This window comes from Hyaena hyaena, unplaced genomic scaffold (assembly GCF_003009895.1).
Source record: "Hyaena hyaena isolate Hyena2069 unplaced genomic scaffold, ASM300989v1 scaffold_245, whole genome shotgun sequence".
Lineage (NCBI taxonomy): Eukaryota > Metazoa > Chordata > Mammalia > Carnivora > Hyaenidae > Hyaena > Hyaena hyaena.
Window position 1 is genome coordinate 1,574,434 of NW_024080878.1, and position 144,179 is coordinate 1,718,612.

General features: G+C 40.9%; 2 protein-coding genes and 1 long non-coding RNA gene across 6 annotated transcripts in view; 2 read left to right on the forward strand and 1 right to left on the reverse strand.

Annotated features, from left to right (window-relative positions):
* The window catches only part of LOC120240019, a 9,177-nt gene extending 4,200 nt beyond the window's left edge, over positions 1–4,977 (forward strand). For all 3 annotated transcript variants that reach the window (XR_005530563.1, XR_005530564.1, XR_005530565.1), the window contains exon 3: positions 4,788–4,977. This is a non-coding gene — a long non-coding RNA (uncharacterized LOC120240019). The remainder of the gene's footprint in view (positions 1–4,787) is intronic.
* Positions 4,978–12,862: 7,885 nt separating this feature from the next.
* Positions 12,863–87,874, forward strand: SWAP70 (switching B cell complex subunit SWAP70). The gene is made up of 12 exons (XM_039244615.1): positions 12,863–13,056; positions 38,029–38,169; positions 52,199–52,372; positions 66,017–66,244; positions 68,628–68,774; positions 70,152–70,260; positions 72,573–72,754; positions 78,521–78,628; positions 80,211–80,377; positions 85,188–85,386; positions 86,340–86,436; positions 86,749–87,874. Exons 1-12 carry the CDS (start codon positions 12,958–12,960, stop codon positions 86,853–86,855), a joined length of 1,758 nt encoding a protein of 585 aa, XP_039100546.1. The 5' UTR covers positions 12,863–12,957; the 3' UTR covers positions 86,856–87,874.
* A 23,202-nt stretch (positions 87,875–111,076) lies between these two features.
* Positions 111,077–144,179, reverse strand: part of SBF2 (SET binding factor 2) — a 521,490-nt gene continuing 488,387 nt past the window's right edge. For both annotated transcript variants that reach the window (XM_039244607.1, XM_039244608.1), the window contains 11 exons: positions 142,237–142,413; positions 140,024–140,125; positions 139,145–139,330; positions 125,487–125,613; positions 122,646–122,773; positions 121,184–121,417; positions 120,016–120,120; positions 117,685–117,878; positions 116,922–117,009; positions 113,848–113,979; positions 111,077–112,841 (listed from right to left, as the gene is read on the reverse strand). In XM_039244607.1, coding sequence (XP_039100538.1) covers positions 112,743–112,841; positions 113,848–113,979; positions 116,922–117,009; positions 117,685–117,878; positions 120,016–120,120; positions 121,184–121,417; positions 122,646–122,773; positions 125,487–125,613; positions 139,145–139,330; positions 140,024–140,125; positions 142,237–142,413 — 1,572 coding nt within the window. In that variant the 3' untranslated portion in view covers positions 111,077–112,742. The remainder of the gene's footprint in view (positions 112,842–113,847; positions 113,980–116,921; positions 117,010–117,684; positions 117,879–120,015; positions 120,121–121,183; positions 121,418–122,645; positions 122,774–125,486; positions 125,614–139,144; positions 139,331–140,023; positions 140,126–142,236; positions 142,414–144,179) is intronic.

Below are 144,179 nucleotides of genomic sequence, written 5' to 3' on the forward strand. Positions count from 1 at the left end.
TCCCTCCCTATCATGGTCCTCTGTTAAGTTTCTCAAGTTCTACATATGAGTGAAAACATATGATATCAGTCTTTCTCCGACCGATTTATTTCACTCAGCATAATACCCTCCAGTTCCATCCATATTGTTGCAAATGAAAGAATTTCATTCTTTCTCATTGCCAAGTAGTATTTCATTGTATATGCAAACCACATCTTTATCCATTCATCAGTTGGTGGACATTTGGGCCCTTTCCATAATTTGGCTATTGTTAAAAGTGCTGCTGTGAACATTGGGGTACATGTGCCCCTATGTATCAGCACTCCTGTAACCTTCGGATAAATTCCTACTAGCACTATTGCTGGGTCACAACTTATATTTATTTGGGGTGACAATAACAGAAAACCCTAATTCAAAGTGGCTTAGATAACAAGGAAATGTATTATCTCACATAACGTGAATCTCTGAGGTGAGGTGGGCTGTGGATGCGGTACAGTGGAGCTCTGGCTCCATTTTGTTGTGACTCTCTTGGGTTTTGCCCTTCTCCATGTATTGGCAGCATCCTCAGCCTTGTCACAATGTGGCTGCTGCAATGACATTATCATATCCAGACATTATCATATGAACATTATCATATCCAGACACAACAATTCAGAGGAGGAAGTGGGATTCTTTTATTTCCTCTTAGGGAGATGTGGGGGGCGGGGGCAAGACTGTGAAAACCTCTCTCAGAAATCCCACGGTGGACTTTACTTACAACTCATTGGTCAGATCATAGGCCACATGCCTATTCCTAGACCAATCACTGGCAAGGAGAATGGGATTGCCAGTTGGGTTTTACTAATTATCCCAGAGTGAATGAGTGTTAGGGAGTCCATCTTCATCGTCACTGCATAAACTTAACTAAATTCCCTTAAACAATTCAAATTACATTTATAAACCCAGTATGATCAATTCTCTGAACATTTCTAACATCCTAACACACCAAAGGGCAGACAGAAACCCAAAAGTCAAATAATCACAAAGGCTAGAACTACATTTAAATTGAATGTGAAAGGGGCACCTGGGTGGCTCAGTCGGTTGGGCGTCCAACTTCAGCTCAGGTAATGATCTCACAGTTCATGGGTTTGGGCCCCGCATCAGGCTCTGTGCTGACAGCTCAGAGCCTGTTTCGGATCCTGTGTCTCCCTCTCTCTCTGCCCCTCTCGTGCTCGTGCTCAGTCTCAAAAATAAATAAATATTAAAAAAAAATTGAATGTGAAAGTATTAAAATCATAGTTTTATTTTTTCATTATCTGTATATTTATAAGTAGTATTTATTTTTATGCTTTTCTAGGGTTACAGTAATTTTACTAGATCCTAAATTAAAATAATACCACTAGATCCCAAATTAAAATAATACCACCTCATACTGGCCAAGGTTATAGGTTATTTTGATAGGTTGGAGTTATTTATAGTTGATTCTTGGCTAGAGCAGGTGGCTAGTGGCACCTTCTAAATCTGAACTGGCAGACATCAGGTTGGTTCCACCTTCATAACAGCTTTATTGAGATAAAATTCATATATCATACAATTCACCATTTAAAGTATACAATTCAATGATTTTCAATATCTTCAGAGTTGTGCCACTATTACTACAATCAATGTTAGAACATTTTCATCACTCCACTAAGAAATCCATTAGCAGCCATTCTCCATATCCCCCTCTTCCAAGCCCTATGCAACCACTAATCAACTTTCTGTCTGTAGGACTTTGCCTATTCTGGACATTCCATACAAATGGAACACTATGTAGAAGCTTGCCTCCTTTAAATCATTAACCTTTGGGGAGCCTGGGTGGCTCAGTCAGTTAAGTGTCTGACTCTTGATTTTGACTCAGGTCATGATCTCACGGTGGTGAGATGGAGCCTAGAGTTGAGCTCCATGCTAAGTGCAAAGCCTGCTTAAGATTCTCTCTCTCTCTTCCCCCCTTCCCTCTGCCCCTCTTCCCCATTCGGTCTCCCTCTCTCACTAAAATAAAATTAAATTAAAAATTAAAAATAAAAACCTTTATTTGTTCTATCAGTGTTACTTGTCATGCCCACATCTTTCATAGGGGATTTCCTGAAATTAAGTATTTTTATTTTTTTTATTTTTATTTTTATTTTTTTCAAATTATGTATTTTTAAAGTTTTATTTAGTATTATATAATTCATTGTATTCCCTTTTGTTATGTATTGATCTAGTTGTTTGGAATAACTGGAAATATAAGTATGTCATATATATTAATCACTTACTCCCTTCCTTTTTCCATGCCTTTCTTCTTGTTATTTATTTATTTATTTATTATTTTTAATGTGTATTTTTGAGACAGAGAGGCAGAGAATGAGTGGAGGAGGACCAGAGGGACAGGGAGGCACAGAATCTGAGGCAGGCTCCAGGCCCTGAGCTGTTAGCACAGAGCCTGACACTGGGCTCAAACTCACAAGCCATGAGATCATGACCAGAGCCAAAGTCAGGGACTTACCCGACTGAGCTACCCAGGCATCCCTCTCCATGCCTTCCTTCTTTTCATTCTTCCACAAATATGTGTTGAACATTTTCTCTGTATCAGATATTGTGCCAGGCACAAGGGATCTAACAATGAGCATGCAGTCCAGGAGGCCCTTCCCTCCTGGACTTCTACTTGGGAGGAGGCCCTGGCCCTTCTGCTGATGACTTGAAGAGCACTATGTTGGTGTTGCTGAGTTACCATTTCAGAACTGTTCAGTGGGACCTCAGAGGGCTTCTTGCTACTTCCTGTATTTCTAATTTTTCTCTATCTCTTCTACCATCTGACCCTTAACATACCATCTTCATGTGAAATTATCATCATTTGTATAAACTTTTCCATACATGCTGGATTATCTTATTACCACAATAACAAATCATAAAATTTGTATCAGTTTCTTTGATATCAAGTTTTACTTGATTGCAATACTAATCTATTCATTTATATATTTTATAAGTAAACGAAAGAGAGAGAGGGAGCACAAATGGGGGAGAGGGACAGAGGGAGAGACAGAGAATCTTAAGCAGGCTCAATGCTTAGCACAGAATCTGATGCAGGGCTTAATCCCACACCCCTAGAATTATGACCTTAACTGAACTCAAAAGTCAGATGCTCAACTGACTGAGCCATCCAGGTGCTCCCCAAAAGGATTAGAATTGAAGAAGAACATAGGTCATTTATAAATAACCAGGGTATAGATAATAACAGTTAACTGGAAAATCTTTCTTACTAAATTTATTCTGGACCAAAAAAAGAATGCAAACAAATTTGTATCAATCAGGAGACTTCTGAATGGTGATTGGTAATTCAAATAAAAATTATAAAGAAGAAGAGGTTATAATTATAGATTTGGTTAGAGGTTAAAAAAGGAAGTATATGGTAAGTTAAGGAAGTATATTTTTATGTTAGAACAAAAGTAATTTCCAGTTGGATAAAAATGGAAAGTGTCACTTTATTTTATTTTATTTTATTTTGTTTTATTTTATTTTATTTTATTTCATTTGATCTTTTAAATGTTTTATTTTTGAGAGAGACACAGAGAGAGAGACAGAGAGAGAGAGTGGGGCAGGGGCAGAGACAGAGGGGGACAGAGTTTCTGAAGCATGCTCTGCACTGACAGCAGAGAGCCCAATGTGTGGCTTGAACTCATAAACCAGGAGATCAGGACCTGAGCCGAAGTCAGATGCTTAACTGACTGAGCCACCCAGGTGCTCCCCAAATGGAAAGTTGTAATACAAACTGGTGGACTTAAAAAGAAAAATCTTTGGGTCTCTTACCTGGAAACAACTCACTACCAAATTGATTTACACACCCAACATCCAGATTTTGGATTCTGTTCTGCTCCTAAGAAGAAACCAAGGCATTTTGAAGCATTACCATTTCCATGTCTTGGAGCAGGGAAAAATCAAGAGGGGCTTGTAACATCCAAGAAAAAGTGCTTCCAAAATTTTTGAAATCATGCTGATTGGGCAATAAAGCCAACATAAGAGGGTTCCCACTGGCCTCGTCATGATTCTTTTGAGCATCAAAAAGAGTAATTACAGTTAATGATACATTTGTAAAAGTCTGTGAGTGAAAGTGAAAAGTTTAAAAGAAATATCTAAATAGTAACTATAATGCAAAAGGATACATATAATAAAATGCATCCAAATTTTTATTAATTTTAAAGTAGATGTTAATATTTTTGGCTGTTTTGGTTCTTCTGTTATGTATATTTTGCATATAAAGTATAAATATGTATTTCTATGTAAAGAGGGAGGAGTGTACGCAGCAGACTGTGAGTAAGCCAAAATTTATGAAAAAAATCAGAGATTGTACTACGAACAGGAAAAAAATGATTAACTTCGTGGTCATAGAATTACCAGGTTAAAAAAAAAAGAGTCTTTGGTTCCCTGGGTGGCTCAGTTGGTTAAGCGTCTGACTCTTGATTTCAGCTAAGGTCATGATCTCATGGTTGTGTGCATGGAGCCTGCGTGGGATTCTTTCTCTCTGCCCCTCCCTCTTTCTCAAAAAAAAAAAAGAAAAGAAAAGAAAAGAAAAGAAAAGAAAAAAGGTGTCTGATAATGTGTTACAAGATAGTGTATTAATCAAATGTCATAGAGAAAGAATGTTGACTGCAACTCAATCCTTTGCTTCCTGGGAGGTAAAACCTTTGGATGACTTTACTAATATTTTCAAAGTTAGATGATGGAGAGATGGGGAAAGATTGGAAATATGGGAAGGAGCAGGAGGGCCTATGGAGTAGTTCTGGAAAGTAACTAAGTGGCACCCTCATAAGGCCCTTTAAGTCACCAGCCAAAGGGACAGAGCTTCTTCCCACCTGTGAATCTATAAGGGGAAAGGCTGCCTGAATGCTCACTGTTGGATTCCTAGTGCCTGGTACCTGATACGGAGGATGCTCAATGCTTATTTGTGGAAGGAAGGAAGAAAGAAGGAAAGGAAAGCAGGCATGGAGGAAGAAAGAAAAGGAGTGAAGAATGGAAGAAAATATGTGATTTGTTTGCTTGTTTTCTTATTGGTTTTTTTTTTTTTTTATTGCTGGTTTTCTCCCTATCTGTATTGAGGTGTAATTGTCAAATAAAAGCTGTATATATTTAAGGTGTATGATTTGATGTTTAGATATACAAATGCATTAAAAAACATTTTCCAGGGGTGCCAAGCTGGCTGAATCAGAAGAACATGCAGCTCTTGATCTTAGGGTCATGGGTTCAAGCCCCACATTGGAGGTAGAGATTACTTAAATAAATAAATAAAAATATGCTTAAAAATAATCGCCACAGTCAAAGCTAATTAACATATACATCATCTCATCTTGCCACGTTTTTTTTCTTTTGGTGCTGAGAAAACTTAAGATCTACTCTTTTATCAAATTTCAAGTGTATAATACAGTATTGAAAACTCTAGTCACATTGCTATATATTTGATCTCCAGAGCTTGTTCATCTTGTAAAACTTTGTACCCCTTGACCAGCATCTCCCTATTTTCCCCTCGCCCTAACCCCTGGTAACTACCACTCTACTCTCTGCTTTAATGAATTTGACCATAGTAGATTCACATATAAGTGAGATCATGCAGTATTTATCTTTCTGTGTCTGGCTTCTTTCACTTCATAAAATATCTTCTGGGTTCACACATATCATCACAAATGTCAAGATTTCCTTCTTTGCAAAGTCTGAATAATCCATTATATATACACATATATATATATCACATTTCCTTTATCCATTCACCTGTCAATGGACTTTTAGGTTGTTTCTGTATCGTGGCTGCTGTCAACAATGCTGTAGTGAACATGGATATGCAGATATCTCTCCCAAGATACTGATTTCATTTTCTTTGGATATATACCAAGAGTGAGATTTCTGGATCATAAGATCACTCTAATTTTAATTTTTTGAAGAAACTCCCAACTGTTTTTCATAATGGCTATATCGGAAGAAAAGATGCTTGATGGCACTCCCAGAGGGAGAAGATGGACGGAGAGAGATATCCTCTTCTCTACTACTCTCTCCATCAGTTTCCTGTGTGGCATCTGAGAGCCTAAGTTGTTCTGTTCTTGCTGAAAGGCCATAAAGGGAGTGAAGAAAGAAGGATATTCAATCTAAAACTGAACCACACCTAGGTCACCAGTGTTTGGCTTGTCTGAGTTCCCAGAATTTCTAGGTATGCATGGCTGTTGTTAAAGGTTTCCAGTAGATTCAAAACATGGATGTTCCTCATTATGAATGGGGCATGAGTAGGAGGGAACCACATGAGTGTCACTAAATTAGGACTTCAGAGGGGCTTCAGAGCTACTTTCAACTCTCTCCTCTGCTTCTCTACCCCAAGCTGAAGTAAATAGCCAGCATGGCCACAGCCAAAGTTTTCTTTATCATTCCCAAGTAGGCTGAAAGTGTACCCATTGGAGATTAATTTACACTTAGAGGTTAACACTCTAGGACTGGCTGAAGGTAAAGAAGAAGTGGTCATTTGAACCCAAATGTGGATTGCTTTCCTACACTCAGAAGAAGAGGAGTTTTGATGGAGAGGGTGGAAGAGAAAGATCAAGAATTAGCTCAAGAATGAGGGGCACAATGAAGGGAGAGTGGAGCTGAGAGAAGTAGTGGAGACTAGGGAGACTTTGGACCTCTCTGGCTGAATTTTTTTAGGCCCTTTCATTGACTCCTCTTGAAACCACTCGTTAAATTTTGGTGTTCCCTGGGCCCTAGATCCTTGTCTCATCTTCTGCTTTTTCTAGCAGTTCTGGTCCACTCATCTAATTGTAGGTCACATCCTGGGCTGGACGTTACTCATAAGTCTTCAAGTCACACTCTTGTCTTTGAGCACTGGAACCATGTACAAATCAAGTACTTCTTCAGGCTCTGCCTCCCATCCTTGGGTTTGGAGGTTTGGTTTGGCTGCTCTCTGATTTCTGCACCACTGCTTTTTACCAAATTCCTCTCCCCTCTGTCTAGTCTTCTTACCAGTAGTGAAATCTAGTAAATTTTACTACTCATTTGGAGGCTCTGCCTGGCTTTTGGATTCAGGGTCACCTAAAAAACCTGTCTCTTGTTTCATCTTTCTGACATCAAAGACCAGGGTGTTTTAGCCTATGATTCTGACACCAGTTCTAATGCATGGGTTTTTTCCCTATACCAAGCAATACTCCAACACCTGCTGATATCAATTCTGACATGATATACCTGGAGGTACCATCAGATGCCACAGGCTAGGGGCTCAGTCTTACACATCAGGTGCCAGTCACCAGTCCAAGCATGGGTTACTATCTGTTCCTGACAGACTAGTTAGAAATCAGAGGTTCATAGATCCCTACTCTTTGGGTCAAATTGATTTGTTAGAGTGGCTCACAGAACTCAGGAAACCAGTTTACCTACTACATTACTAGTATATTACAAAAGATGTTAAAGAATGACAATGAATAGCCAGATGAAGAGATACATATGGTGAGGTCCTGCACACAAAAGCTTCTGTTTCTGTGGAGTTTGGGGCCTGGCACATGGGTGTGTTTGGTTCACCAACCCAGAAGCTCTCCAAGCCTTGTCTTTTTGGGCTGTTATGGAGGTTTCATTACATAGACATGATTGATTATACTTCCAGGCCCTCTGCCCTCCTCAGTCAAAGGAGTGAGACTGAAAGTTCCAAACCTTCTAATAATATGGTTGGCTCCACTGGAAACCAGCTCTCATCCATAGGTGTTTTTCAAAAGTTGTTCATTAATGACAACAAAAGACAATTTAATCACTCTTATCACTTAGGATATTCATGGGTTTTAGGAGTTCTGTGCCAGGGATTGGATGAAGGCCAAATACAGTTGACCTTTAAACAGCACAGGCTTGAACTGCATAAGTCCATAGTAAGTACTTATGATTTTATTAATAACATTTTCTTTTCTCCAGCTTACTTTACTGTAAGAAAACAGTATATAATACATACACAAAATGTAGGTTGACAGTTTACGTTACTGGTAAGACTTCCAGTCAAGAGTAGGCTATCAGCAGTTAAGTTTTGAGGAAGTCAAAAGTTATATGCAGACTTACCGCTGTGAGGTGGTCAGTGCCCCTAATCACTACATTTAAGGGTCAACTGTATATATTTCTTATTGTAAATCAAAACATCATGTAGTCAAAATACCATTATTTTAGAGTTTATTTATTTATTTTGAGAGAGAGAGAGAGAGCATATGTGCAAGAGCAGGGGAGGGGCAGAAAGAGAGAGGGAAAATCCCGTGAGGCTAGATCTCATGAACTGTGAGATCATGACCTAAGCTGAAAGAAATCAAGAGTTGGATGCTTAAGCAACTGAGCCACCCAGGTGCCCCAAGCCAAAATACCATTCTGCATTCCTCATTCTGCCTCATCCCTTCATCTCCTGCATGCTTTTTTTTTGGGGGGGGGGGTTGCTTTCTTACTTCTGCACATTCAGCTACCTCTTTCTAGAATGCCCTTCCTTCTCCTCTACAGCTGTTTGTAAACTTTTACTGATTATCTTACTTTTTTTTATATTTGAAAAAATATTTATTTTGAGAAAGAGAGAACGTGCATGCGTGCATGTGAGCAGGGGAGGGACAGAGAGAGAAGAAGAGAGAGAATCCTACACAGGCTCCACACTGTCAGTGCAGAACCCAGTGTGGGGCTTGATCCCATGAACCATGAGATCATGACCTGAGCTGAAACCAAGAAACAGATACTTAACTGACTGAGCCACCCAGGTGCCCCAACTAATTTTCAAGACTCAGTCTTCACCTTTGAGAAGCCTACCTCATCCCTATCTTCAGTGGGTAATATTGACATTGATTTTCATGCATTCAGTGAATCAGTAGATCTGGCCTTGTTCTCAGTAGGAGATCATTAAATCAGGATATTGCATAGAATACTGGGCTTGGCTTAAACTCCAGCTAAGGTTGTCTGAGAAGGCATTCACAATTAGCCCTGTCACATAGTTATCATTAAAGGGTCAAATTTTGCTGCTTTTGCAACTTGAGCAAACCACCCAACCCTAAAACCTCAGAGGCTTTTGTTCTTCTTGGCATCAGAACTCTATTATTATTCTTTTCCTTCTCGTTCGTCATTATTGTCCCTCCCATTCGGATAGGTTTTAGTGATTATGTGTGCTTTCACAGATAGTATCTTATTCGTTCCTCACAATAACTCACCCCCATGAGGCAAAGAGGGCTGTTGTTTTTCCCAGGTGAGGGGACTGCAATTTCACCTGGCTCTGAGGTTGTGGGGCAGGCCTGACTCCCTGAGGTGCTACTGAAATTCCAGGACTGGTTTATGAAATTTCCCATGGAACTAGAAGCTTCCCTCCATTCCCAGGAAAGCCGTGAGGTAGTGGCAGTAATGAAGACGCTCTCAGCAGCTGAGTGGCCAGAGGCTGGACACCACTCCCACAACTGCAGCTTCAGGCACAGTCGTTCAGCATTTCTGCTTCTTGCTGACAGATTGTGCCACTGATTTAAGGGTATTTCAGACCCCTGGGGAAGATAAGAGCTCTACAGAACTAACTGACAGGCCTGGCGCTCCTGTTTATTTGGCCTCAGATACCAACCTCTCCAATTTCTTCTTACATCTCTTCTCTCACCTTTGTTTTCCACATTTGCTTTCACTTGGGGTTCTTGAATAAACTGTGCTTTGTCTAGGCTGTTAATTGTCTGGAAGTTTCTTCTCTCACTTTTGCCCAGTTAGCTACAACTCACCCTTCAGGATTCAGCCTCATTGTCATTCCTCATTTGCAGCTCTCCCTGTTCCTGACAGAGCAGCATATTCACCTGTGTACACCCTCATATCAACCCATACCTTCCCTTTATAGGACTTAGCAGAAAAACAGAATGGTCTGGAAAGCAGTCCAAGGGAAAGGCATGCTATTTGTTTGTAACACTTAGAAAGCCACGAGTATTAGCCATAACTAAGCTAGTCCTAAATGACAGAACAAAGTCAAAACTATTTGAACAGGTTTCAAATCCTTTTTCTATACCTTTCAAACACTATGGAGCTATGTAGTCTTCCATGAGACCTGTTAGAATCTCCCTTTTCTCATCCATTGTCTTCACACATTAGGGCTGCTTTGTCTTTCTTCTCAATTGCCCCTCCTCCAAAACCCCAAATTTCTGCATTGTGGTCTTTCTAGCTTCCTTTCTTCTTAATTCTCCATGACAAGAAACAACTCAAGAACTAGTCCAGTAAGGTAGGACTCTCCTGGAAGGCAGAGGAGGGGAGGAATGAGTAGGCCAAGCCAGAATATTCTTTGGTGGGCAGGGGAAGGAAACATTATCTCAGGAACATCATGTTTTCACTGTTGTCCAGTTATCTAATGCTACATAACAAACCACTCAAAACTTAGTAGCATGAAACAGCTACCATTTCATTATGCTCATGATTCAGTGGACAGAAGTTTGGGCAGGGTACAGAAGGAATGGTTTTTCTTTGCTTCTCAATGTCTGGGACCTCAGCTGCATTGGCTCAAAAATGGCTTGGGTCATATGTCTCAGGTTTGGGTTCTTTTCCATGTAGTGTCTGTTGGGACTAGAATGTCTAAGATGGCACCTTCATTCATATCTGATGTCTAAGCTGGTATGGTTGAAACAGCTGGGATCTGGCCAGCATTGTTCTCTCTCTTTGTGGCTTTTCCATGTGACCTTAGCTTCTCACAGCGTGGCAGCAAGGTTCCAAGAGGGAGCATTCCAAGAGTAAGAATTCCAAGAAATCCAGGTGAAGGATTGAATCCAGGTTGAAAGGCTTTTTATGACCTAGTTTAGAAGTCCCAGGCTGTTACTTCTGCCACATTCTGTTGGTCAAACAGGCTACTCAGTCCAGCTCATATCTGAGGGGAGAGGAAGTAGATTTGCCTTTTGATATTTAGAGCAGTATGGATCCATAGAGAGGGACAGAGTTAATTGCTACCATCTTGGAGATTATCCATCATAGTCCTCACCTCATTCCAGACACTACAAGTCATGTCCGTTTCACGGAATTGGCTTGAAGTCTAGGATCGCATCAAAGTCAGGTCCAGGTGTATGAGGGTCCTTAATTGGAGCTCCTCTTCATCTGAACAACTATGAATTAAAGAGACAAGTTATGTGTCCCATCCCTGTCACTGAAAAAATGAGATAATGCTTATTTATTTGTTTATTTTTTGAGACAGCGTTTATTATTGTGTAAGCTAAATTTAGGGTTAATTGGTTCCACAGCCAAAATAATTAATACAATCAGTTAGTTTCCAAAGCACAGTTCTTTTCATGACATCTTTCTGCTTTTAAAATTTGTTTGGATTATGAGAATTTGGATTGTGGAAGAAGTGGGAATGTGGAAGTTCAGAATGTCCTAGTCATGTGATATATCAAGAAATAAGCATATTTATTTGGTGCTAACAGATACTGAGAGAACCATCTAGCGGTTAAGCTGAACCCTGAGAATTTGGAGAGTTTATTTTTTTGTCACTACCCAGGGAAAGCTGAGTTGGCATTCAGAAATTAAAGGTTGAATCATGTGTTTTTGCTGACTGACAGGTTTGGATTGAAATCAGGAAAGATAAATGATAGAAATGATACTGGCACAGCAAGAAAAGTCCTGTAAAATGGTGATGAAGTAGGGTAGGGCCTCAGGAGCCTTCACAGTGAGGGACCAGCAGACCCTTTGCTTCTGCTCCTTCCCTTCACCTAAGCGATCCTTTCCTCTGCCCCGCCAAGTTTCCTTTGGTCTCAAGCTCATTGCGCAATTTCTTCCTTCTCTGCTTTTACCAAATCCCTCTTCTTTATATGAACTTTTCCTTTTTTATAAGGTACATACATGGGCATTTAGGAAGATAAAAGAGGAAAACAAAGCCAAATTTGATCTGAGAATGCTCTCCTTTTAAAAACTCTTGGCATTTGTTGTCTTCATATTGTCCAGATTTAGTCTTGGATTGGAGAGACAAGGCACTGTGCCTGGTGACTTAATCAGATTGAAGTCACCCAGCAATCCTTAATATCCTAGGATGTGACCCCTAGAAGAACCCCTCCAGAATATCTGGTGCAAGAGCTCATTTTTATGTGGAGAATTTGAAGCCCACAGAGCTTAGGTGATCATTGTTAACAGCTATTAATTGAACACCTACAAAGAGGAGGATGCTCTTACAGGCTTGGATGTGTCCTTTTAAATGGTCCACTCATTCTGACTAGTAAAATGGGTCGAGTGATTTGCTGGGATTCTCTCATAGCCCATTATGCCAGCACAGAAACACAAGGAACAGCAGAATAACCAGGGCCAAACCCTTTCCACGTTGTAAACTGACTACCAACAGCTGAGGTTTAATAAGAAAAGGTTGTCTACTGCGCAGCTTCTCAACTAACCTTAAACTTCCTATCTGTGACCCCAGAGCCCACTCTATGGTGGCATCAGGAAAGGTTTGAAAAATGAATCTAAAACTTCCTTCAGAAGCCGTTCCCTGCCTCCCCTCCCCCTCCACATCCTCTCTGGCTAGGAACTGAGAGCCCCTGTTGGGGGACTTTTCCGGCTGTTAGTTCTCTTCAGACAGTGGCGCGACCGCGGGACAGGTCCAGGGCTCCCTTTTCCACTGAGCAGCGCGGACTGAAGCGGGGAGTCCGCTCACCCCGATTCTCAAATTTTAACTCGGAAGGCGGCTCTTGTTTAGGGGCACGCGAGCCCCGAAGGTGGCCTGAGGCGGTCTGAGGAACTCGAGAGGCATGCGGCGTAGTGCTCGGCTTCCAGGCCGGCAGAGAAGGCCTGGATGCCCACCCGCAGGCGTGGGAAGCCCAGTCCACCCGGCTGCTCCCACCCTAGTGCGTGCGGTTGCCGGCGAGACCCGAGAGGGCGGGTCCTGCTGAGGGCGGGGCCTTTACGGTCAGGTGACCGCAGGGCGGGCGGCGGCGGAGGCCGCGGTAGTCAAGGGGCGTCAGACTCGACCCAGGGTCGGCGAGGCAGGCTGGCAGTCAGGGTAGACGCGCCGCCGCCATGGGAGGCTTGAAGGACGAGCTGCTCAAGGCCATCTGGCATGCCTTCACCGCATTGGACCTGGACCACAGCGGCAAGGTCTCCAAATCCCAGCTCAAGGTGGGCTCTCCCCGCCCCCCACCCCGCAGCTTCGCCCGGGTCCCCACCCCGCCGGGACCCGGTGCACGCTCCACTGCCCCCGGTGGAAGCCGGTCCCCGTTGGTGGTGAGCGCGAGGAGGGGCGGGCAGGAATGCGGCCGGGCGGCCTGCTCCGGGCAGAGGGGCCAGAGACCGGGATTTGGCGGTTCTGCTTTCCTCGTGCGTTCAGGCCGTGCCCTCGGGCCGGTAGTTAGTCCCCTCCTCGTGAGGGGGGGATAGATGAGGAGGGTGGGCGGGGATGGGGTCTAGGCGAGCTGGGCTCTTGTCGGTGAGGGGAGACCCAGAAAATCCCCGACACGGACAGGGCGGTGGGAAGCTCCCTTAGACTACATACCCAGATTACCGCTGCACTCTGGAAGAGGAAGGGATTTACCCAAGGTCACTGGGCAGAGCCTTCTTTGGAGCGCACGCTCCACACCAGGGCAGCCCTTGAAACGGCCAGCTGCACCCCAGGCAGTCTGGCTGTTCAGAGGAGGGAGAAGTTCCCAGAGCCTGGTCTCCTTTGGGGGCTTTGGTGGGTGGGGACGCCTTCTGACTCATGAGGAGGACCTTCCTGCCTAGGGTCCTCAGGTCAGTCACGTGTGTGTGTGATGTGTCCCGCAGGGACCTTAGTTCCGGGTGAGGAGCACTGATCTTTCTGGCAGGATCTTTATTGTGACTGTCAAAGACCCCATCATTGAGAGTGTAAGGTATAAATAAAGGAATGCTTGTAAATTGAGTAACTCCAAGCAGGGAAAGTGGCACTTAGCCAGGAGAAGTTGGCAGCTTCTTGGAAGTATAAAATATAGAAACAGACAAGAAGAGCCATTCACAGGCATTTTCTAATATCCACATTTTGGATCTGAATGTCTGGTTTTCTTAGCCTCTTCTGGGAATGAATTTCTGAAGATTGGGTTTGTTTATTTTGTGCAGTACTCTTATGAGTAGTGGTTTTTAGGCCAGTAGGGTTTAGCATTTGCTTTCCTTTCCCCATCTTCCTTTTCCTCTCCTTATCATTCATAAAATCATAGTCTGGAAGGGTTCACAGAGATCATTCTCCTAATCTTTATTTTACTTTTAAATTAACAGTAAAGTTGACTTTTTTGTTGTAAGGTTCTGTGAGTTTTAACATATGCATAAATTTCTTTACTACCAAAATCAGTTTTTACATCAGTTCTGTCATCCCTGAAAGCTTCATGCTGCCCCACTAACCCCCAGTTGGGGTCAACCAACAGTCTGGTGTATTCTTAATTGCTGGAGTTTTGTCTTTTCCATAGAGTCATGTAAATGGAGTCATTTAGTATGTAACCTTTTGATACTGCCTTCTTTTACTCAGGGTAATGCCTTAGAGACTTCATCCATGTTATTCTGTGTATTAATAATTCTTTTTTATTAAGTAATCCATTGTATGGTTGTACCCAAGTTAATTCATTCACCCTTGAACATTTGTGTTATTTCTGCTTTTTGGTGATTATGGGTAGAGCTGTGTCTTACTTTTTTTTTTTTTTAAAGTTTATTTGAGGGTGGGGACATGAGCAGGGGAGAGGCAAAGAGAAAGGACGGAGGGAGGGAGAGAAGGAGGTAATCTCAAGCAGGCTCCATGCTGTTAGTGGAGAGCCCAGTGCTGGGCTCAATCCCGCAAGCTGTGAGATCATGACATGAGCCGAAACCAGGAGTCAGAAGCTTGACCTACTGAGCCACCCAGGTGCCCCTACTGTTTTTACTTTTCATTTACCTATGCTCTATATTTAAAGTGGATTTCCTATAGATAGCGTGTAGTTGGGTATTGTTTTTTTTTTAAATCCATGCAAACAATCTGTCTTTTAATTGTTATGGTTAAACCATTTACATTTGATGTGATTATTGATATGGTTAGATTTAGGGGTACTAATTTTATTATTTGGTTCATGTTTTCCATATTTTTGTTCCACTGTTTCTCCTTTATTTTATTTTATTTTATTTTATTTTTTATTATTATTATTTTTTTAAATGTTTTTTTTTATTTATTTCTAGGAGAGAGAGAGAGAGACAGCGTGAGCAGGGGAGGGTCAGAGAGAGAGGGAGTCACAGACTGAAACAGGCTCCAGGCTCTGAGCTGGCAGTCAGCACAGAGCCCGACGCGGGGCTCGAACCCACGAACCGCGAGATCATGACCTAAGCGAAAGTCGGACGCTTAACCGACCAAGCCGCCCAGGCACCCCGTTTCTCCTTTATTTTAGATTGTTTGAACATATTTTAGTATTTCATTTTAATACTGAGTTTTTGACTATTATTTCTGTAGTTTTAAAAATGATTACTCTAGAGATTATAATATATAACTTTGAGTCTACTTAAAATTAATATTTTACAACTTTAAGAGGAATGTGGAAACTATATCACCATTTATGTCCCTTTAACCTTCCTGTTTTATGTTGTGGTTGTCATATTTATTAATTTACAGACATTGAAAATCTTGTCAATGTTAAAAGTTTTTTGCTTTGAACCAAAGTCAGTGCAGAGCCTTACTTGGGGCTTGAATCCATGAACCATGAGATCATGACCTGAGCCAAAACCAAGAGTCTGATGCCATCTAGGCACCCTATTTATTTTTGAGAGATTGAGGGCACATGAGTGTGTGAGCAGAGGAGGGGCAGAGAGAGGGAGACAAGATCCAAAATGAGCTGAGCTGACAGTAGAGAGCTCAGTGTGGGGCTCGAACTCATGAATCATGAGACCATGACCTGAGCTGAAGTCAGATGCTTAACTGACTAAGACACGCAGGTGCCCCTAAAGTTTTATTTATGTAAGTAATCTCTACACCCAGCATGGGGCTTGAACTCATGATCCTGAGACCAAGAGTCACGTGCTCCGCTGACTGAACCATTCAGGTGTCCTCATTTTTCCTCTTTTAATTGATGACAAATGAGATATTTTCTGTTACTTTTGTTGCACTCCATTAAAAAAATGCCCTTATTGTTGCTGATAGAAAAAGAGGATTCTTGACTGAAAGGCTTAGCAAGAAGTGTTAAATCCCAGTACATACCTTTCACCCACAAGATGTTGATACTGCAACTATGCAGTTGTGTTTTGTCTGTCACTTGTCTGCTTAACTGAGAAACTTTGGAATTGATTTAGTTCTGTCCATCTTGCCAGTGTTTCTGGAATGGAAATTATTTTAAAAAATTCTATTTAGGTCTTCCCTTTTTGTTTTGACTTTTAAGTTTGATGTTTACCGATTTATTGGCTAGGAGTAGAGTTTTTGCCTTAATTTATTCATTCATTCATTCATTACAATACATTCATTCCTATAGTAACCTTTGTGTGTTTACTCTGTGTAAGGTACCATGTTAATTTCTAACAAGATTAGAATTTTTAGGCTCTTAAGAGTTAATATCTCCTTGGAGTAAATATCATATAATTAGTTTATTAAATACAGACTAAAAATTATATATCCAAAACAAGTGTTAAAATGTATCAGTTTGTAAAACTGTATGGGCTTTCTAAAATATTTTAGACATTTGTTTTTCCGAATTGCTTTCACAATATTTGACACAGTAAATGGATATTCATTAACTATGTAATAGGCAATTCATGTGTTAGATATTACGCCAAATGCTAAGGATGACAGTAAAGGTGGGGGAAATAAAAGCCAAATAGAAATCTTTGCCTTCAAAGAGTTTAAATTTTTGTAGGTAAATTAAGAAAATCATGAATCAGCAGAGAAGGTTGGTCCTCCCTTTCTCTCTCCCTTTCTTTTCCTTTTATTCCTTTATTGATTATATTACTCAGTTACCTTATCCTTAATGAAAAGTGTGGTTGTAGAGATAAGAAATAAGTATTATTGGATAGAGGATGTTGAGTGGATTAGAAGATAAGTGGCCACGACATTTTAGAGGAAGAGGTGATTACTTCTTACTGGTGGGATTATTTTATGAAAAAAGCTTCTTGAAGTGAACTCTGGAAGACAGGTGGGATGTGATTAGAAATATGGGAGGGAGAGGTAAACTCATTCTATTCATTCATTCATTCAGTGGATATTTTTTTGAGTGCTCTTAGCTCCAAGGCATCCCTGTGAAGTATTGCAGCTGACAGAATTAAACTGGCATTTATGGGGTCTTCTGTACAATTAATTAATCAAAGTTTATTTAGAGAGAGAAAAAGAGAGTGCACATGAGCCCACCCATGAGTGGGGGAGTGTCTGAAAGAGGGGGAGAGAGCCCCAGACAGTCTCTGTGCTGTCTGCACAAAGTCTGATGCTGGGCTGCATCTCGCAATTGTGAAATCATGACCTGAGCCAAAATTGAGTGGGATGCTTAACCGACTTAGCCACCCAGGCACTCCTGTCTAATTTATTTTGATTGCAATGTAGAATATAAGTATGTGTGTGTGTATGTATATAAGAGAGTTATTGCTGGTGATAAAGCTATAGAAATAGATTGCAGTTAATGCATGGAAGACTGAGTACCAGGCTAGTTAGGTAGGTGCCATAGAGCCTCCAAATTTTCTGGGAGGTGATGGGCCATGATCAGCAGTACCCTTTAGGAAGTCACTTACTTGGGCTGTAGCATGTGTACTGGGTTAGAGTGGATTGGGCATACTGGAATTAGGAAACTTGCAGTATCCCAGATGGGAGGTAACGGAGGCTGGAGATTGTGAGGATAGACAAGTGGGGATGGTGAGTGAAGGAATTTGCTGTCTACTTGTCTGGGCTCATGACTGGGTATAAAGAGAAATGAAAAGGACAGAGTCAAAAACGTTTCAGCTGTGAGTAACCAATGGATAGTAGTTTTTAATAGAAACAGGAAAGTTATGAAAAGGAACTGTTTAGAAAAGAAACGAAAGTTAACTTTGTACACGTAGGGTTTTGTTTATTTTGTTTTATTTTTGAGGTCCTTGTTGGAGGTGATGTCCTTGGCAAGGGTGGGGCTGTCTCTACAGGATCTGATAGTTGAGGCTTGGAAAAAGAGGAGTGATTACTTGATGGTCTTGGGCAATGGTTAGAGTAGGTGGTGAAAGGAAGAATCGAAGCCAAAGGACCAGAAATGAGAGCAAGAACCACTTTGGGGCAACACTGGAGCTGACGGAGAAGAGATTTCAAGGAATGAATGGTCTCTTTGAGAGTAGTTGTTATTATTCTATACATGTGTTTTGGAGATTGTAAAGTAATGAAATTGATTCTTCCCTGCCATAGCTTATAACATATTTCTTCTCTAAAGAGAAGTTGTGAAACGTTTGGAGTATTGGCAATCTGTTGGGAATAGATTTATTTTTTACTTTTTTTTTTAAAGAGAGAGGGTGCAAGTGAGTGAGGGCAGAGAGAGAGACAGACAGGGGTCACCTGAAGTGGGGCTAGTGCTCTCTCAATGCAGGGCTTAAGCTTACTTGATGCAGGACTCGAGCTCTCTTGAATCAGGACTGGAACTCATGAACTGTGAACTCATGAACTGTGAACTGAGCTTAACTGACTGAGCCACCCAGGTGCCCTTATTTTTTTTTACTTTTAAGGAGATTACTTTGCAGTACGGTAATCAAAGATAAATGTGTATTTGAGTCACTGCTGTAATTAGTAAATATTTTCATTTAGGATCCCAAATTTACTACAAAAAAGCTTATGTTTTATACTTAATTTTTATAATTAATAGCATATTTCTAACCAAAGCAAAAATTACTACCTCAAGAAATTTTGAAACTTGAAATCCAAAGAATAAATTAACAATATAAGTTATTATTTTGTTGTTGCAAACATAGACTTTCATTACATTTATCAGTAAGATAAAAATATGGAACACAGAATTTGAAAACCATCTGTGACTTGCATAAGCTACTATAGAGGCAAGATGTTGGGATTGTTTAGTCACACTGGTGCTTTGTTGTTAAGACAACTAGGTATAAGGTCAGCATAGGTCAGTATCTTATTGGTTTTCATTGATGTACTCCCCTAACCCCCTGTTCCCTGCACCTTCCAAAAAAAGGGGGACCATCTCTGCCTCACTTTTGTTAACCTTGATTCTTTCTCCCTCTCCTGCATTTCCTGTGCCCTTCTTGGACTTCTTCCTTAGAATCTGTGCACCCTCTGCAGGAGACATTTGTCTCTTCGGCTCCACTTGTGGCCCTTCTGGCTCCCCACCTGAGCTGCAGCTGTACAAGTCTTTACCCCACCGACAGTTGACTTGAGTACCCCTGTAGAATTCATCAGCTATATTAGTTTACTTTGCAATTGGATTGTTAGAAGGCAGCTCATTTTTAAATTGTCCTATTGATTCAGTGTTACTCTATTTTTCAGGCTGGTTACAGAGGGACTTTAAACTGAATTATTATTTTATTTTTTATTTTTTATTTATTTTTAATTTTTAATTTTTATTTTTTATTTTTTTTAATGTTTTTATTTCTAGGAGAGAGAGAGAGACAGCGTGAGCAGGGGAGGGTCAGAGAGAGAGGGAGACACAGAATCTGAAGCAGGCTCCAGGCTCTGAGCTGGCAGTCAGCACAGAGGCCGACGCGGGGCTAGAACCCACAAACTGCGAGATCATGACCTAAGGGAAAGTCGGACGCCTAACCGACTAAGCCACCCAGGCGCCCCTATTTTATTTTTTAAATGTTTGTTTATTTTTGAGAGAGTGAGCAGGGAATAGAGAGAGAGAGAGCAAGGCAGAGAATCCCAAGCAGGCTCCGCACTGTTAGCGCAGAGCTAATGCAGGGCTTGAACTCACGAACAATGAGATCATGACCTGAGCTGAAATCAAGAGCCAGATGCTTAACCCACTGAGCCACCCAGGTGTCCCTGAGTTATTATTATTTATTTTTTTGAAAAAAAAATTTAATGTTTATTTTGAGAGAGGGACAGAGAATGTGAGTGGAGGAGGGACAGGGAAAGAGACACACAGAATCTAAAGCAGTCTCCAGGCTCTGAGCTGTCAGCACAGAGCCCAGTGTGGGGCTTGAACCCACGAGCCCTGAGATCATGACCTGAGCTGAAGTCAGACGCTTAACCTGACTGAGCCACCCAGGCAATCCTGAATGATTATTTTAAATTAAGCTTTTCCTAATTTTGTACTGATCTACTTGTTGACTGCTGAGGTAGATATCAATAGGCTAATGGTGGGGGAAAAATCTTCAGAAACATGTTCTCACTTGCTTTTAAGCTTGTATTTATAAATAGTCTTTCCTTAGAACAAACTATAAGACTGTTTTTGTTTTGAATGCAATTTTAGTATATGCTATAACTGATGTGAGATTAAAAACTTTTGAGAGATTGGGGCGGCTGGGTGGGTCAGTTGAATGTCCAACTCTTGAGTTTGGCTCAGGTCACAATCTCACAGTTCGTGAATTTGAGTCCCACATTGGGCTCTGCACACTGACAGCCTGGGGCCTGCTTGGGATTCTGTCTCCTCCTCTCTTTGCCCCTCCCCCTGCTGGCATGCGTGCGCGCGCTCTCGCTCTCTCTCTCTCCATCAAAATAAATAAAAAATAAACTTAAAAAAAAAAAGAAGAAAACTACTGAGAGATTAATGGAAACTTTCCTTTATGTCTGTAGGCAGGTACTCCTAGGTACATATAGATAGCTAAGTAAATATCATTGAATTGAATGTTACAATATTCTTTCTACCCATTTTTTACCTTGGTTTGGTTTTGGTGTTTCTTTCTTTTTTTTTTTTTTTTAAATATTTTTTATTTATTTCTAGGAGAGAGAGAGAGAGACAGCGTGAGCAGGGGAAGGACAGAGAGAGAGGGAGTCACAGACTGAAACAGGCTCCAGGCTCTGAGCTGGCAGTCAGCACAGAGCCCGACGCGGGGCTCGAACCCACGAACCGCGAGATCATGACCTAAGCGAAAGTCGGACGCTAAACCGACTAAGCCACCCAGGCACCCCTGGTTTTGGTGTTTCTGCCCTTCTGTGTGTGTGTGTGTGTGTGTGTGTGTGTGTGTGTGTGTGTGTGTATTTAAATTTTTACTTTTAATTAATTTATACATTTAATGTGGGGCTTGAACACATGACCCCGAGATCAAGAGTCACATACTCCTCTGACTGAGCCAGCCAGCTGCCCCTGTTATGTATATATTTTTAATGAGGGACATTTGTATGTGGATTCTGTATGCTATTTATATGGCGTCTGAGCAGACATTGTTATGTTTAGGTTCTGATGTAAATTTGCAGAAGTTAATGGAAATAGGTATAGGGCATATTATTTGAGGTAGAGGCAGTAATTATTTTCTTCTCTACTTAGGTTTTAAAATGATCTTTAGATTATTTAGAATTTCAGTGGTCTTGCTGTAAAATAAATCTCCAGTGTTATGTAGACATACATGCACTTCTCACCTGAAATCATAATAGTCCTAGAAGAGAGCCCAGGCAGTTAATTTCTCAGACGTCAGCCATAGCAGCATTTTTTAAGGTATTTCCTAAAGCAAGGGGAACAAAAGCAAAAATAAACAATTGGGACTACATCAAAATAAAAGGTTTCTACATCGTGAAGGAAACAACAAAAATAAAAGGCAGCCTACTAAATGAGAGAAGATACTTGCAAATGGCATATCCGATAAAAGGTTAGTATCCAAAATATATAAAGAACTTACATAGTGCAACACCCAAAACCCCAAATAATTCAACTAAAAAGTGGGCAGAAGACATGATGAACAGACATTTCTCCAAAGAAGGCATCCAGATGGCCAACAGACACATGAAAAGATGCTCAACATCACTCATCATCAGGGAAATGCAAATCAAAACCACAATGAGATATCACCTCACACCTGTCAGAATGGCTCAAATTAAAAACACAAAGGGTGCCTGACTGGCTCAGTCAGTGGAGCATGCACTTCTTGATCTTGGGGTTGTAGATTCAAGCACTAAATTGGGTGTAGAGATTACTTAAAAATAAAATCTTTAAGGGACGCCTGGGTGGCTCAGCCAGCTAAGAGTGTTCAGCTCTTGATTTTGGTTCAGGTCATGATCTCGTGGTTCATGAGTGTGAGTCCTGCACTGGGCTCTGTACTGACAGCTCAGAGCCTGCTTGGGATTCTCTCTCTCTCTCTCTCTCTCTGTCTCTCTCTCTCTGTCTCTCTGTCTCTCTTTCTCTCTCCCTCTCTCCTTCCCCTGTTTGTACTAGTGTGTACTCTCTCTCTTCAAAATAATAAATAAGCTTAAAAAGAAGAAAATCTTTAAAGAAACAAAAAACCCTAAAAGAAACAGCAAGTGTTGGCGACGATGTAGAGAGAAAGGAACCCTCTAGCAGACTGTTGGTGGGAATGCAAACTGGTGCAGCCACTCTTGAAAACGATATGGAAGATTTTTTAAAAAATTAAAAATAGAATTACCATATGATCCAGTAATTCCACAACTGGGTATTTATGAAATATGAAAACACTAATTCAAAATACATAGTCACCCTCTGTTTATTGCAGCAATATTTTATAAGAGCCAAGATGTGAAGGTAACCCAAGTGTCCTTTGATAGATGAATGGATAAAAAAAGATGTGGTGTATATGTATATATACATACACACACACACGCACACACACACACACACACACACACACTAGAATATTAGAAAAAGAGTGAAATCTTGGCATTTGCAACAGCATGGATGGGTCTAGAGGGCATAACGCTAAGTGAAATGTCAGAGAATGACATACCATATGATTTCCTTCATATGTGGAATTTAAGAAACAACAAATGAACAGAGAAAGAAACAAAACACTCTTACATATAGAGAAGAAACTGGTGGTTACCAGAGGAGAGGTGGGTGGAGGGGGTGGGTGAAATAAGTGAGGGGGATTAAGAGTACATGTTGGGGCGCCTGAGTGGCTCCGTCAGTTAAGCGTCCAACTTTGGCTCAGGTAATGATCTCACGGTTCGTGGGTTCAAGCCCTGCATTGGGCTCTGTGCTGACAGCTAGCTCAGAGCCTGGAGGCTGTCTTTGGATTCTGTGTCTCCCTCTCTCTCTGACCCTCCCCTGCTCTCTCTGACTCTGAAATATAAATAAAAAACATAAAAAAAAGTACATGTATTGGGATGAGCACTGAGTAATGTACAGAATTGTGGTATCACTATATTATACACCTGAAACTAATGTAACACTGTATATTAATTTTACTGGGATTAAAAGAACATAAAAAATAAAAAAAACATATAATTCCAAGAAGATAAGATAATGAAGGCTATTATTTAAACACTTGCACATCAAAGAGAAACTTTGGAATAGTTCATATATACACATGGTATACAAATCATAAAGTTCAAAAGGGCATTTACAAAAGTGAAAAGTAAGATTTCTCCTACCCCTGGCCCACATTGTTTTCCTGCCCTGGAGGTAACCATTATTACTAGTTTATTATGTTCCTTCCAGAGATCAAAATGTACCTTAAAATTAATATACTCTTATTGTTATAGTAAGTGTTGTTTTGTTTTTTTTTAATTTTTAATGTTTGTTTAGTTTTTAAGAGACAGAGCATGGGCTGGGGAGGGGCAGAGAGAGAGAGGGAGTCCTAGAATATGAAGCAGGCTCCAGGCTCTGAGCTGTCAGCACAGAGCCCTATGTAGGGCTTGAACTTAGGAACTGCGAGATCCTTAGCTGAAGTTGGATGCTTAACTGACTGAACCACAGGCACCCCAGTGTTGTTCTTTTAAATATAGCAAAGTGTAGTGATATTTTTTGCAACCTTTATTATAACTTTACTTTGCAATTATGGTTGCAGTGTGAATTACATGTCAGTCCTGGAAATGTCTTGAAATACGCGTATTGGCTGTGCACTTTTATCCTGTTTTTAGAAACAGTATTTTGTTTTGTTTTAAATTGTGCCCTTTTGAAGTAAAAGAGGATCTAAGTGGAAAAAAATTTTGGGGAAACAACATGGGTAGTTTGGGGAAAAAAAACCTTTTTTTAATGCTTATTTATATTTGAGAGAGAAAGTGAGAGACTGTGAGTGGGGGACGGGCAGAGAGAGAGGGAGACACAGAATCAGAAACAGGCTGCAGGATTCGAGCTGTCAGCACAGAGCCCAACGCGTGGCTTAACCTCATGAACTGTGAGATCATGACCCGAGCTGAAGTTGGACACTTAACCAACTGAGCCACCCAGGCACCCCAACAATATGGGTAATTTGAGTCTTTGTTTCTCCATGATAGATTTTTCAACTAAATATCTTTTATTTTTAAGTGAGAGTGCAAGGGAGGAGGAGGGCAGAGAGCGAGGAGGACAGAGGATCTAAAGCAGACTCTGCGCTGACAGCGAGCCCGATGCGGGGCTCAAACCCACATGAGCCATGAGATCATGACCTGAGCCAATGTTGGATGCTCAACTGCCTGAGCCACCAGGCATCCCTCAACAAAATCTTTTATTCTTTGCTTTCCAGTTGCTTTACGTATCTTATGAATAATGTATATTCTGTTCCCATGTAGGCATTTAGCCTCAAAAATTTTTAACCTTTCTGGTTACAAAAGTAATTGAGCCTGGCCAATGTGTCAGTTGAAAATACAGTAGTCCCCACTTATCTGCAGTTTCAGATTTTATGGGTTCGGTTACCTGCAGTCATCCGTGATCTGGAAGCAGTATGTGTGTATCAAAACCATATCTATGGTTCAGTATTATCCATGATGTCAACTGGGATCAACTGGGAGTCTTGGAATATTTCTTGTGCATAAATAGGACAACTGTAAAAAGGAAGAAAGTTGTAGTAAAGGACTTTTATTGTTTGAAACACAGTGTAAAAATATGGTTAATTCTTGTGAACTTGGCACGTATAATATTTTCTCCCTAATCTTTAGTGTTATGTTTCTGTTAATCTCTGTGGTAGAAGTTGTTTCTGTGGAAGAATTAAAAATCTGATTACAAAAAATGGGGTTAGGGGTTTGGAATCAGGAGTGAGCCTATAAAAGTCTTTGTAAATATTTTTTATATTTCACTAAAACAAAGCAGTAGACAGCTCTCCAAATTAAGTGCATGTAAGAGACATTTAAAAATCTTAAAATGGTAATAATGGATTCTAGGTTATTTCCTTTCTTCCTTTCTCATTTGCTAATAACTTGGAAATTTTGGGTTTTTTTTTTAAACTAACATGTAAACTTCTGCTTTCCTGAAGGTAATATACAAACCGTGAGGCACCGAGTGTATGTGTATGGCCCTCCATCTTAAGAGCCAGTGTGCATTTTTAATCTTATGACTCAGAGTTCTTAACCTTCTTGATCACCATTTTGTATTTCCTTTGGGGTCTCACTATAATCTTGAGGTACATAGTACCTGGAGCCTAGAGACAGAAGAAGCTTTGGGTGACCTTTTCTCACTTAATCTGTGCCATCACAGAGTAGCTATGTTCTCATTCCCTCCCAACAGGAGGGTTATTATTATATAATCCCCTCAGTGGCTAATTAGCAATTGGAACTTGAGGTCTTCCATCTTGCCTACACAGTCTTTCTTATGTGTGTCCCTGTTCCTTTCCTATAACATAAATCTAAGGTACCCTTTGTTTCAGCTTCCTTTATCTTCCCCAGGGAATCATTTCATAAATCTGTTTTTCTGCTCTGCTTTCTGCTTTATTTCCTTCATCTCACTGTACCTTCAGGTTCCTTTTTTTTTTTTAATTTAAACTGTATGTCTGCTTGAAACTTCAGTTCTCAGAATTAATTGTGGAAAGATATTTAGGAGTCAATCTGCATATAGTTGAATTTTATATATAATGAGATCTTGTGATTAGGGAGACGTTTCTACAATTTTGGAAAAACTAATTTTTTCATCTTAGGATTCTTCTGTGTCTTCTATACCTTTTGATTCTTTAGGAATAGTTAGCTTTGTTTAGTAATCAATAATGTTTGATTTGGATCAGGAGAGTGGTGTATGTGAACATGATGTAGTAGCCAGAAGAAGTGGTACTAGTTAGGATAAAAGTTGTTCTAGTTGTTGAAATGTTGAAGGTATTCTACTTCATTGCATAAGCAGCTCTGGGAGGACGGAACATTATCTGCTTTGCCAGATGGATGTGGGGTTACATTTTAGATATTTTTGTTCTTGGACAGAATAGTTGGTTAACATATATTTGTTGGCTGACTCTGTTAGAACCGGTAGTTTAGAACTGATCCTGTAATGTGGAGAAGTTACTGAAATTTTTGGGTAGATCTGAAAATGGTAGAGTTTTGAGATTATTCTGATGATGTAGGTGTGGTAATTAGAAGTGAGAGGCTAAAGATGGGGAGACCATTTGGGGAGCTTTGGTGAAAGTTGATGAGTAAGTGGATGAGTACCAGACTGGGATGTTGGCAGTAGGAATCAAAACAGATATGCTCCTTACCCTTATGAGCTTTTAGTCTTATGAATGATACAGACCAGCAGACTGGTAATTCAAATATAGTGAGATAAAGTACACATTTCACCTAATCCTTGTGGAATCTATTCATGACATTGACCTATAATCAATTATTTCATTGCTGGTTACAAGATAGTGATTTTTAAGATAATTCTATAATTTATGTCTATTAATTGTCATTCCTACATAAAGACAAGTGTTAAGTTTCCAATTTTGTTTAAGCTTTCACCAAAAAAAAAAAATAATAAAAAATAAAAATGCTGGAAGCATAGAAGAAGGGAATCTACCTAGTCTCTGGTGAGGATTGCAGGAGTTAAGGCCAGAGAATGCTTCTAGAGGAAGAGATATTTGTCACTGACCTTAAGGGATGTGTCAGACTGGTCCATGAGAACATCTGTGATGAAAGATTTGGAAAAGTAATCCCTTGGAAATACAGGAGAAAGTGTCAAGAAAGAGCACTAGTTGGGGAGTCAGGAAACCTGTCTGTGCTCCGATACTTGTGTGGCCATGGGAAGTCACTTCTTGGTGGGTTTGTTTTCTCATTTGTAAAATGTGGAGTACCAGATGAGATCTTTGAAGGTTAGCCTTCTAATTTAACTATGTTAGCTTGATGTGTTTACCACAGTCATATCCTGTTGAGTGTTTGCTTTGCAGCATTTTTTGTTGGGGTCTCAGAGGGGAGAATTAGACCTGCTTCTGGGGGCATAGAGCCCCTGTTTCACCAGCATTACATTCTCTGGTTAGCCTTAAGCCGGTAGAGCACCTAAATGGAGAAAGGAGTTGGCATTGGGGGTGCTGAATTAGATTTAGCAATAGGATAAACTGTAAGTAAAAGAGGTACAAGAAGAGGAGAGTCTATAATTTTGTTGTTCAAGGAATGGTAGTGCCAAAGTCCGAATCAGGGTGGGATACTCCCCTGTTTTGGGGAGAAAGATTATGAATTCTCCTTTGGATTTTTTGGATGTGAGGCAGATGTAGTATTAGTTAGGGGTATAAATCAAAGTTCAGTTGAGAAGGCAAAACCAGAAGGAGATTTGAGAGTTATTAGAATAGAGGTGACTTCGTGTTGTCAGAATAAAAGCACTTTTCAAGAGGGAAGTAAGGAGAAAGAACAACTCAGGAATGAAAATTGAGCTTTGGGAAATGCCTAAATTGGAAGAAGAAGGGGTGAGGGAGGTGATCCCATAAGGGCACCGTTGTAGAGGAAGGAGAAGAACCAAGATAAGTCTGAGAGGAGGGGGATGATCCAGATTGCCAAGTGCCAGAGACTTGGGAGAGTGACTTGTTCAGAAAGTATCTGTCCCATGTTAGGTTCTCCAGGAAGCAGATGCTGAGACAGGGTTGGGAGTGCTAACGGTTTATTGGGGAGAAACACCAATGGGAAAAATGAAAGAGGAAGCAAGAATGGGGAAAGGAACTGTCAAACAGAGATATTGACTTGACAAAACTGGGAGCAAATGATGCCACCATCTTGCTCAGTCTGTTGGCTGAGGGGGACCCTAAAGGTACTAATCGTTGGAGGCTCTCAGCTAATCACAGTCCTTGTAGCTGGGCAGCAGTTCCTTTCTTGAGGGATCTGAGTGGTACATCTCTTTGTCTGCCAGAGAATCCTTTTGAAAAAGCAATTTCATGAGATTGGTAGGGATGGAAGCCATATTATGGAGACCATAAAGAGACAGAATGGTTAGAAGAGAGGGCAGCAAAGTTAAACCTCTGATTTGTGATCTTTGTCATTACCTTGGATGTACATTAAGACTTGAGATTCTCTTTTGGAGAAGAGTGTCGTATATTGAACTCTTGTACTAATTTTTCTCTCTTCTGTTATAGAGTTCTCTCTTACACTTATTAATTCTTATTGAGTCGTTTCCTCAAAAATACTCAAATTTTGAGGAACTGGATTGCTTTACTAGATAGACCTCAGTCAGATGAGTTATGCCTGCTAGTTCTGGTGGTGTTAATAACTAACAGAGGCATCGTTCTTTACTCTAAAAGTGATCTGAATTAGAGATTACAATTAAACAAAAAATCTTTCTGGTGGAATATAGTTGTAGTATAGTGAAATAAATTCAAAGACCCAGATCTAGGTAAAGATGATGGTGGAGGAAACTAAACAAAAACAAAAATAAAAAAAAAAAAAAAAAGAAAATTCTTAAATGGGGCTCATTTAGCAAACATTTGTTGAACAGGTACTCTCTCATCAGGCATTTTATTAGGTTTTGATATTGCATAGTTGGATAAAAGACAGACCTTCCCTTTATGGAACTTACAGAGTGGTAGAACAGAAGACAGACACTTATTGGAGTTAAATCTTTAAAATTTTTTTTCTTCTTCAGTTTATTTATGTTGAGAGAGAGAGCACAAGCAGGGGAGAGGCAGAGAGAGAGAGAGAGAGAGAGAGAAAGAGAGAGAGAGAGAGAATCCCAAGTAGGCTGAGCCCGATGTGGGGCTTGCTTGATTCCATGACTGTGAGATCATAACCTGAGCTGAAATCAAGAGTCAGACGCTTAATTGACTGAGCCACTCAGGTGCCCCATTATAAGTGGTTGTTATTCTTAAAGACATATGTTTATGCTGTAGTCCAGTGGGAGGCTGGAATCTAAGGAAGGTGTCCCAGACTGGGAGACTTTGTTGCCCATTAAATGGCTTCTTCGAGAGGGATAGCAAAGGATAGTTCTTTATGAATGACTGAACTGAGTTAATCAACTCTGTAGTCCTACAATGATCTGTCTCTTCATATTTTGTAATTTTATTAGTATTCTCTAGCTGGAACCCCTAGACATATTTCATTTAAAAATTTTCCATAAAATTTCACTTTTTCTGATTATAAAGATAATACATAGAGTATTCAGGCAACACACTGAAGTATAGAGGCAAAGGTAAAATACCCAAAATTCCATGTCCAAAGGCAGATGCAATTAACTTTTCAGTGAATATCTTTCTAACATCTCTGTCTCCACCCCCCTTTACCTCCCCCTTCCTTGCTTTGTACACATACACACATGCATGCACATACATGCATATACACATACATATACATCCTTTTGTATATATGGGACTATATTTCATATGCTTTTGTAGCCTAGTTTCTTGAACAAGTGTTAGGGTGACCTTTCTTTTCCTCTCTCTCTCTCTCTCTCTCTCTCTCTCTTTCTTTATTAGTTTGAGAGGGAGAGGGAGAGGGAGGAGCACCTAGAGAAGGAGAGAAAATCCCTTGTGCTGTCAGTGTGGATCCTGATGCGGGGCAGGGCTCAATCTCATGAAATGTGGGATTATGACTTGAGCCCAAATCAAGAGTTGGAGACTTAACTGACAGAGCCATCTTGGACACCCCAGGATAATGTTTCTATTATCACCTCACATAGATAGAGACAACCATTCTAATAATGGCTGTGACCTATTTCACTGTTTTGATGCATCATGTTTTATTTAACCACTTTCCTGTTCATAGATATTTGAGATGTTTAGATGCTTTCAGCCAGGGATGCTACTAAACATCCCGCAATGCATAGGACACACCTTCCCCTGCTCCCTGACAAAGAATTATCTGGTCCAAAATGTCAGTTGTGATGCAGAAAACCTTCTCTGTTCCTTCTCCAGTGTTGACTGTGGTATTCCTTACTCCCTTATTTCTGTTTAAATACCAGGTATTGTTGGGGCACCTGGGTGACTCAGTTGGTTTAGCATCTGACTTCGGCTCAGATTATATCTCATGGTTTGTGAGTTCGAGCCTCATATCAGGCTCTGTGCTGACAGCTCGGAGCCTGGAGCCTGCTTCAGATTCTGTGTTTCCCTCTCTCTCTCTCCCCCTCCCCTGCTTGCACTCTGTCTGTCTGCCTGTCTCTCTCTCTGAAAAATAAAACCGTAAATATCAGGTATTGTTCCTCAGGCAACAGGTAATAGCTCTCTTAATTTGCATTGTTTTGATTACCAGTGAGGTTAAGCATCTTTTCCTATATTTATTAGCCGTTAGTTTCTTTTGTGAATTTTCCATACACGTCCAATGTCCATTTTTAATAGGTTTTCATCTTTTACTTAATTTCTTTTTTTTTTTTAATTTTTTTAATGTTTTATTTATTTCTAGGAGAGAGAGAGACAGTGTGAGCAGGGGAGGGTCGGAGAGAGAGGGAGTCACAGACTCTGAAACAGGCTCCAGGCTCTGAGCTGGCAGTCAGCACAGAGCCTGACACAGGGCTCGAACCTACGAACTGCGAGATCATGACCTAAGCAAAAGTCGGACGCTTAACCGACTAAGCCACCCAGGCGCCCCAATCTTTTACTTAATTTCTAAGTAATTTGAATTTTGGAGCTATTATCCTTTTTTGGTTTTTTGTGGTCTCTCTCTTTTTTAATGTTTGTTTATTTTTATTTATTTTGAGAGAGAGAGAAGAGCAGAGGAGGAGCAGAGAAAGACGGAGAAAATCCCAAGCAGGGCAGAGCCCGATAAAGGGCTTGATCTCACGAGCTGTGAGATCATGACCTGAGCTGAAATCAAGAGTTGGCCACTTAACCAACTGAGCTACTCAGGCACCCCTATGGTGTTTCTTTTTAAAGGGAAATTGAAACACTTTTTATGTGGTCAAATTTACTGATACTGTCAGTTTGATTTCTGAAGAGGAATAAGTTAATGAAGTATCTGAAATAACTATTAAAGGTGATTTCATTTAGAATGCAGTCCAGTAGCATTTACCATAGGTAGTTTAGTGGCATATAGTCAATGGACAGCATCACAACAGGTGGTTTTGAGTTAAATATGCTGCCATAATCTGTTCACAAGTGTTATGCTCTTACGAATAGTCTCTGAAGGTTTGGATATAACTATTAGGCAAGGTTGCCTCCCTCACTGAGCTACAGTCAGGTATTTGAGATACTGCTAGCATGTGAAATCATTCATCTAAATGCTGAATAGGAGTTCAGTGGACAGGAGGGCCAGTAAAGGTTTCCTAGAGTTTGTGGAGAATGGCCTAGTAACTAGACAGAAGGGAATGTTCTAGCATGCCATACTATGGGGATAGGCAGATAGATTGGGGTTCTCATCCTTGTTTTGTTACTAATCAGTGTTTGACTTAGGCTAAGCCTCAAGCCTTGGTGTTCTTATCTGTGAAATAAGGAGATAGGAGTAGGATATTTCCTAAGATTGTTGTCATTATTAAAATAATATAGTTTTACTGTTGAAAGAGTATTTTTAGAAAGAATGTGTTCAGTATTTATTGAAATTTATTTCAATTTATTGAAAGCCTTCTGCCTTTTGGATAGCATGTTAGGTGCTGTGGGAATGCAAGGATAGGTAAAGACATGGGCCTTTCTTTCAGAGATTTACCATCTTATGGGAGAGCAAAATCATGTGTGGTAGTGTAAAATAAGAAATACAGAGTGCTTGGGAAATGCAAAGTGAAGAAAGATCATCTTGATTTTGGGTGGTGGAGGCTTCTGAAAAGAATGTTAGGTAGAAATGGAGGTGTAGGGGTGGTTGGAGCAAAGATCTTGAGGGAGTGGGGGTGGTACAGGGTTTGGGTGAAGTACAGTGAGTTAACTTGTTTGGTGGGATTTGTACGGTTGGTACATAGCAGTAGGAAAAAACACTAGAAAGATAGAGAGGGCCTGACTTGTCCAGGGACTTAAATACAGGGCCGAGGTACTTATTTGGGTTTTGCTTCTGTAGGCTTTTGATGAATTTTAGATGAAGGGATAATGTGATAGATGACTTACTTTTAAATTAATTTGATAAAAGTGTCTAGGATGGTGATTACATTTAGGGACTGAGTCAACACTGACTTTGAGATTTCTGAGGCTGAATACAATGAAGATAATTTAAGAGAAAGCAAGCAAGACTTAAACAGTGATAAGCAGGATGAAAGGATATTGTCAGGAAAGGGAAAATGACTCTATGTGGTAAGGGGCAGGACCTCTATTAAGACAATGCTCTTAAGGCAGGGCATAACACCGGTAGGAAGTTGGTCATTCTGGTTCATTGTTAGGAAGAGTTTTCTGGTAATTTGCTATTAGCATGAAATTTTATAAATCAGACAGGAATTTTCATGTTTTAAAAAAAGATTGCTTATTATAAGTTATAATTCTATGATTGTGTTGGTTCAGATAAGCTTGTTGGAATGGAGATCCCCGCCCCCGTTTTCAGTGTTGAAGTTTGCCCATTACGCACATCCTGTAAAGGGAAACTATGTGACTTGTGTATGGTGGGGGGAGCACATTTCAGGGAACCTTTATAATCTCTACATCTTTGGGAGGGAGGAGGGTAAACATTATGCACTCAATGGGTGTTAAAATACTGTTTAGTCGTTAATCATCCTTGATTTCATTTTCATGATAGTTGGAGCCAAGTACTTCAAAAGGGTAAATAGCAAACCACTGAACAGGAACAGACCAACCAACAGGGCTCATGCAGTTAATTAGTCATCTCTTGTCAGCAAAGACTCTGCAGAGGCAGTAGTAGATAGCTGTGAAAGAACTGGCAAGATGGGTTTTTGGCATGGACATGGATCTTTTATTGTAGTGACAATAGTTTATTCTTCAAATCTGGGGAATGAGAGCAAAGTTGCTTAGCAATCATGTGGGCGCTAAAAGAACGGCACTTGGAGGAGCAGGCATTTGAAGTGGGATAAATTCAGCTTTTTTGAGAAACTTGCAAACACTGATTAGAGTGATTCAGGGACAGTCCTTATACAAATCGAGAACTTGCAGCCCTGTTTCCTCCTGATTGCTTTTGTTCTGATCTGCTTTCCAGCTTCCTTATCTGCAGAGGGGGCTAGTCCCTCTTGGAACTGGTTCCCCCAAAGGTGGATGCTAGGAGATGGGGGCTCCCTGAGAGAGAATGGTCTCCGAGTTCTAGTCCTATATTCTTCACCACTGGATTTAACTCTGCTCCACAAAGTAGTGCCAGCCATCTTGTTGGCTCCTGGAGAGCTGTACCAGTCAGTCCATCACTGCACCTTAGCTACAATTGTGTGTACAGCCACACGGTCATAGGGCTCTCTTTTTTTACAGAAAGAGAGGGAAAGTGGCAAGTGAGAAAAGGGCATCAGAGCAGGAGGCTTAGGTTCTAGTCCCAATTTCACTGCACATGTGATTTGGGCACATCTGGTAATTTCTGACTCCTCCTCTTCATCAGTAAAATAGCAATACCTACTTTCTCAAGGGGCGAGACTAAAACCAGCTGACGGATAAGATGAGTCTACTTTAAAGAGCATAATAAACTGTATAAACCTATGGAGTGTTTACTTCTTGTTAGTAATTTATATTCTGGCCTTCAAGATTCTGGTTTCTTTGGGGTGCCCAGGTGTCTCAGTTGGTTAAGTGTCTGACTCATGGTTTCATAGTTCATGAGATTGAGCCCCATGTTGAGCTCTGTGCTGACATTATGGAGCCTGCTTGGAATTCTCTCTCTCCTATCTCTGCCCCTACTTTCTCTCTCTCTCTCAAAATAAATAAATAAGCATTGAAAAAGTTTATTTAAAAAAAAAAAGATTCTGATTTCTTTATATGTTTTATTTTCTGTTTAAAAGAAACTTGAGATACTGTCTAGGCTTTTAAAAAATTGCTGGTAAATTTTTTTTAATTTTAATTTTTTATTTTTAAAAATTTTTTAATGTTTTTATTTCTGAGAGAGAGAGAGAGAGAGGGAGACAGTGTGAGCAGGGGAGGCTCAGAGAAAGAGGGAGGTACAGAATCCTAAGCAGGCTCCAGGCTCTGAGCTAGCCGTCAGCACAGAACCCGACGCTGGGCTCGAACTCATGAACTGTGAGATCATGACCTGAGCCGAAGTCGAACGCTTAACCGACTGAGTCACCCAGGCACCCCTAAAATTTTTTTTTAAAGTTTAAAGATAGCCTATAATTATTTCTCTTTCAGTAACAAAACCTTTTCATTTATCTATTATGTAGTTCGTTATTTTGCTTGAAGACGACTTCCCTATTCTAGGCCATATTAACAGTGAAAAAAGCTGAATTTCTGATAAAATTGTAGTTCTTTTTGCCAAATTCATAAAATGAATTTGGTTGACAGTTAAGGATTAGGCTTAAAAATTCTTTTTGTTAGAAGCAAGTTTAACACCTTATTCTGCAGTGAGGTTACTGAGACTGAGCAAATAAACAGCGAAACATTAAACCATTATAAAACAGCAAGTGGCAAACCACTGAACAGGAACACAGTGCACCAGCAGGCCTGTGCTTAGGTCTCCTCTAGGGGCCTTGTTACTCTTAAGTCCTGTCTCCCTCACAATTGTTTAAATAAAGATAAAGGCTGTTAAGAAAATTGTCATTGAATTCAACTATCCCTTTATTTCATGAAAATGCTGTTTAATTGTCCAAGGCTGAAGTCTAGATATCAAAACTAAATCTTTAGTGGGATCACTGATTTGAACCAAGCCCTTACACCTACAAGGAACATTGTTGACTTTAGAGAACTAAAACCATGATGTTCCTTATTACTAGAGAGTGTTGGACCAGGTATTACAAAACCTGAGATCTAGTCTCAGTTCTGTTAAATACCCTATTTAAAAAAAAAAAACACATTTTATCTCTTTGAGCCAGTACTTACCACCTAGCAGATGAGAAGGATGACAATACGGCGTCCAAAGACCCACCTAGCAGATGAGAAGGATGACAATATGGCATCCAAAGACCCTGTTTAGTTGGAAGATCTGTGAAACTCAAAAGTAGAGCAAAGGAGGTGTGGGAGACATTGGTGTCTTTTTTTTTTTTTTTTGGTCCCCTGAAGAGTTTGCATTAATGATCGACTTTTCTCATGTTATTCCCCTATCTGAAAGCCTTCAAATTGCTCTTTCCTATCCTAAAAGCTCTCTTTGTTTTAAGACCTAGATTACATTTCACATCCTCTGTGAAGTCACTTGAGCACACATTGTTTTTCCTTTCTGAACTCATTTATTGACCTTCTCACTCATCTGTTAATCATGCTACATTGCTGTGGAATTTGTCTTCCTTTTATACCTAATTTCTGGAGAGCAGGTTAATGTAGAAGAAAAAAATATAGACTTCAAAGATAAATAGATTTAGCTGTATGATCTTAGGTCAGCCACTTTTAAAAAATACATGTGTAATTTTTAAGTAGGTAGAACACTTTTGACTAGGTAAAAATTTTTTTCAAACCTAAAAAAAAGAGAGGCACAGTGAAAAGTCTTCTATCCCTGGTCTACTATCAAGCTAGTCTTTCCCCTACTGTTATTAGTTTCTTATATATCCTTTTAGAGTTTATTTTTTCTTTCTTTTACATAAAAGATGGTAAACTATATGTAGTCTTATGTATATTGCTTTTTTCACTAAATGTATTTTGGATACCTTTTCATACTGCACTGGGAGCTTCCTTATTGTTTTATGAACACACCGTAATTTAACCAGTGGTTGAGATTCTTACTTGATTAAAGTTGTATATGATTTGAATGACTTTGACCCTTACCTGAGAAACTTGCTTATTTCTCTAAACTATTTCTATAGTACATTACAGTTTTTAAACACTTTATATGCTTGGAGTACCTGGGTGGCTCAGTCACTTAAGCGTCTGACTTCAGCCCAGGTCATGATCTCACTCTTCGTGGGTTTGAGCCCCCCATCGGCCCAGGTCATGATCTCACTCTTTGTGGGTTTGAGCCCCGCACTGGGCTGTATGCACTTAGGTTATGCCTGGAGCCTGGAGCCTGCTTTGGATTCTGCTTCACCCTGTCTCTCTGTCCCTCCTCCGCTCACACTCTGTCTCTCAAAAATAAAGAAAAAATGTTTTAAAAAATGTATAAATACTCTATATTCTTGAAGTTGATCCTCACAGAACCTCTTTGGGAGTAGATAATTACTCCCTAGGTTTTGCTAGGTAAATAGTGAAAGGAAGTATCTGTTTGGGTCTTTGCTGACTGTAGTGCAAGATTCTTCAGCAAAAGCTCTACCGTGCTCTTTTCATGTGCTCTATTATTGGCAAATAGAGGTTTTGCTTGAGAAACACAGCCTGCTTTGTAGGGGCTGATAAAAGTCTTCATTACTTCATTTATTACCATTTGTGAATTTACTTCCTTTACTTTACTTACTTCCTTAAAACTAGCAGAGCATGTAGAAAAGGATCTCCACATAAATGAAGCTTTGAGAAACAACAAATATAGAGAGAAGATATGCAAATATTCTTTTTATAGGTTAAATATTTTTTATCTTAAAAAATCCTATCTGTAATAGGTGTATGTAGAAAAAAATTACTCTCTTAATGGCATTGAAAATCTTCAAAGAGATGAGTGTGGTTCTTCAAGTGATCAAATGTGTAGAGGTGAGAAAAATACAGAATATTTTAACCTGGGATTTAACCATCTGATAAGAGTCTCTGTTGAAGGAAGTATAGCCTTAGCTATGTATTTTGATCTGTTTAGAATGCACAAATGAAATAGGAGGGATTTAAGTTTTATTTTGAAACTTTTCATTTAATATGAAATGACGTTAGTACTGAGATAGCCCAAACTGCTAATTGAACGACCTGAGTGTTAAAGTATGCACTTAGGGGGGCGCCTGGGTGGCTTAGTCGGTTAAGCGTCCGACTTTCGCTTAGGTCATGATCTCGCGGTTCGTGGGTTCGAGCCCCACGTCGGCCTCTGTGCTGACTGCCAGCTCAGAGCCTGGAGCCTGTTTCGGATTCTGTGTCTCCCTCTCTCTCTGACCCTCCCCTGCTCACGCTGTCCCTCTCTCTCTCTCTCCTAGAAATAAATAAAAAACATTAAAAAAAAAAAAAGTATGCACTTAGGTTATGCCAAGGTCAGTAATGCTTTATATATGGAATGCAAATTTTCTACAAAAGATTTCAACCATTTTGGTGACTTCTGAGATATTTTACAATTGATTTTTCTCCTCTTTCTAAACCAGGCTCTTGATTTCTTTTTTTATATTCATGCTCTGTTATACTTATGGTGAAAACTTAGCTTAGTATCGTAGAATTTTAGAGATATTTGGACACTTAGAGATAGCTGATTAATATTTGGTACATTTGTGTATTAACTTGGCCCTTTGTATTGAACAAGTGAGAACACTGAAGCCCGGAGAAATGTGATTGGCTCATATCGGTCACTTTGTCCAGAACCCTCGGCTGCAACTGCCCAGTACCACGTTCATTCTCTTATGTCTGTGACTGACCCTGCTCTACTTGGGGAGAAGTTTAATTTTGAAAACATCCTCTTGCTCTTAACCCCCTTTTTCTTTCTAATGTGGGTCGATTAATAAAAACTGTAAAGAATATTATAGTCACAGATAAAAATTTTTGTTTTGAGTAGAGTTGATACACAACGTACCTTAGTTTCAGGTATACAAAGTAGCGATTCAAGTTCTCTGTATGTTATGCTATGCTCACCACCAGCGTTGCCACCATCTGTCACCGGTACAGTGCTGTTACAGTCTCATTGCCTGTATTCCCTATGCCATGCCTTTTATTCCTGTGTATAGTCACAGGCCTTGCTTGGAGCTGGCTCATTGGACGTGCTTAAAAGAGACGTGTTTGAAGTGAACCAAAACTGGGGAGGGAATGAGGTAACAACCAAGTGAGGAGCTGGCAGGCAGGCGGCACCCATCCTGTACTTGCTGGCTTGGTCTCCATGTTTCTCTCCCTGTGGTAGGGAGCAGCCAGTTGTGTTCAGTGAAGCTGCCGTGTGCTAGCGGATTCCTTTAAACTACTTTCTTTCCCCCTTAGGTCCTTTCTCATAACCTGTGCACGGTGCTGAAGGTTCCACATGACCCTGTTGCCCTTGAAGAGCACTTCAGGGATGATGATGAGGGGCCAGTCTCCAATCAGGGCTACATGCCGTATTTAAACAAGTTCATTTTGGAAAAGGTATGCTTCATTTTAATGTCTTCCTGCTTATAGCATTGCTTGATTTGCACATTTCAAGTGGGCCCCCAGAGTGCCTTTTTGGTGAATTCACTGAGTAGTTCAGGTGTGAGGTATCATGAGATATATCAGGAAGGAAAGAAAGAATTTGAAACTGACATTGCTTCCGATTTCTTCCTCTTCTCCACTTTTCTAAAACTTGGTTTGATGTTTTCCAACTTGGCTCATTTTTTTTTTTGAAATTAACGCTACCTGTGTTTTCTATTAGTCTGTGTAACTGTCTTCTCTTAGAGTGCTATTAAGTTCTGGTTCCACATGTATTGACAATGATTGTTAAAGCGTGGATATGTTAGGGTAAACTGAATACTAAAGGTGATGTTTATCTTTACTAAATAACTATTATACAGCCAAGTTTCCATAGTAGACTTTTTAGGTTACTACTCAGATGCTTCTTCTGGGGTATATTATGAGTGAAGAGCTACAAAAACCTATTATATGTTTGGAAGCCAAATATAACCTATTGGTATTTGCTGCCATGTTCAGTTTATCCCTTGGTTTGGATAATTAAAAATTGACACAAAAAGGGGTGCCTGGGTGGCTCAGTCTGTTAAATGTAGACTCTTGATATTGACTCAGATCATGATCCCATGGTCATGAGATTGAGACCCGGTTGTGAGATCGAGATCCATGTTGGCCTTGTGCTGGGTGGGCATGGAACTTGCTTAAGATTCTTCCTCTCTCCCTCTCTCTCTGCCCACCCTCTACTCTCAAAAAAGAAAATTTAGGGGCCCTTGGGTGGCTCAGTCGGTCAAGCGTCCGACTTCGGCTCAGGTCATGATCTCACGGTTCGTGGGTTCGAACTCTGCATCGGGCTCTGTGCTGACAGCTCAGAGCCTGGAGCTGCTTCAGATTCTGTGTCTCCCTCTCTCTCTGACCCTTCCCTGTTCATGCTATCTCTCTCTCAGAAATAAACATAAAAAAAAAAAAAGAAAACTAACATAAGGTGTTGAATTTAATGTACTTTTATTTCTTTTTAGAAGAAAAACTCTAAACTGATGGCACCTTCAAGTAATTAAAAAAATAGTGATTAAAAATTATGAAAGGTAGCATATTCTTATGATTACATAGACAATTAATATAAAAATATGTGAAATGAAAATGAATGTCCCTTTATTCTTTTGAAAGTCATTCTCCAGGTGTAACCACTGTTAAATTTCCAGACCCTTTTAAAGGTCATGCAAACACGCTCATACTTAATCCATAGTATTTGTTTTCCATATGGCTAATATCATGCTATACATATAGTTCTTCAAATTACTTAAAAAAATTTTTTTACATTTATTTATTTTTGAGAGACAGAGCATAAGCATAAGTGGCGGAGGGGCAGAGAAAGAGCGAGACACAGAATCTGAAACAGGCTCCAGTCTCCAAGCCATCAGCACAGAGCCCGACGCAGGGCTCGAACTAAAAAACCATGAGATCATGACCTGAGTCGAAGTTGGATGCTTAACCAGTTGAGCTACCCAGGCACCCCTTCAAATTACTTTTTTAATTGAATGGTGTATTAGTATCATCTTTCCATATTGTATATATATATACTTAGTTTAGATATGAAAGTAGTCATATTCACATGAACAGTTGGGAAATTTCTGCTTTTGCCTATTTAAAACATCGAGCATGAAAGTTTTGGAGATATTTTAAAAATGCCTTTTTTTTAAATGTTTATTTTTGAGACAGAGAAAGACAGCATGAGTGGGGGAAGGGCAGAGAGAGGCACACACAGAATATGAAGCAGGCTCCAGGCTCTCAGTCTGTCAGCACAGAGCTTGACATGGGGCTCGAACTCATGAGCTGTGAGATCATGACCTCAAGTTAGATGCTTAACTGAGTGAGCCACCTAGGTGCCCCCAAAAATGCCTTTCAAAAAGTGACAATGATAATATGTTTAAATTAAAAATAAAATATGGTTAGGGGTGCCTGGCTGACTTGGAGGCGTATGTGACTCTTGATCTTGGGATAGAGCCCCTCGTTGGGTGTAGAGATTACTTAAACACCAAACTTAAAAACATTCAAAAACTGTATTTTCCCATCACCTAAATGTCACAACTATTTGCATATTTTTTTTCTATGGCTTCTTTGGATTTTTATTGCTGTATATGTATACATTTTTTATAGTTTAGTGTTTTTTCCTAATAGTAGAGTACAGTAATTAAAATTTATGATAATAAGTTATTAGTTTGGAAATGCTAAAATGTTGGTGAAGATTTTTTTAAAAAATTACATGTGTTTCAGAAATTTATAGTAAAGGTTGTCAAGATTACAGTGTGTTCATTTATGTAGTATTCATTGTGCCTATACCTGTTATTCCATATCAGCCTCACAGTGCAATTTTCTGCTCTTTGTGTGTTTATTTTATGGGTATCTCTGTTATGTTTTTAAAGTATTTCTTCTGCAGAGATGGTAACATTGCTTTGATCATTCCTAATAATCAGGAAAAAAAGAGAAACCACACCATAATGAAATGTAAGATTTAATCAAACTGACAAAAGCTACAAATTATGTGATTCCACTTATATGATGTATCCAAAATAGGCATATGGAGATACAAAGTAGATTAGTGATTGACAGGCTGATGGATGGTGGGAATGGTGAGTAACTACTAATGGGCTTGGGGTTTCTTTTTGGGATGATGAAAATGTTCCAGAATTAGATAGTGATGATTGTAGCAAATTTTTGTGAATATATTAAAAACTACTGAATTGTATACTTTAAAGTATAAATTTTATGGTATGTGAATTCTATCTCAAAAATCTTTTAATCAAATTGTGCAGAAACTGATTTGTGAGGTCTCAAAACTTCATAGTATGATGCTGTATGATTTTTGGGAGCTTTTCCTGGCTGCTGTTCTGTTCATTGATCAGGGAACTCATTTATGTTCTGTAATTGTAAATATTTAGTAAATATTAGTAAATATTTCTTTTTAAAAAATGTTTATTTTTGAGAGAGTACAAGCAGGGGAGGGAGAGAGAAAGGAGGACAGAGGATCAGAAGCAGGCTTTGTGCTGACAGGCTGACAGCAGCAAGCCTGATGTGGGGCTCACGAACTGCAAGATCAAGATCATGAACTGAACTCAAGTTGAAAGCTCAGCCGACTGTGCCACCCAAGTGCCCCAGTAAACATGTCTTAAATTCTGCAAATATTTGATGACCTGCTGTGTGCATGTGTTTAATCTTAAAAATTATGTCTGTTACTAAAATATAGAACAGGGGCTCCTGGGTGGCTCAGTCGGTTGAGTGTCCAACTCTTATTTTTGGCTCAGGTTATGATCCTCACTTGTGCATGCTCACTAAAATAAAAAAAAAAGTAAAAATAGAACATATTTGGACATTCTCAGAAATCTGAAAATTGCCTTTTCAGTGCTAGAATTTGTGTAGGGTGGGCCAGTAGAGAAACATGGTTTCATCGCTTGAAGTGCTCTACTTTATTACTGCATTTTGTTCTCCTTGGTGTAACTTTCTTTAAATATCTTGAATTTTAAGTTTGAAAATGTTTTTTTGTTTCAGTATTTAGATATTTTATTTATTTACTTATTTTTGAGCTAGCAAGAGAGGGAGCGGGAACAAATGGGGAGGGAGCGTGAGAATCCTAATTTTGATCTCAGGACAATGAGATCATGACCTGAGCTAAAATCAAGAGTCAGATGCTTAACCAACAGAACCACGCAGGCACCCATATTTAGGTTTTTAAAGTTTTGTAACTGGGGGAGAAAATATAGCAGTATTTTAAAAGTTTAAAATTAGCCACTAAATTTGGAGAAAAACATTCACAAAATGAGTGAGGATGCGATGAAACAGTAAGTTCTTGTTTATTATTACTTAGCCACCTGGAGTGGAATTTTGCCAGACCTTCAGTCCAAATAAAGCAGCCAGGCTTTCCATGGTGTGGGTTTAAATTGAGCAGATTAGTGCCTTGTTTTGAAACTTTGTTGAAAAGATGCCTATAGTAACTGGAGAATGTTAATATACAACTTAGAGATTGTCATCAGTTATGTAGATAAAATAAAAAGTAATGATTAAACATTTGCACACACACACACACATACCTTTGTGTCATATATATGTGTATGACACACACGTATACTATCTCATTTGATCCTCATGTTAATCCTGCAATGCATAACTAGAATTCTTATTCCCAATTAATTTAGGAGGAAACAGAGCATAAGGCTGCCTAACTAATAAGGGTTAGATAGATTTTTTGGTTTATTTATTTTGAGAGAAAGAGAGTCTTAGAGATAGGGTAGGGGCAGAGAGAAGGAGAGACAGAATCCCAAGCAGGCTCTGCACCATCAGCGCAGAGCCCAGTGGGGGACTCGAACCCATGAACTAACTGTGAGATCATGACCTGAGCCGAAATCAAGAGTCAGATGCTTGACTGACTGAGTCACCCAGGAGCCCCAAGGATTAGATACATTTTAGACCTAAGCATTTGATTTTACTTAACTGAGCCACCCAGGCACCCCAATTTTATTTTGTTTTTTAAGTAATTTCTGCACCCAGCATGGGGCTTGAACTTACAACTCTGAGATCAAGAGTTACGTATTCTACCAACAGAGGCAGCCAGGTGCCCCCTTAAGTTTTATAAGATGATTCTTTTCTTGTGATTAGTATCTGGTGTTCTTTAGTGTTCATTCTTCTCAATTTTCCCCTAGGTTGTTTGAGGTTTTCTGCCTTTGCCTAGGAGAATTATTCTGAGGGGTTGGGACCAAGGGATAAAGTATGTGGAAATTCGCTTTCTAAAAAGTAATTTTTCCATTTGATTTCTGTATCTGCTTCAAAGATAATCATTCCTGTTGTTCTTCACATTGACAGAATTGATTTTCAACTTTCCTGAGACATCAAATGATTAATATACTTATATCAGATATTTTGCCTACCCTAAATGTTACCTTTTTTTTTTTTACTTGTTTGTTAAATTCTTTCTTTAGTAAAGAATGGAATTCAATAAACATCTAGAAAGAATGTTTCTGTGAACTTTCCCCTTCTTTTTTGCAAAGAAACATTATACCTGGATTATCTGACAGTGAATAATTGAAGAAAGCAGTATATTGTTACCTTTTTACTACTGATCCCTAATAGCCTACATCAAAAACTAGTCTGCTTTAGTATATTTATGTGGCAATTGAATTCTTCCCTGAGATTTAATAGCCTGTTAGGCTTTTGGGTCCTAATCATTGTCAATTCTTTTCCCTGATTCCACATGTTAAAGCTTGATCTAGTCTATTATGATTTAAACCAGTAATCTATAGATACCAAGTCCTCATTGGGGAATCTGCTGCTTTTCTAACATAATTCTTTTTTTTTTTTTTTTTTGGCTTTTGGGAAATATACATACATATAAAAGAAAAACAAAAGGTCAATACAATGTCACTTCTCTAGAGGTTAGTAGCCCCTGCATTGGTTTTCTAGGCTGACATATCATATGCTTGCTGTTCATGTCAGTGATAGTTCTTCCATAAAATGAGGTTTCAGTTTTCTGTTACCTGAACGAATACACCTTCAGCAATCAAAATGTCTCCAAATGTGTGCCTACCAACTATCATTTAGTAGGAAGTCATATTGCTCTTAAATACCCAAGACCATGTTTTTGAGCAGTTCTTCTTACTGTCTTTTAGCCATATCATTTCTTCTTTCATTGTTGGTTGAGAGTTATATAATGTTATTGTGGCACAACCAAGTTGGACTCTACATTTTCATCATATTAGTGAAGTTACACATCACTAAAAACTTGTGAGTGAATGAAGAGGTTCAATGATAAAAACTATGGATGACTTCATGCCCTTGAATACTGTGGCCAGCAGTATAAGTCTAAGAGTGATATAGTTTAAAGAAATATTGTTTTTTTAAGATAACCAGTCTTAGTTGAGTATTTGCATGTCATGTAATTTAACTATTTAAAGTGTAAAATTCAGTGCTTCTTGGTATAATCACTTTTTTTGTGCCGTCATCATCACAAGCCAATTTTAGAAATTTTCCCCACCTTCCTTCAAAAAATTGCACCCATTATCACTCACTCCTTTCCCACACTCCTAGGAAACCACTAATCTACTGTCTATGGATTTGCCTATTCTGAACTCCTATGAGGCTGTTAGTGTCTGCCTTCTTTCATTTAACATAACGTCTTCAAAATTTATCTACGTTGTAGTATGTAATGGCACTTCATTCCTTTTGATGGCTGAATATTTCATTATAATTATACTACCCTTTGTTTGCACATTTATCTGGTTATGCACTTTTGTGTTGTATCCACTTTTTGGTTATTGTAAATCTGCTGGGAGTGTTCATGTTCAGGTTTTTGTGTGGATAGACATTTTCAATTTTCTTTAAAATGGTTGAGGATGGTATTTAACCCATATGGATGACTGCCTATGAATGAATTCTTGGGTCATATGGCAACTCTATATTTTATTTTATTTACTTTTTTTAAGTAAGCTCAACGCCCCACGTGGGGCTTAAACTCATAACCCTGAGATCAAGAGTTGCATGCTCCACCAACTGAGCCAGCTAGGCCTTCTGGCAACTCTGTGTTTAACGTTTTGGGGAACTATCAAACTGTTTTCCAAAGCAGACACATATCTTACTTTCCTACCAACAGTGTATGAGGGTTCCAATTTCTTTATATTCTCACAGTGCTGGTTATTTTCTATCAATTTGATTATAGCCGTCCTAGTAAGTATGAAGTATGGTATCTTACTGTGTTTTGATTTGAATCTTCCTGACAATTAATGTGAAATATTTATAATAAAAGTGGCTTCTTTAATTGGAAGTACAGACTATTGTTAGAAATTAAGAAAAAAGAGGAATTTATTAAGAAAATATGTATCACCCATAACCTTACCATCTAAAGGCAGTCACTATTATTTTGATCTGTTTGCTTTGAGTCTATTTTTTTTTTTTAGCTGTGTTTGTCTATATTTTTCAAATTTGGATCATATTGAAAATATAAATATTGCCTTTTCCATGACATTACATTTTTTGAAAACATGAATATAAAGATAAAAATGGTAACATTTATTTAGAGTCTACTGTGTATCAGAAACTCTGCTAAATATTTTAAATAAATGTTCTAATTAATTCTTTATATTAATTCCATGGGTTAAGTACCATCATTAATACCTTTTTAAAGACGAAGAGACTGGGCTTGCTTGTCTAAGGTCATCCAACTACTAAGTGGTATTCAGTGGCTGTATAATCATTTTGAACCATGGGTTTATAACTATTCCCTTTTTGGTGGGCTTATATTTTACTTTTATTTTTTTCCACTCCTATAAATATCAGTGACTATCCTGGGTTAAATCTTTATATGCCTCTGATTCCCTTTTTAGGGTAGATTATTTGTAGTACAATTATTGATTGAAGAGTATGAATGCTTTCTGAGAAAATAAATTCTCCAATCAATTTCTAAAGCATCAAACTGGCCACTTTCCCAGTCTTCTGAGGGCTGACTCTGCCATACGAATTTCAGTCTTGAGCTGGTTTGGATGAGAATTCTAGTTTATAGAACATGTGATTTTAGTTTTGTAACTACTTTTAGTACTTTGAGTCAGAATTGAGGTTTATAAATAGTGTTGCTATCTTGTATGGATTTTAGTGAAAAGAAAATATATGTTGAAAACGAGAACAGCTCTACACATTTCTTTCTAGGATGTTATCTTCCATTTGGACACCTTGAAACCATTGGCAGCCATTGTTAGTTTTCCAGAAGATGTGAGATAATTTATCATGTATGATATAAACTGGGATTTTGGAGCACAGTTTGTAATCTTAGATGGGATGGAGTATGAAATCATAGATTTCTAGACCTTTTGTAGGTAGAACAAACCTTGAGATCCTCTCAATTTATAGACCTATTTTAATTTAGCAAGCGCTCAATATTGAGCCCATACCCTTCAGTGGCTTGCTCTTGTTTCTAGGTGAAGTGCAACATCCTTAATGGCATACAGGGCCATGTTCAGTTTTGTCTCTGCCAACTTCTCTGGCCTCCTTTTCTTCCTCTCCCCTTCTTTTCCCCTTCTCTTCAGTTATGTTGGCCTTCTCTCTTTTCCTCATATTACCAAGGCCCTTCCTGTCACAGAGCCTTCAGACAAGCCTCCTCTGCTGTAAGGCTTCCTCTGCCTGTAACATGCATCTAATTCCTGTTCATCCTTTAGGTCTCAGCTTGATTGTCACTTCTTCAGGGAGGTTTCTTCATGTCGCACCCTGCCCTTCCCAGAACTACTCTGCTGCTCAGTAATGTGTTTTCCCTTTGTAGCATTTACCACATTTTCATCATATAGATGGTTGTTTTATTGCTCTATTGTTTGATACCTGATACCCCTCCTAGAGTATAACTTCTGTGGTGGCAGGGACTGGTTCACCATTGTCCAACTCTGTTGATTGTTGTCATTGTATACAGAAGTTTTTAAGTTTGACGCAGTTGATTGTCTAGTTTTGTTGCCTGTGGCTTTTAATGTCCTATCTAAGAGATCATTGCCCATTCCAATGTCATGAAGCTCTTCCCCTAGGTTTTCTTCTAGTTTTATAGTTTCAGGTTTTACATTTAGATTTTTACTCCCATTTGCATTAATTTTTATATATGGTATAAGATAAGGGCCCATTTTCTTCTGCATATGGATATTCAGTTTTCCTAGCACCATTTGTTGAAGAGACTTTTCTTCATTGTGTAGTCTTGCTATCCTTGTTAAAGATCATTTGACCACATACACGAGGGTTTTATTGGTCTGTATGTCTCTCTTTATGCTAAGTACCATACTATTTTAATTACTATAGCTTTGTAATATGTTTTGAAGTTAGGAAGTATAAAGCCTCCAATTTTTTTCTTCTTAAGATTATTTTGGATCTTCATGGTCCTTTGAGATTCCATATGAATTTTAGGATAATGTTTTCTGTTTTGGAAAAAAAAAAATGCCACAGGGATTTTTGTTGGGGATTGCACTGAATCTGTACATTGCTTTGGGTAGTATGGACATTTTAGCAATATTTAGTCTTCCAGCCCTTCAACACTGGAGGTCTTTCCATTTATTTATATCTTTAATTTTTTTCAGTAACATTCTGTACTGAAATTTCAATGTACAAGTCTTTTGCCTCCTTGGTTAAGTTTATTCCAAAGTATTGTATTCTTTTTGATGCTCTGCTAAATGGGATTTAAAAAAATTTTTTAGATTATTTATTGTTAGTGTATAGAAACATAACTGATTTTTGAGTATCCTGCAACTTTGCAAACTGATTTTTGAGTTTTCTGCAACTTTGCCAAATTTATTTATTAGTTCTAAGAGGTTTTCTCTGTGGAATCTTTAGAGTTTTCTACATAAAAGAAAGAGCATGTTATTGGCAAACAGATACTTTTACTTCTTCTTTTCTAATTTGGATGCTTTATATTTTTTCCTTTTTTGTCTAGTTGCTTTTGCTAGGACTTTCAGTACTTTGTTGATTAGAAGTGGTGACAGTGGGCATCCTTGCCTTGTTCTGATCCTAGAGGAAAAATACAGTTTTTCAGTGTTGAATATGATGTTAGCTGTGGGCTTTACACACATGATCTCATTTTGTATTGTTTTTTTAAAGATGTAAATGCCATCATTTAGTATGCCTTTACCATTGAGCATGATTAAACTAAAGAATAGTGCATACATTTTAGAGAAGCAATAAGCCAAACAGACAACTTATTAAAATTAAGTAATGTACAGTGAACTTGATGAAAAAAAGCCACTAGTTATTTCCTGGGGAAATTTATGGAAAATTTGCTTGGTTTCTAATCCCATTGTAATCTGATTTTTACCCAAACTCCTTGGCTCCCTTGAAGGTAACTAGTAGCCACTAAATTGGAAAACCAGTGGTCTGTTCTTAACTCCTTTATGATCTCTGTAGCATGTGGCACTACTGATCAAACTTTCCTAATTGTTTCCTCACTCAATTTTCATATCTTTGTGGTTCTCTTGCCACTTTGACTGTTCTTTCGGTCATCATAATTCCTTTTCCTCCTCTTGTTTTGTAAATGTCTGTATCTCTTGAGGTTCTGTTTTTTGATCCCATCTCTTTTCTCAATTTATGTTTTTGTCGGTGATCTCATTTGACCATCATGGCTTCAGTCATCATCAGCATGCAGTTGACTCACAAGTCTGTCTCTCCTCTTGAGCTATGGTTCCACTTCTTTGTCTATGGACACCTCCATCCACATGTCTTACCAGGTCTTCAGGTTGAAGATGCTCATAACTGAAAACTTTATCTTTCCTTCCAACTTGCTTTTGTCTCCTTCATCCTCTGTCTGTTCTCCAGACTTGGTTGGTGTGATGTTTCTGGCATACCTTTGCTCATGCTATTTCTTTTTTTTTTTTTTTTTAAATATTTTTATTTATTTCTAGGAGAGAGAGAGAGAGAGAGACAGCGTGAGCAGGGAAGGGTCAGAGAGAGAGGGAGATACAGACTCTGAAATAGGCTCCAGGCTCCGAGCTGGCAGTCAGCACAGAGCCCGACGTGGGGCTCGAACCCACAAACCACGAGATCATGACCTAAGCGAAAGTCGGATGCTTAACCAACTAAGCCACCCAGGCACCCCTGCTCATGCCATTTCTTTTCCTGTCTTTTGTATTACTCTTCCTAGCACTCTTCAATATATACTTCAAGATCTGCTTAAATGCCATCTTTTCTGTAAAGTACTAATCTGGGCAGTAGATGACCTGCTTATTCTCTGCTCTAAAACCCTTCTATTGGGGTTTCTTATAGGCTATTTCTGAAAATTATGAAGCTGTTTGTGATTTGGTCTATGTTTGATTTTCTAGCCATAAATCTAGCCACTCCCCCTCAGGAATCCTATAATTCATTACATGATCCACATAAAACCATTTCTTGTTCCTCAGGCTATATGCTTTTGTGCACATGTCATTTCCCCTTAGTGTTTTTTAGGGGTGCAGGTGGATAGAGTTAATGGTGGTGGCCTGTGAAACTAGTCCTATAGTGATGTCTTACGTTACATAGATGTCTTCCATCTATTGAGTTCTATAAGCAATTTAGCATAGTGGAAAGAGACAGCACTTGAACTTTGATTTAAACCCTAGTTTTGATATTTACCAGCCACATGAACTTGGTATTCAATTTTTCTGAACTTCTGTTTCCTGATATTTATAAGCCATATGAGCTTGATAAAAGTACTCAATATTTCTGAACCTCTATTTCCTGATCTTTAAAATAGGGGCAATAGTTAGCCTTACAAGGCTAATATGAAGTTTAAGTGAGAAACTGCATATAAAATGCCAGGCATGCACTAAGTCCTCATAAATCGGTGTTAAAGAAAAAGGAAAAAAAACCCCAGTAGCAATTACTGCTTTCCTTTCATGGGATCAATTGTGTATGTTGGGGATGTGTGAAATGGTGTCAGACTGCAGACAGACCACAAAGGATATTGTTCTACTCCTGGGGAACTGGTGTGCCAACCACACATTCGAGTCAGGGATCAAGAGAAATTTCTCCATGCTGTCAGCTAGTAACTTCTTCCCTGTGGTACACGTAACACTTTGTTTCTCTCTCTCCAAATAGAAATGCTTTGCATGTATTGTCCTGCCACCCACTGTGCCTTCTTTAGTACATCTTCCTTATTGTCCCAGAGTATGGTTTTTAACATGCAGCTTGTATATGGTGTTCTGTCCACTCTTTCAGTACAGATAAATCCTAACTCCTTAATACAGATTATAAGGCTCTTTATGATCTGGCCTTCACCTGTCGCTCTAGCCACATCTTTTACTATGCCCCATGCAGTGGTCATTTGTCATTTTTTGTCTGCCCAGTATCTGAACCCTTATGTTTAGGAAATTGCACAGTGCCTTGGTGGGGGAAGGATGTCTCACATCTCAGATATTGAAAAGTTCAGATACTCATGAGTGACACAGGATCAAAAAGACTGGGTCAGTGGCCACAGTGATGGCTGCTTGTTACATTGGCAGTGGTGTTTGTACTGTACTCTTCCCATGCATAGTTTCAGCTGCGATTCAGACTGACTGTCCTACGTTGGTAATGGCTTAGTTTTTGAGCCTAGATTTCCCAGCCTTTGTGTTGGATCTTTGAGGCTACCCATTGTTTTTCTGATAAATTCTTTTTCTGTGTAAAGGAACCTAGGGTGTTTTCTGTTATTTGCACTTACCAAAAAGCCTTGACTCATAGCACTCTTTAGCACCAAGTGCTCCATTCACATTAAACTTCTGTCTACAGTACTTCTGAACTGACCATGGTTGTCTCAGCTTCTGGGCTTTCTCACGTTGTTCTGCCTAGAACACTCCTTACCCCATTCTTGAACTGTTTACTTTTTGTATTCCCCCAGTTTTATTGAGAAATAATTGACTTGCATCACAGCATAAGTTTTAAGGCTCACAGGATGGTTTGATTTACATGTATTGTGATATAATTACCATAATAGGTTCAGCTAACATCCATCATTTCATATAGATACAATAAAAAGAAAAGAAAGAAGAAAAAATAAAGAGGAAACATTTTCTTATTATGGTGAGAACTCTTAGGTTGTATTATAATCTTAACTTGTCTGTGTCATACAGCAGTGTTAGCTATAGTCAACATGTTGTATATTACCTCCCTTGTGCTTGTTTATTTTATAACTGGAAGTTTGTATCTTTAGACCACCTTATTCCAATTCCCCCTCTCATCCCACCCTCTGCTTCTGATAACCGCAGGTCAGATCTTTTTTCTATGAGGTTTTTTTTTTTTTCTAGATTCCACATATAAGTGAGATCATACAGTATTTGTCTTTCTCTGTTTGACTTATTTCATTTAGCATAGTACCCTTAAGGTGCATCCATTTTGTTGCAAATTGCAGGATTTCCTCATTTTTATGGCTAAATTAATATTCCATTATACACACACACACACGGCACAACTTCTTTATTCATTCATCTATTGATGGACACTTAGGTTGTTTCCATGTCTTGATTATTGTAAATAATGCTGCTGTGAACATGGGGTTGCAGATATTTATCTGAGTTAGTGTTTTTGTTACCTTTTGGATTATTATTATAATCCCAGAAGTGGAATTGCTGGATCCTATGGCAGTCCTATATATAATTTTTTGAGGATCCTCCACATGGCTTTCCATAGTGACTGTAGACTGACTTTTAATGGTCCTTTGAATTCCACTCTGTTGTTGTGTCACTTTTTCTGAAAATCTTCCCCTGGTTCTAAGATGGGTTAGATCCTCAGTATTCCCACAGAACCCTCTGCTTATTTCTGTCATAGTACTTACCACACTGCATTGTAGTTGTGTCAGCATTCCTTGAAGACATGAACTACTATTAAATATCTTTGCATTGTCTCTGGCAGATCATAATTACTACCTAAATTTTATCTTTTAAACGAGTGAAAAACTATTGAATTACACATGGTGTTATATTAGAATTTGTCTAGTTGCATATCTGTTTTCCCTAATAAACTGAATGTTTGGTTAGCAGAGACCGAGTTCTTTTTCATTTTTATATCCTAAATTTGTAGCATAGTACTTGGCTCATTGTAGATGCTGAGGGAATGTTGAATGTGTGATTGAATGACTGAAGGGCAGGCTGTCTTTTTAGAATTTCAGTTTAAGTTTTCCAAAAGAAAATATCTTCTTTGACTGTGTGGGTAAAATGAAATATCTGCATGTGGCTCAGGGATGGTAGTTTTATTTAGAAGATAATGTGTACATGTGAAAGAATAACTATTCAACAAGCTAGTATTTTATGTGCCAAGTGAGTGATATGAGCAGATAGATGTTGCTTTAGTGTCAGGCTAATTATAATGTTCTTAACTGGGCCTTTGAAAGTGCGGTACACAAACAAATACTTAGAAAATGTCTATTAGTTAATTGGATTATTAGTTAATTGAATTCATTAGAATGGAAGCATGTATCTTTTCTACTTGGCTTATATTCTACCTATTTTGGAATCTTTCCTCCTTCATTGGAAATTTTTCACTGAAATTTTTACTCCTTGTTTTTAAGGTCCAAGACAACTTTGACAAGATTGAGTTCAATAGGATGTGTTGGACCCTCTGTGTCAAAAAAAACCTCACCAAGAACCCCTTGCTTATTACAGAAGAAGATGCATTTAAAGTATGGGTTATTTTCAACTTTTTATCTGAGGACAAGTATCCATTAATTATTGTGCCAGAAGAGGTAAGGTGTGGCTCTGGGAAGTTCTTGCATGGCTATCGTAGCATTTAATAGATCTAGCTTGAAAGTATTGTGTTAATTTGAATTGTGTAGATATAGAGGGAGATCTTGGACTAGTGTTTTTTTGGGTCAGAGACAAAACAGCTTGAATCTAAAAAAGTCCAAAACGTAGTGATTTGGGGTCATGTAATACCCCTCAAGATTTGTAGACAGGGTAGAACTTTTCCTCTCCAAATTGCTATAATTATGGATGAATCCATCCTCATATCCAAAGAGTTTTTTATTCAGTATAAATCACAACATAATTTTTAGTCTGTTTACATTTGGCAAAACCAGTATGGCATTTTAGGAAAGCAGGCAGAATTGTGTGAGTGATGCTATATGGGAAACACATAGGATTCACAATGTTGTTCTCAAAGCTGTTTTTATGTGAGGGCATACTGTCTTTGTTTCAAAGTTCAAGATGGTCACTTCTTATTGTACTTTCCAAAGTAAATGAAAAAAAATATTTGCCTGTTCTATTCTGACTTATTTTCAGGAGTAATAAATAAATAAAGAAGTAGTGTTTCTGTGTGCTGTCTCACTGCCTTAAAAAATTATATATGTGGGGCGCCTGTGTGGCTCAGTTGGTTAAGCGTCCGACTTTGGCTCAGGTCATGATCTCACAGTTCGTGAGTTCGAGTCCCGCATCCGACCCTGTGCTGACAGCTCAGAGCCTAGAGCCTGCTTCAGATTCTGTCAGTCTCTCTCTCAAAAATAAAACAGTAAAAAAATTTTTTAAAAATTATATATGTAACACATGCTTATTATAGTAATAAATATGAAAAGACTAATATGCAGAATTACAATTAGCTATAGATCTCTCCTTAAAAAAAAAATCAACCTGTCATTCCTTAACTTTTGACAAATCTTTTAATCTCTTGTTTTAATTTCCTATCTATAAAATAGGGCTGGGGCACCTGGGTGGCTCGGTCAGTTAAGCGTCTGACTCTTGATTTTGGCTCAGGTCATGATCTCATGAACCCTGCGTGGGGTTCTGCAGTGACAGCACAGATCCTGCTTGGGATTCTTTCCCTCTGTCTCTCTGTCCCTCCCCTGCTCTCTCTACCGCAAAAAAAACCCAAAAAAACTTTAAAAAATAAAATAAAATAAAATAGGGCTAATTAGAGGTTCTGCATTTAAAGGGCTTAGCTCAGTACCTGGCATGTACTATGTATTCAGTAAATGTGTTAACTCTTATGACTACTATTATTACATATTTGCACATAAGTCTGCTTATTTCCTTAGGACAGATTTCCAACAGTGGAATTCTGAGTCCTAAAAAACACACTTTCAATGTATTTGATGAACAGGCAGAATTACCCTTCAGAAAGGTGTACCACTTATACACCTACCAGCAGTGATTGAGGCCTATTACTACCCATCCTGCTAATACAGAATCTCGTCTCTGTAATTTCTTTCTTTCTTTCTTTCTTTCTTTCTTTCTTTCTTTCTTTCTTTCTTTCTTTCTTTCTTTCTTTCTTTCTTTCTTTCTTTCTTTCTTTCTTTCCTTTTTTTTTCTTTTCTTTTCTTTTCTTTTCTTTTCTTTTCTTTTCTTTTCTTTTCTTTTCTTTTTTTAATGTTTTATTTATTTCTAGGAGAGAGAGAGTGAGACAGTGTGAGCAGGGGAGGGTCAGAGAGAGAGGGAGTCACAGACCGAAACAGGCTCCAAGCTCTGAGCTGGCAGTCAGCACAGAGCCTGACGCGGGGCTCGAACCCACGAACCGCGAGATCATGACCTAAGCAAAAGTCGGACGCTTAACCGACTAAGCCACCCAGGCGTCCCTCGTCTCTGTAATTTCTGTGCTTCATATTCATGTTAGGAAAATCTGTTTAAAAGTTCACACTATAATATTTTATTTAAAGCCAACAAATAAGCTGCCAACAATAAGCAAGGCACCAAGAGGAATGCAAGGTGCAAAAGATTACTTCCTGCCTTCAAGGAATTTGCAGTCTGCTCAAGGAAAAAAAATAAGTCAAATGTAATTCAAAGCGAAAGAAACTACCTATTACAAGAGAGATGCAGAGGGCATACAAATAGAGAAAGGAAAGATTTAGTCTAGCTTAGGGGAAGTAAGGGATCAAGGAAAGCTTTTTTTAAGAGGTAACATAATGGTTAAAAGTAGGGCCTTCAACTTTTTCCATAAAGGGCCAGACAATAAATAGTTGAGGCTCCATGGCCCTTTGACCATTCTGTCTCTGTTGCAGCTACTTAAGTCTGCCGTTAAGGCATGAAAACAGCCACAGACAGTATGTTGCTGGACTTCAAATGTTGCTGGACTTTGAAATGTGAATTTTATGTAATGTTCATGGATCGTGAAATATTTTTTCCTCCCAACTATTTAAACATGCAGAAACTGTTCTTGGATCAAGAATGTATACAAACATGCCATGAGCCAGATTTGGTTGCTGGGCTGGAGTTGACTCTTGGACTGTCTTTTGCTGTTCCCTGGTTAAGGGCAGGGGCCCAGAGTCAGATTTCCTGGATTGAATTCTAGCTCTGCCACCGTTCACTAGCTCTATGACTTTGGGCAATATACTTCATTTGTTTTTGCTTCAGTTTCCTTAACTGTAAAATAGGGCTAATGCTAGTATCTACCTCTTAACTCTTCTTGTGAAGATCAAATGAGGAGAATGCCTGGCCCTTGGAAAGTGCTCATTTAGTATTACCTCTTAAGTTTATGGGGAAAGTAGCACTTGTGCTGGGCCTTAAAAGATGGGAAGAATTTCGACTAATGGAGAAGAATTCTGTGGAATGGAATGGAAGAAACAGTGGGCAAGGTTATGAGCAAGGAAAGCAAAGGGGCACTTTTTTTTTTTTTTTTTAATTTTTTAATGTTTATTTTTGAGAGAGAGAGAGAGACAGAGACAGAGTGTGAGAGAGGGAGGGGCAGAGAGAGAGGGAGACACAGAATCCAAAGCAGGCTCCAGGCTCCGAGCTGTCAGCACAGAGCCTGATGTGGGACTTGAATTCATGAACCGTGAGATTATGATCTGAACTGAAGTCGGACATTCAACTGCCTGAGCTACCCAGGTGCCCCCAAAAGGAATTTTTAAAAAGGATATCGGGTAGCTCACAGAATTGTCATGATGGCTGAGACCAGGTTTGAATGCTATCATTCTGGAACTATACTGGTCACTCCAGTGAGGAACCACAAGGAAAATGCTGGTGCCAACAGAGGGTGGGTATTGAACTCGTGCCATGGAAAACCTCTGGCCCTGCACAGTTTGGTGCAGACCAGGAATCCAGATCTTGCAACTGTTCTTGCTACCAGAGAGAATTCTCTGAGCCCACTTTCCAGTTCACAGTCAGGGGATAACACATCTAATTGTATATGGCCTGTGTCAGGTGCCATGAGGTAGTTGCAAAAGAGGCCTGTAAAAGGTCCATTTGCATTTTTAGCATCTGAATTGGGAGGTAGGGGATTGCCTACACATAAGAAGGGGGCTAGATGCTAGGCAGTCAAAAAGAATGACACATGCCCTGTCTAACTGGAACATGCTAGCTGTGAAGAAGAGTGGTGGTAGATGAGCCTAGGAGTTTTGACTTTACCCTGTAGTAGGCAGTAGGGAGCTGTGGGCCACAGCTGGTGATATTTTTAAATGTTGATTTATTTATTTTGAGAAAGAGGGAGAGAGCACAGGGCAGGGGCAGAGAGAGAGAAGGAGAGAGAGAGAGAGAGAGAGAAAGAGAGAAAGAGAAAGAGAGAGAAGAGGGAGAAAGAGAAAGAGAGAGAAGAGGAAGAAAGAGAGAGAATCCCAAGCGGGCTCTACACTCAGTGTGGAGCCCGATGTCGGGCTTGACCCTACAACCGTGAGATCATGACCTGAGCTGAAATCATGAGTTGGATGTTTGACTGAGCCACCTAGGTGCCCTGAGCCACTAATGATTTTTAGGCAAGAGAGTGTCAAATAAATAGATGAAATATGGAGAGATGGGAGATGGGAAATTGAGAGAAGGTAAGTGGCATGTGAGGAATGAAATATAGTAATGGCAGTGAGAATGGAAAAGAAGGTCAGATGGGAGGGACCTGGAGGTGACATGGCTAAAAGTTCATAGTGCCTGGCTGTGTAGGTCTGTAGACTGGTTTCAGGCTTGGGCAATTGGGAGGTAGTTGTTTAAAGCATGATCTTTGAACTCAGACTGTCTGCTTTAAATCCTGACTCTACCACATTTTAACTATGTGATCTTGAGGAGATTAATTTGTCTCTTTGTTTGCGTTTCCCCATATGTAAAATGGGGACAACTACTTCATTTATTGGACTCTTGTGAGGACTAAAATAGTTGATGTATGTGAAGCATTTAACATAATGTCTGGCCTCATGATAAGTGCTCACTAAAGGTGTGTGTGTGTGAATGGCAGGATGATGAATAAGTTGGAGATATGGTGTCTGATGATGGGTTGGGTATTTTAGGTGGAACATACTTGTGGAGCTGTCCTGTATTCAACTGGAAGTACACATCTAGAGTTTGTGAGAGGCTAGGGCTGGAGACAGAAATGGGGAAGCTATGGGAGTAGGTTAGATCAGGGAGGAAGAAACTGCTGTGGGAGAAGTGAGGGCTGAAGACGGAACCTTGGGAGTGTTTCTGTAGCAGGGAGAGGAAGTAGTTTTGGTATAGGAAGCTGAATTGAATAGTCTGTAAGGTAGGAGGAGAACTGGGAGAGTATTGAGTCATGAGTGCCACAGAAAAAAGTCCTAAGAAGCAGAAAAGTAGTTACTAGCATTAGATGCTACAGAAAACTAGAGGGTTGCTCTTGGATTTACCAATTAGATGGTCATTGGAAAACAAGTAGAACACAGTTGTATGTAGTGGTGGGAACAGTTTCTTAGTGCTTAGTAACAATAATGATGTAATAGTGCATCAGTGTTAAAGGGGAAATGGAGAGTAAAATGTGCAATGGAGTCTTGTCCATGAAAATTGTCTAGCTTAATACAGAGACATATAGAAGGAATGGAATATTGATAGGTATTGAAAAAGATGTATTGATGGTATTAAAATTTTTTTTTAACATTTATTTATTTTTGAGAGACAGAGACAGAGCATGAGCAGGAGAGGGTCAGAGAGAGAGGGGGACACAGAATCCCAAGCAGGCTCCAGGCTCTGAGCTGTCAGCAGAGCCCAGTGTGAGACTTGAACTCATAAACTGTGAGATCATGATCTCAGCTGAAGTTGGACGCTCAAATGACTGAGCCACCCAGGCACACCTAAAAAAAATTTTTTTAAATGCTTATTTTTGAGAGAGACAGAGAATGAGTGGGGGAGGGGCAGAGAGAGAGGTAGGCATAGAATCTGAAGCAGGCTCCAGGCTCTGAGCTGTCATCATAGAGCCCTACACAGAGTTCGAACTCATGAACTGTGAAATCACGACCTGAGCTGAAGTCTGATCCTTAACTGACTGAGCCATCCATGTACCCCCTGGTGGTATTTTAAAAACCTAGCTGTTTCTTAGAAGAATTATGCTAATAAAATCCCCAGTGTTGTCTTTTAAAACATTTTGTAGTTATGCTTAGTGTTCTGAGTTTATTTGTATTTTCTTTGGAATTGGAGGTAGAGTGGGTCTCTTACCTTTGATGTTTGGGTTCTTACCATCAGTAAAATATTCATGGTGGACTTGAAAGTGATCTTGTCCTGATTTCAGCATTAGAAATTAGTAACTAAGGAAACTTCCCTTATTCCTCAAGGCAGCACTTGCTTGATATGAAGGACTTGTCATTGGGTTTAAATCATTGGTGAGCCAAGGACTTTGAAGGGAGCCGGTCAGTACTAGCTTCCTGACTGCTCTAAGAAACTCCACAGATTTCTGCACCAGGTGGCCTGAAGAACTGGAACCCGCATGAGTCTTGAAGTGTGCCATTACTGTGTCCTTTTCTGTACCCCAGAGCTGTGCCAAGACTGTGGGCTCATAGGAATGTCTGGTTGTCTTTCTAAACAAATTAATCTCATTGGGAAGGGAATATAGCCCCTATTCAGAATAGCCAGGCAGCATATCTTGTCATGCTATTGTTTGGACTTACTCTGTTTTGACTTCCTTAACTCCCTCAGTATTTCTTCTGCTTAGATTTAGAATTAGAGTTAGTTTTAAAGATCATTTCTCTGTGGCTAGGAGTACTTATGTGGAGAAAGAATCATCAGGACAGATTTATGTGGAATTGCTTTGTCTGGCTGCTGAAATAGCCTCCTGAGGTTTAAAACATGGCTTTGTATTAAGCTCTTAGCACATCTCCTGTCCTTGGATGAAGCACTGTAAACTCAAGAACACACTCTTTTATGGAAAGTACTAGAGTCATCATATTTCTTAAGGTGGTCGTTCTTTGTTACATTTTGCTTCTTTCCTAAATACTTTAATAACATTAAAAAAAACTCCATATTTTGAACTAGTTTTAGACTTAGAGATTTTAATAAAATTTAATGTAAAGATACATTTTAAAAATAAATTTTGAAGTGTAATGTCTTTATTTGTCATGAGTGCATATATGAGTTTAATTTGTAATTTCAACAACAATTTTTAGGCTTTGTAAGTTTAAGGTCATTTTTATGTTTCCATTCATCCATCTACCATAATGATTATTTGTATTTTGTTTAAGTCCAGAATGTTTTTAACTAAGATTTTATTACCTAATTTTGAGTAATGCTATCTAAGATATAAGTAACAGTGGTAGTTATATGAGTGACATAAGTGGTATAAATGTTTGCTTTTGATTCAGTTTCCCATTACCAAGAAATTAGTGTCAAAATATTAAGTAAATGTTTAAGTGACTTACACCATGCAGAATTCAAGAAATCGTATGTTCCCATTTAAGATGGTTCCGTAATTTTTGTCAAATGATATTCCTGGAAATGTGTGTCTGTAAAGTATAGTTTTTTCATTAGTATTCATTTTCCACAGAGCCAAGAAGAAAACAGGATGTGTCTGTTGTGGACATATTTGGAAGAATTGCTTTGATGCAGTTTAATATCAAAACTGAAATAATTTTAAGAGACCCTTAGTGAAATAAAACATGAATTGTTGTTAAGCCAGTAAAGCCCCTTTTTAATGATGACAGGGAAAGAACTTTTAACAACATAATTTTTTGAGCCAAAGGCTTCGAAAATCACATGCAGTTTGAAAGTTCATTCTTTGTTATTTTTGGTGAAACTTGCTTGGAAGGAGGAAGTAAGCTGCTTCCTGAAACTGAATGAGCTCTTAGAATTGATGTAGGCCACTCGAGACTAACACGGCAGCACGTGATTTATTATTTAGTATAATTGAATAGTTGAGAGCGGGAATGTTTGTCTCTCCGTGGCCCAATATAATGAATTAAGGGGTCCTTAAATTATTTGGTAATGATAAGTGTATGATTGTGTTGAAAGTCAGCAGGAAATGAACGTAGAGTATTTGGGACAATCACTGGGAATGTGGAGCAGACGCTGGGTGTGGATGACAAACTCAGGAGAGTTTGGGAGTGCACCTTCAGAAAGGTTCAGAGTGAACCTAGGAAGCTGCCTCTAGAGCTGAGTTTGCTACTAGCAGGTACTCTCAGTTACTAACATCATAACATTGGATATACAAGAGAAACTGAAGCTTGGAGTGGGAGAGACTTGGGTATATTCACAGTGGTAGATGAGGAAAAGCTAAGGCTGTTTCCTGATTTATAGTGTGAATGGTCAGTAGATGCACCATTTTGTCATGCCTATACACGTGACCATACGCCTCTGCTTCTGTTGGCCTTATTATTAAAACTTCTAGTTCTGCTTGTACTACCTTTATCCCACCTTGTGATCAGACAGCACAGGCACTTCTTTTTACTGCATTAGAGAGATTGAACTTCTGTACATGTTAATGCCTCTAAATTATTTCACTTTGAGCAGTTATTCATATTAATGTCCTTTTTAACTTTGTTTTTTCTTTTTTTAATCTCTTCTTGTCTTTATTTTTAAAATGTTTGCTTATTTTTGAGAGAGAGAGAGAGAGAGAGAGAGAGCGAGCCAGGAAGGGGCAGAGAGCAAGGGAGACACAGAATCCGAAGCAGGCTCCAGGCTTCGAGCTGTCAGCACAGAGCCCAATATGGGTCTTGAACCCATGAACCGTGAGATCATGTCCTGAGCAGAAGCTGGATGCTTAACTGACTGAGCCACCCAGGAGTCCCTAATCTCTTCTTGTCTTTAATCTTTTTACCTTTTCTTTTTTGGCCCATTCTTTCCTTTTCTCTTTTTCTCTCATCTTGACCATTTTCTTTCTCTCCTCCATTGACTATCCCTCTTGTTATGTCTTTTTTTTTTTTTTTCTTAAGATTTTATTTTCAAGTAATCTCTACACCCAACTTGGGGCTTGAATTTACAACCTCAATATTAAAAATGGCATGCTCTTTGGGGCGCCTGGGTGGCTTAGTTGGTTAAGCGTCCGACTTTCGCTTAGGTCATGATCTCATGGTTCGTGGGTTCGAGCCCCGCGTCGGGCTCTGTGCTGACTGCCAGCTCAGAGCCTGGAGCCTGTTTCAGTCTGTGACTCCCTCTCTCTCTGGCCCTCCCCTGCTCATGCTGTCTCTCTCTCTCTCTCCTAGAAATAAATTAAAAAAAAAAAAAAAGTGGCATGCTCTACTGACTGAGCCAGCTAGGCACAAATGAAATTGCTTTTGTTTTTGTTTTTAAAGTTTATTTGAGAGAGACAGAGAGAGGGAAAGAGAGGCAGTGTGTGCACATGCACAAGAGCAGGGGAGGGACACACACACACACACACACACACACACACACACACACAGGTAGGGAGAGAGAGAGAGGAGAGAGAATCCCAAGACCCAGACACAGGGCTCAATCTCACAAACCGTGCAATCATGACCTGAGCTGAAGTCAAGAGTCTGACGCTCAACCAACTGAGACACATTCAACCAACAGAGACATGCAGGCACCCAATTTTTTTTGTTTTTTAATGTAAGCTCTATGCACGGCATGGGGCTTGAATTCACGATCCTGATATCAGGAGTCATATGCTCTACCAGCCAAGCCAGTCAGGTACCCTGATCCTTGTTACTTGTTTTTTGTTAAAAAAAAATTGTTTTTTTTTTAATATTTATTGAGAGAGACAGAGGGTGAATGGGGGAGGGACAGAGAGAGAGAGACACACACACAGAATCTGAAGCAGGCTCCAGGCTCCAAACTTTTAGCACAGAGCCTGATGTGGGACTTAAACTCACAAACCGTGAGATCATGACCTGATCGGAAGTTGGACACTTAACTGACGGAGCCACCCAGGTGCCCCTCTAAAATGTAATTTTAGCAATCCTTATTAAAATAACACCAGCATACTTCACAGAGGTAGAACAAACCATCCTAAAATTTGTATGGAACCAGAAAAGACCCTGAATAGCCAAAGCAATCCTGACAAAGAAAACCAAAGTTGGAGGCATCACAATTCTGTACTTCAAGCAGTATTACAAAGCTGTAATCACCAAAATAGTATGGTACTGGCACAAGAACAGATACATAGATCAATGGAATAGAATAGAGAATCCAGAAATGGGCCCACAAACATATGGCCAACTAATCATTGGTAAAGCAGAAAAGAATATCCAATGGGAAAAAGTCCACTCCGTGCTGGCAACACTGAACAGCGATATGCAGAAGAATGAACCTGGACCACTTTCTTACACCACATACAAAAATAAATTCAAAATGGATGAAAGACCCAAACATAATTTTTCCACCAAAATTTAGAGGAGAAAAGAGGCAACAACTCTGACCTCGGCTGCAGCAACTTCTTACTTGACATGTCTCTGGAGGCAAGGGAAAGAAAAGCAAAAATGAACTACTGGGACCTCATCAAGATAAAAAGTTTCTGCACAGTGAAGGAAACAATCAGAAAACTAAAAGGCAACTAAGAGAATGGGAGAAGATATTTGCAAATGACATTGGGTAAAGGGTTAGTATCCAAAATCTATAAAGAACTTATCAAACTCAATACCCAAAAAACAAATAATCCAGTGAAGAAATAGGTGGAAGACATGAATAGACACTTATCCAAAGAAGACATCCAGATGTCTAGCGGACACATGAAAAAACGCTCAACATCACTCATCAACAGGGAAATACAAATCAAAACCACAATGAGATACCACCTCACACCTGTCAGAATGGCTAAAATTAACAATTTAGGCAGCGACAGATATTTTTGAGGATATGGAGAAAGAGGAACCCTTTTGTACTGCTGTTGGGAATGCAAACTGGTGTAACCACTCTGGAAGACAATATGGAGATTCCTCAAAAAATTAAAAACAGAACTACCCTAAGACCCAGCAATTGCACTATTAGGTATTTATCCAAATGATACATGAGTGCTGAATCAAAGAGGGCCCACACACCCCAATGTTTATAGCAGCACTGTTGACAATAGCCAAACTATGGAATGAGCCCAAATGTCCATCAACTGATGAATGGGTAAAGAAGATATGTGTATCTATATATCTATATATATATATCTGTATACAATAGACTATCACTTGGTGATCAAAAAGAATGAAATCTTGCCATTTGCAACTACGTGGATGGAACTGGAGTGTATAAGTCAGTCAGAGAAAGACAAATATATGATTTCATTCATATGTGGAATTTAAGAGACAAAACAGATGAGCATAAGCGAAAGGAAGCAAAAATAATATAAAAACAGAGAGGGAGACAAACCATAAGAGACTCTTGAATTCAGAGAACTAATTGAGGGTTGCTGGCAGCTGATGTTGGGTGGGGGGTTGTTGGCAAGGGGCTAAATGGGTGAGGGGCATTAAGGAGGACACTTGTTGAAGAGTACTGGGTATTATATGTAAATGATGAATCACTGAATTCTATTCCTGAAATTATTATACTACATGTTAACAGACTTGTTTTTAAATGTAATAATAAAATGTAATTTTAAGTGTTTGAATCTCAGTACAAAAGGAAGTAACATTGATGGAGTACCTACTATGTCAGATGCTGTTCAAAATAATCCGTATTTGTCTCATTTCATCCCCATAGTAGTTCTATATGATAACCATTATTCCCATTTCATAGATGAGAAAATTGAAGCTTAGCTTAGTTTATTTCCATTTAGTAAACATCATTTGAGCTCTCCCACATTCTAGGTATGTTGCTGAGTTCTGGATACTTAAAGATAGGTGGGACATAGTCCCTTCTATAAGGAATTCAGGAAATGGTGGGGATCCAAATGATTGAGAGATAAATTTAGTACAGTATGCTAAGTGGAGTGACATAGAAGAACACTTGACCTGCAGGCACCTGGGTGGTTCAGTCGGTTAAGCATCTGACTCCTGATTTTGGCTCAGGTCATGACTTCACGGTTTGTGGGTTTGAGCCCCTTATCAGCATTTGCACTGAAAGCATGGAGCCTGCTTGGGATTCTCTCTCTCTTCCTCTGTCTTTTCCCCTCCCCTGCTTGTGCGCATCCACTCTCTCTCTCTGAAAAACAAACAAAAATAAAAAAAACTAGAACACTTGACCTGGATTAGGGTTGGTCAGAGCAGTTTCACTTAGAGCAGTGCTTTCTCAAAACTTTAATATGCATATAGAAGTACCTGAGTTCTTGTTAAAATGCAGATTTTGATTTTTGGGTCTTTGGTGGGGTCCAAGATTCTTCATTTCTAACAGCCTTCTAGGTGCTGCTGCTGCTGCTGTTCATACCTCACTTTGAGTAGAAGTATCCTAGATGATACAGAATTTGAACAAATACCATTTAGATGGATATAGAAATGAGGAGAGGTATTCAAGATAGACAGGACAGCGTGGGGAAAGGCATAGAAGCATAAAAAAGTATGTTAAGTGGGTAAACTCCTTATAATCTCTGATAGGTATTGGCAAACTATGGCTCCCTGCTGAATGCAGCCCATGGCCTGTTTTTGTTTAGCCCATGTGCTAAGAAGAGTTTTTACATTTTTAAAGCATTGTAAAAAACAAACCCAAACAAAGAGTAACTTATAATATAGATGCACAAAGCCTAAAATATTTACTACCTAACCCTTTACAGAATAAGCTTGAGACCCCAGATCAGTGGTATTAGCGAAGTGTGTAAAATCTGCAGTGGGCATAGTGGAACACATGTTAGAGATAGTAAGCGGGTGGGAGGGATGGTGGTCACCAAGGGACACGGAAGAGCTTGGCCTTTATCAACTTTAAAAGAAATCCAGAGGGAGGGGACAGGCTCAGGTTATGTTTTGAAAAAATCTCTCTGGCTGAATATAGACACAAGGGAGCAATGCTGGAGGCAAGGATACCAACTGGGAGGCCTGAACAAGGTAGATGGAGTAGGAGGGGGTGAGTTTGAGAATTGTCTGGGACAAAGTTTTTCATTCTCTTTTGACTGTAACCCATAGGAAGATATTCATGACCAGCACACATAGGGCACCCCCACAACAGTCTTACCTCAAAACATTTTCTTTATTGTAAGTAAACTCAAATATTTCCATTCCATTAAAGATGATGCTGGTGACTACTTAATAAGTTGATTTCATATTGGCTTCTAACCTACATTTTGAAAAGCACTGATCTAAGAAAGTGAAAATCATAGGAATTTATCACTGATTTGGTATAAAGGAATGGAAAATAAGGATTAGCATGGGTGAATGGTGTTGTTCCAACTGAAATCAATAATAGAAAGGAAAGCCATTTGTAAGGCTGAGGTGATTCATTCATTTTTGGACATGTTGAAGTTGAGAGCATTGTAGGAAACCGAGGCTTTCCAGAAGATAGCAGTTTCTCATTCAGTGAGTATTATTGCCTCACTGTTTTGTTTACCTGCTGTTATTTGAATAGCAATATTTTCTACTGTTCTACACAAAGGTATGTTTTTCAGGATTTAATAAGCTTTTCCAGCCCAGGCTAGGAATTTGACCATTGTTCCCAACATTGTCAATGTTATAATTGGAGGAAGTATCATAAATTTCAAATAATTGGCTTACATGGGAAATTTATAAATTGGGGGCTAAGTTGTACATACTACTTTGAGATGCTTATGTGATTAGTACTTACATATTAATTCATAAGATCAATATTCTGATATATTTAAATATCCAACAGTAATCTAACCACATCAATTAGTTTGTATATGGTAGTGTATGTGTACAGTTTGCTTTAGTTTTGCATTCAAATATACTATACTCTTAGAGGGTTATCAGTTTTTGATTCCTTTAAAAAATGTTTTTTAAATGTTTATTTTTGAGAGAGCCAAAGAGACACAGCATGAGTGGGGGAGGGGCAGAAAGAGAGGGAGACAAAATCTGAAGCAGGCTTCAGGCTCTGAGCTGTCAGCACAGAGCCCTACTTCGGGCTTAAACTCATGAACTGTGAAATCACGACCTGAGCTAAAGTTGTATGCTTAACCAACTAAGCCACCCAGGCGCCCCTCAGTTTTTGGTTCCTTATTTTATAAGGTTAATATAGGACTAGTGGCCTCTGATAATATAATAATTTTATCTATACCTTTCCTTTGAAAATATCATGATTCTTGAAAGATATAATTTTGAAACTAAAAAGGAACATTTCCTAAGTTGATCTTATCAGTGTAAATAACATAGATACATACCTAAGTTTAAAAGTAATTTTTTTAACTAGGAATTAATAATTAAAATTTTTTCTTTTTATAGATTGAATACCTGCTTAAAAAACTGACAGAAGCCATGGGAGGAGGTTGGCAACAGGAACAATTTGAACATTATAAAATCAACTTTGATGACAGTAAAGATGGCCTTTCTGTGTGGGAACTGATTGAGCTTATTGGAAACGGACAGTTTAGCAAAGGCATGGATCGGCAGACGGTGTCCATGGCAGTTAATGAAGTCTTTAATGAGCTTATATTAGATGTGTTGAAACAGGTAAGAGTCCTGGAACAGTTTCTCCTCAGCTTTAGAATTTGACCATGTTTGAAATAAGACATTTGCATTCGAGTATAAGTCATTTATACTTTTATGCCGATTTAGAACAAGAATAGTTTCTTATTTTCCTAGTCTTGTATTAGGCTTTAATAAAAAAAAAATTACTGATATAATTTTGAAGTACACTTAAGAATTAGGAAGTTACTATTTTGAAAGAATTGTTTAAATGACCACATTTCCAAACTATTTGTAAAGTACTTTCATGTCACGTGTATATACTTGTTGATCTGAAAGATCCTCATGGCATATTATAGGTCAGAGAAAAAAACATGTTGTTGAACGGAAGTATCTTGTAATCCCTTTCATGTAATGTGATATATGTGTAGGGCTATCTGGAAGCATACTCCCCAAAATGTTAAAAGTGATTGCTTCCGGATTGTGGGATTCCTGTAAATTTTATTTTCTTCTTTATTCCTTTCTTGTTAATTGGATTTACTACTAGATTCTATACATGACTGTATGCATGTGATTATATATTTTTATTTTTTATTTTTTTCATTTTGAGAGAAAGAGAACCAGCTGGATAGGGGCAGAGAGAGAGAGAGAGGGAGATAGAAGATCTGAAGTGGGCTCTATACTGACAGCAGAAAGCCCGATGCAGGGCTCGAACTCACAAACTGTGAGATCATGACCCGAGCCAAACCCGGATGCTTAATTGACTGAACCACCCAGGCACCCCTATATATTTTTATAAAATTAGAAAAATACCCTTATTTTTTTGGAGAAAATACCTTTATATAGCAATGTTGCATTTATCTTGTTAGATTATGACCTACATAGCATCTGATATCAATATAGGATGCTTAATGCTTGTTAAATAAATAGAATATATATATATATATATATATTTAGTGGCTCTTTCATGTTTTTTACATTTTATACTGAACAATAATTCCAATTTGGGATCTCCTTACTTTGGTCCTTTATTTGCTCAGTAGATGAAGTTATCTTTGCTCTTTTCCTCTAGTTTAGCCCATCAATAAACATTAATTGAGGTTTCATTTGTATAGGTTTTTGGTGCTACAAAGAATGTGAGACATGGTCTTTGTCCAAAGAGGACTTCTAGGCCCACCGTATGTCAGGATAATTGGACTACAGATGAATTTCAGTATGAGATAACTTTTGCTTAAATGTCCTAGGATGAGGAAGCTGAACAAATAGTATGATTAGAACTTGGTATAATAGGGGCACCTGGGTGGCTCAGTCAGTTTAAGCATCTGACTTCAGCTCAGGTCATGATCTCAATGTCTAGGAGGTTGAGCACCACATCCAGCTCTGTGCTATGAGCTTGGAACCTGCTTCAGATTCTGTCTCCCTGTCTCTCTGCCCCTCCCCTGCTCATGCTCTGTCTCTGTCTCTCTCAGTAATAAATAAACATTAAAAAAAAAAAAAAAAGAACTTGGTGTAATAACCAAATGATAAAGTCAAGCTAATATTATATAATGATTGTGTATAGTCTACTATAGGGTATCAGTACTTGTACATTTAATATTTAACATTCAGCTATTCTCACACAACCCTGAAGGGCTTTGGCCTATAATTGTAATTTTGCTGAAGCAAAAATGAATTATACATCTTTGTGACTGATTTGTGGGAAGGAAGTATAGAAGTGTGAATGTAGATACTAAGTGAGTCCTAACTACTGGTCCAGTTCCTTTTCTGCTCATCTGGAGAAGAGTTCATCCTCCAGAATAGTGAGAGGTCAGGTATGAAGGGTAGGTTGGTGCCAGAAGGTGATTGGTTGAAACATATATTTGGCCAAGTTTCACATTTTCATTCATTGAGATTTTAGTTTGCTGAGAATCACTGTTAGGGGTGTGTGTGTGTGTGTGTGTGTGTGTGTGTGTGGTATGTGTGTGTTTTAATCAGAATAGACAGAATAGTATAATGAACTCCCACATACCATTCATCCAGCCCCAGTAACCACCAACTACCCTTCCTACTGTTGCCTTTCCTGTATCTTGAGGCAAATCCCAGCCATTTCATTTTATCTATAAATATTTCAATAGGTATCCATAAAAAAGATAAGGAATTCTAAAAAATTACAATGTTTTTAGTACCAGGAGTTCTAAGGCTACTCTCTGTATGTAGCATGGGGTGGAGTTAGAGGGGTTGTCTCTGCATGTCCAGAATTATGTGTAAACTTTTGTGTGCATCTATTAACATGAGGATTTGGGTACAGTGCCTCTGGCCTTCATAGATCCTCAGTGGGTTCATGATCCACAGAGGTCAAGGACCACTGATATTCATGTATTCAGAAAGTTATCAGCTCTTAAAAGAACAGGTATTTATATAAGATTATATAAGATTTAATCTTTTATAGGGTTACATGATGAAAAAAGGCCATAGACGGAAAAACTGGACTGAACGCTGGTTTGTACTAAAACCCAACATAATTTCTTATTACGTGAGTGAGGATCTGAAAGATAAGAAAGGAGACATTCTCTTGGATGAAAACTGCTGTGTGGAGGTGAGTCTACTGTTACCTCTTTCTGATGCTGCCCCCTGCTGCCCAAGTATTTTATATTCCTACTAGGCTTTAGTCTTAAAAGAATCTTAAAATTTACATTTTTAAAATAACATAGGCATACAGTTGCCCTAGTTTCTGAACCAAAAACCAGAGATACCTGACAAAAGTTTTTTGTAATGTGAATTTATTTTCTGTCTTATGAAAAAAGTATAGGGATTAAATCAGATTTGTTTGTACGTTTAAGGAATCATTTATTGAATAAAATGGAGTCATAAAAAAGAAAGCGAAAAAATTATTCAGTAAGACTTTGTTTGAAATCATGAATAAACCAGGAAATCTGGGCCATTTTGAGTATAGTAAATAAAACTAACAAAAATGGGAGCATTACCTTTGAGGATTTCAGATGACTTTCAGTACACTTTATTCCTAGCTATTAATTCGGCAAAGAAGTGGTCTTCAAGAACATAAATTTTGAGTTTTTAATTAATTAATTTTTAAATATTTTATTTATTTCTAGGAGAGAGAGAGAGAGAGAGAGACAGCATGAACAGGGGAGGGTCAGAGAGAGAGGGAGTCACAGACTGGACAGGCTCCAGGCTCTGGGCTGGCAGTCAGCACAGAGCCTGACGCAGGGCTCGAACCCACAAACCGCGAGATCATGACCTAAGCGAAAGTCGGACGCTTAACCGACTAAGCCACGCAGGCGCCCCGAGTTTTTAATTTATATCTGAACTATCACCATATCTGTATTTGTTGCAGGTATTTGAAATACCTAACATCTCATAATAATGAGATGACAGTGTATTTTGATGGATGAAATAGTATAGATATATTAATGCCTCCGGGTGTGCACTGCCCACTAAGCAGTCTTCTTAGATTAAACTAAACGTGGATACTCACCAGGTTATCAGAGGCCACACCAGTCTACTTATAAGGATGTAGGAGAGGAGCTACAGCTTGTTAGCAGTAATATCCCAGGTGCAAAGAGAGTGGATCTGCATCAGGCAGATGTGGTAATCTCCCTGGCTTAGAAGTCTCATAGCCCATTGGAGTCAATACATGGATACACCTTCCTATAAGGAAGGTTCCTATAGGGATGTGCTCACGTACAAGAGTCGTGCTTAGGAACACCAAAGCATGGTGTCCTGTCAGGTGTTGGTGGTTCTCCCAGTCTGGATGAAGTATGCTTATCAGGGTTATTTGTTACCATAGGTAACTTTGCCTAGAGGACAGCATTTTGTAAATTAGAAATATGCCCTTATACACATTTTTTATTGATACTGAATTTCAGCAAGATTTGTGTAAATAATTAAGATTGAACTTAATTAAATGCTTAAAAATAAAATAAAAAATAACTAATTTTGCTTTCCTTGTTAGTCCTTGCCTGACAAAGATGGGAAGAAATGCCTTTTTCTCATAAAATGTTTTGATAAAACCTTTGAAATCAGTGCCTCAGATAAGAAGAAAAAACAGGAGTGGATTCAGGGTAAGGCAATTTTTATTATTTGTCATGATATAACTTGAGAGCTTTGACTTTGTATTTTTAAATTTCCTTTTAATCTCATGAGGCATTGTTTCCTCATTGTAGTTATTTCTATATGCAGCATAGTAACTGAAAGAAAAACAAATTGAAAGGAAGTCCCAAATTTTTCATTAATTTCATTGGTATAATGAACTTGTGGGAAAATTATAAACTAGACATTTTAGATTCTTTTTGCTTTTAAGATAATGGAATTTCCCCTTTTAAGGACTATGAAGAATTTTATTATTATTTTTTAAATATTTTTATTTCTAGGAGAGAGAGAGAGAGCGTGAGCAGGGGAGGGTCGGAGAGAGAGGGAGATACAGACTCTGAAATAGGCTCCAGGTTCTGAGCTGGCAGTCAGCACAGAGCCCGACGCGGGGCTCAAACCCACAAACCACGAGATCATGACCGAAGTGAAATTCAGACGCTTAACTGACTAAGCCACCGAGACGCCCCTGGACTATGAAGAATTTTAAAGTGACCATCTTGAATTTTTAGTCATATAGAAAGCAGAGGAATAATACAATCGCTTTTGAATATTTCCAGTAATTTTCAAGATTTATTTTCACAAGAAATCACTAGTTTCAAATATCTCAAGAACACAAACTTTTGACTTAATAACTTTTTTAAAGTTTATTTATTTTGAGAGGGAGAGCGTGCAAGTGGGAGATGGGCAGAGAGAGACAGAATCCCAAGCAGGCTCCACACTGTCAGCATGGAGCCCAACATGGGGCTCGAACTCACAAACTGTGAGATCATAACCTGAGCTGAAACCAAGACGCTTAACCAACTGAGCCCCCTAGGCCTCGCAATGAGATTTTTCTTTTAATCATGAAAAGAGATTCTTTCTGAATATGATATTCTTAGACGTAAGTAAAATTTTGTTATTCTGAAAATTGCGGTCATTTTGATGTGGCTTAAGAGTTTGCAGCTTAAGTCCTCTTTCCTGGGTCACTTGAGTTATAAATTTTGTAGTTGTTTTTCCTCTTCTGTAGAATAGGGATAATAGTACCTACCTCTCAAGGTTTTTGTGAGGGTTAATAATTTGATAATGAAGATATACTTGTACATTAAAAAAAATTTTTTTTTATATTATTTTTGAGAGAGAGAGAGAATGCAGATGGAGGAGGGGCAGAGAGAGAGGGAGACACAGAATCCGAAGCAAGCCTCATGCTCTGAGCTGTCAGCACAGAGCCCTACACAGGGCTCGAACTCATGAACTGTGAGATTATGACCTGAGCTGAAGTTGGATGCTTAACTGACTGAGCCACCCATGTGCCCCATGCTTCCACATTTAAAAAAAGACACATCATGCAGAAATGTTTGTGATAGATTGCAAACAGCCTAAATATCCAATAACTGTGAAATGGTTGAATAAATTATGGTACAGTAACACAATGCAGTTAGGTACTTTATGTTTAATGCTTGATGTACTGATAATGGAAATCTTTCCAAGAAAAATTAAGTGAAAAAAACCCAAGGCTCAGAAGGGTGTATTATGTCAAAAGAAGATGGAAGGTAATATACATCCTTACTTGTATATTCTTAAAATATCTCTGGAAAGATGCAGAAGAAACTGTTAACATTAGTTGGTAGTGGAGAGGGGAACCCAGTACTTGGGGATAGGAATAGGAGGGAGACTTTTCCTGTATGTCTTTTCATGTTTTTGAATTTGAACAATGTGAGAGTATTAGCTGTTCAAAAAGTTAAATTTAAATAATTCAAACAATCGGAAATAAATAAAAATTAAATATTGCATATAAAGGCTCTACCTATAGCAAGTATTCAGTAACTGATAGCTGTAATTACCATCTCAGGAAGGAAGTGTATAAGGAGATGGCTTCATAAGGCATAGGTAAGGGACAGACTAAACCCAGCAGGTAGCAAATCAGATATCAGGAACTAATAATCTCAACTGTAACTATGACTTATTCTTATTTAGCCTTTTGAGAAATATAGACAAGGGAATTGAAAGTGTTTTAAGTTCTTCAAGTGGGGTGATATTCCCGAATCAAGTATCTATGTAAGCACAGATGTACAGTTATGGAATTTTGGAGCTGGAAGGGACTCTAGAGATCATCTCTTTCATTTTAGGATGAGGAAACTGATTCTGCAGAAGGTTATGTGGCTTGCTCAAGGTCACACCATTTTTCAGTGGCAGAATCAGAATCTACACTGATTCTCTGGTATTCTTCCCAGTGTGCCGTGTTCATGTTAGGCTTATAAAGAATAAACGGTATATTCCATTTTTTTTATCTTAACACCTTTTATAGCCATTCATTCTACTATCCATCTGTTGAAGTTGGGCAGCCCCCCGCCACATAAAGAAGCCCGCCAACGTCGGAAAGAACTCCGGAAGAAGCTGCTGGCTGAACAGGAGGAGCTGGAGCGACAGATGAAAGAGCTCCAGGCTGCCAATGAAAATAAGCAGCAGGAGCTGGAGACCGTGAGGAAGGTGGGAATGCACACTGGACTGGGAGAGGGCACTCCGTTTCACTGCAGGAGCCACGGCTACCTTACTTAGAAGCTTTGGTTCTACCAAGACCAGGTTCATGCAATTTTAGAGATATTTTTGTGTAAATTGTTTTCTTAGGAAGTGTATCTAGGTTGCTGAGTGAGATATCCTGGTTTTTTCCAGCCTTGAAAGTATGAGGGTCTCAGGTCAGCAAGACATTTCTTTGACCAGAAAACAAGAATAATTGATGTTCATCGGAAAATCTTGTTGCTCAGTTACATCATGCTTCTGGGGTGGTAGTGGGCCTCCAGTGTATGGGCACTGTCCTTATTTGGGGCCCTTCTGGGGTGAGCCTATCTACCTTCCATCAGTGAGCACCTGCTCAAAAGGATCAAAGACCCTTTTGTGTCCTCCTGTGTAGCACCTATGCCCTGGAGTATGGGAAAAGCTAACAGTATAAGCTCCCACATTTCTGGTGAGATTCTCCCTTTGCAGTCCATGGAAATGCCACACTTTGTGCTAACATCCACTGAGTAGACTCACAAAGAGTTTAAAAAAAATTTTTTTTAAATGTCTACTTAGTTTTGAGACAGAGACAGAAACAGAGCATGAGTGGTGAAGGGGCAGAGAGAGAGGGAGGCACAGAATCTAAAGCAGGCTCCAGGCTCTGAGCTGTCAGCACACAGAGCCCAGTGTGGGGCTCAAGCCCACGAACTATATCATGACCTGAGCTGAGGTCATATGCTTAACTGACTGAGCCACCCAGGCACCCCCCCCCCATTTCACATTTTTAATCTTGTTTGCTAATCAGTGTGATACCCCATATTATAAAAATGAAGGATAAAAATCATATGATTATCTCAGTAGTTGCAGGAAAGCATTTGACAAAATTCAGCATTGATTTATGATTAAAACTCTCAACAAAACAGGTGTGGAGAGAGTGTGTCTCAATAAATGCATACAAAGCCTATACCTAACATCATAAGCTTTTCCTCTAAGATCAGGAGTAAGAGAAAGACACCTACTCTCATTACTTTTATTCAGCATACTATTTGAAGGCCTAGCTAGAGCAATTAGATAAGAAAAAGAAGAAAAGACCTCCAAATTGGAAAGTAAGTAAATTGTCACTATTTGCAGATGACAGGATGTTATATACAGAAAAAATTATCAACGCCATCAAAAAACTGTTAGAACTAATAAACAAGTTCAGTAAAGTTGTAGGATAAAAACCGAATATGCAAAAATTTGTTATGTCTATACACTAATAATGGACTATCAGAAAGAGAAATTAAGAAAACAATGCCAGTTTCCTGTTGATGAACATTTGGGTTGTTTTTACTCTTTTGATTAAATGGACAATGCTACAGAGAATTATTTTGTATTTGTATCATTTTAGACATGTTCTAATAATTCAGTAAAACCTTGGTTTATGAGCATAATTTGTTCCAGAAACATGCTTGTAATACACAGCACTTGCATATCATAGCAAATTTCAAGAACCATTGGCTCATTTGTGATCGTGTGATGTTCATCATCCCATACTACTTGAATTGCAAGATATTGCTCATTTATCAATAAATTTATTGGAAATGTTGGCTTGTCCTGTGCAACACCACAGAACAACTTACTTGCAATCCAAGGTTTTACTGTATGCCTGTAGAATAAATTCTCAGAAATGGGATTGCTGGAGCAGAGTATATACACTTATGAAATCCAGGCTGAGGCAACAGCTACTATTTCAAAACTTGCTAATCACTGTACCAGAGGAAAAAGTGTTCAAGGGTTTGGCAGTTAAGTACTCCAGCTCAGAAATGTCACTTCTGTTTACAGTACTTTGCCCAGAATCAGTTACGTGTTTCTGACGAGAAGTCATCTGTCAATTTTATTGATGTTTTATTGTGTGTGATGAATCATTTTTTTCCTGTTTCTTTCAGGATTTTCTTTTTGTCTTTGTTTTCCTACAGTTTTATTATGATGTGTGTGGATGTATATCTCTTTGTGTTTATCCTAGAATTTGTTAAATTCTTGGATGTGTCGATTAATGTTTTCCATCAAATTGGGAAAGTTTTCAGCCATTATTTCTTTGAACATTTTTTCTATTTCTTCTTCTGAAATTCTCATTATGTGAATGTTGGTATGCTTAGTGGGGTTCCACATTTCTCTGAGGCTCTGTTCATTTTTCTTCATTCCTTTTTCTCTCTGTTCTTCAAATTGCATTTCTATCAATTGATCTTTGATTCTTCTTGCAGCCCAAATATATAAGGTGAGAACTTCTAGTGAAGTTTTCATTTTAGTTATCATGCTTTTCAATCCCAGGATTTCCATTTGGTTATTTTTATAACTTCTATCTTTTTATTGATAATTTCTATTTGATTGGGTATAGTTATACCTTCTAGTACTTCCTTAAGCATGCTTTCTTTGAGTTCTTTGAACATATACCTTCTATGAAATCTTGGCTAAATCCACCATCAGGACTCCTTCAGAGGTAGTCTGTTGGCTGCTTTTTTCCCCTGTGAGTCACATATTTCTTTCTTTGTACATTTCATTTGTTTGAAAACTGGACATTCATTATTTTTTATATGTACTTTAAAAATTTTTTAAGTTCCAGTATAATTAACATACAGTGTCATATTAGTTTCAAGTGTTTAGTGTTCATCACAATAAGTGTACTCTTAATTCCTTCTACCTATTTCACCCATTCCTCCACACACCTCCTCTCTGGTAATCATCAGTTCTCTGTATTTAAGAGTCTTTTTTTCCCCCCTCTTATTTTCATTGTTTTCTTTCTTAAACTTCACATATAACTGAAATCATATGTTATTAGTCTTTCTCTTTTTTACCTACCATTGTACTAGATCCTCTAGATCTATCCACATTATTGCACATGGCAAGATTTCATTCTTTTTCATGGTTGAGTACTATTCCTGTGTGTGTGTGTGTGTGTGTGTGTGTGTGTACGTACGTACGTACGTGTGTACACATATATACACACATACCATTTCTTTATCCATTCATCCATTGATGGACATTTGGGTTGTTTCCATATCTTGCTATTGTAAATAATGCTGCAATAAACAGGTGCATGTATATTTTTGACTTTGTGTTTTTATATTCTTTGGGTAAATACCCAGTAGTGTGATTACTAGATCACATGGTAATTCTGTGCTTAGGTTTTTGATGAAGCTGCATACTCTTTTCCAGCCTGGCTGCACCAGTTTGCATTCCCAGCAACAGTGTACAGTGGTTCCTTTTTCTCCACATCCTTGCCAGTACTTGTCGTTTCATGTGTTTTTTAGCTATTCTGACGGGTGTGAGGTGATGTCTCACTTTGGTATTGATTTCATTTCTCTGATGAGTGATGTTGAGCATCTTTTCCTGTGTCTCTTGGCCATCTGTATGTTTTCATTGGAGAAATGTCTCTTCACGTCTTCTGCCCATTTTTAATGCTTTGTTTTTGTTTTTTGTTTTTGGTGTTGAGTTGTATCAGTTCTTTATAGATTTTGGATACTAGCTGCTTTTCAGTTACATCATTTGCAACGATCTTCTCCCATTCAGTAGGCTCTCATTTAGTTTTGTGAATTGTTTCCTGTGCTGTGCAGAAGCTTTCTATTTTGATGTAGTCCCAATCAATAGTTTATTTTGCTTTTGTTTCCCTTGCTTCAAGAGACATACCTAGAAAATGTTGCTGTGTGCCAATGTCCGAGAAATTACTGTCTGTGTTCCCTCTTCTAGGATTTTTATGGTTTCAGATCTTCACATGTAGGTCTTTAATCCATTTTGTGTTTATAATTGTATGGTATAAGAAAGTGGTCCAATTTCATTCTTTTGCATGTTGCTGTCCAGTTTTCTGAACACCATTTGTTGAAGAGACTTTCTTTTTCCCTTTGCATATTCTTGCCTCCTTTGTTGTAGATTAATTGACCATATAATTGTGGGTTTATTTCTGGGCTTTCTGTCCTGTTCTGTTGATCTGTGTGTCTGTTTTTTTTTTTTTTTTAATTTTTTAAATGTTTTATTTATTTCTGAGAGAGAGATAGCATGAGCAGGGGAGGGTCAGAGAGAGAGGGAGATACAGAATCTGAAACAGGCTCCAGGCCCTGAGCTGGCTGTCAGCACAGAGTCCAACGTGGGGCTTGAACCCACAAACCGTGAGATCATGACCTGAGCCGAGGTCGGACGCTTTACCAACTGAGCCACCCAGGCAACCCCTGTGTGTCTGTTTCTAATGCCGATACCATACTGTTTGGATTACTACATCTTTGTGTAGTATATCCTGAAATCTGGGATTGTGATACCTCCAGTTTTCTGTCCAGTCCAGATATGTCCAGTTTTCTTTTTGAGAGAAGAAACCACTTCTTTTGTGATCCCATACAAACTTTAGCATAAATAATGCTTGTAGTATTGTAAAAAATGCTGTTGGGATTTTTGTACGGATTACATTAAATTTGTAGATTGTTTTCGGTGGATGGACATTTTAAACAATATTTGTTCTTCCAACCCACGAGCATGAACTATCTTTCCATTTGGGAAGCTGGACATTTTAGACAATATATTGTAGCAACTCCAGATATGGATTTCTCCTCTCCCCCTAGGGCTTGCTGCTTATTCATTTGTCTCCTTACTTGGCTAGGGTGTTTCAGTGAGGTTTGTTTCTTTATACTCTGAAGCCTCTGTGTTTTTCTTTAGAGGCACAACCTTAGGCATGTACAAGTACCCTGGGGTGACCGTGATGTTAGGGTTCTCTTTGTGTGTTTCTTTCTCTAATCTCTCTGTTAACCTTTATGCCTCTGTCAGTATCCTATCCAGCTGTTAGAGCTCTATTGTTTTCTTGGGGCCTGACTTGTTCCACAGTCTGATATTATTTAAATTCAAGCCCATATGTAGTCTTTGAGACTTGTTCCTATTACATGAGAGCACTTTACTGTCTATATCTGGTTCTCTCTGCTAAACTTCTCCCTGATGTGTGGTTTGTAGTTTGTTGGTCTCCTGGAGCTCTGAGACTCCTCTTAATTCCTTAAAGTCTCATTGTTTTCAAGAGCATCTTTAAGTTTGACCTTCCACACACTTTGTTGTAAATAATGTCATTTCTTTTGGGGAGTGCTCCAGATCTTGCTTCTCTGCCTGGGCAAATCTCTGTGCCAATGCTCTGGAGCTGGTGGCAGAAACTAGTGGTCTGCTTCTCTGGGTGTGATACCCCTGCTTCCTGGGCCCATCACTAGGTGGAGGCGGTAGCTTCTGGTCTTCTAGGCATGCCTTATTTTTTTTTTTGATAAATCTTCTCCATTTGCTATATGCCTTTGGTTTATTTTCTGGGGACTTTAAATGGTTGTTTTTGTTTGTTTTTTGAAATTATTTTCACCGGTTATGAGTGTTTTCCTGGGGAATGGGTCCATGGAGCTCCTCACTGCCACCCTCTGGAAGTCAAGTTCTGGTAAAAGTTTTAAGGAATAACATGTGAGATGACAAAACTGTATAGAAGGAGCTCAAGATGCATTTACAAGTGAATTTAGCCCCATGACTCTACAAAATTTTCTTTGCAAAATGTTCAGACTTAACAAGTCACTCATTTACCTAATTGATTTTGTATGTTGACTGGGAAAATTGTTGGAGTGGAATTCCAATGCAATAAAAGTTTTTATTCTAGCTTGATTGAACATTAAGAATGTTTGGCTTTTCCCAAGTGCTTAGGTGTGGCCATTTCTCTTTCCTAATCTACCTCCATTCTGATATTTACTACTTATCTGTGGGTGGGTTTTGATTGGATAGAAACTGGAAGAAGCAGCATCTCGCGCAGCAGAAGAAGAAAAGAAACGCCTTCAGACTCAAGTGGAACTACAGGCGAGGTTCAGCACAGAGCTGGAGCGAGAGAAGCTTGTGAGTCCTACAGCTGGGAAACTGGGACCGCTGTTGCATTGGCTCACAGTGGCTTGTCTGGGTGAATGGGGAGGGGCCAAGGCCTGGGAGGCTGGACTGAGGCCATCGTGTCAGCTGGGCTATGCTACAGACTTATAGTGGGCTACTGGGGGAAGCTCTGTGTGTGTGTGTTTGTTCATTATGGTTTTATTGAGCATGTTCTATGTGCTAGGTACCATGCCAAGGATATAAAGGTAAAAGACATAAATCTTGCTTTTAGGACCCCAGAATAGAAGTTCATGGAATAGGGTGATAACTGCCATGGTTAGGGTGACTGTATCTCTTGGTTTGCCTAGGACAGTCCTTGGCTTCTTGATATAATTATTAACAGCATCCCATTTTCCTTCTCAAAAAGGCCTGGCTTGGAAAATGAATAGTTACGGAAAAAAGTAAGCATGGGTTCCATGATCTTTCTCTTCTGTAATGAGCAAAGTGGGGGGTTCTGAAATCATGACAACATAGGAATTCTGGTCTGCTGCTCTTGGCAGCTCTGATTCATCTTAGAGGTTCCCATCCCCCAAGACATCCAAGAGCCAGCTTGCTTTAGGTGGTTAGCTAGTTTACTAGAACACAGGTCTTCCTACACAGAGTTGTAATGTGTGGGAGAGTACTGAGCCCAGTGCCCATTGAATAGATTTCATGACATTTTTAAAGTAACTTTTTGTTGCTTAGAGTTGAAACAGACACGTTTGTTTTATGAGAGAAAGTACACAAGCAGGCAGATGTGATATCAAGGAGTTGCTGCACTCACAGCCAGAACATCTGGGTTTGTTTCCTCTCTGTTCCTTCTTTTGAGCATTAGTTTTCTTTTCTTTAAATTGGAGGCATTGTCATGTGATCTCTCATGACTCTTATGAGGATGATGTTAGCAAGTGTGAATATTTTATAAACCGCAGACACATACACTAGTGTGTGTGTGCTATTACATTTGGATGTCCTTGTCTTTCCATTTTTAAGGGAAAGATTGAAAACTTTAATACAGAAGGGAGGAACCATTGAGTTGTTAGGGCACTAATGGTAGCTGCGTGAGGCCCCCCAGGACTGGAGGTGCCCTAGGGCAGGACTGGAGGGGCCTCAAGGCAGCCAGGTAAGCACCGAGGACTCTCTGCAGGTCCATCTTTCCTTTCCCCTTTATTGTGACCCTTGGGCTCTTCTGACTGGGCAGAGGTTCATTCCTTTTAGAGAAAATCATAGATAAAGAGGTTGTGGCTTTATAATAAAAAGGAATTTAAGGAGAGATTATTCAGGGACATGATTTTTTTCTTGACTTGTGAATCTTTAAGTGTAGAGTGGAAGGGTTAGAAACTGAGCCAGGGCTGGAGCACAGCATTTGGCTTGTACTTTGTGTCCTTGACTTGGGGTATGGCCTTAGTGTTGGTAATGGGTGTGGTACCTCCTTCCTCTGTCTTCAGTTCCAGGAGCGAAGGACAGGGCCCTGCTCACCCTGCTGAGCTGCCGAGGTGGGCTGTGGCACTAGGAGTGGGAGAGTTTCCCTGAGGGTGAAGTCAACCTGAGTTTAAACATGACCCTTTTATACCATCAGATCAGACAGCAGATGGAAGAACAGGTTGCCCAGAAGTCCTCTGAACTGGAACAGTATTTGCAGCGAGTGCGGGAGCTGGAAGACATGTACCTAAAGCTGCAGGAGGCTCTCGAGGATGAGAGACAGGCCCGGCAAGATGAAGAGACTGTGCGGAAACTTCAGGCCAGGTGCCAGATCAGTTTGTATACTGGGTCCTTATGTACTTTTCTAGGAATTTCTAGGAATGACTGACATTCTGGTGAAGAGAGGAGTATCTCTGCTAGATTGGAGAGGCCCCCGAGGCTGGGCTGGCCGAGTTGTTTATTCTGTCTATGGCACTGGAAGGCCCTTGCTTCTGGGACGATCGACAGGCCTTCTGTCTGTTTTAGAGTGATCCAGTGGATCTGTTGGTGAGAATGTCCATGTCTAGAATGTCCGTGGACCCAGGAGCAGCTCTGGTGAGAACCTTCCCCAACGTGTTCCAGACCAGAGAGGGACGCTGTGTGGAGGCAGCGGCCCGTTTCGGGCCAGTTATAGGCACTTTAGAAGGATAATGAGGAATTAAGCAGTTTCCATTTGGTCATTCAGGATTGGTGACATTCCTTAAATAATTATTGCTTGAAATCTTAGTTTTATAAGGTTTTTGTTTTGGTAAGCTCTGTGCCCACTATGGAGCTTGAGCTCATGACCTCTGAGATCAAGAATCCCACACTCTACTGACGGAGCCAGCCAGGCACCTCAGTTTTAGAAGTTCTAAATTTAGAAAGTTCTAAACTTTAGAAAGCTAGATTCTTCTTTTTCTTAGAGCTTTAAAAGTCAGGTTTACTGTTTATGATAGCCATGATCTCAGGTGAGAACTCTCAATTTGTGGTCTTCGTGGCAGCAGGGAGGACAAAGTAGAATAAAGACCCCAAAGGGAAAATTTGAGCTTCCCTCTTCAAGTTTCTAACTTGCTTCATCATTTGTTTTCTTTAAGATGTCTTTTCAGGGGATGTCACTTTGGGTTCCTAATTTTCATGTGATGGGGATGGAGGGTTTCCCCCCAGCCCCCACAACAATAGCATGATGTCTGAGAATTTATCTCAATTCTGAGTGGGGCTTGAACCCACAAACTGTGAAATCATGGCCTGAGTTGAAGTTGAATGCTTAACCCACTGAGCCACCCAGGCGCCGCAAGTCTTTTTTTGTTTGAGAGAGAGAGAAAACGAGGGAGGGAGGGAGGGAGGGATGGAGAGAGAGAGAGCGAGCTCTGTACTGTCAGTGCAGAGTCCGATGCGGGGCTTGAACCCACAAACTGAGATCACGACCTGAGCAGAAATCAAGAGTCAGACACTTAACCAACTGAGCCACCCAGGCACCCCTGTTCTAGAAGCTTATTAAAGTATTATTTTGAGTTTATAGAATGAATGATGTTTTGAATGAGATACAGTTTTGGGTCATTGAGGCTAGTATAGTAGTTTTTAATCAGTGTCTTCGATTTCTTGAATCAAAATATCTTTGGATAGGAGCCAGACATGAATATTGTTATTTAAAAAGCTTGGGCTAATTATTTTGTACAGTCTGATTTAAATAAATAGCAAAATCGTTTCAACTTTGGAATACAAATAGAACTAATACATGCAGCTCTGCTCCAGTAAGTTGAAATTAGAGAACTTGGTGTGCAAAGGCCATTTCGTGAATTTTACTGAATTCTGAATTTGTTTTTCATCTTAGTTTTTGGAACTTAAGATGAATAACATTTGGTCATTTTTAGGAGAGGTGAATTTATCTCTTTCCTAAAGTCACAGAAGCTGGACCTGATTCAGAGCGACATTTTGTCAGATTGTCAGAGGGGGCTTTTCTCCTTGCTCCCAATCCTCTGGGTAGGCCTTCCTGGGTTGAAAATCAAGGGAAGTCTTCATGGAGCCGAGTGAAATACATTTATGTCCAGCACTGCTGAAATGAATCATAATCTTAGGTTGGGTGTTTGTAGAGGGCTTTTTAGTTAACTTTCCTGCCCTTTCTTTAAGCAGTTTCTCATTGTTCTTATAGAAGGTAGTACTTTCTCTGTCAGTGTTTGAAGTTTCCTCAGAGATACTTCTTATAGTAAGTTGTTTAAATACTTATTTTTTGAATGACTGAATGGATCCAAGTTCTACTAATGGGGGCCACATGAAACAGTCATGACTCTTCTATATGATAGTACTTTTTCATGTATTTGAAAGCAATTAGGGACCAAGTTGTGGAGTGAGGTCTGAGTTTGATTCTTAGCTCTGGTACTTTCTAGCTGTAATTTTTGAAAAGTCACCTCACTACTTTGAGACTTCACTTCCTTATCTATAGAATTATGGATACTTGCCTACCTTGGAGGGTTGTTGTGAAGATTAGAGGAGGTGCTACATGCACAGTATTTAGTGTAATATCTGGTATTTGGTAATCAGTGTGTTCGTTATGTTCATTTGTCTCTTTTGCAGATGAAGATGTATAATGTATAGGATGTCAGAATAAACATTCAAAAAGATCAGTTGACAGGCTTGACTGATGGTTTTAGACTAAGGAGATAGTTTAAAAAATCTTTTTTAATGTTTATTTTATTTTTGAGAGAGTGAGCGAGAGTGCCAGAGTGTGTGTTTTGGTGGGGGGGGGGGGTGCAGAGAGAGAGAGGGAGACACAGAATTCTAAGCAGGTTTTAGGCTCCGAGCTGTCAGCACAGAGCTCGACATGAGGCTCAAACTCATGAACCACAAGATCATGACCTGAGCCGAAGTTGGACGCTTAACCAACTGAGCCACCCAGTTGCCCCAGGAGATAGTTTTAAAGTAACAACAGGAGACTTGAATCTGGGAGAACTTGCCTTAATAACAATTCATTTGAAAAGAATCAGGGTTTTACTTTCCTGTGATACTATTGCCAGAAACCTCAAACACTCTTAGGTAGTGTTAGTGAATGTGAAGTATTCAGAGCAAATGAGGTATCAGTCCTGCTGTAATAACATGAGCTGATATTTATCTAGCACCTAGATGTGGTCGGCACTGTTCTAGGTACCTTATGTGCATTATCACAATTGATGCATCCATAAACCTTTGATGGTGGATGTAATTTCTATACTTTTTTTTTTTTTTTTAATAAATGAGGAAACTAAAGCACAGAGTGGTTAAAGTCTTTGTTCCAGCATCTTCTTTGGAAACCACAGAAATGAACTTGAATTTGCTAGAGCAATAAAAGAGTTAATTGGAAGGTTCTTGAGTAGTTGACCATTTCCAAAGAAAGGCAGGTGACCAGGCCTGAACACAGGCATGGACCAACGGAGGCTGAGCAGCCCAAACCAGGCCAAGGGAAGAGTCCCCTGAGGATGCCACTGATGTCACCATTGCTCCTGCTGCCTTGCAGCACTGGATGTTGCCGCCACTAGCAAGATAAAATTCTCCACTATCTCTGCTTTGCGTGAGTTGCTTCAGAGAGTTTCGGGAACAGCATCTGCTTAGTCAAGCCCAGCTCAGGCTTCCACTATGCTCTGGCTGCCAAAGGGCAGGAGGGCAGGGGTCAGGCCTGTGGCTTATGTAGTGGGAGGTGGGCCCTACTTCCGGTCAAGATGCCTACTGTGGCAGATCCTTGGACACATGTGGGAGATTCCAACTGGGCAGCTTGAACACCTGCAGACATCCATTCCCACTTCATACACTCACCCCTAGGATGAAGAAACCGGCCTTTGCAGTCTCGTTCACTCTTGTGTCCAGAAAAGCACACAGAAGGTGTATAGTATACACTAACTTGAGTGAGTGAAAAAACACTGGTCAGACCACATTTGCAGTGTTGTGTTCAGTTGTAGATATCACACTCCAGGAGACATCTGAGGGGGAGTGGATGGTCCTGTGTAGGACTAGGGATAGTGGGTGGGAAAGCTCTTCCTAGTTGAGGAAGAACTTTCTAAGGATTGAGGTTGCCTGTTTGTGAACTCATTGTGAACCCACTGTGAACTCGCCCGATTTGTGAAGCAGTGAGTGGCCCATCCCACAGAGTATCTGAGCACAGTAGGATAACCACGTTGCAGGATGTTGTAGAGGGAATTCTTACAGTGGTGGGGGCTGGGGGCGGTGGGATAAGGGCTGTCTAGTCTGATATTTTATGTCTTCTGTCATTGGTTTTAGAAGAGCATACTGATGACCAAGCCACCAGAGAGGTGTCCTCTTCTGGGCTGGCACCTAAGTACATTGTCTATACTTTGGGTATAGGTTTGGACTGCATGTTTTATTTAAATGCCTGTGTAGCTGGATATTCTTAGATAAGTAGCCTGTTACTCAAAGATAACATTTTAGAGTCACACAAACTTTGGTTAAAATTCACTGTGTGTGACATCCTGAATTTTTATTGCTTCATCTGGAGGGATAATAATACCCTGCAGAATTGATGGCGGGTTACAATAATGAAGTCAAGTGTCTGACATGCGAAAGCAAGCGTTAGAGTAGTAGTTCAGGAAGTGGTATGTTTTATTCTGCCTTTTGTTGCCTCCTTTTTCCCTTTTATCATCATTAGTTTGTTAGCTTTTCCCTTGGTAATATGTTTGTACTTGATGAGAAATGTTTTAATGTTATAGCAACCAGGTAATTTTCAAAACTTGACCCTACCATCTGTCAGGCAGATGATCCGGTGCAGGTCATTTAACCTTTGTGCCTCACTTTCTTGATTGTTGAAATGTGAATATTGATAGCACTTAAGTTTACCGTGAGGATTGACTGGGAAAATACACTTGGCTCTTGGCCCAGTTGTGGCACATTAAACCTTTCATAAATGTCATTTTATTTTTTTCAAAAAAAGGTGAAACAGAGAGGAGCAGGACAGGACACATGGGGCAACTTTCCAGCTTTGTGACTATGGGCCTCTGTGGCCCCTGGTTTCTTCTTTACAAAATGAGGAAGTGGATGACGTCAGGCCTCATCTGCTGCTCTCGGTGGCTCTGTTGTCGGCTGGGTCGGGCCCGGGAGCCCGGGCAGGTTTGGTCTTGAGCTTTCCACGTTGCAGGTTGCTGGAGGAAGAGTCTTCCAAGAGGGCTGAACTAGAAAAGTGGCACTTGGAGCAGCAGCAGGCCATTCAGACAACTGAGGCGGAGAAGCAGGAGCTGGAGAATCAGCGTGTCCTGAAAGAACGGGCCCTTCAGGAAGCCATGGAACAGCTGGAGCAGCTCGAGCTGGAGCGAAAGCAAGCGTTAGAGCAGTATGAGGTGATCCACCTGATCCCTGCAAACGTGCATTTAAAATTTAAAAAGCAAACATTTAAGCACCTGAAACTAACATAACACTGCTTGTAAACTAACTGGAGTTAAAATAAAAACTTAAAAACATTTAGAAATCACAGTATTTGCTTAGCTGTAAGTAGTAGTTTTTACAGGTGGTGAGGTCTATCAGGTGAAGTCAAGAGGCACACAGTAATTTGAACGGGGCAAGTTTAATATAAACAAATGAACTGTAACAGGGGATTACCCACCAAGCAGTAAAGGTGGCTCTAAGAGTACAGGAACAGCACGTACAGGAAGCAGCCCCTGGCTCTGAGACTGAGGCAGAGTACCCAGGAAGGGAACACATCTGCTTTTCGCCCCTTCTGCCAGGGCTGTGATATAGATCTTGGAGAAGGCATGGCCTTGGCCCCATGGACAGCAGGAAAGCTGTGACTGGGAAGCTGTCCTCTGGGCACTGGGGGAAGCAGCCCACAAGGCGATGACAGTAAAAGCCACTGGTGTGAGCACTGTGGGTGCCCCACATGCCACAGGAGCTGCTGAGAAGAGCACAGTGAGACCTGGGAGCAGAGCCCCTTCTTTCGGTGACCCTCAGTGCCCTTCTGACAGTCGTTGCCAGCTGGTGAGGAGAGTCACCCTGGTGTCCTGTGCAGGACAGGGAAGGCTGGGTTTGGGGCTGAGGTTGGTGAGCCTTAATGCATATACAAGGATCTGACACATTCATGTGTAGCTGTGTCATTAGGTCCCCTAGGTGACTTTGGGCAGGTTACTCAAGCTCTCTGCATTCTGGTTTCCACATCTGTAAAATGGGGGTGATTGATAGTTCCTGCCTCTTCGAGTGGCTGGATTTCATGGGATAATCCACAAAAGTGCCCAAGCATTTTTATTTGGTCTTAAACTGCCTATGTGTTTGCATAGTCCAACATCTACTTTCGTTGCAGGGAGTTAAGAAGAAGCTGGAGATGGCAACTAGTAAGACCAAGAGCTGGAAGGACAAAGTGGCCCAGCATGAAGGATTAATTCGATTGATAGAGCCAGGTAACGCACTCTTTGCAGTAATCAGATATTTATCCAGTTTATTCTTCTATTTTATTTGTGTGTTTAAATTGTGCTAAAAATCTTTAGCCCAAATATACAGAAACGACACTGTTTAGGGTCCATTTCTCTTGAATAACTTGCTCTGTACTAGATAAGAAGGCTCAGTTAATTCCCTTGCATACATTTTCTAGTCATTCTGGCTGGTGTGACATTTGCAGATACTCAGAGAAGAAATCAAGTAGAAAGTTACTCTTTTATGTGTGGAAAAATGGTAATGCTAATTGAAGAATATTTAATGTGTGTGTTCCTTAGGTTCAAAAAACCCTCACCTGATCACTAACTGGGGCCCTGCAGCTTTCACCCAGGCAGAACTGGAAGAGAGAGAGAAGAACTGGAAAGAAAAGAAGAACACCGAGTGAAAGCTGGCAGGAGCCCCATCTGTTGTGCAGATTCCTGGTGTAGCTAGAAAGCTTGATGCTAAAGACAAAGGAACTGGCTTTGCTGCTTCTAACCGTTCTTCCTTCAGTGCCTTCTTTCAGGCCAGTATACTAAGGAAGCCTTCTTATTTATCTTCTTGAAAATAAGGGCTTACCTGGAAAAAAAAAAGTCGACACTATGAAGCTTTTTATTTACTCTTTCTTTGAAAACTTCAGGTTCTGAAAATTCCCTTTAGCAATCTTAGGTCCTTGTGGGGACGAGGCAGCATGCAAATTGTGCCGTGGGTGCCATTGGCTGCTGATGCCGAGGGGCGTGGGGGTTTGGGGTCAAGATCTCTGGGTATGTTTCCCTCTCCGAGTGCATCGCCAGTCTGCTTGCCATGACATGTGGGTTGCCATGGATACTTTTGACCAGAGCGGTCCCTGGCCACTTGGGGATCTTGCCTCTGCTAGGAGGGTGCAGTCCATGGATGCAATTGTGCAAAAGTTTCTGCTGAATGCAGTGCTGCTGAGTTACTTCTGGCTCTGGTGGCACTAAGCTCAAGGAGGCAAACACCTTATAAACAGGCTTTGGCTAAGATAGATGCTAAGGAATCAGCACAGAGATGAACTGAGTAAATTAAATCCCATTTGGAATGATAATTTGATACTAACTGAATTCTTCCTAATGTTTAAAAAGGTTTTAAGGGTCAATGTGCTGCCAGAACCTTTGCTTTTACTTTTGTAGTTACTGTACAGAAAAATTCAGGAGTGTGTGAAAGCTTTTCATGATCAGGCCTTTTCTTTAGTATGGATATGATCATTTACAGGAATTATACATGAAAAAAGTTTTAAGAATGTATTTTTATGATGTCCTATGTTGAGAGGGAACAAATATTTATAATTCTCAGACATTCTTACCTAAATATTCTTTACCTAAATGTACAATGTAATATGCTGAACTTTCTTAATTTTTTGCTAATTTTCTAAGATATATTAAAAATGTTTTGTATGTTTGGGTCTTTTTTTGTTTTTTTTTTAAGTAAAATGGACTTGGTAAGGAAAAAAAAAAAAACCAGAACAGCATGCATTTTAAACTGTGTGATTTAACAGAACAGTAGGGTACGGTTGTATGTGTATTTTCACATAATGAGATGGACTTGAGTTTAGGAATGCTTCCTGGAAACACTTGAGTTTAGAGCTTTGACCTCCGAACCAGTGCCATGATGACATTAGCTATGGCTTTGTGTTTGGTGCTTGAGTCACTCATGTGGGAAACCGTGGCAGATGTGTGCGTTCACAAACGGGAACTTACAATGATGATTTCTCCTTCATTATTGCTGTTACCTCAGAATCCTGTTAATTCTGCTTTCCCAAATTTTCTTTTTATTGCCTTTTAGTTTTTCAGTTTTACCAGAGTAAACAGTGTGGTTTTTTTGTTTTGGTATCACATGGTTGCCAAGATTAAAATACCTTTGGTGGACTAAGGCGGCCCATGATCTTTTCCTTCTAGAGGGAGAGAACACACTAGCTGGTGTTTCTAAACATCTTTATCAACAGGGGATGACTTTTCCTCCACCAGGGACATGTGACAATATTTGGACACATTTTTAGTTGTTACAACTGGGAGTGCTACTGGCATCTAGTGGGTAGAGGCCAGAGATGCTATCGAACATTCTATAATTCACAGGACAGTCCCCTGTAACCAAGAGTCATCTGGACAGAGATGTCTGTAGTATCAAGGTTGAGAAAGCCTGCTCAGGAAAGGCAAGTTCTGTTGTCCAGAACACAATAGTAGGAGTCAGGGTTTCCCCTTATGGAGTCCCAGGAGTTGACCTCTTTGGTAGAAATGGCAGGGAGAGAGGCCCCTTGCTCTGTGAACTGGCCGAGGGAGGAGGGCAAGAGCTTTGGCACAGCCAGTTTGGGGCACTGTACCTCAGAAACTAAATATTTTTAAACACAGATCCTTTGCTTTGGAAAGGTTTTAAAGTTTTTCTGTGAGGCAGGGTGCTGAAGTGTGAAATAGGAAGGTTGTCATGACCTTGATTTTCTTTCCACAAGAGGGAGGGTCCGTCAGAACCATTCAGCGGCTACTAAGAAATGAGTATTCAGATCTACTGCCCAGCTGGTGTCACACCTTATTCTGGTGCCTATTCCACTTGGCATAGCCTCTTGTACCATCAGAGGAGTGTCAGCAAAGCACAGCTGCCTCATGGAACAAGGATCAGGTTAACATGAGGTCACGTGGACGTGAGGAAGAGGCACTGCCCAGCTTTCACCAGTTCATAGTAGGTGCTTGAAATTTATTAAAAGGATCAGTCTTGGGAATAGTTTAAGGAATAGGTTTCTTTTTTCTTCCCTCTTATTTCCCTGTTTATATAGTAATTTTGAGATCTGTTAAAGTCATGTCTCCACTTTGGGAAGCTGTTTGGTAATATCTACTATACCTAAGACCGTGTATGCACAGCAGTTCCACCTCCAGGAGAAATGAAGCATGTTGTCCACCAAGACAGCAGATTTGCTTAGGAAGGCCTCAAACCAGAAACAACTCAAATGCCCATCAGCAGGGAGGAGATGAACTGTGGTATATGCAGACAAAGGATACTACATTTTAATTAGAATACATCATTGAGAGATGCAACAACATGAATGAATCTTACAGACATTATGTTGAGCAAAGAAACGAAAGAACAGTCGGTGTAATTATATTAATTTCTAGAACTGGCAAAGGTAATCTGTGGATTTCCAAGCCAGAATTATAGTGATCTAGGTAGGGGTGGTGGGTGGTGGTTGATTGCAGAAGACCATCATAAGTGATGCTGGAAATGGGAAGCTGTTATATAAGAAAAATGTATCAACATGACATGCAGATTAGTAACTATAGTGCCTCTAGAAGGCTAGAACTGGCTGGTCCTCAGAGGTCCGTGGGTCTAAATCCCTCACTTTGCAGAGAAGGACCTGGAAGGGGAAGAGTCAGATCCACGCTGGAATGCCTCTCTTCTAGGATGCAGTTCATCACACCCCCTGCCTCCTCTTTACATCTGTACATCAAACATGTTTATCTTAAGGTGTTTCTGTCCTCCATCACTCTGCCAAGTTGCATGTCTAGGCTTCACCTTTCTATGGAGGGAGGGCCCTGACCACTCTTGTCCTATGCTCGGCCTCTGTTGGGCCGAGGTTGCTGAGTCTCTGGCCCTGTTCAGAGGCTAAGCTGTGGTGGACGCTGAGTTCCAACCAGAGCTAATCTCAGATTCCTCTCCCATCACCACAGCGCAGATGCTGCACACTTTTTCTTAGGGTCATGTGCCCACAGGAATGCAGGCCTCCCTCCCTGTTTACATCCACCTTCTCAACAGCAGTCCACAGGGCCCGGCTGAGAGCCAGCAAGGTGTGAGGAGTGGGGAGAGGCAAGCCTGTCTAGCAGTCCCTGAGGCTAGCAGCTGACCCTTCCTCCCCATCCGAATCCATTTCCTGTCCCATGTCACCCTGCCTCTTCCCCTTGGCCAACATGGCTTTGAGCTGCAGGCCACAGTGGGTCTCTGAGAGCAGGCCTCCCTGGGCTGCAGTTTGTGTTTTTCCCCATCTGATCTCAGGCCCTCTGCTCTCTTGATGGGCCATCCTGGGCCAGCTTCCCGGGAAGACGCACTGTGAGCCCACAGGCTAGTTTCGGGGATGCTGGGACTGCTGTCACCTCCACACTCATCTGTTGCTCTGCTACCCTCAGAAGTCAGGCCCAGTCCCCTTCTCCCACTTGAGAAGAGGAAGCAGCACCACTAGTGCTGCCAAACTGGGCTCTGAGTTCCCTTTTGGAGGCCATTTATGTCTGAAATATTTGTTTACCAGGAACACACAAGGAATCCAAAAAGGTGTGTAGAAGTGGAAGATTTCATCCCAGAGTCCCAAGACCTCATACTCCCCACAGCACAGTTAGTGGTAAGATGGCTAAATGCAGGAGACTGGGCCAAGATGGTGGAGAAATAGGAAGCTCTGTATTTCCTGCCTGCATCTCTCAAACAAAGAAGGGCTAAAGTCAAAGGACTCTAAACCCTAACAGTCTGGGTGGAAAGGAGACGGAGTCTACTAGGAAGACAGCCTCATAGGGCTACTTCGAGGAACAAACCAAAGCACACACGGTGGAGAGTCCAAAACATCACTACAAGTAGGGAAATAAAATAACCAACGTCACAACAAGAGACCAAGGGACACTGTTAAAAGAACAGTTCCTGAATGGCCAGGCTCTGGACAGTGTACGAGCCTCCTTTAATATAGCAGTACTCACAGGTGCAGAGCACATAACAAGGCTTTACAACTTACAAGAGACAAAAAGCTAGCCAAAATGATGAAACGGAAGAACTCTCCTCAAAAGAAATTCCAGGGGGAAGTGACAGCTAAAGAATTGATCAAAACAGGATCACCTGAGTGGCTCAGTTGGTTGGGTGTCCGACTTCAGCTCAGGTCATGATCTCACAATCTCATGGTTCGTGGGCTCAAGCCCTGCATTGGGCTCTGTGCTGACAGCTCAGAGCCTGGAGCCTACTTCATCTTCTGTGCCTCCCTCTCTCTGCCCCTCCCCTGCTCACACTCTCTCAATAATGAATAAACGTTAAAAAAAAAATTGATCAAAACAGATATAAGCAACATAACTGAACAAGAATTTAGAACAATAGTTATAAAATTAATTGCTGGGCTTGAAGAAGGCATAAAAGACAGCAGAGACGGCACTGCTGCGAAGATCATACATCTTAAAAATAGTTATGAATTTAAAAAATGCTGTAAATGAGGTGCATAATAAAATGGAGGTGGCCACGACACAGATTGAAGAGGCAGAGAGGAGAATAGATGAATTAGAAGACAAATTATAGAAAAAGGAAGCCGAGAAAACCAGATAAATTGACCCAGGAGCATGGAAGGAGAATTCGAGAACTGAGTGATACAATCAAAGGGAACAATATCCGTATCATAGGAATTCCAGAAGAATAAGAAGAGAGGAAAGGGGCTGAAGGGGTACTTGAAGAAATTACAGCTGAGAACTTCCTCAAACTGGGGAAGGAAACAGACATTGAAATCCAAGAGGCACAGAGAGCTCCCCTCAGACATAACTTGAATCGATCTTCTGCATGACATATCATAGTGAAATTGGCAAAATACAAGCATAAAGAGAGAATTCTGAAAGCAGCTAGGGATAAACGAGCCTTAACATACAAAGGTAAACACATAAGGGTAGTAGCAGACCTATCTGCAGAAACGACAGGACAGAAAGGAATGGCAGGAAATCTTCAATGTGATGAACAGGAAAAATACGCAGCCAAGAATCCTTTATCCAGCAAGCCCATCATTCAGAATAGAAGGAGAGATAAAAGTTTTCCCAAACAAAAGTTGAAGGAATTCATCACCACTAAACCAGCCCTACAAGAGATCCTAAAGGGGACTCTATGAGGGAATTGTTGCAAGGATCACAAGGTACCAGAGACACACCACCAAAAGCATGAATCCTACAGAGAACACAATGACTCTAAACCCATATTTTTCAATAATAACACTGAATGTAAATGGACTAAATGCTCCAATCAAAAGACATAGGGTATCAGAATGGATTAAAAAAACCAAAATCCATCTATTTGTTGTCTACAAGAGACTCATTTTAGATCTGGGAACACCTTCAGATTAAAAGTAAGGGGAAGGAAAAATATCTATCATGCTACTGGAAGCCAAAAGAAAGCCGGAGTAGCCATACTTCTATCAGACAAACTGGACTTTAAAGTAAAGGCAGTAATAAGGAATGAAGAAGGGTATTATATAATAATTACAAGGTCCATCCATCAGGAAGAGCTAACCGTTATAAATGTCTACGCACTGAATTTGGGAGCATCCAAATACATAAAACAATCACAAACAGAAACAATCTTATTGATAAGAATGTGCTAATAGCAGGGGACTTTAATATTCCAATTACAGCAATGGATAGATCAACTAGACAGAAAATCACTAAAGAAACAATGGACCTGAATGATACTTTGGACCAGATGGACTTGACAGATAGATTTAGAACTCTACATCCCAAGGGGCGCCTGCGTGTCTTACTCAGTTAAGCATCTGACTTCGGCTCAGGTCATGATCTCATGGTCTGTGGGTTTGAGCCTCACATTGGGCTCTGTGCTGACAGCTAGCTCAGAGCCTGGAGCCTGCTTCAGATTCTGTATCTTCCTCTCTCTGGCCCTCCCCTGCTCAAGCTGTCTCTCTTTCTCTTAGAAATAAATAAAACATGGGGCGCCTGGGTGGCTTAGTCGGTTAAGTGTCCGACTTTCGCTTAGGTCATGATCTCGCGGTTCGTGGGTTCGAGTCCCGCGTTGGGCTCTGTGCTGACTGCCAGCTCAGAGCCTGGAGCCTGTTTCAGAGTCTGTGTCTCCCTCTCTCTCTGACCCTCCCCTGCTCACACTGTCTCTCTCTCCTAGAAATAAATAAAAATATTAAAAAAAAAAATAAAAAAAAATAAAACATTAAAAAAAAAACACCTCTACATCCCATAGTTATGGAATTCACTTTCTTCTTGAGTGCACATGGTACATTCTCCAAGACAGAGCACATACTGGGTCACAAAGCAACCCTCAATGAATATAAAAGAATTGAGATCATACCATGTGTGCTTGCAGGTCACAATGCTATGAAACTTGAAAGGAACCATAGGAAAAAGTCTGGAAAACCTCCAAAAGCATGGAGGCTAAGGAATACCCTACTAAAGAAGGAATGGGCCAGCCAGGCAATTAGAGAAGAAATTAAAAAAATACATGGAAACAAAAAAACCCAAAATACAACAATCCAAACTCTTTGATTGCAGCAAAGGCAGTCCTAAGAGGAAAATACATTGCAGTCCAGGCCTAACTCAAAAAACTAGAAAAAGCCCAAATACAAAATCTAACAACAACCTAAAGGAACTAGAAGCAGAGCAGCAAGAACACCCCAAATGCAGCAGAAGAAGAGAAATAATAAAGGTCAGGGCAGAAATAATACAGAATCCCAAAAAACAGTTGAACAGATCATGGACACCAAGAGTTGGTGTTTTGAACAAATAAACAATTGATAAATCTCTAGCCAGGCTTCTCAAAAAGAAAAGAGAGCACCCAAATAGACAAAATCATGAATGAAAATGGATTACAACCAATCCCTCAGAAAAACAAGCAATTATAAGGGAATGCTTTGAAAAATTATATGCCAACAAACTGAACAACCTAGAAGAAATGGACAAATTTCCTAAACACACACACACACACACACACACACACACACCCAAAACTCAAATGGGAAGAGACAGAAAATCTGAACAGACCCATAACAAGTGAAGAAATTGAATCAGTTATTAAAAATCTCCCAACAAATAAGAGCCCTGGACCAGATGGCTTCCCTGAGGAATTCTACCAGACATTTAAATCAGAGGTGATACCCATTCTTCTCAAGCTATTCCAAAAAATAGAAATGGAAGGAAAACTTCTGGACTCATTCTATGAAGCCAGCATCACTTTGATTCCCAAACCAGACAGAGAACCAGCAAAAAAAAAGAACTACAGGCCAATATCCATGATGAATATGGATACAAAAATCCTCAACAAGATACTAGCAAATTGAATTCAACAGCATATAAAAAGAATTATTCACCACGATCAAGTGGGATTCATTCCTGGGTTGCAGAGCTGGTTCAAGATTTGCAAATCAATGATACATAACATTAAGGAAAGAACCATGTGATCCTGTCAATAGATGCAGGAAAAGCATACGACAAAATACAGCATCCTTTCTTAATAAAAACCCTCAAGAAAGTTGGGATAGAAGGAACTTACTTAAACATAATAAAAGCCATTTGTAAAAAGCCCACAGCTAATATCATCCTCAATGGGGAAAAACTGAGAGCGTTCCCTCTGAGAGCAGGAACACGACAGAGATGTCCACTCTCACCACTGTTGTTTAACATAATGCTGGAAGTCCTAGAATCAGCAATCAGACAACAGAAGGAAATAAAAGTCATCAGAATTGCCAAAGATGAAGTCAAACTTTCACTTTTCACAGATGACATGATACTCTAAATGGAAAACCAACAGACTCCACCAAAAGTCTGCTAGAACTGATCCATGAATTCAGCAAAGTTGCAGGGTACAAAATCAATGTACAGAAATCGGTTGCATTTTCATATACCAATGATGAAGCAATAGAGAAATTAAGAAATTGATCTCATTCACAATTGCACAAAAAACCATAAAATACCTACAAATAAACCTAACCAAAGATATAAAAGATCTGTATGATGAAAACTTATGAAGGAAACTTAAGAAGAAACAAAGAAATGGAAAAACATTCCATGTTCAGGGATTGGAAGAATAAATATTGTTAAAATGTCAATACTTCCCAAAGCAATCTACACATTCAATGCAATCCCAATCAAAATTGTACCAGCATTCACAAGCAGGAAACAACCTCCTTGACCTCAGCCACAGCAATTTCTTACTCAACACATCTCCAAAGGGAAGGGAATCAAAAGCAAAAATGGACTATTGGGACCTATCAAGATAAAAAGCTTCTGCATGGCAAAGGAAACAACAAAACTAACAGGCAACCGACAGAATGGAAAAAGATAGTTGCAAATGACATATCAGATAAAGCAGTTTGTGGGTTCGAGCCCCACATTGGGCTCTGTGCTGACAGCCAGCTCAGAGCCTGGAGCCTGTTTCAGATTCTGTATCTCCCTCTCTCTCTGACCCTCCCCTGCTCACGCTGTCTCTCTCTCTCTCTCTCTCTCTCTCAGAAATAAATAAAACGTTAAAAAAAAATTAAAGATAAAGGGCTAGTATCCAAAATCTATAAGGAACTCACCAAACTCCACACCTGATAAACAATCCAGTGAAGAAATAGGCAGAAGACATGAACAGACACTTCTCCAAAGAGGACATCCAGATGGGCAACAGACACATGAAACAATGCTCAGCATCCCTCATCAGGGAAATACAAATCAAAACCACACTGAGATACCACCTCATGCTGGTCAGAGTGGCTAAAATGAAGAATTAGGAGACTCTAGATGCTGGTGAGGATGTGGAGAAACGGGCACCCTCCTACACTGTTGGTGGAAATGTATGTAAACTGGTGCAGCCCTTCTGGAAAACAGTGTGGAGGTTATATGGAAACCAACTTCACAATAAGCTACATTAAAAAAAAAAACTTCAAATAAAAAAAAGTTAATGCTTTTTTTTATATGAAGGATGGACTATCAATACCAGGGCCTCAAGTCCTAGTCTCCATTTCTCGCAGTGAACCATGGGAGACTTCATGCAAATAAAGACACTATAAAGTCAAAACTTCCAGAATTCTCTGATGGACAGGCCAACTAGGAGCCTCTCTCCTTGTGTGATGTTTTTTTTTTTTTTTTAATAACGTTTGTAATATTTCACAAAGTAATACACACTCTGTGGAAAATGGAGACAAAGCAGGTATGCAGAGAGAATAAAATACCTTGCTATAATCCTACCCTCCAGAGACCATCGATCAGAGTTGTGGCACAATTCTCCAGGCCTTGGTTTCACATCCACCCCCATCTCCCTGGCAGGTCGTGAATAGGCCCAGACCCAGGGGCAGTGAGCTGTTCACACTTCTGTGGAAATAACGCCGGGCCCAAACATTGGTGGCAGAGGCAGAGCCGTGTACCCAGGCGCTGGCCTGGGCGACACCGCTGAGGGCCACCAGGTGGCAGGCGTGCGCCGCGGTCGCGCTCCCAGCCACCCCGCCTGCCAGGTGTCCCACTTGTGACTAGGTCGGTCTAGGCGGGGCGGGGGGGGGGGGGGAGGGGGGGGGGGCCAGCGGGTTGCAGTGAGTCCCTCCAAGTACTGAGGAAACCCACAGAAGCTGAGCATACTGGAGCCAACCGTGGGCGATCCTACTGTGTCTTCAACAGCCCAGAAAGCTGGCGTTTCCCCCTACTCTACAGATGAGGAAAAAGAGGCTCAGAATTAGGCAGCTGCCCAAGGGGATGGCAGGCGCAGATGGATGGAGGACAAAAACCAGATGTCCTGACTCCAGAACCTCTCCTGGCCACTGAGCATGTACCACCTGCCTGCAGCACAGGCTGTCTGGAAGCCCATGAGGAGAGAAGGTGGGGGAGCCCCCTTCCTCCTTAGGCCCTGAGGTTTCCTTTTGGGGACCTAAGCATTGCCCTCCGGGTAGCTTGAGGCATTTTAGTCATGACTCACCCCTCCCCACTGCCGCAGGCACACACAGCCTGTGCCCTGTTCCTGTAAGAGTCGAGGAAGGGGCAGCCCTCTCTCCTCTGTGGACAGTCTTGGCAGGGGGCCACTGCTGGGATGAGAGTGGGTTAGGAGGAAGGGGGAGCAGCCAACAAGCAGGGGCCTGTTTCCTGACTGGTCTGACCCTGGTTGTCCCCGGGGAGGCCCCAGCACACGAAGCAAGGTCATCCAGGGCGAAATTCCAGTCTGAGCCCTGAGCAGTAACTTTTTTCCTGATAAGGCTCAAGAAGGGACACCGAGAGGCGGCCCCACACCCCCACTCTGTCAGCACCTCCACTCCTGTGAAGCCTCCGCTGCAGACTGTCGGCCTCGGAAAGAGACAAAGATAGACCGCTGGCCAGATAAGGAGAGAGACGGCCAGGGATAGCCAGGGCAAGGAGCACAGAGGAAGAAGACAGGGAGGGACCAGGCAGGGCCATAGCTGAGGCAGTGGGGCTGGAGCCTCAGAGACTGGAAATGCTTCCAGGGTTGCACTTTTTATTGCTAAGGTCGTGACTGGGCACAGATGGAAGATGCAATCATGGCTGAAACAGGAGAGGTTTTAGGTGTGGTAGAAATATTAATTGGGCTGCTGGCAGCCTGTGGGCCTGGTTCCTAACGTGCGCAGACCTGGGACTGGTGGGTAAGGGTGATGGAGGAGTCCATGTGCGGCATAGTCTCTGAGCCTCCAGGGGGCCAGGCCAGAGAAGTTGAGAGGGGGGCCCTATACTAGTGGAGGGACAGATGCAGCTGGACCCAGACTGCTTACCAGAGGCTCCTGACTTGGGACTTTGTTCTTGCACACTCTCTGCAGAATATCTGCACCCAACACTGGGTGTTTGGCTTGGCAAGTGAGCAAGGTATAAAGCCACAGCTGGGCTGTGGGCACTCAGTCACCATACGCAGCTGTGTCAGTCTCAACCACTTCCCCACCCCCTGGGGGCAAGAGCTCGTGCCTGCACACACAGCCCTATCTGCACAGGTACTCAGAGACGCCATGTGCAGCTGAGTCATAGCTGCCTCTCAGAGCACGTGCCTGAATGCACATGCACACAGGTGCCCGCAGATGCCAACTTACACCTGATCCTGAGTCACTGACACTGTTGAAGCCGGAGGAAGGGTACTGAAAGTATGTTCTGCCATTCCTATTTCAACACAGATACCCATATATACTCACGCACATATACATGTCCACCATACATCATTGTGCCTGTCACATCATACTAGGGGATCAGTAACCACAGGTGGGATGAATAAAGGATTGAACGAATGAATAAGCAAACAAGTGAAGATGTGAGTGACGCCGACACTGTTTGGCTACTCGGTAAAATTGGTTGGGGCAGCGCTGTAGGGTGGGTCCCTAGTCTATGTCTGTAGGGAGTTGTCCTGCTCCAAATATAGCCTCCGTGGGCGGCAGGGAGCCAGGGCTGCCTCCCAAACTGTGACTTCACTGGGCCTAAAGCCCAGCCTCTGAGGAGTTGGGGAAAATTAACAGAGAAGAGGCCCTAGCTTTTTGCAGCCAGGGCTGAGCTGTGACATGAATTGGTGGGTGACAGTGTACTCTGGAAATATCACTTGCTCAGGGGTTTGAGTTGCAGGACAGAGTACTCTGTAGATGGTCCTAGAAAGAACTGGTTTCTGAGCTGGGCTCCTGGGAACTGCCTGTCCTGAAATTCTGGGGCCAAACATGCAGGAGGCAAGACCCCAGCTGAGAGCTGTGGCAAACCCAGTGCCTGGGCCCACCTGGGGGTTGCCAAGCCAAGGCCCATTAGATGGTTCCCCATCTGGGCAGGCTGCTCCTCTGTCTGCTCCTCAAAGCTTCCTTTCCCTAGCCACTCTGCTTCTGCTCTATTTCATCTACTGGAATATTGTAATCTTACCACAACTGGTCTTCCTGTCTTTCGATTCTTCCCTCTAATCTCTTGTTCACAGCTGCCAGTGTTCTATTTTTAAAATACAGATCTGATCACGTAACTTTTCTGCTCAAAAGTCTTCCATTGCTCCCCATTATCAGATTGCCTTAGCCTGGTGTTCAAGGCCCTTCACCATCTGGTCCCACGCTACCATGTGTGTTTTGAGGTGCTGACGTGTGGAGGGACCATTGTTGGTTCTATGTGTTAGGTGGACTCTGAACACGTAGGCACTTTTGGGTATGAAGGGCCCAGTGGGCTGTTTGGTTTGCAGACAGATGACTAGATGTCTAGATGGTTGGGAGGCTGGATGTAGGGTGGAGATGTGGAAGGTGGATGGAAGGATAGTGCTTGAGCCAAGGCTATTTTGGTTGCAAGGAACAGAATCCCGTATCATCAGGAAAGAGGTGGGAGACAGTCAAGGATAAAACAGGCAACTTTGCAGTCCTCACTGACATTCAGGCCCCATGCAGATTGGAACTGGCGGGTCAGAAGGGGTGGCTCTTCTCTCCATCTTTGGAGGATCTCTCAGTCTGTCCTTCCAGCAGGCTTGGCTTTCTTCCTCAGGTCCCAGTGGCACTTCTTTCAGCTACTCTTGCTTCTTCGTCCCCCAAGTTTTTACCAAGTGCTTATTTATATGCATGTTTGTGCCTCTACCATGCTTCTACGTGCTGAGAGGCAGGCTGCAAACAGGAAGTTACTGCCTTCGGGAGGCCAGCTTTCTGATGGGGAGAGACAGGAGGCGGCTGGTGTGAGGGGCTGATGCTGCGGACACAGCGCAGGCACAGGGTGCAGGGCACAAAGCCAGGGCTGCGTGCTGTCAGGCACGGGATGTGCAAGGAGCGTCTCTGGGGAAGAATGGAGGCAGGTGAGGGGTGAGCTCAGCCAAGTCCGGGGGGAGGAGTGTCCTAGGAAGAGTGCAGGACAACTGTGGGTGACTGATGCAGGTGAGCAAGTGGCCCATGGCAGGAGATGAAATCGAAGGGCAGCACAGGGAGGGATCACCACGGATTTTGCAAGCTGCTGTAAGAATCTGAAGACTTCCAGTCCAAGGAAGAGGGAGCAGCACTGGAGAATACTGGCCAGATGATGCCGTGATCTTACATTCATAAGGCCCTCTCGCAGGCACTGTAAAGTAGGGAGACCCTTAAGGAGGCTCCTGCACAAGCCCAGGTGGGAGGCGAGCCAGGCTGGCCCTGGCGAAGGTGACAAGAGGTCCAGTTTAGGGTGTGCTTTGAAGATAGGGTCACCTGTGGTTGAGAACAGGGAACATTCCATCAAAGACAACTCAGTCCGTGGCCAGGGCAAGCGTAAGGACGGAGTTTCCGTTTCTGAGGAACATAAGCAAACTTTTTTTCCGGCCAGGCAGGGAGTGCAGGGAGAGGAGGTGCACCTGCCCCACACTCGGTGCTCGTGGAGGCGTCAGCAGGCACAGCTGGGGCTCGGGAAGAGCTTTAGGCCGGAGTAGCGGCGCGGACGACGCGGGACAGCGCGCCATCCAGGGAGGGGGCAGGGAAGAGACCGGGTCCGGGGCGGGCGGCCAGTGCTGGCGGCTCAGGACCACAGGCAGCACGGGTGCCCTGGGCAGAGTGGCCGACAGGCTGGGGGGTTGGGGGGCGGAGCACGAGACACCCGATGAGAAAATGTCTGGAGCCAGAGGGGGACTGGCAGGGGCTGCTGAGAGCTCGGGAAAGTGAGGCGGGCGACCCTTCGTTCCTGCTCACGACCGGTGTTCCCTTGCCCGCTTCCCGTGAGGTGCCCGCTCAGACGCGTCGCGCACAGGGAGGACCTCGGCTGCGACGTGGCCATCCGGCTCCGCCCTGCAGCCCAGGCGCTTGCGTGTGCCTCGGGGAGCGGGGCACAGCGCGACGACGCGGGGACGCCGGCATTGCTGGCGGCGGCCGCGGGGCGGCTCTGGCTCCGGCGCCTTCAGGCGGAGGCGAACGGCAGGCTTCACGGAAAACCTGTGAGTGGAAAACGTAGTGGAACAGTAGCTTGCCGTCATTCAGGATTGGAGCTGGCGCTGGACGCGACCTGATTTCTCAGGGATACCTCACATTCGTGCTCTCCGACGAAGACAGAGTGCGTGACTATCTCCGCCCGCCATCTCCAAAACAAACGACCTCTTTGGGGCAGTCTCACGCCGGGTTACCCAAGCTTCCTGTCGTGAGCGCGCGTGCGTACGTGTGTGTGTGCGCGCGCGCGCGCGCGGAAGGGGCGCCTTCTTGCGCCTCCCGGCAGCTGCGTGGGACGTGGGACGTGGGGACGTGTAGGCGTGGGACGTGGGGCTTGGGCAGGGAGGACAGCGGCGGTGCGGAGGCCGAGCTCGCCTGGGGTTCTAGCTCAGCTTTGAGGCGCGGAGTGGGACTCGCAAACCCTCGCTGGCTCCAAGCCACCTTTCTGGTGGTCATCTCTGCTTTCGTGGCTGTTGTGAACCCGCTCAGTGACAAGGCCCTCCTCGGCTATGTTTAAACGCGCTCACGTCTCCCTCGCCGGAAAAGCAAACAAGCCAGATCCTGCCTTTGATTCCATAGCCCTCCAGCCGCTGCCCCCAGCTCCTGCCCGTGCACAGGGGAGTTCCTCCCCAGGATTCTCTGCCACTCCCCTCTCACGGCCTCCCAGCCCACTGCAGCCCCCTTCTGGGCCCCTCACTTCCCGAGAACGTGCGCCTTCAAGTCGCCAGGGACCCTCCGGGGCACTCTTCAGGCTTCCCCTAACTAGTCCAGCAGCTTCCAGCACTGGCCTCGTGAACAGCCCTTCTCCTGTCCTTGCAGGCACAGCATTCTTGGGTTCGTCCTACATCCAGGCTGCTCCTTGCCGCTCCCTCCAGGTTCACCCCCCACCGGCCAGCCAGCATTCCTGTCCTTGGGCGCGCTGGCCCTCTCTTCTCCAAACTCTAACCTGTGGCACCGACGACTGTGTCTCTGCCTGGGTTACCATCTACTTTTCTGCCTCCCTAGTGTGCGTCTCCAGCTCATTCCTATCTCACTAGGACATCTGAAAGGCACCTCAGCCTACGTGGTGCAAGGCCAAACTTGGGGTCGATTCTCCTCTCCCGCAGCCCTGCCCAGCCCCTGGTAATCACCGACTTCCCGGGAGACACCATCAAGCATCCGGTTGTGCAACTCAGGAACCCAGGGGGCCTCAGACACCTCTCGCTGCAGCCACCATGGCCAGACCACCACCTGTTTCATCCTACTTCCTCAATGACTTTGGACTTTGTACAGTTGTTCTTCACATCTTCACTGTCCCTTCCTGATCCAAACCACTGTCACTGTTCCCTGGACCACAACAGCCTCTTAAGTGGTCTTCCCACATCCCCTCTCACACTATGTTGTAAGACACTCTGCACATGGGTTCTGCCTTGAGCCTCATACAAGAGGCCACTACTCTTCTAGAGAGAGTAGGGCCTTCTTAGGGTCATAGCAGGGCTGGAGTTTCCAGGGCAGGAAGACTAACCCACATGCAGGCTGGAGGTTAGACGCAGAACTCAGCCAGGCCTCCTAGGGAATGGAGAAGAGGCTCTGAAATTTGCAGTATCAGGTTTCAGAAAACATGGGGTCAGGGTCAGCAGAGCAGCTGGTAGTGGGGAAGGCCAGGCCCAGCTAATTTCCTGTCAGAATGGCCCAGAGGCCCCAGCCCCTCTCTGGGCTGGCCACAAGGGAGGAGATGCCGGGAATGGCTCACATTCCTCTGGCTGGGGCTGCACTGAACCTCGAACCTCGGGGGACCTGTGGGGAGTGAGGAGGTGGATCTCTGAGGCCAGAGTCGGGGACTCTCTGCAGGGACTAGGCATCTGGTGTCCAACCCTTAGGCTGGAATGGGGCCAGAGACTGTAGAGCAGATACAAAAAGAGCATCACAGCTGCTGAGGCCTTAAGAGAAATGAGTCCAACCTTACTTTCAGATGAGGAAACAGGCTCAGACAGGACCCGCTCTCATCAGGATCACATGAGCATCCGTGTTCTAAGCCCTGAACTCTGTTTCTTCTGGCCAGGCCTGCATTTCCTGGAAGGCCCAGCTTTGCTGAGCTGTGTGACGGCAGGGGGCCAAGCTGGGCTAGGCCTGTGCTTCTCTTGGCAGGGAGGCAGGAACCCTTGCTTCCAGACAGGGATATATGCTTCTCAGGTGGTCTGTGAGGTGGTCAGCCTGTGTGGAGAGGGTGTAAAGGTGCTGAGTCATCTGTGGGACCCTCTGTCCTCTCCTTGGAGGCCCTAGTTCATTCTGCCAGCAGAGGAAACTTTATGTCCTGGTCCAGTCCCCAGGAGGGTGAGGTCATAGAAGTGTGCTCTTGGCCTTGAATGGCCTTCTAAGAGGGAGCCACCCGGCCTGGCTTGGGGGGAGGTGGAGGTCCCGGGTCTCCTGTACTGTCCATTCTCTGGCCCCAAGCCTGGCCTGGTTGAAGTACAATGGCTGGTGAGGTTGAGACCAGGACACAGTCACTCAAGCCTGGGTTTGAACCCGTCTCCATCAGACACTACTGTCTGACCTGGGCAGGTCATCTAGTCTTTCCAAATCATGGCGCCTTCTTTGCCCAACTAGCTCCTTCTTGTCCTAAGACTTAGGATAAAAGTCATTTATTCAGGTGTCAAACTGAAAATAGTCACAACAAGAGGCCAACGAGTATGTATTTGGGATAAAAGAATTGCAGTTTGGGGAGCACAGATTCTGGCAGTAACCAGCAAAGCGTCCTGCCTTTAGGCGAAAGTAAGGAGTTTTATGAGAGAGAGGAAGGCTGACAATTCCATAACTTGATGCAAACAGGCTGCACCACTACGGGGTGTGCACTGACTGACTCTGCTGTTAACACACAGAACTATTCCTGGTATGCTTTAGTAACTACTGTCTTCAGAAAGTCCACAACCAAGAGTTTTATGGCCAGGGTGCTTGCTGTCCTGTTGACTCCGTGGACAATTGTTTAGAACAACTGCCATTTTGCTTGGCTCAAACAAGGGCAGGTAAGACCGTTTCTTTGTAGTGGCCTCCCTGACTGTTTTAAAATGACTCCAGTCACATCAGTTTTTCATGCTGGGAAGTCTTCTCTGAGGCCCACCGAGGGCTGGACTAGGATCTCTTCCCATTTTTCTGCAAGGCCCTAGCTGTCCCCACCAGGTCACAGCTTTGATTACGCCAGATATCATACCTTGCAGGTATGGATAATGGCTTATTTTCCTTGGGTCCAAAGTGGTCAGAATGGGCACCATCACATAGCAAGTACCAATAAACGTATGTTGACTGAATGAATAATGGGCAGACAAATACACAGAACGATAGATAGTCTGTGATTTTAGGTGACTAGCTCATCATAGTAGGCTCCATCCTGCAGTGGGAGGTTTGAGGGGAATGTGCGCATGGTCAGGCTTGCCCTGGCACCTCACATACTGAAGCCCCCGCAGAGAAATAACTCCTAGCTGCCTCCCACTGGTGAGGTCTCAAGTGATAGGGTCACAGCAGGGACCTTCCCCCGCCAGCCCCATCTGGTAAACTCAGCTGCCCCTCGGAAATGTGGATATTGAGAGAAGATGCCAAAACCCAGTGGTCTCTAGGTGACAGGTGGGCCTGTGTCTGACATTGTCTTCTTGTAAAGTGCCTGTGTCACTAGGATGGGTACATGTGCAAGTGTACATGGTGAACATGCATGCCCTTGTCTGTGTGCTGGCACCCTCCCCCCATCTTGCAGTAACCCCCTGCAAGCGCAGCCCCTGAAGCCCACATCTCCCATGGCACCTGAGCCCTCTGCCTCCCTCTTGCCTCTCCCTGGGCCATCCCTGTCCATCCAGGACGCATCCAGCGTCCTTGTCCTGGGCTCCTGTGCCCTGCACACACTGTCACTTCACACATGGGGGGGGAGGGGCATTTGTGTCATCTGTATTAGTTTCCTGTTGCTGTTGTAATATATTACTACAAATTTAGTGGCTTAAAACAACAGATTTACTGCTCTCTGGGCTCAGACCTAGTTTGTGACAACATGATTGAATGCACCAAGAAGGTTGGAATTATTGGTAAATATGGGACCTGTTATGGTGCCTCCCGCAGAAAAATGGTGAAGAAAATAAGAAATAAGCCAGCACGCCAGGTACACTTGCTCCTTCTGTGGCAAAAGCAAGATGAAGAGATGAACTGTGGGGTTCTGGCCTCGTGGTTCCTGTATGAAAACGGTAGCCAGTGGTGCCTGGCCCTACAACATGGTCTCAGTAATGTCAGCCATCAGAAGACAAGGGGTTGGCAGGCCAGTAGAAGCTCTACCATTTGAAACATCGCTAGTCTATAATAAATGGGTTAATTTATGTAACAAAACAGATTTATTATCTTACAGTTCTGAAGTCCAAATGGGTCTCACTGGGCTAACCTCCAGGTGTCAGCAGGCCTGCATTCCTTCCGGAGGCTTCAGGGCAGAACATTTCCTTGCCTCCTCCAGCTCCCAAAGGCTGCCCACATTCCTTGGCCCTTGGCCCCTTCCATCTTCAAAGCTGCAATCACTGGCCGTGTCTCTCATGTTGCATCTCTCTGCCACTCACTTCTGCCTCCTTCTTCAACTTAATAGCACCCTTGTGATGACACCAGACCCATCCAGGATGACCTCTTGAGGTCAGCTGATTAGCAGCCTTAATTTCATCTGCAACCTTAATTCTTCTTTGCGACGTCAGATAGCATGCTTACAAATCCTGGGGATTTGGACGCGGACGTCTTTGGGCGTGGAGGGAATTATTCTGCACACCACAGTCTGTCTCTTTTGGTTGTGAGCTCTTTGGGCCTGTGCTGTATCTTACTCATCCAGAGACTCCTTGGGAGTGAGAGTGCCCATGGCCAGCCTGTACTAGGTGTTTATTACATATATGAGTAAATGTGATTCAATCAATGATATATTGAGAATCCATTTGTCCTGGGTACCTTTATCCAGGTACACAGCTTTCAATCCCCATTTTATAGGTGAGGAAAATAAGGCTCAGAGAACTTAGGCCAAAAAAGCTAGTAGGTGACGGAGCCAGAAGCTTCAGTATATACTGACCTCAGGTAGAAAATGCTGACACCTTTGTTCCTTTGGGTCTAGAGCTCCAAAAGAGAAGCACCTGGACCTTGGGTGGTGGCCATGAAAATGCACTTCTCAGATTTCAAACTGGCCCCCAAGGCTGTGCTCTGATAGCCATCACAGTTTGTGCTGAGGCTCACAGGCTGCTGTCAGCCAGTGACTAAGGTGGGTTCCTTCTAGGCAGATACAAGACTTCCCTGGTGGGCAGTTTTGGCACACAGGGCTCCCTACTGGCCTTGGTACTTTTAGATCTGAATTGCAGCCCAAGACTATTCCACCCCACCTTCCATCCTTCTTTCTCTTGTTCACAGGGGTCAAGCCTACATCACTGATGTCCCTCTCATGTCCCTCTCCTCCCCTCCTCAACTGGTGTCCTGCTCACCTTCCCCCACACGTGTTCCCCCTGTAAGTCTTTTGCACACAGAGTGCTGTCTGGAAGGACCAGAACTAACATAAGTGGTCTGAGGAAACAGTGACAAGATAGGGATCTGGGACTGTCTCAGGAGGTGGGGAGGAGGATGCTGTCCTAGTTGATGGGGCCCCAGATAGTCCTTAAAGCAAGGGAGCAGCTCAAATATTTCACTGGGAATATTTCATTGGGAAAGTTTCCTAGAGGAGAGGAATGTTGTGGTAGGTGTGATCATCCAGGCATTTGAAAAATAAGGGGGTTGGGAACAATGCCCTCAAAAAGTTGGCTGGTTACTGTGAACTCATGCTGATGTTCTGCAGAGGGATGAAGAGGGACTGCGGGCCACTGACAAGTGGTAACAGGGAAGTGTGAGAGCTGGCAGGCCTCCGCGGTAGCTTACAAAGAAGCCCTTATCTCTGGCAGTGGAGAACAGATATAGCTGAGTGGCAGACTGGAGATAAGAGTTGCACAGATAAGTCTGAAGGCTCAGCCAAGGTAGTTATGTGATGGTCATGCCCTGGTGGGGAAAAACTGGAACGCTGACATACGAATTAAAGACATCAGGATGGAAGCCCCTGAAGATGTTGGTGCTGCAGCCTTCCTGACCCTCGACGCTTACAGAGATGGCCATCCCTCCTCCTAAGGGCTCCCACTTCTGCTGTGCTGAAAGATGCCACAGAGGCCTCACCCTTGTTAGGCAACAGGTACCCTCTCAGGAGTTGCCCCCACTTCCTTTCCTGGTAGCCTGGGACAGTAATTAGCCTTGAGTTCCAGAATAATCCAGCTGGGGACACACTGGGCCTGATAATGAAGGAAAGAAAGTCTACGTGAAAGAATGGTAACTATCATGGACATTGGCAGGAGCCCGGGGAATGCTCCTGGGATTGCATTTTGGGAATGCTTAAGGGAGCTGGAGTGTAAGACTGAAAACAAACAAGCATTCACGGATTTAGGGGCACTATCTGGAGACACAGATTTAATACCCTAGATGGGCCACTAGAGGATGGGAAGATTCTGCTGGGGTGGCTCTTAGAAGTCTGGAAAAAGCAGTGGCCAGCACTCAGCAAAGTGGAAATACTCGAGTTTTCCTGGCAGATAGTAAAGAAGAAATAAAAGAAGCTGGCAAAAACGGGTGTGCTGGAATGGATACACTGTGTAAGGCCAGTAATGACAGAGGGGCAGGCAAGGGGGCTCAACCCACAGAAAGTTGCAGAAAAAGTGAACAGAGCATGGTGTCCCTAGGGGCAAACCAGGCAGCCAATAAGGCTCTGCTTGATATCTGCAATTTAAAAAGCAGACAGGAACGGAGATGCAGGAGGGAGGCACAATGGGAAGTCTTGGTCTCTTGCTCAGTCCCCAGACCTGAGCCAATTTGCAGATACGGAACCCACTGACTGAAGAGGGGGCCAGGTGTCTAGGAGGAAGGACCCTGTGAAACTGCAATAAGCATGTTTAGTGATGATTCCTAAAGTTTTTCCCCAAAGGTGGGAAATGTATTTGGGTGACTGTTCACCAGAGAAAGGGGACAAGCAGAACAATTTTAGTTGACATTAACATCTGGAGACTCAAAGCATCATCGTGGGTTTTCAAGAGGCCTGAGGAGGTCAGGTAGAAAGTGGAGTCATGGTGAAGGTCTGGCTTGCTGGGTCCATGAAGCTGCCCAGAAGTCCCTTTTACCCGAGTGTGTAGTTAGAACTCATGTGCTCTGATGGCTGGAGTGAGCCCCACCTCATGTCACTTGCGGGGGGTGGGAACAATCACAGCAGAGAAGGTTAAGTACAAACTTCTGAAATTGCCTTTTCCCTGCTCCTTCACTCTGCCCAAGATAGAAAATAAAAAAACTCACCTCATACCAGGGGATGTGACAGAAGTTAATGACACCATTAACAACTTAAAGGATGAAGGGGTGGAGGTCCCTTCCATTTCTCCATTTAATTCGCCCATCTGACCTCTGTGTGAATCGGCTGGATCTTGGAGCAAGACTAGATAGATTGCCTCAGGCTTAACCAAGTAGGAGCCCTGCTGTGTGTCAGACAGGGAATCACAGCTAGAGCAGATTAGTAAGGCCAGAGGTATGTAGTTTGCAGTCACTTGGTCAATATGTTCTTTTCCATTCCAATTAGAAAGATCAGAAACAGTTCATATTCACATGGGATGGACAACAATATTCATTTACAGTTTTGCCTCAGGGTTATGTAACTGCCTTTCCCTCTGTCTTAATCACAAGAGGTCAGGACCTTGTGGATATCCCACAGAACATCACACTGATCCATTACATCAATGACCCTGTGCTGATTAGGCAGGATGAGTAAAAGGTGTCCCTAAATTGGAGGCCATGGCTAAGCCACATGCACTCTCAAGTACAGCATATAAAACCTACGAAGATTTAAGGACCTGTCACTTTAGTGAACTTTTTAAGGGGTTCAGTGGTCAGCAAAAGAAATCTAAAGTAAAGAATAAGAGAAATTGTTGCTTACTGTATCTCTTGCCATGGTGAAGAGAGCACAGCGCCTGGCAACTGTCTTTGGGGTTAGAGGCAACACATTATTCTGGGTGACCTGTAAAGCTGCCAGCTGTAGTGGGTGGGGTGTCCCCATGACAGGAAAAGACTCTGCAAAAAGGTCCAGGCATGGCAGCCTGGAAGCTGGAGCTGCTGGAAGGGTCAGCAGTGGGAAAAGGAAAGATGGAATAGCATGGAACTTATGGCAAGTCCCAGTGGGAGGATCCCCAGAGAGGCCTCTGGGATGCCACAGCAGGGCCACATTATCAGTGACTGTGGATTACCCACGTTTTGAGAAACAGGTTCTGGTAGAGACAGAACACTTGACCAAGTTACACCAAGAGGGATCTCTGAAATTGCCCATTATGACTTGGGTTCTGTTGGATACATCAGGTCCTAAAAACAGATGGCAGCAGTCCATCAGATGGAAATACTACTTCAAGGACTGAGCCCCAGAAGGCCAAGCCCAATAGGCAAACTGAATGAGGACAGAGCATTGGTACTTTTTGGTATTGATTACACGTTAAAATATTTTTGACACATTGGGTTAAATAAAATATATTAAAAATAAGATGAAATAGTATTAAAATTAATTCCATCTATTTCTTTTTACTTTAAAAAAGATACATTATAGGGGTGCTTGGATGGCTTGGTTGGTTAAATATCCAACTTTGGCTCAGGTCACGATCTCTTGGTTCATGGGTTCCAGCCCCGTGTGGGGCTCTGTGCTGTCAGAGCAGAGCCTGCTTCGGATCCTCTGTATCCTTCTTTCTCTGCCCCTCCCCTCTCAAAAAGAAAATAAACATTAAAAAAAGGATACATTATATGGCTCACATCATGTGTCTATTTGACAGTGCTGCGCTAAGCTCTATCTCTTCCAATACTGCTTAATTCTTTGCTTAATTCATAGCTTCTGTTGCTGCTGCTTAAGGTATTTCCTGGCTATCAGCTTGAGACTGTTCAGAAATTCTTTATAGGACGATGGGGTTACTTAACAACTCTTTAAAAGAACTTCCAATGAAATATCTAGAAATGTCTATTTCTGTTTGGAAGCAAACCTGCCACACCATTCACAGTTTAAGCTCCAGCACTGGAGGAGAGCCACTGGGTGGAGGGGTTTGGGAAGTGAGAATGAAGAACTTGGGCCAAACGTTTTGGGGAGTGAGACCTGTACCAATGTGCTCCTTTCGAGATCTGCATCTTTCAAGAGCCCAGCCAGAGACAGGCTCTGTCACAGGTGCCACAGGTGTGTATGTTGGGGGGTGACGGTCAAGCCTCTGACACAGTGCCAGGTCCTAGTCCTTCTTCCCTGGAGTCCAGCACTCTTCTCCCCTTCACAGCTAAGATCTGAGGCATGAAGGGCATTTGGATATTCTTGTGCTCAACCCCCAGTCTCTGTTGTTTCCCTTGTGCCAGAAACTCAGGGACACAGCAGGGGCAGAATGGCAGATCCCAGGACCAGCCATTAAGGAGAGAGGCCTGGAACCAACCCTTGCTGGACCACATGAGCCCTTTAGACTGAGGAGATCTGAAGGCTTAAGAGGCCCTTTGTGCCTGGTTCAGAAAGGGCTCTTGGATGTCAAAAGAGTCAGATGAGAATGTGCATTCTGTTGGCTGCATGTTGAGGTGTAGCTAAGGTCCTCAAGGTAAACTTCAAGGGTTTAGCTAGGAGAGGCGCTGTCCAGAACTGAAACCCTGATTCTGCATTCGGGCTATTTAACAATTTCCGGAAGCAGAAAAACCAGCCACCCAACCAGAGTTCAATTCATCCTGCTTACAATTCTCACAAATTGTCACATACTGTAGGTGATAGAACTGTGACCCAGGAGACGTAAAGGACTTCACCAATTTCACGCAGCTCACTAGAGGCACAGGGTAGGGACAGTGGCTTCAGGTCTCTTACCTAAACTCTGCAGCATGTCCAGAACCCAGAAGTTCATGCCAGTTTCTCTGGTTACCTTCTAAGCAAAGGGCAGGATGGCATTAATAGAACCAGGGCACCAAATGGGCTGTTTTATTCTTGGGCCTTTAGTCTCGTATATAAATCCTGAATGTGGCCTGCTTAGTGCTATGCACTGCATGATGAATTTTATTTCACAGTAAATGAGGGATGCTTTTTCTTAAGAAATAAATTTAATTCAGGGTGGTTAGTGCATGTAAGGCATGTAACCTTTATGAAAGTTAAAAGAATCCAGTTATAAAAGAAGCACTGTGTACAGTCTCAAATCGCTGAAGGTACAATGGGCTCTGTATTTTACAAAGTACAAAAAATTATTTCATATACAAAGAAAAAAATACAAATAATGTGCAAAAATCATTTTCACAGGTGGCAATTTATAAAATGAAAATGATAGAAAAATCCTTCATTCTTATTATCCCCAATTTCTTATATATTAACACAGTTCTATTTCCTAGTGTGTAGATAATTTTAAATTTGAAAATCTGATTTATTTTTCATCTACAAAGACAAAGTGGTTCTTTTATTTTTTTTTAAAAAGGGAACTATTTTCATTACTGAAATCTTACGCATGAATCAGTTAATTTTATATTAAATTATAGGTAGGCTATCTGAAAAACAAGGATATAGAAATCATATATACATATTTTTGAAATATTAGTTTGGTATTTAACATATTAACATTTCAAAACGATGATCTAGCTACCTCTGTCTCCAGTCAGCTGCGGGGCCTGTAGCAGAGATGCTGCTGCTATTCACCGTGAGCAAACAGCATTCACTCCTCAGATCTTTAGCTGGACAAACACAAGGTTATCAAGAGTAAAGACAATCTATAAAGAGTTCTTACTGTTCACGTGCACAGGTGCGGTTTGGATATCTGATTGTGCCACAGAGCGGCTGCTGTCTACACAGCCCCCGGCACAGGTGTCATGTGCTCATAGACAGCTGGCTTCTGTCTTTCCAACATCTTCACTTCATTAGGAGTTCAGTGCAAGTGTTTATTTTGTGAGTTAGTGCATTAGGTTTTTTTGCATGTTATTCTGTATAAGGAGCTGTCAGGGAACAGAAGAATACACAGGAACACAAAGTCCTGGATCCTCAGGGCACCTTTGGCCTAGAAAATTCAGTGTTTTGAAAGTAGTATTTTCCTGCATCGGCCTGGTCATTGTTGCATCATTCCCTGGACCGTCTTTCTCCTTCAGGAGAATCCTGCGTGCTCCCCCTCTGCTACTGAGCACTGATGTTCTTGCTGTGATCCCCCAAGGCCAAGCAGGGGTTATGGAAGCACCTTTTGGCAGCACCAGAGAGCTGAGCATCTCTAAGGTCAGGCAGTAGGAGTAGGAGCTATTCTGCTGGGAAATCTGTTCTGTGCAGAACGTAAGACAGTGTTGATTGGGTTTTGATTTTTGCTTGTCAGAAAGCTCTCCAAGGAAATCACGACCTTGGGGAACAAAAAGGATCTAGTTTCATCAAGAAGGACTCAAGTAAGTGGAAACCATTTATCTAGGGGATGGATGACAGTTGGCTCAGGAAGCATTCTTCTGATCCCTAACCAGTAAGACCCTGTTAGAACAACCTAGTGCAACATACAGGGAGTGCCTGGGGCTCTTGACCAGACCTCTGTGACACATTCACTCAGACTAAGCAGACATAGCAATTGTTCAAAGAGGGCACTGGGTAAGACTGGGCAGGAGAACCTTAGGTCTGGGATAACTCCTCAGAACCAAAGACAAAGCTGTCAGCTCCTCAAGGATTCATGTGCTTTGTTCTATCTGGTAGCATGAGTCCTTCCTCCTTCTTTTTGCTTGGATTGACCATGGGCATCAGGCATCAGAGATACAGCTCTGGATCCTGTCCATCCACTGCTGGGCACTCTGTCCATCCTGGGCACAGAAGTTATACACACGTTTGCTGGTCTTGAGCTACCAAACCAAATGAAGAGAACCAGAGATGAAGGGCAGGCCTGTTTTATGGCTTTGGGCAAGTGTGTGAATAAATCTCAGTGAACTTCCCCAGAACCTCTTCTAAGTTTTCTCTCTCCTCCACTACCATACTGTCTTTGCCTTTTTAGTCACTTTGCTTTTTTGGTTCCCAGAGTCACAGTGTATGTTAATAGAAGGACACTGGTAGAAAAAGGAGACATACTAGAAGAGCCTTACTTTGCATTTTGCTGGGGCCTTCCTTGGCTAGGAAGAGAGTCAGGACTGGCTGGAGCCTCTGGCCTCTCCCATGCACTGCATGAGTGCAGCATGGATGCTCCCTGGGCTCCTCAGGGAGGCCTGAGATTCATCCCCACCAAGAACTTGTCTTTCCTGACCTCTCTCCATCTCCTCCTCTAAAGGCTTTAGTTGGAGCCACACTGGAAGCCCAGACTCAAGTACATGATCTCATAGCCAGAGCAAACCCCTTGAGTACACCTGTGCTCTTTACGAAGCCCTGCTTGGCAATGGGAACTAGATGAGAACCCCAACTTGTGGCCCATCAAATGCTCCAAGGCTCACCTAAGGGCTGTTGAAGATGTCAGGACAAACAGTCATCATATATGACTAAGGACAGTTTTTATGGCTGGTCAAGCACGAAGACCACTGGATCCACAGGGAAGTAGCATCTGTTCTTGACAACAGATGGTGAGTAAAATAACGAACAATATTTAACAAGGAGTTCATCTGCTTCCTTGTGTGGGTGGACACCCATTAAAGGAGTCCTTTGTGCAAAGCAATTTGCGGCCTTTCTGAGACATATGGACAGTTTGGAGATGTCAGGTTTGGGGATCAAGTGCTGAGTTCAAGTTCTGCAGCAATTCCTTTAGCCAGGGGGCTATCTGCTGTCACAGCCAATTTTCTCTGAGGCCCCATAATTCTTGGAGGTGGATGGATTATAAGGAATCATGTACAGACAGCCAGGAAAAGATAAGTGAGATCAACTTACATCAAAGAAGGCCTTTTCACTCGTGTGCTTTGGGGCTCCCATGCTGGGGCCAGCAGGGATGACCATTTCTACTTCAGCCAGATCAATGTGGCCTTTACAGCTTGTGTCTTCACCTGAGTCATAGTATCGCAGCTGGAACCAAAAGGATACAGATGGGATATAAGAGACACAGAAAAGGAAAATGGCATGACTTTTCAAAATGCATTTGAATACGTGCCTCAGTATCTTGCTAAACTGTGTCTGCAAGAATAAGCAAGAAAATAAAAACACTGGTTGCTTTTAGGAAGGAGAACTAGGTGGCTGACAGAAAGAAGGAAAAAGACATGTTTTTATGAAATTTGAATGCATAGAAGTACTACATATTAAAAACTAAAATTAAATGTCAGCTAACAATGTAAAAAATATATGTAACATATAAAAGAGAGGTTGTTTTGAAAATATATGCATAATTCCTAGAAATTGGTAAGAAAAAGATAAACAAGCTAGTAGAAAAATGGTCACAAAATCTCAACAGGCAAGTCACAGAAGAAATGCAAATGACCTATAAACATTTAAAAAGATGGGCAACCTCATTGATGAAAGAAAAGGGATATAAATCAGTAAGATTTCACTTTTCACTTAGATTAAGAAATATTCAGGGTGAGGGTAAGGCACTAGGTATTCTCAAACACTGCTAGTAGGAGTATAATTTGTGAAAAACTTTTTGTACTACAATTTGGCAATATCAACTAAAATTTAAAATGTTTATGCTTTTTGATACACCTTCTTACCTCCAGAAATGTATCCTACAGAAGCAATCCCACAAGCATGGAGAGACACACATAAAGAGGGTTCTTTCAGCACTGTTTTTAACCAGTAAAAATGGAAAAGATATATCTGTCTTTCAATGGGGTGTTGGTTAATGAAATGATGGTTGGTTAATTATATCAATGATACAGAGTACTATATACATCTTTTCAAAAATGATAAGGAAGATCTATATGAACTGGTAGGAAAATATGTTTAAGGGGCGCCTGGGTGGCTTAGTCGGTTGAGCGTTCGACTTTCACTTAGGTCATGATCTCGCGGTTCGTGGGTTCGAGCCCCGCATCGGGCTCTGTGCTGACTGCCAGCTCAGAGCCTGGAGCCTGTTTCGGAGTCTGTGTCTCCCTCTCTCTCTGACCCTCCCCTGCTCACGCTGTCTCTCTCTCTCTCTCCTACAAATAAATAAAAATATTTAAAAAAAAAAAAAAAAGAAAAAAAGAAAATATGTTTAAGATATACTATATGAAAATACAAGTTGCCAAACCGCATGTAGATTTAAAATGATTTTTGAGGGGACCTAGGTGGCTCAGTCAGTTAAGTGTCTGACTCTTGATTTCAGCTCAGGTCATGATCTCACAGGTTGGTTCATCAGGTCAAGCCACACATCGGGCTCTGTGCTGACACTGTGGAGCCTTCTTGGGATCCTCTCTCCCTCTCTCTCTGCCCCTTCCCTGCTTGCTCTCTTTCTCTCTAAATAAATAAATAAACAAACATTTAAAATGACTTTTGAAATACACAATAAATAGCTCAACATTTGACTGAGTGGATATTATGTGCCAGGACTGGATTCACTCTCTGAATGAGCCTGGATTTCACTCTCTAACTTACACAGCAGGAAAGTCTCTGGGGCCTCTGTCACTGTGGTTCTGGCCTAGACTTTTCTTTCTCTAGTCAGGCACAGTATAAGTAGGTCTAAATGGAAAAACTGTATACCTTTCATGTTAAATCCAAAAGATCGGTAAGAATGCAAGTATAATTTGGTGTAATTGTAAATTACAGAACAATTATGACATTGTCCTATATTTAGTGGTTTAATGCAACTTTTCTCCACACTGTAGGCTCTATGATTTCAGACACGTTGTGTTATTTTAAAGTGCAACCTCCCTCCCCCACAAAAGGGCTTCCATTGCATATTTGTACATAAATTCTCTATATTCTTCCACAAAGACTCTGTGTAACTTTTATGAAATGCCCTGAGCAAAGGAAAATGTGGTTGGTCCCCATTTCAAATCTGTATCTCTAAAGAGTCTTCTAGGTTCAGGTTCAACCAGAGCCCTAGGATTACTCCCCCAGGATTACTGGAGCAAAGATTATAATACTAAGGATTGCAGGGGTTGCTGTAGCAATAGCTAAGAACCTAACAATGGACAAAGGACTTCCCAACATGGTCAGCAAGGTCCAGTCTAGTACTCACTCAGTGAGAATTCCCGCTTTGAGTGGGTGTATCCCCTTCTTCCTATTTCAGGGCCTCCTCTTTCCACTATAGCTCTTGTTTTGAGGGAAAATGATGCCTTCTTTGGTAATCAGTACATGATGACCAATAAATGTTTGTCAAATAAATTAATGTCCTCAGTTTTGAATGGATAGTTTATGCTGCAAAAATGAAGGTAATCTAGGGGTGCCTGGGTGGCTCAGTCGGTTAAGCGTCCGACTTCAGCCCAGGTCATGATCTCACAGTTTGTGGGTTTGAGCCCCGTGTCAGGATCTGTGGTGACAGCTAGCTCAGAGCCTGGAGCCTGCTTCTGATTCTGTGTCTTCTTCTCTCTCTGACCCTCCCCTGCTCACGCTGTCTCTCTCTCTCTCAAAAATAAATAAATAAATAATAAATAAATAAATAAATAAATAAATAAAACATTAAAAAAAAAATGAAGGTAATCTGTTTTCTGAGGATTGCTCCCAGGCACAAGCTCTGTAATATATGTAGACTACAACCTGCTGAAAAGCTCAGGTCCTCTCCTGGCCTGGGTTTTAAGAGCAGGCAGCAGAAGATACTCGGGCAGAGAAAGCAGAGTCCTAGTGCTCTTAATGTTGTGGGCTCAAGTGTCACTGCCTCTGCCTGCAAACACCAGGCAGAGCTACTTTGGAACTTCCGTCAGAAGGCTACTGCCCTCACTTAGGGACATGTTGGGTCCCTGCAGGAGCCCACAGGCAGCACATGAGAGGCCTGGTCTGAACATGAGGGATGTGTCTGTGTGCTTAGAGGTGTATAATAGCCAGGGACTGAGCCTGGCCTAGAGAGAAGTGGTTTCTGTAAGCTTTGACAGTGTTACCTGATGTTTTGTTACATCCAACACAAACCAACGGGGCTTCCAACCTTTCAGCAGAGCCCCTCTTTTGTAAAGTGTTCCTTCGAAGGACCTAGAAGAAATGACAGGACAGTTAATTTTGGTTTTCATTTAAAAAGTGCTGTGAAGGGGATGTGATGTCTGTTGTTTTGTTTGTCAAGTCTCTCTTTCCCTCAGATAGTACCTCAAAAAGGCAATGAGAATTCTCTCCAGAATTTTTCTACTAGACTTTTGGGAGGAAAGGCTGCCTCCTTCTGCTGGAATTACCAAACATGTGAGGTTTGGAGCTCTTAGTAGCCATCTTTTGTGGCATGTTGGGAATGATGCAACCCATAGGGGAAAGGAGAGCCAGCAAATGAACGGAAGCCTGAAGATAATGTGTGAGAAACTGGCCCTCCTTGGCCCTCCCAGTCTACATGAGTAAATTCCTTTCTGCTGGAGCTAGCATGAGCTGGCCTTCTGATGTGTGCCACTGCAAAAGTGCTGACTAACACACGTTCCCTCAAGAGATCTGACAGACATGAGATAACAATAATCAGGGCTCAACCACAAATAGCTATAACCTTTGGGCATTATTTTAGTTGTAGTTTTGATTTTCCCTCTTCAAAGACCCCTCTGACACATTTAAAACAGAAACAAAGAAAGAACTGAGGCAAATCCATTTTAAGTTTATAGGAGGCAGCACCGCACAGGCCTGGCTGATTGCAGGGCCTGTGGTGCAGCTGCAGGCAGGGCTCGGCGTGCCCACCTGTTCTCGTCATTCTTGGTAGTGTACTGGCTGTACAGTGTGGCTGCTCTCCGGTCCACTCCATTGGATGGGGAGATGCTGGCACTGTGCTCTTCCCCTGTGCCACTGTCTGGGAGGTGCAGCAGAGACCTCTTCTGATAGGAAGGTAGGTTGGTGGACACAATTCCTGGGGAACCTGAAAGGTGTCTCTGGGGCTGAAAAAGAACTATACTTCAGTAAAAATCACATCCCCCCTACCCATACCAGAAGGTAATAAATTTGCATTTTAAGTTAAAAAAAAAAAAAGAGCTAGGAAAGCTTTACAAAGATTTTATTGAGCAACTAATCCAATAATTTCACTTCTAAAAACTTATCTCAAGGACAAAACTGGAGCAATAAAGTGTATGTATAAAGATGTTTATCCTGCAGCTGTTTATAATAGTAAAAATTCAGAAAAAACCTACACGTCTATCATTAGAGGACTGGTTAAAATGGTATTTCCATCAATGGAATTCTAGAAGCCATTAAAACTGCCATGATTTATACACAGTGAGCAATGGAAGGCCATGTATGCCTCATAGTAAGTAAAAAAGAAAGCAAGTTTTAAAGTAGTATGTATAGGGGGCACCTGGGCAGCTCAGTAGGTCAAGCATCTGACCCTTGGTTTCAGCTCAGGTCATGATCTCACAGTTTGTGGGATCCAGCTGAGTCAGGCTCTGTGCTGTCAGCTTGCAATTCTCTCTCCCTCTCTCTCTGCCCCTCCCCTGCTCTCTCTCTCAAAATAAATAGAATAAATTTTAAAAAAAGTATGTATAGCAAATCCCTTTTATATCCCTTGTATTCGAATGATACAATACGTTCGACAGCTTAGTGGTTTATTTCTAGGTTATAAGTTGCGGGTGATTTTTGTCCCTTGTTTATAACTGTTTGTGTATTGTCTTTATTTATTTATTCATTAATTCATTCATTAGTGTTTTATTTATTTCTGAGAGAGACAGTGTGAGCAGGAGAGGGTCAGAGATAGAGGGAGACACAGAAACTGAAACAGGTTCCAGGCTCCGAGCTAGCTGTCAGCACAGAGCCCGATGTGGGGCTCGAACCCACAAACAAACTGTGAGATCATGACCTGAGCCGAAGTTGGATGCTTAACCGACTGAGCCACCCAGGCACCCCTGTATTGTCTTATTTAAAAGAATAAATATATCTTACTTTCATAATCAGGAAAAAGATCAAGAAACTATTTTATTTTTCTGAGAATTAAAGCAGTTAAGACAGCACCCATCTGTGGCCTGACGGCAGCTCCTGAATTGCCATTTGATGGCAAAAGCTAGTGCTCAGAGGATCCCTTCTTACCATGCCAGAGGCTTTCTTCTACACCCTATTCTCCCTGCCCCTCTGTGACATCAGACCCTGCTGACTTCTCCTTCTTTCTGAAGTGCTCTTTAGAACACTCTCATCTGTCCCAACTTCCTTCTATTGCATCTGGAGCCAGTGTGATGTGGATTGGATGGTGCCTGTCCCCTCACATATGAGAAGGGACACCACTCCCTAACTGTGGGTTAAATCGGAGGCTTAAGTGTGCAGGGTGCTTGGCACAGTCTCTTGCACATATTACATGCCTGATAAAAGTTGAAGTCAGAACAGAGAAAGGGGTGTGAAAAACAGAAAACAGAGTGTTTTTTAAAATATTAAAAAATTTTAATGATGATTTATTTGAGAGAAAGAGTAGAAGCAGGGGAGGGCCAGAGAGAGAGAGAGGGAGAAAGAGAGAATCCCAAGTAGGCTCCTCACTGTCAGCACAGAGCCTGACACCAGGCTCGAACTTGATAACTGAGATCATGACGTGAGTGGAAACCAAGAGTTGGACACTTAACTGACTGAGCCACCCAGGTGCCCCTGTTTTTAAAATGTTTTTTGTGATAAATGTTTCTCAATTCAGAAACAGAAAAGGGAGTGTGAGCAACAGAAAGTAGCATAATTTGTCTTTTAAAAATATTTTCTTTTCTTTGGTTATGTCTCTGAAGCAAATATGGTCCTGGTGTTCCCCTCCCCCCTCATGTGGTAGAAAATCAGCTGAAACCACAGAGGCACAGATAGAAAAGAACCCAGTAATTTTCCATGGATGCGGGGCCCTGAAACACAAGTATTATGTCACTGCGGTGAAGTGAGACACTCAGGAAGTATTCAGTCATTTGGAACTTTCTGCCCTGGACCTCCAGGGCATGACCCCTCCCTTTCTGCCCTTCCCTTTGGCCATAAACTCACCTGGGTTACCTGGGGCAATGGGCCCTACCTGACCTAGCACCCTCAAAAAGCTCCGAAGTAGCTCCTCAAAGGATTTTACCAACTCACACGGTCTGTTCTGGGCTCTTCTTTAAGGTCCACAGTTACTCTTTCCCACAGCTGCTGCCATTTCTCAGGGGTTTGGTTCAACTTATGCTCCAATCTTTCAATTTCCTGCAAAGTAATTAAAAGGAGTTTTCTGATAGTATTTCATAGAAATCAGGACGTGCCCCAGAGCCACATCTCCTCTGTACTGGGCCCCGATGGACATCGTGGTCAGAGGGCAGCTGAAGTCGATGGCCTCAGAGGTCTCCCAAGTCAGGAGCAGTGGTGTGAGCATCTAGCTGTGATGCACTGTGGCAAAGATGATTTATTAGGATCTGTAATCAGGCCTTTTTGTACAGAATAGCTTAAATAAAGAGGTAAAATATGTATCCCAAACACCTTCACCTTTGGTTAGCCCAGAGGAAATCTGATGGCCAATGCACAAGGCCAAGCACTGGGCTGGCATCCAAAACCTAAGAGCTGAGGTAGGAGTCTGTTCTTGACAGAGGAACCCCCAACTCTGCTGATTTAAAACCAGATGTGGAAAGAATGAATCAAGAAATGCCCAAAGAATGGAATTTCCTTGGGACAAGGAAGCTGGGGGATCAGAGCTGCTGCCTCTGTGAGGGCGCCTTCACTACAGTGCACTCCTCCCGGTCACAAGACTGCACGAAGACTCTTCAGGAACTGCTTGGCCCATATCCGAACTCAAACCCTTTCCTCAGGGCTGCTGCTCTCAGTAGGGTGGCTACTGCTGGGACCATTTCACTTCAGAATATTCCCTGTAGAGATGCTGGCAGTACTCCCATCAGGCCATCAACTACCCACACTTCTGACCAGAGGAAGTAGAGCACCCACAAAAGCCATAACCCAGGCCTGACTCAGGCTGTTGGGCAGCTAAACAGCTGGGAAGCTGCAAATTGCTCCATTTGCTTGATTGCTTCCTCATAATGCTGGAAAACTTACTTTTTTGAGACCCTTTTCCAGTAGTTGGGCCTGGGCCCCCGCTGTTGTTGGGGAGCAAATCTGGTTTCCTCATCCTTCTGGAATGCTATGTATCACACTAGCCCAGAGTGAGGAGAGGCATGTCCAGAAGTGTGCGAACCAGTTTTAACTTAGCCTGGTTCGTGAGGCCTCGGGTACCGCCAGAGCCCTGGTGCCCTCTGTGCATGTCTACACAGGCCTGACTTACACTGAAAAGGCTGGTGAGAGCATCGGGCTGAGCACAGCTGATATCATCATAGCAGGGCCACACTGTTCTCCTCTGGCTCTGGGGCCCAGCTCCTCTGGTAACTTCAGAGTCCTCGGAGGGGAAGTGCTTCGGGGTCAGCATCATCCAGTCATATGAAGGCCCTGTGGAAAGGGTCTCCTCTATGTAGTAATCCCACTTCTTGAGGCTGGAGACATTTACACTGGGCTTCAGGGCCTGTTCAAAGAAAATTCTGAAATATAGTTTCATCTGGACCTCAAAGTACCCCAAGCTTACTGGCAGGTCAGCCCTTAACATTTGCAGGGTCCAGGGGAAGGGCATGAATGGAGATTCAAATACCATATGTCCAAATATTTAAATGTTACATATTAAGATAAACTACTAAATAAAATATATCTCTCTTCCTACCTTGATAAATATAACTTCCTAATGACCTGGAAGACAAGGCTCAAATTGAGAATTCTTAGACTGCTTAGAATTCTACACCAGAAAGTGGTGGCACTGGGGAGGCTGGTCCCAGCTCTCAGTCCTTGGCCTAATCCCCTCCTCCTCTCATCTTGGCTCTGTCCTATATTCTGAGGTCTTTTATGAATGTGTATATATACCCTAGCCCACACAGCTAAACTTGGTCTACTCCCTGCCAAACAGCTACTTCTTAGGCACCCTTGGGGCTGCAGGGTACATGCATTGGCTTGGGAGACAGACTGGGAGAAGTAGCCTTGTGAGTAACTTGGATTTAGGCAAGAAATTTTGGGTACCAGAGCATGGTTTAGATGAAAAGGGGTATCTGAGCATATACCTTTGGTTTCTTGTGCTCTTCACTTTATGAGGAGGAGGGGGTAGCTGGAGAAAGGCCAGAGTGGGGTCCTAATGCATGGGACTCAAGGCAGGGACATTCTTGCTGCTGAGTAAGGTGGTACTTCTCACTTTTTATCAAACCAATCTGTTCCATCCCAGAGCTTACTTCACACAGACATGCATCACAGCGCATGGCTGCCCCTGAGACATCATCCTTTTGGGCTGGGCTCTAAACATCCCTGTGTCCCATAGGGGTTCTTCTATAGCTTTGGTATAAGTGGATATAGGGAAATCTTTTCTAAAGTATTTTAGATTTTCTCAGCTTAGATAACCAGTTGAGGTTTCAAGTTTTGTTTGGTCTTTCTTCCTGGAGAAAGTTGCCTCACTTTGACTTTCTTGAAGTTATCCCTTCTAGATTTTGGGGGCCAGCTCGTAATTTTTGTGGTCAAGAATATGATGAACAGTCTCTATTCCATCATAACCCAAACCCATAGTGTATCAAATTTTTAAATACCTTCTGGTATTTTAAATAGCTTCCTAGTCCAATGTTTATAAAACGCTCAAGCAGCTTATATATACTTAAAAGTAAGGAAAACTTTAACAGTAAATACTCAGAAAATGAAACATAAATGCTTTCTTACTGTACCTCTATTTCCATTGGTGAATATAAATAATTAAAGAAAATGGGACTCCTCTTGTGCATTCTCTCAATACACTCCCAAATGCAAATTCCTTTTTTGGCATGCTTGTCTCCTTTATCGTCAAACAACGTTCCTGTAAATCAAGCCCCACCCCCCAAATAATCAACAAAAGTCAAATAAATCAACAGTTTGCCTAAAACTATGATGCGTGTAGCAGATGAAAAGTGAAATATATTTTACAGCTCTCAGAACATAAATGTATGTGCAGAAACCTTAGGAGGTGACTGCAAAGCTAAGGATAGGAATAAACTTCTCAGCTATATGGAAACAAACCCAAATGGAAGGAAAACATCTGGTAAGGCTTTCTCAAGTATTTAGCAGCACATTGTGACTCTCTTCCAATCTATATCCTACTTCTGTATCTAGATTCACAGAGCTCCATGCCAGGAGTTATTCTACACATTTTTCAGGAGAAATGGGGAAGGACTTAGAGTTATGTGATGAAGTTCAGTTAAAAACATAATTTTATGTTTCTTTTTTCAGTCGTTGGCTGTTCATTATGAAGCATTTAAAGTGTCTTGTTTAGTAACAAGAAAATCATGGTTATGGAGACTTTGGATGTTAGAAGGGTGCGGTCTGTATCCTTGGGTGACTTAACAAAAGCCAAATGTAGCAGGGTGGTGGTGCTTCAGGGGTTTTCTGATCCTATCTTTGTACCCATCAAACAGTCAATCTGTCACTCACATGAACTCACTTTTTTTAAAAAATAAGCTTAAAAAAATTATTTATTTATTTAGAGAAAGTGTGTGTGTGTGTGTGTGTGTGTGTGAGCAAGGGAGGGACAGAGAGAGAGAGGGAGAGGAGAGAGGGAGAGGAGAGAGGGAGAGGAGAGAGGGAGAGGAGAGAGGGAGAGGAGAGAGGGAGAGGAGAGAGGGAGAGGAGAGAGGGAGAGGAGAGAGGGAGAGGAGAGAGGGAGAGAGGGAGAGAGGGTGAGAAGGATAGGGGAGGGAGGGAGAGAGAAAGAGAAGGCGTCAACTTGGGGCTCGATCTCATGAACTGTGAGATTATGACCTGGGCCGAAATCAAGAGTCAGGCATTTAACAGACTGAGCCACACAGGCAGACCTTCTTTTTTTTCAAGTAGGCCCCACACCCAGTGCAGAGCCTAATGCTGGGCTTAAACTCATGACCCTGAGATCAAGATTTAGACGCTCAACTCACTAAGCCACCCAGTCGCCCCAAGGAGGTTATTTCTTTAAAAGGCCAGGAAGGGTGCCTCTCTTAGCAGTGCTGTCTTGCTTTGAATGAAATGACTCAGTCATAAGTCAACAAGCATCTTACCAGTTTATCAGAAAAGACTGTCTCAAGCCCAACTCTGCACAAAATCCTGTTAAGAGTCCCCCAAGACTAGTGTTTCTTGTCTATCTGTTACCTGCAGAGTCCAGTGTGGTAGTTCTCAACCCTGGCCACACATTGGAAAAATCAAGGGCTTTAAAAAACCCCAATGCTTAGGTCTTGCCTCAGACCAACTGAATCAGAATCTCTGAGGATGAGTCCCAGCAGATATTTTAAAAGTTCTCCAAGTGTCCCTTGTAACCAGCTTTCATTAATATCTTCCCAACACATGGGTGCTTAAGAAATTAAAGTTTCTGATTATGATGTGTGGAATGATAATTCTGAGTCAACAAAGGTCTGGAAGTATAAATAAGAACCAGTGCTGTTTCCCTTCCCAAAAGTATGAAATATCACACTAGAGAATTTTAATAGCATGCATTGTAAAGCAGTATTTCTTGATTTCATATTTTAAACTGAGAACATCAGTAAATATTTTCAGCTACTAGAAGAGTCCTCTTTATGAATATCAAGGTACATATACTGAAAATAGCTGATTTTTTTCTTTGTTGTCTTCTTAACAAGATCCTGTATATCCTCCCTTCTCCTCTCCCTATAACAACAGAAGTAATAATGTAAAATCCCTGTGGGAATGTTTTCACAGGGGCTGACTGACTTTCAAAATCTACTCTTTACAATTATTACTGCTTTTAAAAATCTTGATAGAGATGTCCAAAATTTAATGAGTTATTATTATACACTAGAAACTGTGTTAAGAAATTTACAAACATTTCCTAATGATCATCATGGCCCAAAGGGGTAGTGCTATTATTGTCCTCATTTTAAAGATGAGGAAGCTGAAGAGAGGCACCTAATCAACTCACCAAAGTACTCAGCTGATACTGGGAATACTGGAATTTAATCCTGGTCTATTTGCTCCAGGGCCTTTACTGTTTTGCAAATTGCCTCCAAGGGCAGGCACCTTTCCTACAGGAGTGTACCAGGGTTGGGAAAACTAGGTCAAATGTTCCTCTTCAAACAGTGATACCACTTTGAGATATTAAAATAGTAAGCAGATTTCACCTTTCAAAGGTGCTACAGGGAAGACCACTTGCAGTCCCTAAGAGCTAGCACAGTGCATAATCTCAAAATCTGGGAGCTCATTCTTACCTACTCCACTTTTATAAATCCTCAAATGGCCTTGCCACACTTGGGGGTAGTTATGTTATTGGAATTTTCAATTAAAAACATACAAAAACGGGGCGCCTGGGTGGCTCTGTCGGTTAAGCTTCTGACTTTGGCTCAGGTCATGATCTCACGGTTCATGAGTTCAAGCCCCCGTGTCAGGCTCTGTGCTGACAGTTCAGAGCCTGGAGCCTGCTTCATATTCTGTGTCTCCCTCTCTTTCTGCCCCACCCCGCTCATTCTCTTATTTTCTCTCTTTTTTTCAAAAATAAACATTAAAAATTTTAAAAAACATACAAAACGAACAAAAAAGGGCATGCAAACACATACCATGCTCTAATCTTTCATAGTCTGAATCCAGGAGAAATGTTTTAAAGCGATTGGACACATAGTGGAAAGCCAAGAACTTCAAGTAATAGAGATTGAATTCAAACTCAGTTGGATACTGGTTGTGAACCTGAAATACACAAGGCAAAGAAAAGAGTATGAATCAAACTTAACAAAAACTGGATGCAATGCCACCGAATGGTGATCTGATATATGTAGGAGACCATATGGTCACTCAATCAACTGAATTCCTACCATGAGTGCAGGTGGAAAGGGAACCAGCGTTTCTGAGCAACTATTATGTGCCAGACACCACGCTAGGGTTTCTCAGAAACATAATTTTATTTACTCTCCATAACAACACTACAAGACAGGCATCATTCTTATCTGGCTTTATTAAGATATGACTGACATATAACATGTAAATTTAAGGTATAAAATGTAAAGATTTCATATACATATTATGAAATGTTTACCATAATGGGATTAGTTAATACCTCTATCACCTCACAAAATTACCTTCTTTCTTGGTGAGAACATTTAAGATCTAGTCTCTTAGTACCTTTCAAGTTTATAGTACAGTATTGTTAACTATAGTCATCATGCTGTACATAGGATTCCCAGAACTTATTCCTCTTACAACTGGAAGTTTATACCTCTTGACTGGTATCTCCCCATTTTCCAAAACTCCAGCCTCTAGCAACCAACTTTCTACTATTTCTATGGGTTTGGCATTTTTAGAGTTCACATATAAATGAATTTATTTTTCTCTGATTTATTTCACTTAGCATAATGCCCTCACGGTCCAGCCACATTCTTGGAAATGGCAAGATTTCCTTTTTTTCCCCTCATGGCTGAATAACATTCCATTGTTTATATATGCAACATTTTCTTTGTCCATTCATCTGTAGATGGACACTTAGGTTGTTTCCATATGTTGGCTATTGTGAATAATGATTCAGTGAATACAGGAGTACAGGTATCTCTTTGAGATACTGATTTCACTTCCTTGGATAAATACCCAGAAGTGGGACTGCTGGATCATAAGGTCATTCTATTTTTATTTTTTTGAGGAACCACTTTTCCACAGTGGCTGCACCAATCTACATTCCCACCAACTATGCACAAGGGCTCCCTTTTCTCTACAACTTAATAGGTGTGAAGTGATATCTCCCTGTGGTTTTGATTTGCATTTCCCTGATATTAGTGATGCTGACCACCTTTTCATATACCTATTGGCCATTTGCATGTCTTTGGAAAAATGTCTATTCAGATCCTCTAAAGATAAGCATTATTATTCCCACTATCCACCTCGCCCCATTTAGAAACAAAGAAGCTGAGGATAGGTAAGATTAAGTAAGTTCCCAAGGTCATCAGACAGTAACCAGTGAGACCAAATTTGAACCCAGCTTGTTAGGCTCTAATGTCTGTGCCTCATTCACTGCTTTATACTGTGCTAGATACTTGATGGACATAAATTATTACAAGTCATAACTTGCTTTTCAAGCATTTGTGGTATAATAGTGGGTAATAAAACAAGAAATTTGGCAGTGAAAGGAATGAGAGAGGAGGTAGTGGGTTAGGAGAGAGCAAGAGATCTTTTATGGACCAAAGAAACATGTGCCTGTCTGAAGACAATGCAGGAGAAGCCAGTAGAGAGAGAAACAAATTGTGGCAAAAGAGCTGGAACCTAAGAGAGTAAGGCCCCGGGACAGCAAGAATGAATGAGGCGAAGGGCCTAGATATAGGGAACAGCTTTGGAAATGAGGAGGGACAGATGAGTAGAAGAAAGATATGTTCAAGTGCCAAGGGAAGGGGGAGCATATGCCACTTAAACTGATTTGTCATCATGAAATTAAGACTGTGAGGTCCACAGGAATAAAGATGAGGGCATGATATGGGAGGGAGAGAACAAGGCAGAATGTGAATGGTCACTGAGCTATAGTGTACTTTAGACTAGCTGCCTGCAGGCTCTGTGGAGTCATCTTATGGTGGCAGAAGGTAGGCTGATGACCTTGTGATACCTCAATCCACCTAGCAATTTCACCTCTCTATTACTCAATTTTTCATGGCCAGTTAGAGAATTTTGTTTGGTTTGGAGAAGCTCCAATCATAATTATATTTGCTTAAAAGCTGTTTCAAATGAACACTTTAGGCAGGCCGTCTAGAAGCCAGCTTTTGTCTCCAAGTTTAATTTGGCAAAGTAGACCCACACTTGGTCAGCCAAAGTGAGCAGGCATGTGTGTAATATGTCGATATTAAAGCCTAATAGATCAGTGAAAATCTATTTTTTAAATTTTTTATGTTTATTTTTGAGAGAGAGAGAGAGGGAGTGCACGCGCGAGTGGGGAGGGACAGACAGAAAGGGAGACACAGAATCCAAAACAGGCTCTAGGCTCTGAGCTGTCAGCACAGAGCCCAACGCGGGGCTCGAGCCCACAGACAGTGAGATCATGACCCAAGCCGAAGTCAGACAGACACTTAACTGACTGAGTGACCCAGGTGCCCCAAATCAGTGAGAATTTAAAGTTATAATCTGGATATCACTGATTTATCAAGGTTTATCATTTGGTTAGAAACCTAGTTTTCTGTGATTAAAGGTGTTTCTCCCCTATAACATTTTCTTACTGGTTTTTTAAATGAACTAAAATTTTAGCTCATAATACAAAATAACATGGATTTTAGGAAGAGGTATTAAGCGAGAGTGATTCCCATGCAATGGGCTTATACACCTAGGAGTTGCTTTCCTTATCTAAGCCATCTCCTGTTGCATCAGATCTCCATAAGACAGGAGAGTTTTCCACGGAACATGGCTCTGAATAGCTGGTTAATGTGCCCTCTTCCAAGGTTTTAGAACTGCAAGCTCTTTGGTCTGAGTTCCTGACTCAGAATCAATAGCACCACCCCAATAGCCAGTGTGCACATGATAGAGAGGGGCTGACTCAGGTTGTAGATGGTAGGACAGGAGACAAGCCCAAGATGGAACTTGGTTCCCTTCCATTTGAGTCTCAGGGAGGAGAAATCTGCAAAGTGTTCAGAGAGTGAGCTCCAAGAACAACTTTGCCCCAATAGACACTGGAATACACTTTGTTACTCACAGGGGAAGAAGAGTTCAGGGCTATTTCTACTGACCCAGTCCATAATAGGTTCTAAAAACTTTTAAAAATCTTTTTATTAAACAAAGCACCAAATAACAAAACATTTTTCTCAATGACTATTCTCCACAGAAACTACTTGCCTCATACATATCTGTATCTTTCCTTGATTATTCTGATACTTAATATGCTTAAGTATATGATTTTAAAGACCCACTTATGAGGTAAAGTAGAATGGAAATGATAATGAATATGACCTTAGGTTGAACTTACAGGCATTTAGGGGAGATCATATGCTAGGACTAGAAGCAAAACTCCTCTACAAGTGGAAAAATACTTTCGCAGCCCACTGTACTGAGTGACTGGCCTCACCACAAATCCCAGACCCTACAATTATGTTAGAAAGGTTAGACACTTCTCAAGGCCCCTGGCACTCACCCTGTTTGAACTGGAATTGGTGCTTAGATAGCATCACGGTGAGGGTGCTTGGGGCACTGTGCGTGTGCCTGTGTGTGCCACAGGGGGACCTGCAGTTGCTAACTTCTTGGGGTTGAAAAACAATCTGCCCCCAAACTGAGGTTAATTATCAGGTTTACGGGAAGTAGAAAAGAAGATACAGAGCAACTCTTTCCTTCCTTCCTTCCTTCCTTCCTTCCTTCCTTCCTTCCTTCCTTCCTTCCTTCCTTCCTTCCTCCCTCCCTCCCTCCCCTCCCTCCCCTCCCTCCCTTTCTTTTACTATTTAGAAACAGTTTAAGAAATAGGCATGTGAGGATTTCTTCAATGGTAAAAGAGAATCAGATTGACCTGAATGTTGGATTGATTAATACTTAGATAACCACATTTGGAATTTGACATTAAGAAACACAGGAAAAATACCTATTTAGATCTTCTGCCCATGTTTGTTTTTTTTTTTTTAAATCATTGAGTTATAGGAATTCTTTATATACTGTGGATATTAACCCCTTATCAGATATATAAATTGCAAATATCATCTCCCATTCAGTAGGTTGCCTTTTCATTTTGATGGTTACCTTCATTGTGCAGAAGCTTTTTGGTTCAATGTAGTCCCACTTGTTAATTTTTCCTTTTGCTTCCCTTGCCTTTGGAGTCAGATCCATAAATATATCGCTAAGACTGATGTCAAGGAGATTACTGCCCATGTTTTCTTCTAGGAAAATTTTTGTGTATGGTGTATGGTGTCATTCTTTTGCATGTAGTTGTCCAATTTTTCCACTTGTTGAAAACTGTCCTCTCTCCACTTTATGTTCTTGGTTCCTTGTTGTTAATTAATTGTCCATATATGTGTGGGTTTATTTCTGGGCTCTCAATTCTGTTTTCTGAAATGTATTTTTACCATGATGAGAAATGAAGACCTGATTATATTCACATGGCAAAATCTGGTGCTTAGATTTCAGGTAAAAAAGAAAAATTATACTTTCTCCATTTTGTTCTATCTTCCAGAGACTCAGTTTGCCTAGTTCACTGGCTTGTTTTCCTCCTTGTCAATGGGACATCTAGATTCTTCCACTGTAAAATACTACAGTGGTCTCCAAAAAGCACAATCCACATGTTTCCTTCCCCTTCTGTTAAGTATTGTTTTAATAGAAGAAATAGGGTTAGGCCAAAGAGAAGAGACCTCATCTAAGGACTTAAGATTTGGGGAATAAGTGAGAGATTAGAGGTTTATCAGCCAGGATATTGTTTTAAAAAGCTTTAATGAGATATAATTGATGTACAATAAGCTGCACATATTTAAAGTGTACAATTTGATAAGTTTTGACACCTCTACACACCCTGAAATCATAAGCACAATTAAGATAAAATGAACTTATCATCCATAACTCCTAAAAGCTGCCTTGTACTCCCTTTGCCTCTTCGTAGACACTTCTTTTCAAGCAAACACTGATTTGCTTTTTGTCACTATAGATTAATTTGCATTAACTAGAGATTTATATAAATGGAATCATATGTATGTACTCTTTTTTTGTCTGCCTTCTTTCACTAAGGATAATTCCTTGAGATGCAGACATGTTGTTGGGTTATCAGTAGCTAATTTCTTTCTATAGTTGGATAGTATTCCACTATATGGATATACCACAATTTGTTTATTTATAGCTGTGGATGGGCATTGAGTTGTTTCTGGATTTCTGGTTGTTACCTATAAAGCTGCTATGAACAGTTATGTATATGCCTTTGTATGGGCAAAAACTCTCATTCTCTTGCATAACTGCGTAGGAATGGAATGCTCAATCATGTGGTAGGTAAAGGTATGTTTAACTTTTTAAAAAATGGCCAAACTGTTTTCCCAAATGGTGGTACAATTCTGTATTCTCACCAGCAGTGTTAGAGAGTTCTGGTTCCTCCACATCCTCATCTATACTTGGGGTAGTCAGTTTTAAAATAGGTATGTAGTGGTATCTCACTGTGATTTTAATTTGCATTTCCTAATGACAAATGATGTCAAATATCTTTTCATGTGCTTACCTGCCATCTGTACCTCTTTGGTAAAGTCAGTACAAATGTCTTGCCCATAAGAAAATAGGTTGGTTGTTTTCTTATTACTGAGTTTGAAGGATTCTTGAATTATTCTAGGTATAAGTCTTTAAGCAGATACATAATTTGGAAATATTTTCTCTCCTACTGATTTGCCTTTTCATTTTATTAACAGTAATTTTTGAAGAACAAAAATTTTAAATTTTGACTATATCTAATTTATGAATTTTTTCTTTTATAAATCATGCTTTTTTGGTGTTGAATGTAAGATATCTTTGTCTAACCCAAGGTCACAAAAATTCTTCCTATATTTTCTTCTAGAAATTGTATAATATTAGGTCTTACAGTTAGGTCTATGATCCCTTTTGAATTAACTTTTATATTGTTGTTAGGTTTGGATCAAAGTTAATTTTTTTTTGCATATGGAAATCCAATTGTCTAGCGCTATTTGTTGAAAAAAATATCCTTTTCTAGCAGTTGCTTTGCACCTTCATTGAAAATCAGTTGTCTGCATATCCTACATGTTTGGGGCTATTTCTGGACTGTATTCTGTTCCATTGACCTATCTTTACATCAATTATCACACAGTCTTGATTACTATAGCTTTATAATAAAATCAGATAGTGCTACTCTTCCAATTTTGTTCTTTTTCAAAGTTGTTTTGGCTATTCTAGATTCTTTGCATTTCCATATGGAATTTAGAATGAGCTTGCCAGTTTTTACAAAATAGCTTCCTGGGAGTTTGTGATTGCACTAAATCTTTAGATCAACTTGTGGAGATTGACATTTCAACAATATTGAGTCTTCTGACCCATGAACAAGAGGTATCTCTTGCTTTAGTTAGGCCTTTAATTTCTCTCAGTAATGTTTTGTAGTTTTCAGTGTCTAGGTCTTTAACATATTTTGTTAGATTTATTTCATGGTCTTTGATACTATTGTAAAGGTAATAATTTTTACATTTCAATTTTCCAATGATTCATTACTAGTCTGTGGAAATACTAGTGAGTTTTGCATATTTATCATGTGTTCTGTAGCCTTGCTTTTTTTTTTTTTTTTTAGATTTCATAGACAATCATGTTTGTGAATAAAGATAATTTCACTTTTCTAATGTGGATGTCTTTATTATTATTATTTTCTTGACTTACTGAATGACTAGGACTTTTATTTAGTACAATGTTGAATAAAAATAGTAAAGCAGACACACACATCTTATTACTGATCGATCTTAGGGGAAAACATTTAATCTTTCACCATTAGGTATGATGTTAGATGTAGGTTTTAAAAATATAAATATTATCTATAGTTTGAGGAAGTTCCCTTGTAATTCTAGTTTCCTGAACATTTTTACAAGGAATGGATGTTCTATCTTGTCAAATAGTTGTTTGAGTCTATTAGTTTTTGACCATATGTTTTTTATGGTGAATTATATCGATTGATTTCAAGTGTGAAATTAACTGTGCATTCTTGGGATAAATGCCACTTGACCACGGTACATTATTTTTTATTTATGTAAAAAATTTTTTATGTTTTATATTTGAGAAAGAGAGAGACAAAGAGACAGAGAGCGAGCAGGGAAGGGGCAGAGACACGTAGATGGAATCTAAAGCAGGCTCTAGGCTCCAAGCTGTCAGCACAGAGCCTGATGTGGGCTTGAACTCAGAAGCAGTGAGATCATGACCTGAGCCGAAGTCGAATGCTTGACCAACTAAGCCACCCAGGTGCTCCTATTATCTTTTAAATATATTGTTGGATTAAATGTGCTAAAATATTGTTTAGAAAATTTGCATGTGTGATCATCAAATGTGTGATCATCACAGAAACTGGTCTATAGTTTTCTTTTGTTGGCTTTGTCAGACCAGGGTAATGCCGGTCTCATAGACTGAGGTGAGAAATATTCCCTTTGCTTCAATTTTCTGAAAGAATTTATGTAGAATTGCTATTATTTCCTCCTTAAATACATGGTAGAATCAGGGAATCCACATGGGTCTGGGGTTTACAGTGTGGAAAGATTTTAACTAAAATTTCAATTTCCTTCATAGACATAGACTTATTCAAATTATGTATTCCTTCTTGAGTGAGGGTGGTACTGTCTTTCAAGCAATCTGTCCATATCATTTAAATTGTTTATTTGTGCAAAAATGTTCATAATATTCCTTTACTGTCCTTTTAATATCTGTAGAATCTGTAGTGATGTCATCTTTCTAATGTCTAATATTAGTATTTTATGTCTTTCTTTGATCAGTCTGGCTAGAAGTTTGTCAATTCTATTGATCTTTTCAAAGAACAGCATTTGGTTTCATTTTTTAATTCTTTACTGTTGGCCACAAGCTTTTTGGGGCCTAACGGCAAATCTGCTTCAAATAAATTTAGCCTTATTATATTATGCAGAATTGGAAATGATAGGCATCTCAGCCTATAAATTAATTCTTTATGAGCATTTCCCCAAATATGCTGATGAACAGAGTTTTAGGCCTTTGTCAGGCATCATCTGGATTCTGTTGTCCAAAATAATTTTATATTTATCTTGATGAAAGATAAAAATATACAGATTTAAAAGACAAAGCTATGTGAGGTATTTTAGTTTTGTTTTTCATTATGGAGTGAAACCTGCCAATTTCAGTTATTTATAAGAAAAGAATCGAAATGGAATTTGGAGAAACATGAATTTATAAGGTCTTATTTGTTGTCCATGTGCCATTATGTACAAAATTTAAAGGCCTATAAAATAAGCTATGATTCAAATCCCAGGAAAGATCAACATTTTGAAAATAAAATATTGTACGTCAACACTGGATTTTGCTTTCAAGATTCAGAAATGTTAAGCTACAAGAGACCCTATATAGAACGGTGTCAACACTGGAAAAACTGTGGGTTTTTGTTATTTCAAGATTAAGATTTAACAAACATTCACTGTGCAGTTTCTACTGTATGAATGACTTTATATAAGATCTGTAATCCTTCTGGGGTGCCTGAGTGGCTTATTTGGGTAAGTGTCCAACTTCGGCTCAGGTCATGATCTCATGGTTCGTGGATTAGAGTTTTGTGTTGGGCTCTATGTTGATAACTCAGAGCCTGAAGCCTGCTTCAGATTCTGTGTTTCCCTGTCTTTCTGCCCCTCCTCCACTTGTGCATGCTTTCTCTCTCTCTCAAAAATGAACATTAAAAAAAAAAAGATTTGTAAACCTTCTGATAGCTATCTCTATCCATGTATCTATCTAGAAACCAAAGCACAGAGAGGGTGAAAAAATTGTTAAAGATAAAAAATTAGTGGGGCGCCTGGGTGGCTCAGTCAGTTAAGCATCCAACTTCAGCTCAGGTCATGATCTCACAGTTCGTGGGTTCGAGCCCCATGTTGGGCTCTGTGCTGACAGCCAGCTCAGAGCCTGGAGTCTGTCTTCAGATTCTGTGTCTCCCTCTCTCTCTGACCCTCCCCTGCTCACGCTATCTCTCCCTCTCTCAGAAATAAAACATTAAAAAAAAGATAAAAAATTAGTAAGACTGATATGTAAACTCAGTTTATTCTCAAAATATTAGCAACTTTAATGCAAAATTGTTTTGTTATAAAACAGTTTGGATTATGTCAGTTTCTGCCAGTTTTCAGCTAAATGAGAAGCAGGCAGACACCAGAGACTTTGAATATACTATTAATCCATTAACTGCAGTTAATTTTTGGATAAATTTTAGAGTAATGAAACTGTTTGAGGGCAGCCTAGCTCCTTACACATGTGCTCACAAGGAAAGTTCATACTTTCAAAAAGCAAATAGTTTTTCTCTGTGGAATAGGACTTGGCATAATGCTGGCACATGGTAACTGTGAGGACAACCATCTCTTAGAGCCAAACCAGAGTGAGTTAATTTACAATTTGAATAAACTTCAAAAGCAAAGTTATAATTATTATTTGTTTTTCTCAAAGTAGAAAATAATGAAAAAATTCTAAGATGCGCTCAAAGTTTTTCTTTAATGTTGAAATAGAGAAGATGCTTCTCTATACTCTGTTTCTTTCATATCATACAGGTTTGTTCCTTTGGTATTATGCTTTAAAAATAAATTTTAGGTAAAAATTTCAATTTTGTATTTGGAAGTATTTCTCTTTGAATTTGCTTCAACTATTTTAAGAAAAGGAAGCATCCTGTAATGATATCATTTGAACTAAGCCAATTTCTTTTAGAACCAACAAAAAATTTGCCAGATGTTACTATTATGAAACAGTGAGCTAGCATTTATAATTCATCTGACACCTGGATATACTGGCGTAAACAATGGCTTTTTATATGATGAGGCAGTTCTAATTTAAGATCAGTACTTCATCTGTTTTCTTTGTAACTCTATTAGTACTAATGGACAAGTCTAGGCAAATTTCCATAGACTGCCTTTTGGCATTCAGCACGTTAGAAATGGTTAATAAGCAGTGAACACATTCCACCTGGGAGTTTCACTTGCTGCTGCGCAATTTTGCATTAAAAAAAAAAACTGTTGTTGGGCCTGGCTCTGTTTTGTGTCCCTGAGAGACTGAGGACAGCAGTAATTCGAATTGTCTGGCAAAAGCCAGAGTCATGTAAAGCACTAGTGTTCACTTGAAAGGTATTCAAAGAAGGCATTTTCTAATGCCTAAAACTAGTATGTAGGAGATGATGAAACACTACCTTATAATTAAGTCAGCAAGAGTCAGAGCACTATTTGTTAACTATAGTCTTCTGTTTTTGAATGAATAAACAATCCCTTTTCAGCACAAAGTAATTTGCTTCACCAAAGCTGATGCCTATCATAGCCAAGCATCCTTTAAATACTGCAATTAAGGTCATATGTTCGCTTTGCCATGACTTGCCTGCACTCAGGTTATAATGTGTGAGGGTACTAAAAGGCAAATGAGAGTTCAGGCAAATTTTAAAAAATTCATATTTTAATTAAAAAAATTTTAATGTGATACAACCAGATTTGAATTAATACTAAAGTGGTCTTTAGACCCTGAACAATATTATTTTCTACAGTTTGTGAAGCATTCACCTACAGATAAGTGGACTTTCATTAAAGTTCAATTTATATAGAACAGTTGAATTTTAACTCATTACTTAAAATGAAAAGTTGCTAGAAAGACACCTCAAATTGTTTTATATAACCTTACATTACATAGTTTTAGCATCTATAATAATGTATCTGAAGACAACAGGAATATAATTTATACTTCATTTTAGTTTATGTTAAGTTACTTTGTTTACACCACTTAAGAGGTACTCACAAAATACAGGTTAGTTTCCAACATTCTAGACTACTCACTCTCCTACATACCACCACCAATAAAACATAAGCATTACATTTCATGTAATTATTACTATACTTGGGATACAATGATGTTCTCATTTTCAAGGACAGTATGTTTTCTATGAGAACCTCTCTCATCTCTTACTGATTATGAGCGGATTCTTTAGTTGACTCTAATGTTTAGGTATGCAGAGTTCTACAGGTTGAAAATGGATATTTAACATATTTAATAGTGCATTTAAAAGACAAAGCTACGTGAAGTAACCCCTAGAAAGAACCAGGCCCACTCAGGCAAACCTGTGAGGTGGAGAACACTGGTTCGGTTCTACTCAGTGACCTAATCAGGGCTAATCAAGGGACCAGACAGAAACACAGGCATATAATCCAGTCCAACCCAGCAAGAGCAGGGGGATGGGAAAGGAATTCCAGTTAACTGAGATGCTGGACTTTGGACTTACTAACTAAAACTTTGTTTCTTGGGTTCACTGAAGTATAATTTACATATAACAAAATTTCCATATTTTCAGCATTCAGGATGACTGATTAATTTTGGTCACTGTACACGTTTGTGTAATCACCACTACAATTAAAACAGAATAGTTCCCTCATCTTAAAAAGTCTGTTTATAACCTTTTATGGTTCTTGACCACTGGTCCCAAGCAACCGCTGATCTGTTTTCTGTCACTATAGTTTTGCTATTTGTAGAATTTTCTATAAATGAAATCATATAGTGTATAGTTGTTTTTACTTGCCTCACCATACCTCTGTCATTTATAGTGAGAAATAATTGACATATTATTATACATATACAGATCACTATGTAAGTTTAAGGTATAGAGCCTAGTGCATTTGGTAAATAAGATAAGGCAATAAGCAAGATAATAAGAAGTGTGTTTGGGGCACCTGGGTGGCTCAGTCGGTTAAGCATCTGACTTTGGCTCAGGTCATGATCTCACAGTTCGTGGGTTTGAGCCCTGTGTAGGGCTCTGTGCTGACAGCTAGCTCAGAGCCTGAAGCCTGTTTCAGATTCTGTGTCTCTCTCTCTCTGACCCTCCCCTGCTCACGCGGTCTCTCTCAGAAATAAATAAAACATTAAAAAAATTTAAAAAAAAGTGCTTTCATGAAGAACACATATGCTTTCATCCAACTAGATGTGAGAAAAAAGATGCTTGCTCCTTTCCTTTGGTCTCAGTTCAGCTTTCTGTTTCAGGGACACTGGGGTCCAAATCTCCCTCATCTATCTGCTAAAAGGAGTATGAAATAAAAAGACTAATATTCAAATATTAAACAAATATACCATTTGCTGCAAAGATTTAAAATGTAAGCTCAACCTTGTGACCAGCTTCTCCAGATGCTGCTTGGACAGAATTAATTGAAATTATTCAATAGACCTTTTCTTTAAGAAGCCGATTAGAGGGGCACCTGGGTGGCTCAGTTGGTGAAGCGTCCGACTTCGGCTCAGGTCATGATCTCACAGTTTGCGTGTTCGAGCACCGCATTGGGCTCTGTGCTGACAGCTCAGAGCCTGGAGCCTGCTTCAGATTCTGTGTCTCCCTCTCTCTGACTCTCCCCTGCTCATGCTGTCTCTCTCTCAGAAATAAATAAAACATTAAAAAAAAAGAGAAGCCGATTAGAGCAATCAAAAACCACCACCAGAGTGTGTATGTTGGAGGTGGGGTTAGGGGGATGGAAAGTTGCAGCTAAATGGGTATGGAGCTTCTTTTTGGAGTGACAAAGTGTTCTAAAATTGATTGTGGCAATTATACAAATACATGAATATACTAAAAACTACTGAATTATACACTTTAAATAAATGAAAAATTATGTAGTGAATTAATAGAGCTGATCAAATTATTAATAGACTAAAAAACCAAACCAAAACAAAACCCATACATCAACTTGGCCCTTTAGAAGACCTAGTTCCAGTTCTGGTTCCTAAAAACATTTCCACCTTTCTTTCCAATAGATAACCTGAGGCTAATCCACTTCAAGGAAGCTCACTGTTGTGACACATATGTTTGGCATGCCATGACACATTTGTTTGACATGCCAGAACCCATTCATTGTTGTGGTGAAGATGAAACAAAGCTGGAAGTGTCAGTTCTGCTTTTCCTAGGCCAATTTAGCTAAGCCAGTGCCATGCAGTTCTCAAGCCCAATCCTGATTAAGGCCCCGTTAAGGAGTTTATATCTGATGTGCCTGAGATGAAGGCAGGAGGAAGCCTAAAGCATTCACACCTCCCCCATCCCCCTGCTCCTGCTGGGTTGGACTGGATTATATGCCTGTGTTTCTGTCTCGTCCCTTGATTAGCCCTGATTAGGTCACTGAGTAGAACTGAGCCAGTGTTCTCCACCTCACAGGTTTGCCTGAGTGGGCCTGGTTCTTTCTCTAAGGGTTAGGCTCTACCTTCTATATTCTTAGGCACAATCTAAGGTCCTCTCAAACTGGGAAGACCACCTGTTGCATTTCAGGCTCTTCCACAATCCAGAGATTTTTGCTCTCCTACCATAGGTCAACCTTTCTGAACAACAAACCCAAGTTGGCTCCTCTTCTTGGAGATGATAATTTAGAGTGCTGGCCACTTCACATGGGGGCCAGCCTAAGAGCCAACTCAGTTATGCTAGTTTCAGAAACCAACTAGTTCTTTCTCTTCTCTATTCCCAGCAGTCCACTGCTAAGATTTCAACAAGTCTTATGGCTGAGTCCATCAGAGTCATGACATGAAGATGCCTAGCATAGCACTGCAATGGCTCAATAAAGGCTAATTCTTCTCTTTCCTTCATATCAAGTCAAGTTAAGCTTGCTCTACTTACCTGGTGTACACAGTCTAAGAACTGCAGGAAGATGGGAGTAAAACCACTACCCTGACAGTTGAGAGTTAAGCTGCTCCGTTGACTGAATTTATGACCAAAAGAGAGCCACTCTTTTTCGACCAACATCCGGAAGCCTTCAAGTGTCCTATAAAAGGGATCACTGAGTAACTGAACCAAGGATGTCACCTAGGGCACAAACAGGATGGAAACTTCATTACTTTCAGTCCTGAAAAAATTTTGTTAGTAAGACAAGCAAATTTACCTCAACAGCAAATTTGTTCACAAACTGCTCGATGACAGCTAATCAAATTAATTCTACAAACTTTCCAGCAAAAACTAAAACTCAAATTCCTTTTGGCTAAATATTTTCTTTCAGGGAATTATGATTTCAATCTTTAGCTGGCCAGTTTGCTGACTGCAGCCTTCTCCTAGGTTAATTAATAAGGCCAGAGGATCAATTTAAACCTACATCTACTTTTTGACAGGTATAAATTAATGTCTTACTGTAGTTTATATTCATACTTTTCCTTTTCATGATGGGATGGGGAAATGAGGGGCTTACTGAAAGCCAGGGAAAGGGCTGATAAAACCCAGGAAGGATGGTTCATGTCCTACCCTTTGATCATGTGCTCCATTTGTATGCTCACATGGTATATCTGTCGTGTGATGCCATGAGCCAGAGCTCCAGGCTATGTAGTGCTGGGAAGCTCAGGACACACAGAGCTTCCTGATGGATACTAGGTGTTTTTAACATAGGACTTTCTCTGTCCATAATTTACATGAGTCATTACACAAAAGATTCATTTGCAGAACTTAAAAACAACTGAATTTGAATACAAATATAAAACTAAGTACTGAAAATATGTTTTAAGAGTTTACTTGTGCAGTGATGTCCCAGCCTTCCTCCAAACAGACCAAAACTGAGGAACCATTCTCAAGTACTTCTGATATAACCACAGCCAGCTGCATTATCCTGTGAAGCTGAGAGATAAGAAAGGAGGCCACAATTAGACCAGGCACTTTATGAGTACCAAGAACACAGACTCATTATCAACTTTAGATAACGAAACAAGTTAGGGATGAAGTATTTGGACAAAAGAACCACATAAGTTTTAAATGCTTTAAGTTCTATGTCAAAATCAAGATGAAACAATGACATACTTTAAAAGCAGACACATTTTAAAATAATGTGTTCAAATGACAGATCATGAAATAAACTGACCTTACATCATCCCCTCAAAGTAGAAGAGCTATATAATTCCACAGAGTGGAAAAGACAGAGATTCTATAAGTGGCCCTACCAAAACAGTTATTGGATGTAAAATTTGTTTTTCTATGATGTAGTCAGTTTTATTTCAGATAGTCTTAATTTTTCTGTAATTGGTGAGGATGGTTGCACAACTCTGTGAATATACTAAACAGCACTGAATTGTACACTTTAAAGGGCTGAATTTTATGATAAATGAATTTTATATTTTAAGACACTCTTGTTTGTACTGTGTATTAAATGGGAAGGAGGCTTAGATTTGTGCTCAGCTTTTTAAGCCAAGTCAACTGACTCAAAGTCCCTAATGAACAGTTATGTTGTAAAGACCATAGAGATTCAAAACCAAGTGTATATTGTAGTTTAAAACTATATTTTCAGTATCACTTGATGTAATTTGTAGAACGAATCCAACTTTCAACTAACACAAAATAAAATCAACTCTTCCATATTTTAAACAGAGCTAGGTTATTTTAAACCCAGGAACAAGGTACATGCCCTCTCCAGCAATGGGAAGCCCCTCACTGTTCCTGTAACCCAGCTACTACCAGGCTTGAATTCTCTTAGGCTTAGCATTTGCTCTAAGTTAACTTTTAAAATGCCAATACCTCAAGTGGGGCAATATTTTACACTGTCTTTTGTCACCAAATTCTAGTATGAATCTACTTTGGAGTAAGAAGCAGGACACAGAATATGCCAGTAACACAGACAGATAGGTTGGGTGGCAGGAAGTTTGGGGCTGGTGCTCATAGCTTAGGGACAGAAGGGAGTTTTGATCAGCTTCTTCCATGAGCACTCCAAGTATCCTGAACTGCCATAAGAGTAATCCACATATCCTGATCTAGATTTATAGCTAATTGTATATATGAAATTTTTTTTTTTGGGCTTAAGTATCTTGAGAATAGTGACTGCCTTGGGTACTCCTATCATTTCTTGGCTTATGGAAAACAACTCTTTTTCCTCCTTAAGAGAGGTAGGAGGCTTGGAGGCAGATGGAAACAGGGGATCAGAGGGGCTGGGGACAGAGCTAGATTATTTTTAACAGAGCTAAGTTATTTTATTTGCCCCTTACAGGGGGCAAAGGAATAATGGGTATAAGCATCAGTGGCTTAAAAACAAGGCTGAAGGGTATATTGCAGAGATGCTCTTGGCCAAATGTTTGCATAAGTGTATAAAATATGCATGTCATAAGTACCTTTCTTATGTGGTTTGGAAGAAAATGTGGGTTATATGTGCTGGCATACCTATTTCTCCTTAATTTCTCAATAAGAGTTTAATTAAAAACATCCCAAGCTTGATTTAGCTGAAGAAAGGATATGTGTTTTTTCCTAAACTTGAGATAGGCTTTAGGGCATCCAATATCACTTTGGTGGCTGGTTTGAGGGTGAATCTAAAATCTAGAGACATGGAAAAGGCAGAGACACATGAAAGGTGAGAAAGTAAGAGGGAAAGGCTCTTGGAGCCATCTAGAAATCAAATTATGTACTGGATCCTCAGTCTGCGACAAAAGAGCAAGAGTCCTACAAATATCTGTTGATTAAATTTATTGCATATCAAAAGTTTCCATCTAACAATAAAGATCTTCTCCTTAGCATCCTATGAAGACTAAGTTTTCAATTATAGAGAGACTGAAAACCTGGGGATGAAGAATTCTACCCCCTCATCTTCTATATCACATGTTTCCTGGCACTGAAAAGCCTTTATGGTGCAGACAATAGGGGGAGAATGTCAGGTAGTGGGGGTACACTTTCTTCTCAAATATCAATTCTGTATATCCACTTAGACTTCTCTTTCCTTGAGTTATAAGACATGCTCCTCCAGACATTACCTGTGGGAACCACTCAGAGTCTCCCAGGGCTTTCAGGAAGGTCACTTCTGAGTCAGTAGGGATGGTGCTTGGAACACAAGCCCTCATCAATTTTTTAAAACTGGCTTTTACTTGTCGGATGTCATGAAATTCAACAGGAACAAACTCACAATTTAAAGCAAATTCTAACTTGAAGTTCTGTGGGCGAAGATGCAGAGAATTAGGCATATGAAGTGCTATAGGTAAAAGAGCACTGTTTTTAATTGCAATACTTGAAGATGTACAGTTAGTTGAGGCCAAGTAGCTGCAGAGGTTGGGGAGGTCAAGAAAGTCAATCTTGTGGCTAATGTGTCAGTGTTACTGGAAAGAGCCATTCAGTAAGGTCTTGTGGTTTGACTTGGCTTGCTGTCATTCTGAGAATCTGGAGAGACTACTGGTAGGCTGGAACCTGCTGGAACTTATAACACCAAATATAAGCCAATTATAAGGCCATGAACCTGGAGTCTAAAGAGGAACCAATGACACGTGGACAGCATGATTAATCCAAAAGTAAGTCTTCCAAGATATACACTGTAATGAAAAGGTAATATACTGTTGAGGTTTCAGAACTCTACAAATTAAAGTTTGTGAACATATACATATTTGTTTCTTATTATGTAAGTAAAATATAGTCATTGTAAAAGTAAAAAAAAAAAGTAGAGATAAACATTGAGAAGGCAATAAAAATCACCATCTCATTGCCCTAAGATTATTAACATTGTAGTTACTCTTTTAAATTGAATAATGTAAAATTTTACATGTAGTAAAATCTGAAAGGCTTTCTGACTTCTAGCTTTGGGACGATATTTTTTTTCACTCAATATGACACATGTATCAATCTATATTTATTTGAATACTTTTATCATTTACATATTTAATCCATATGGAATTTATTCCATGTGAGGTTGCATTTGTAATTTATAAATGCTAAACTGATGGCCCTTTGACCTATTTTGTTTTGATAATCTTGTTGCCTAGTTCTGAAGATTTAAAAACTCTCCACCTTCTCATGCCAAAGAATGAATTAGTTTTCTCATACTCTTTGCACTTTCTTCACATTCTACTCAAATTACTCTATTGTATTATTTTTTCTTATTTTTTTAATGTTTATTTATTTATTTTTGAGAGAGTAAGAGAGACAGAGAGAAAAGGCAAGAGCAAGAGAGAGAGATGGAGATCACAAGCAGGAGAGGGGCAGAGAAAGAGGGGGAGAGGTAGACACAGGATCCAAAACAGGCTCCAGGCTCTGAGCTGTGAGCAGAGTCCAATGTGAGCCTCAAATCTACAAACCGTGAGATCACATCTTGAGCTGAAGTTGGATGCTTAACCGACTGAGCCACCCAGGTGCCTTGGATTATTTGTTTTTCTAGGAATAAAACTGCTTTCAGGAGATTGAGTGTACAATGTGAATGTAATTAATACTACTATTTTAAAACACTATTTTTAAAAAAGGTCTATTAAAGTTTTAAAATAAAAAGCAAAAACTCCTCATTCTTTTTTTAAAATGACATTTCTAATATGAATTAAGAAAAAAATTTCTTTGTCTAAATAATTCCACTTTTAAAAAAGGAAGCTAGCCTAAAGAAATAATCTGAAACAAAGAAACAAAACCCTACTGAACTGTATCTCAATAAAAAAGTAAAAAAGTATAGGGGCACCTGGGTGGCTCAGCTGATTAAACATCTAATTCTTTTTTTTATGATGTTTCATAATTTATTTAATCATTGCTTTATTTTTTAGATATTAAGATTGCTTTATATTTTTAACTACTAATAAATAATGTGCAAAAACATCCTTGAATATAAATCTTTGTATGTGTCTTTGATTACTTTTTGGACTACCACTAAAGGTAACATGTTTTCACAGATTTTTAAACATTTTATTTTTTGAGAAATATATTTCTTTTTAAAAATATTTTATTATTT

What these genes read in the sequence shown, in the direction of transcription:
- SWAP70 (XM_039244615.1), top strand. Translation starts at nt 12,958, where the DNA reads ATGGGAGGCTTGAAGGACGAGCTGCTCAAGGCCATCTGGCATGCCTTC. An exon ending in GTGCGGAAACTTCAGGCCAG is followed by an intron (nt 80,378 to 85,187) that starts GTGCCAGATCAG and finishes TCCACGTTGCAG; the next exon opens with GTTGCTGGAGGAAGAGTCTT. An exon ending in AATTCGATTGATAGAGCCAG is followed by an intron (nt 86,437 to 86,748) that starts GTAACGCACTCT and finishes TGTGTTCCTTAG; the next exon opens with GTTCAAAAAACCCTCACCTG.